The sequence below is a fragment of the Crinia signifera genome, chromosome 19, assembly GCF_055691185.1.
Source record: "Crinia signifera chromosome 19, ASM5569118v1, whole genome shotgun sequence".
NCBI classification, from domain to species: domain Eukaryota; kingdom Metazoa; phylum Chordata; class Amphibia; order Anura; family Myobatrachidae; genus Crinia; species Crinia signifera.
Genome location: NC_139226.1, coordinates 30727716 through 30841530, shown reverse-complemented (window position 1 = coordinate 30841530; position 113815 = coordinate 30727716). Strand labels below are relative to the sequence as shown.

At 49.7% G+C, this 113815-nt stretch overlaps 2 protein-coding genes across 14 annotated transcripts; one reads left to right on the top strand and one right to left on the bottom strand.

Annotated features, from left to right (window-relative positions):
* The first annotated feature begins 2490 nt into the window (after window positions 1–2490).
* On the top strand, window positions 2491–62607 carry LOC146042320 (protein kinase C and casein kinase substrate in neurons protein 1-like). Of its 8 annotated transcripts, XM_083162289.1 has the most exons (11): window positions 2491–2657; window positions 2781–2852; window positions 44727–44815; window positions 49276–49432; window positions 50678–50913; window positions 53149–53304; window positions 56327–56502; window positions 57527–57647; window positions 58258–58352; window positions 60678–60772; window positions 61941–62607. In XM_083162289.1, the coding sequence occupies exons 2-11, from the start codon at window positions 2786–2788 to the stop codon at window positions 62054–62056; spliced, it is 1308 nt and encodes a 435-aa protein (XP_083018415.1). In that variant the 5' UTR covers window positions 2491–2657; window positions 2781–2785; the 3' UTR covers window positions 62057–62607. The 8 variants fall into 8 exon arrangements, with proteins under 8 accessions (XP_083018415.1, XP_083018414.1, XP_083018416.1 ...); XM_083162288.1 differs by having other exon boundaries at window positions 2491–2852; XM_083162290.1 differs by lacking the exons at window positions 2491–2657; window positions 2781–2852 and adding an exon at window positions 9928–10078.
* A 1347-nt stretch (window positions 62608–63954) lies between these two features.
* On the bottom strand, window positions 63955–94443 carry MED25 (mediator complex subunit 25). Of its 6 annotated transcripts, none has more exons than XM_083162285.1 (20): window positions 94233–94443; window positions 89027–89173; window positions 87065–87110; window positions 86860–86984; window positions 85692–85790; window positions 84062–84182; window positions 78281–78440; window positions 76698–76831; window positions 74895–75003; window positions 73672–73880; window positions 72468–72605; window positions 72268–72353; window positions 71267–71324; window positions 69552–69659; window positions 68673–68861; window positions 67785–67892; window positions 67614–67697; window positions 66114–66293; window positions 64557–64764; window positions 63955–64417 (listed from the first exon to the last, which is right to left on the bottom strand). In XM_083162285.1, the coding sequence occupies exons 2-20, from the start codon at window positions 89149–89151 to the stop codon at window positions 64311–64313; spliced, it is 2394 nt and encodes a 797-aa protein (XP_083018411.1). In that variant the 5' UTR covers window positions 89152–89173; window positions 94233–94443; the 3' UTR covers window positions 63955–64310. The 6 variants fall into 6 exon arrangements, with proteins under 6 accessions (XP_083018411.1, XP_083018412.1, XP_083018410.1 ...); XM_083162286.1 differs by having other exon boundaries at window positions 74895–75000; XM_083162284.1 differs by having other exon boundaries at window positions 72468–72608; window positions 76698–76828.
* Between the last annotated feature and the right edge of the window lie 19372 nt (window positions 94444–113815).

Genomic DNA, 113815 nt, shown 5'->3' with positions numbered 1-113815 from the left:
ACAGGAAGAGGAGCAGCAGAACACGAGGACATGCACTGAAACTAGAGGGAGGAAGATTCAGGGGAAATGTGAGGAAGAATTTTTTCACAGAAAGAGTAGTAGATAGGTGGAATAGCCTCCCGACAGAGGTGGTAGACGCAAATACAGTAGTACAATTTAAACATGCTTGGGATAAGCATATTGATATCCTTACAAAAAAATAAGGATCAAATATGGTTTGAGGTAACATGTTTAAAAAAAAGGGCAGACTAGATGGGCCAAGTGGTTCTTATCTGCCGTCAAATTCTATGTTTCTATGTTTCTATGCTCTCCTCTGGACACACTCTGACAGCAGATAAACCCTGCATGCACCATTCATTACACACTCTGGACCAGAACGGTGGATACAACCTGCATGCACCCCTCTGGATACACACTGGACCGCGACAGCGGATACGCCCTGTATGCACTGTTCTTGCATGCCCCCCTCTGGACACTGGCACTAGACACAGCGAAAGAGAAAGCACAGAATGTCCAGTATGGTGCACCTTTGGAAGGAATGTACGATAAAATGTAACTTTTAATAAAGGATGCTTTTAAAAGATTGCGAACATAAAAACACACTAACACACAGATAAACACAAATAGTGATTTAAAAGAGGAAGAATTCCTCATGCAGTGTGCCCCGGATTTGTAATACAAATGACAAATTGGAAATTTTTATTATAGATGTCTCCTGGTGTGTATGCACCACGGAGAACCCCACTTAAAGGTTTGCTGTTAAATTCAAGAACAGTTGTACTTCATGTGTAACCCTGAAAATGAGATCTACCATGAGATCGGGTTCACATGTATCGACTTCGTGTGTGCTGAAGGAAGATTGACTACTAAGTCCTATTATTCGTGTGATGCGAAATCCCTGTCAGCGCAACCGTTGTATCAATCACTGGTATAGATCGATTGACTTGATATTTACACAGACAATAATTCGTGAATGATTGCAACCTTTTGATAACCCTTCTTAGACAATGAGATCCACTGTGGGATCGGGTTCAGGATTTTGCGCTCAAATGGTTTTACAGAGAGGCTTTGAGACTAATACTGGAAATTACTCCCGGTGCAGGGTGTGGAGAGCGTCTCCGTTACCTGCCCTGGTGGCGGTCACCGTAGCCGTGTCTCAAAGAGTCGCCTAAACTCTGTCAGTGAGGCGCATCTGAGGTATGTGCCCTTGCACGGCCTCAGAAAAATCAGAGTGCTGCTGAAGTCAGGTGACGGCCGTCACAACCTGATCAGTAAGCAGCGGGGTTCCGTCTGCGGCGGAAAACCCGTTAGGCGCAACCAAACATAATCAAAATACAATGGTAAGTGGGTAGGGGGGACACACTGCGAGCGGTCGGCGCACGCTTCGCAGAGCTTCTTCAGGACCTCCTGAAGAAGCTCTGCGAAGCGTGCGCCGACCGCTCGCAGTGTGTCCCCCCTACCCTCTCCCCACTTACCATTGTATTTTGATTATGTTTGGTTGCGCCTAACGGGTTTTCCGCCGCAGACGGAACCCCGCTGCTTACTGATCAGGTTGTGACGGCCGTCACCTGACTTCAGCAGCACTCTGATTTTTCTGAGGCCGTGCAAGGGCACATACCTCAGATGCGCCTCACTGACAGAGTTTAGGCGACTCTTTGAGACACGGCTACGGTGACCGCCACCAGGGCAGGTAACGGAGACGCTCTCCACACCCTGCACCGGGAGTAATTTCCAGTATTAGTCTCAAAGCCTCTCTGTAAAACCATTTGAGCGCAAAATCCTGAACCCGATCCCACAGTGGATCTCATTGTCTAAGAAGGGTTATCAAAAGGTTGCAATCATTCACGAATTATTGTCTGTGTAAATATCAAGTCAATCGATCTATACCAGTGATTGAGACAACGGTTGCGCTGACAGGGATTTCGCATCACACGAATAATAGGACTTAGTAGTCAATCTCCCTTCAGCACACACAAAGTCGATACATGTGAACCCGATCTCATGGTAGATCTCATTTTCAGGGTTACACATGAAGTACAACTGTTCTTGAATTTAACAGCAAACCTTTAAGTGGGGTTCTCCGTGGTGCATACACACCAGGAGACATCTATAATAAAAATTTCCAATTTGTCATTTGTATTACAAATCCGGGGCACACTGCATGAGGAATTCTTCCTCTTTTAAATCACTATTTGTGTTTATCTGTGTGTTAGTGTGTTTTTATGTTCGCAATCTTTTAAAAGCATCCTTTATTAAAAGTTACATTTTATCGTACATTCCTTTCAAAGGTGCACCATACTGGACATTCTGTGCTTTCTCTTTCTCTGTATGCTCAAAATTTATGTCCCATGGTAGCACACCCTTACAGGTTGACTCAAGTGAATCCCACACGAAATAACCTATACAAGGGTCCACCTGAATGAAAACGATACTATATTTCCCTGTGCGACTGGTACAAACCCTTGCTCTGTTTATGGCACTAGACACACTCTAGACCAGTACATCTGACACACTTTGGAGCAGTATTTTGGAGCAGATCCAACCACTAACTGTTTTCTCCACATTGATCTCATTGAGCTCTCCCAGAATTCTGTCTTCTCCTATCTTCTCTCCCGTGGTCAGTGCTATCTACAGGGTGGGTTTTTCTCAAGTCCAGGGTGAGTACAAGCCTTATCAGAATCAGAATGGAGTATTCAGCTGCTAGGATAATATAAGATTTTCCTTAAAAGGAAATGCCAAGTAACCATGCATTCACCAATTTGTTTTTTTTCCCTCATTAGTGGACATGCACCCCTCCCTGCTGATCAGAAAGCAGTGTTTCTCATTTCCGTCTGCACGCTGCAAGCTAGCACGTAAGTAAGTTGGCTTTTGTGCCCCTGACATTCTCATTACATGATCAATTCCCTGACATCACTAAAACATAGTTACAGTAGACCACTTACTGTATAGCATATAACATATACTGTAGCATACAATGTGCCTGTAAGGGAATAACACTGCAGAAGCTTGACAAGTTTTTGATATATCGCTGAATACTTCTGCGTTGATGGATTGTACCAAGGATAACAAAAGAAGGCTGGATAGAATTTTCTTCTTGGACGTACGTAAAGCTAGGAAACCTCTGGCCAACTGTGCATGGAAAGCTAGATAGGCAGGGACTGGAGTGCTAGATGTGCCTGGAGAGCTAGATGTGCAGGGAGAGCTAGATGTGCAGGGAGAGCTAGATATGCAGGGACTGGAGTGTTAGATGTGTAGGGACTGGAGAGCTAGAAGTGTAGGGACTGGAGAGCTAGAAGTGTAGGGACTGGAGAGCTAGAAGTGTAGGGACTGGAGAGCTAGAAGTGTAGGGACTGGAGAGCTAGAAGTGTAGGGACTGGAGAGCTAGAAGTGTAGGGACTGGAGAGCTAGAAGTGTACGGACTGGAGAGCTAGAAGTGTACGGACTGGAGAGCTAGAAGTGTACGGACTGGAGAGCTAGAAGTGTACAGACTGGAGAGCTAGAAGTGTAGGGACTGGAGAGCTAGATGTGTAGGGACTGGAGAGCTAGATGTGTAGGGACTGGAGAGCTAGATGTGTAGGGACTGGAGAGCTAGAAGTGTACAGACTGGAGAGCTAGAAGTGTAGGGACTGGATAGCTAGAAGTGTAGGGACTGGAGAGCTAGATGTGTAGGGACTGGAGAGCTAGATGTGTAGGGACTGGAGAGCTAGATGTGTAGGGACTGGAGAGCTAGAAGTGTACAGACTGGAGAGCTAGAAGTGTAGGGACTGGATAGCTAGATGTGTAGGGACTGGATAGCTAGATGTGTAGGGACTGGAGAGCTAGATGTGTAGGGACTGGAGAGCTAGATGTGTAGGGACTGGAGAGCTAGATGTGTAGGGACTGGAGAGCTAGATGTGTAGGGACTGGAGAGCTAGATGTGTAGGGACTGGAGAGCTAGATGTGTGGGGACTGGAGAGCTAGATGTGTGGGGAGAGCTAGATCTACGGGGCATGCTTGCTGTGCAGAGAGAGCTAGATGTGCACGGAGAGCTAGATGTGCAGGGAGTGCTATCTGTGTGGTGAGAGCTAGATATGCACTTGTGCAGGGAGAGCAAGATGTGCCAGGAGAGCAAGATGTGCCAGGAGAGCTAGATTTGCAGGGCGAGCTAGATGTGCGGTGAGAGCTAGATGTGCGGTGAGAGCTAGATGTGCGGTGAGAGCTAGATGTGCGGTGAGAGCTAGATGTGCGGTGAGAGCTAGATGTGCAGGCGTGCTTGCTGTGCAGGGAGAGCTAGATGTGCAGGGAGAGCTAGATGTGCAGGGAGAGCTATATGCAGAGAGAGCTAGATGTGCAGGGAGAGCTATATGCAGAGAGAGCTAGATGTGCAGGGAGTGCTAGCTGTGTGGTGAGAGCTAGATGTGCATTTGTGCAGGGAGAGCTAGATGTGCCGGGAGAGCTAGATGTGCCGGGAGAGCTAGATGTGCAGGGACTGGAGTGTTAGATGTGCAGGGACTGGCGATCTAGAAGTGTAGGGACTGGAGAGCTAGAAGTGTAGGGACTGGAGAGCTAGAAGTGTAGGGACTGGAGAGCTAGAAGTGTAGGGACTGGAGAGCTAGATGTGTAGGGACTGGAGAGCTAGAAGTGTAGGGACTGGTCACTGGAGAGCTAGATGTGTAGGGACTGGAGAGCTAGAAGTGTAGGGACTGGAGAGCTAGATGTGTAGGGACTGGAGAGCTAGATGTGTAGGGACTGGAGAGCTAGATGTGTAGGGACTGGAGAGCTAGATGTGTAGGGACTGGAGAGCTAGATGTGTAGGGACTGGAGAGCTAGATGTGTAGAGACTGGAGAGCTAGATGTGTGGGGAGAGCTAGATCTACGGGGCATGCTTGCTGTGCGGAGAGAGCTAGATGTGCAGGGAGAGCTATATGTGCGGAGAGAGCTAGATGTGCAGGGAGAGCTATATGTGCGGAGAGAGCTAGATGTGCAGGGAGTGCTATCTGTGTGGTGAGAGCTAGATGTGCACTTGTGCAGGGAGAGCAAGATGTGCCAGGAGAGCAAGATGTGCCAGGAGAGCAAGATGTGCCAGGAGAGCAAGATGTGCCAGGAGAGCTAGATTTGCAGGGCGAGCTAGATTTGCAGGGCGAGCTAGATTTGCAGGGCGAGCTAGATTTGCAGGGCGAGCTAGATTTGCAGGGCGAGCTAGATGTGTGGGGAGTGCTAGATGTGAGGGGAGAACTAGATGTGCAGGGAGAGCTAGATGTGCCAGGAGAGCTAGATGTGCGGTGAGAGCTAGATGTGCCGGGAGAGCTAGATGTGTGGGGAGTGCTAGATGTGAGGGGAGAACTAGATGTGCAGGGAGAGCTAGATGTGGAGGGAGAGCTAGCTGTGTGGTGTGAGCTAGATGTACTTAGAGAGGTAAATGTGCAGGGAGAGCTAGATGTGCGGTGAGAGCTAGATGTGCCGAGAGAGCTAGATGTGCCGAGAGAGCTAGATGTAGAGGGAGAGCTAGATGTACCAGGAGATATAGATGTGCAGGGACCGGAGTGTTAGATGTAACAGGAGAGCTAGATGTACAGGGCCTGGAGTATTAGATGTGCGAGGGAGAGCTAGATGTGCAGGGAGAGCTAGCTATGTGGTGTGAGCTAGATGTGCGGGGAGAGCTAGATGTGCAGAGAGAGCTAGATGTGCAGGGACCGGAGTGTTAGATGTAACAGGAGAGCTAGATGTGCAGGGAGTGCTAGCTGTGTGGTGAGAGCTAGATGTGCATTTGTGCAGGGAGAGCTAGATGTGCCGGGAGAGCTAGATGTGCCGGGAGAGCTAGATGTGTGGGGAGTGCTAGATGTGAGGGGAGAACTAGATGTGCAGGGAGAGCTAGATGTGCCAGGAGAGCTAGATGTGCGGTGAGAGCTAGATATGCGGTGAGAGCTAGATGTGTGGGGAGTGCTAGATGTGAGGGGAGAACTAGATGTGCAGGGAGAGCTAGATGTGGAGGGAGAGCTAGCTGTGTGGTGTGAGCTAGATGTACTTAGAGAGGTAAATGTGCAGGGAGAGCTAGATGTGCGGTGAGAGCTAGATGTGCGGTGAGAGCTAGATGTGCCGAGAGAGCTAGATGTGCCGAGAGAGCTAGATGTGGAGGGAGAGCTAGATGTACCAGGAGATATAGATGTGCAGGGACCGGAGTGTTAGATGTAACAGGAGAGCTAGATGTACAGGGCCTGGAGTATTAGATGTGCGAGGGAGAGCTAGATGTGCAGGGAGAGCTAGCTATGTGGTGTGAGCTAGATGTGCGGGGAGAGCTAGATGTGCAGGGAGAGCTAGATGTGCAGGGAGAGCTAGATGTGCAGGGACCGGAGTGTTAGATGTAACAGGAGAGCTAGATGTGCAGGGACCGGAGTGTTAGATGTGCAGGGACCGGAGTGTTAGATGTAATAGGAGAGCTAGATGTGCAGGGACCGGAGTGTTAGATGTGCGGGGAGAGCTAGATGTGCAGGGAGAGCTAGCTGTGCAGGGACTGGAGTGTTAGATGTGCAGGGAGAGTTAGATGTGCAGGGAGAGTTAGATATGCGGGGGAGAGCTAGATGTGCGGGGGAGAGCTAGATGTGCGGGGAGAGCTAGATGTGCGGGGAGAGCTAGTAGTAATAGTAGTAGTAGTAGTACGTTTATTTATAAGGCGCCGCAAAGCTAGATGTGCGGGGAGAGCTAGATGTAACAGGAGAGCTAGATGTGCAGGGACCGGAGTGTTAGAAGTGCAGGGAGAGCTAGATGTCCAGGCAGTGATGTGATCTAAAAGAGATAGATACAAGGCAGAAGTTTAGTATACATTTTAATAAATGCATGGGAAGACATTTTTTGTCCTGGAACAATTTTTTTTTTATACAGCATTCCCTTTAATTAATAAAATTACTTACTTTTTAAGTAATATTTTTTTTGTACTACATCTCATTATCTCCTTTTAAAAATCTCTCTGGAAGGCAGAAAATCATGGCTGCCAATCACAGCTCGCAGGTCATATGGTAAAGTATATGTGTGTTTGTCTGTTTACAGTTTATACAAAGCTTTAAGGGTGTCCGAAAGCTGAATAGTGAACAGTGTGCCGAGTGCAGCGATGCACCATGCCCGAAGATACGCTGTCTGTGACAACTTATGTCGACATAGACACGAAAAACCGTGAAAAAAACATGTCGACCTTCTGACTGTGGACCGTCCCATTGTCAACTTAATGTTTGTATTGACCTTCTGACACTGTCGACCTTAGGCCTGTCTACCTATTTCACGTGTGGACCTAAGAACCGTCAACATGTATGCTGACCTTCATACTGTTGACCCATACCCGTCTGAATAACCCCCGTAATGTTATCACATCCCAGTACGGTGTATGGTATCATACTGGTAATATGTTTAGTAAACTGGATACAATTCTCAGAAGTATTTTCACACATTTATTGGGCATATAAAAAACAAACCTTTAAAAATGTTTTATCCCACACATTTTAAACCTCTGGATATTGATTAAAGGGGTATGGGTAAAACTCAAATCCGGACAGTACACGGAACGCCGGACCGGACAGGCTCCATCCATCTCGGATGGTGTAATGCAGGCTTGTCCAACCCGCGGCCCGCGGGCCGCATGCGGCCCAGGTCGGGTAGTAATGCGGCCCAGTGCATTTTATAGAAATTCTAAATATAAATTATAGGGCAACTCCGCCCGCAGCAGCGTCTCCGTGCTGGCCGCGGCACTGTGCCCAAAGTAAAGATGGCCGCGGCTAGCATCGAGATCTCCCAAACCTTAAATGGCCGCGGGAGCGCTGGTGTGCATGCGCAGGCGCACTCAGCTGCTCCCGCGGTCCGAAGGACGTCTGTGCTGGCGCTTCCCCCACGTGATTCATCCCAGCAGCGCGCAGGGCTGGATGATGATCTGATGGGTGGCGGCGGCAGGAGCAGGCAGCCAGGGCAGCGGTGACTTCTCATACCCCCACTACCATCAGCTGTGGTGAGTAATCACTACAGGGGGCATTATGAATATAATTGGCATTACCAGGGGGCATTATATTCATAATGCCCCCTGGTAATGCCACTTATATTTATAATGCCCCCTGGTAATGCCACTTATATTCATAATGCCCCCTGGTAAGGCCACTTATATTCATCATGCCCCCTGGTAATGCCACTTATATTTATAATGCCCCCTGGTAATGCCACTTATATTCATAATGCCCCCTGGTAAGGCCACTTATATTCATAATGCCCCCTGGTAATGCCACTTATATTTATAATGCCCCCTGGTAATGCCACTTATATTCATAATGCCCCCTGGTAAGGCCACTTATATTCATAATGCCCCCTGGTAATGCCAGGGGGCATTATGAATATAAGTGGCATTACCAGGGGGCATTATGAATATAAGTGGCATTACCAGGGGGCATTATGAATATAAGTGGCATTACCAGGGGGCATTATGAATATAAGTGGCATTACCAGGGGGCATTATGAATATAAGTGTGAATATGCCCCACACACCTTGATGATTATTAATTAATGAGCATCAATGTGTGGGGCATATGTATAAAGGAGCATCATGGTGTGGCATATGTATAATGGTGCATGACAGTGTGTGTGGCATATGTATAATGGAGCTTAATGTGGGGCATATGTATAATGGAGCTTAATGTGGGGCATATGTATAGTGGGGCATGTGTGTCACCTGGCACTGTGGGGGCATGTGTGTCACCTGGCACTGTGGGGGCATGTGTGTCACCTGGCACTGTGGGGGCATATGGCACTGTGGGGGCATATGGCACTGTGGGGGCATATGTGTCATATGGCACTTTGGGGGCATATGTGTCATGTGGCACTGTGGGGGCATATGTGTCACCTGGCACTGTGGGGGCATATGTGTTATATGGCACTGTGGGGGCATATGTGTTATATGGCACTGTGGGGGCATATGTGTTATCTGGCACCCTGTGTCAGAATGTGTATTTCAGCTTATTTTTTGTGTCACAATGTGAATTTTGGCTTATTCTGTGTGTCACAATGTGAATTTTTACTCATTCCCTGTGTCACATTGTGAATTTTGGCTTATTCTCTGTGTCAGAATGTGAATTTTGGCTTATTCTCTGTGTCAGAATGTGAATTTTGGCTTATTCTCTGTGTCAGAATGTGAATTTCGGCTTATTCTCTGTGTCAGAATGTGTCAAACATCTCACTAACTTCATTTCCAATTAAGTTTAATATGTTAACTACTGTATGTTGTCTATGTTTTTTTTGGATGATCAGGTATCGTTACTGTTATTTTATTTTATGTGCGGCCCAAACCAAATTTTCATCTTCTAATGTGGCCCAGGGAAGTTGAAAGGTTGGACACCCCTGGTGTAATGGTTAGCATTACTGCCTCACAGCACTGAGGTCACGGGTTCGATTCCCACCATTGCCCTAACTGTGCGGAGTTTGTATATTCTCCCCGTGCTTGCGTGGGTTTCCTCCGGGTACTCCCGTTTCTTCCGACAATCCAAAAATATACTGATAGGTTAATTGGCTCCCAACAAAATTAACCCTAGAATGTCTGTGTGTCCATGTACATGTGGTAGGGAATATAGATTGTAAGCTCCACTGGGGCAGGAACTGATGGGAGTGTTCAACTATACTGTGTACAGCGCTGCAGAATATGTGTGCGCTATATAAGAAACTGTTAATAAATAAATAATAAATCCGTCAATTTCTGTCATTCCGGAGCTTTTAGTGTCCGGTCCGGCGTTTCGGGGTCTTGTCCGGTTTTTACTTAGTCCCTGGATAAAGCGGCTACTTACCATCTACAAAATTGAATTGTGAAACCATTATTCATAAACCATCACAATGTAAGATAACGCCTTGTTGTGCCCACTCCCCACATGCCAGGCTGCCTGGAGAATCAGGAGTGCAGGCATTACATTGCTGGCTTATACAGCAGAATTCTGTAGCTGCTTTCCCCATCTGACAGTGTCTAATGTTACCCCTCCTACTCCCACCCAAGCCTCCTCCTTTCCTGGCCATCTCCAGCCCCAGCTAGCTGGCAGTCATCATCTGCAAGGCAAGGACGGGGAGAGGGAGCAGGGCTGCTCTGGTAAGTGCTCCTTCTCCTCAATATGCCTTTCATTGTCTGCATGTGATCTGCACAGTTATAGTTTATGGTTGGATAAGGGGCATTGTGTCTGCTGCACCCAACGACCAAGTAACAGCTGCGGTTAACAGACGGGAAAACTCCAGGATGAACTGGGACAAAAGTAGATAGAAGTATAAAACTGCACTAAGTAGTAAGTACACCATTGCAAGCCAGTTGTCAACTTACTTTTCTTCCTTCGGAGCACCAGTGTCATGTCTGAAATGTTTGTGCCTCTGGGTGTTGCTCAGCTGAAACCAGAGACGGGACATTTAATGGTATGGGTGTAGCTCCGCTGGCATATTAATAATCATCATATTTGATTTCATGTTAGGAACGATCTTTCTAAACGAGTGCAATTGCAGTTTAGAACCTGGAGATATTGCTAGAATCCCATATAGCCTATAAGTGGCCAGTGACTTGGCTGAAGACCAAACGTAGTACCAGTCACTGTGTTTCAGATCAGCTGAAGTATCTTGATCCATATTTACTAAGTGCTATATCTGGTTGTCTTCCTGTGATGTGCTGTACAGGTCTTCAGTATTTTCCAGCATGTTCCTCTTGTGCTATGCAGAGCCATCTTAACAGCTGTATGGGCCCTCGGGGTAAGAAGGGCCTTACCTTCACAACCTCACCTGTCACTGATAACGTAGTTTGTGATTATGTCACACAGTCAGATCAGGGCTGCCTACCCTCTCGATTGGCTGGGAGGGTCCCGGAAATCAGTTCCTCCTCCTGGCCCCCCCAGAAAGGTGGGCAATCCCCCTGGATTCCGCCGGACCCCTGAATCTCCCCGGCCGCCTCGTTAAATTACCACAATTTGCGGCTTGTCAGGCCAAGGGGTGGGGCTAAATATGCAAATAGCGTCAGTTTAGCCCCACCCCTTCATTGAGGTCCCGCAAATTGAGGGATATGCAGTACTGGGGGTGGGGCTGGATGACATCTACATCAGGCCCCGCCCCCGACGTGCTTTTGACAGTCTCTTCTCTCTGGGCTTCTTTGAAAGAGGAGACTTTAAAGTAGGCAAGTATGCCTGACATTCAGTGCGACAACTAGAGGAGGAGGGCATCAGCCAACGCTAACGGGATTACCATAAGCAACATTTTCTATTTGCCTTGTCTTAGGCTTCTCTTGGGCCCCTAAGCTTGTGGGGCCCCTTGGAGAAGATGGCCCTTCTGGTATGACACCATGACCAGTGTCGCACACCTGTATATGTAACATTCTTGGCAGTCTTGATAATGTTACTATCGGTGCCGTAAATTGTATTGTCAATGGTGATCACATGATTGGTATGTGACATTAATGAAAGTCTTGTAGTCATGAGACTATGAAAAATTTGAAAAACGATCACAGTACTTGGACAGCTGTTTGGAGCCTTGAAAAGTAGACGGTAAAGTCCTGGGGCTGTTGGTGAATATTAAGTTGGGATTTAGTGTACAGTAGCAGTGCAGCGTGAGTTAGCATTTTATTCTATGTACGAAGAGTCTAAAGGAATGCAAGTTCTCCATCCTGTTAGATAATAAGGAGGATGTGATAAAGGAGATATACTCTATTGTTCTTTTTATCTAACCTGCCTGCAAGCAATGTGTTCTGTCAGTGCCGCCTGCGTTCCTGACATAGCTCGCAGCGAACGCTGGCCCAGGCAGCCATGTTTGACAATATTGGCCTATCATTGAGAAGCGGAATATAGGGGTGATTCTGGTTGTGTTTGCAAAAGCAAACTCCTTCTTTAATTAACAAAACCATGCTGCACTGCAGGTGGGGAAGATGTAACAGGCGCAGAGATAGTTACATTTGGGTGAGTTATTTTGTTTCTGTGCAGGGTAAATACTGACTGCTTTATTCTTACACTGCAATTTTTCACATCAGCCAAAATTCCTGGGTTGGCCCAGAGAACAACCCACAAATGGCGCTGGTGTGAAAGGTTCCCCGGACAAATTCTCGGGAAAGTTTGCCGGGATTTCAACCATGCTAGCTAGCAGGGTTTCTCCCACGACCAGCCGGGATTACTGGCTGGTGTGAAAGGAATTTACCCAGGCAGCAGGGTCCGGGCGGCAGGCGGTGATGTCCGGGCAGCAGGTGGTGGGGTCCGGGGTCCAGACTGCGGGGATCCGGGCAGCAGGGGCTGGGAGCTTGTATCGCAATTTGCCGGGCAGCGGGGCGGGAACCGCTGCTGAATTTGAAAACATATTGAAAAGACTGGCTGGATGCTCTCAGCCAATCAGCTTCCCTGATCCCCGCAGTCTGGACCCCGCTGCCCCCCTCACACCAGAAAATGCAGGGACTAGGCTGGTGTGAAAGGGGCCAGCCCGGGAATGTCCCTGCTTGAGCTCTGGACTGTATTCCCGGGTAAGTCCCTGCATTTTCTGGTGTAAAAGGGGTATTAGATATCAGTTTGCACACACCGCACCCAAATGTAACTCTCTCTGCACATGTTACATCTGCCCCAACTGCAGTGCAGCATGTTTTTGTCCATCAAAGAAGGAGGTTGCTTTTGCAAACCAACCTGAATCACCCCCTCTGGCCTGAAGTCAGTCTGACAGGGAGAACAACAGTCAGTGCATGTAACTGACTCTATGCAACACAGACGTAGGCATTCAGTCCGTCAGCCAGTCTCCCAGCTGTCCGGCCCGATGAAGAGGCCTTTGATTATATCTGAAAAGCTTTGAGGAAGTGCCACAAGAATACAGTTCCCATTGCAATAATGCACTTCTGTTTGCTTTGGAGCCAGAGAAATTATGTGATATCAGCCTGATAAATCATCCTCCTGATACATTGGAATAATTGATTTGCATTGCCTTACAGAGAATCTCTCGTATTCAGCTTTTACGGCTTATTCTGGGGGCCTCCTCCTAATATCTAAGGCGCCCTTTGACTAGACTCCTGGCTGCTAGCAGAGGAAAGTAAAAGGATTTTATTGGGAAAAGCCGCTCTGCTCACCTCACACCTCTCCAGCTGTTGGGCTTCAGTAATGTCAGGAGAATGCTGAGGGAAGCTTCTCCGCTCCATCCACCTCTCTGCCCATCGCCTCCAAGATGGTGCCCCAGAGAGAGCGGAGAGAGATACAGCCAAGGAACTGTTCTAGTCGTAAAATGTGGATTTCCAGATATTGCAGCACAGCTGTGGGAGCAGAGCGGCCCAGCCACTACCGGGATGATAGATGAGGTGATTTGGGGAGATAAGTGAGGAAACGATGTAGCTAGGCAGAGTTTATAAATAACGGAGGTCGAAAGTATTCAACGCTGTTAACAGTGAAAGGGCCAGATGCACTAAGCTTGAAAAGGGATGAAATAGAGAGTGATGAGCCACCAGCCAATCAGCTCCTAACTCAAGGTTGCCTAACTTTATAGAGATGGGTCGTTCGCGAACGAACCGGATCTTTTGAACGGATCCCATTCAAGAACGAATGAGCCGCCGATCCCAAAAAAGGGCTCCGTTTCCGTTTCCTGATCTCAGTGCTGTCACCTGTGGCAGCTGTGATGTACTACCTCTGTAGACTGAGTACAGTGCTGTGACTACATGTGATAGAAAGATTAGCTGCTGCTGCCAGGGATGGCCATCGGTGCAGACGCCATCGATGGTTGCCATCGATGGTGATTCTGCACCCAGCCATCGATCAGTGTTTTCACTCGGTCATGTATATTCCCCTTTTTTTTTTTTTTAAAGCGAGCCGAGGCACCGTCTAAAAGATACGTATCTTTTCTCTGAGCGATCCGTCGGCTCCCAGCTCAGCTTACTGATCCGTTTTGCCCATCTCTATACCTTTAGGCTGTCCTCTGCCGGAGAGGACAGCCAGCTGGAAGAAACAGGGGACGGGGTGGCGAATGTGGCATGAACAGGGCGGAGCTAAAAGTTAGCTGTGTTTGGGGGCGTGGTGATTGAGATTACATCATCATGACCAAGCCCTCCACTGTGAAATGGTGGTATTACAGGCATTTTACAGCTGGGGATAGGGTCACAATGATGCGATTTGGGTCATCCGGTCCCCGCGGACCACCCGCTGAAGGTGGATTGCGGGAGGATGTGGGGATTGCGGGGGACTTGACCACCTTCCCAGGAAGCCAGGAGGCAAGTATGTCGTAGCTATCAAAAGTTAGTGTATAAATACACAAATGAAGTGGCCCCTCCACCGGCGCACACCAAGTAGAGAAATAATACGTCCCTACTAGACAAGTGGCGTTCCTCTTCTCCGCCTCCGAGTCGGGGATAGGTTTCTCGAATTCAGCCCTTAGCTTAGGATATGGTCCTTTTTTCCCCCTGCACTGGGCTTGCTTCCTCGGTATTGCAGCCGTAGGTAGCGAGCAGGAATAGAAAGCAAAAATTCCGGAATATAGGCCCTTATTCAGATCTGATCGCAGTACAGATTTGTTCTCAAAATGGGCAAAACCATGGCCCTTATTCTGATCTCGGCGGTACGGCCCGCGTGCGGCCGTACCGCTGATGTTTTCACTCTGCACATGCGCAGAGGTCACTCTGCGCATGTGCAGGCGAAATCGCCGCACAAAAATTTTATACGCCGCAAAGGGGGCGTATAGGGGCGTGAGGGGCTTAATACCCTCATTTCCCTATGCATACGCCCCGCGTTTCATGGGCGTTCCCATGCAAACGCGGGGCGTATGCATGGTAATGAGGCTATGACGCCAGTGATGGGGGCGGAAAGCTGACATCGCCGGATGTCAGCTCTCCGCCCAAATACAAGCTTTCACACGGACGATTGTCCGTGTGGTCTAAGCTTGCGTGAGCTGGTGGAGCGTGCGGCCCTGCCTTCGATGGTCGTCGACCATCGAATGCAGGGGGCAGCTCCCACCATGGTGGAGGCGTACGCCCCACCATTTTCATGCGGATCGCCAGCCGTCCGCGTACGGACGGCCGTGGCGATCCGTCTTGTAGGCGGGGTTTGGTTTGTGCGGCCGGAGCAACGTATGCGGCTCCGGCCGCACAGATCAGAATAAGGGCCCCTGTGCACTGCAGGTGGGGCAGATGTAACATGTGCAGAGAGAGTTAAATTTGGGTGGGGTGTGTTGAAACTGAAATCTAAATTGAAGTGTACAAATAATGCAGCCAGTATTTACCCTGCACAGAAACAATATAACTCACACAAATCTAACTCTCTCTATACATGTTACATCTGCCCCACCTGCAGTGCACATGGTTTTGCCCATTTTGAGAACGAATATGTACTGAGATCAGATCTGAATAAGGGCCATAGTGTAGTATGTTTTCAATACATCCAAGCTCTATGCTGCCATGTCACAGGCTTTCTTTGAAAAATGAAAGGAAGAAGCTGATTGGTTGGTGGTTTATCACTCTCGATTTTAGCACTTTTTAACTCTTAATACATCTCACCCAAAGTATGAAGCAGAAAATCTGTAGCAGAAGGGAAAAATAAATGCATATTCCTGCTGGTCTTACCCACCTCTGGGGTGATATGTGACATCCTTGGTAGTCCTCTATAACAGCTGTAATTATGATACAGGTTTGACAGCTGCCCCTGCACCCTCCTCCTGTAGGACTGCTTAAAAAATGGCCATCAGACCAGGTACTTTAAGCAACCAGGTTGGTAGTGTAGAGGTGCTACAGTCATGTCATCTCAGGCTGGGCAACCGGGACTAAAGGCCCATACATACTAGAAGATCTGGAAATTTCTGGGAACAAATGACAATCAACCGTTCCCTCCTAAATGCTGGAAAATGGACGAGAGCAGTCATCTGCATAAATTGGTTTAACCAATTTGTCTGTAGGACCAAATTTTGCATCTAATTCTGGTTGACTCGTCCACCAGACGCTGCCCTGTGAATGCCAGGTCCCCCATCCCCCCCTCCTTCCACTTGCATGCCGTGCTCGTTCACCCGGCATGCGAATGGATGTTTGACATAAACATCTATTCGCAGGCCAGGGGGAAACTCCCACATCTTTCCATGGTCGCCGACCATGGAAAGATGTGGTGAGTGCACGCATATCTAAATTGACTGTAGGTCACTCAGATACGCGTGTACATTCGGTAGGAAGTGGGCTGACAATTGTCATCCGGTGATGTCAGCTGCCCGTTCCCGGCGCCCTCATCACCCGGTGATTACCATGGCAATGCCCAACGTTTTACATGGGAACACCTATGAAATACTGGGCGCTCCAATGGTCGCGCCTATCTGCCGCCGTCTGCTACCTTGGTGCATGAAACCGACAAAAAGTCTGTTCGACGTGGCCGCACTCCCCCGGCGTATGCACATGCTCAGAAATGCTGCTGCGTGTGCGCATATGCCCACCATCGGACCCCTTGCGAACAAAGGAGTCCGAACGAACGGACCAGAATAAGGGCCTTTGTCTGTTTTCCATGTTTAGGAGCAAATGGTCAATTTGCTCCCAAAAATTTCCAACCGGCCAGATTGGAAAGATAATCTTCTAGTGTGTAATGGCCTTAAAATGTCTCATAGATGTATTTACTAACATGTTCCATAGATATATTTACTCCACATACGCGGTAGTATACTCTTAAAGCGCGTGCACGAGGGTCCCAACGTACAGATTTTAAATGTTGGGATGTATGATAATCAAGGATACATACAACCTCTCTGGTTGGTGTTACCGTGTTTCCCCGATAATAAGACACTGTCTTATTTTTTTTTTTCGCTCAAAAAAGACCATAGGTCTTATTTTCGGGGGAGGGCTTATTTTAATAGACCTTTTGAAAAAATAGCCCCCCTGCGCCTTTAAGAAATTCCCCACTGCGCCTTTAAAACATTCAACTGCGCCTTTATGAAATGCCCCACAATTTAATGTGCCGGTATTTTACATTTTCCATGCCCCCACCTGTTTGTTTGTAGTTTAAATGGATATTCGTTGATGGCGCTGTGTGGTGAGCAGCAGCCAGCCAGTCAGCCGCGTGATGTGTGCGGCGCGATGTGCGCGGCGTGACGTCACGCCGCGCCTACCGCAATGCATCCCTGGGAACGGGAGCTGCGGTGCTGCTGGTGAGTGAGCGGAGGGCAGCGGGGGTCAGCGGGGGTCAGCGGGAGTCAGCGGGGGCCGAGCGGAGGGTACACATATGGTGTACATACAATTACATGGGAAAAATGGTAGGGCTTAATTTCAGGGGAGGGCTTATTTTGGACCAGCGTCCAAAATCTGGGGTAGGGCTTATTATCGGGGTAGGTCTAATTATCGGGGAAAGACGGTAGTTGTCCTTCCTATTGCGTCTAGGACTCCACCGTAAAACCAAAATAGGGAAAACACTCATAGTGCAGTATCTTTGAAAACAAAATTTATTTATCACATCCATAAAAATACAGTAGGTAATAGACGCCAATATAAAACGTAAAACATGCTGAGCTGCACAAAGAGTAGACAGTTCCCAACGCGTTTCGTCCCTTGTGACGTATTTAGGACTTCCTCAGGGGTATAATAGTGGGAGACCATGCACTTCCAAGCCTTAAAAAGGCTCTACTAAATCCCTAGGCGTTTTTTAGTGTGAACTGTGATGATTAGCAGCGATCTCGCGGGATTTTGATAGAATGAAAGTAATGTGTCCACAGTCATATCCTGTTCGCGCATCGTATCACCCCATGGCACATGTGCACATTCCCTGCAGGTACCAGTCTCAGAGGGAGCATGCTTGTCGATGGATAGGGGAGTCAACACTAAAAGCTTTTTTCAGATATTCTGTCGGTACTTGGCCCTGGGATAATGGTCGAAGCAGGTCCCATGGGATCCAGTCAATGGTTAGACACTGACTACATATAGACATTAAAACGACAAAGATTTCCAACTCCACCGCGCCTCTAGATCTGCTGCTCGGTTACTGTCACAGGAGCACCACTCCTCAACAACAAAATACAGGTATACAAAGGAAAGGACAGGAACCAAGCGCTGATCTTGTTCTCATTCAATGGGAGTATATTCAGGTGTAACCTCTTCTTGAACCGCCCACAGAATCTGTTTTTTCAACTGTAGCAACCTAATGGACCACACTGACCTTAGTGATAGTCCCTATGAGGAAGGACCCTGCTGTCAGAAACGCGTTGGTGTAATCAGGAGACCAGAACCAGGGAGGACCAACAGTTGTAGAGTAGACATTTCAGCCCATACTCATCCCGGGTGAGGAGAATAATAAGGCTCCAGTTCGTTTACTATTTTAATTCTGTTTGGACATCTTTTATATCTGTGAAAATAAAACTTCTGGAGAAAACTACTATCGTTACTGGTATTCTGATCCGGGGGAACCTGGGCTCTGAAAGAAACCATTACGTGAACATAGGGACCAGTACCCAGGTCAGTACACTAACCTTTGGCCTTTGGAGCGATTGATGACTGAGCAAGAGAGTAAAGAAAACACTATATGCACCTAGGGACCATCACTAAGGTCAGTGTGGTCCATTAGGTTGCTACAGTTGAAAAAACTGATTCTGTGGGCGGTTCAAGAAGAGGTTATACCTGAATATACTCCCATTGAATGAGAACAAGATCAGCGCTTGGTTCCTGTCCTTTCCTTTGTATACAGATAGACATTGTCTAGTTAGAGAGTCAATAGGTTGGGTCCTACAACGGGAATCAGTATTAAATCCCGACAAGGGGGGGACGTGGATCGCCCCCCCTTGCGGGCTCGCTGCACTCGCCATGCAGCAGGCCCGGTGCATCGCTACGCTCGGCACACTAATTTATTCTCCCTCCGAGGGTGTCGTGGACACCCACGGAGGGAGAAAGTGTCGTGATTTCGGCGGTCGGGAGTCCGGCGTCAGGATTTTGAACGCCGGGATCCTGACCGCCGGGATTTACACTGCATCCCCCTATAACGTCAACATGCAATAGCTCTACATGGTAGAAAGGTTGACAGATCATCTGTGTCTAGGGTCGACAGGTACAAAAGTGTGGTGGGACACTAATTGTAGTCACATACGCTGAAACTTATAAAAAGACGGCAATGCAGAACCTATTACATTAAGCCCTTAGTGCCAGGTAGAGTAAGCGGATAAGGTCGTTATGTTGACACTATGAAAGTTCACATGGATATGGTAGACAGGGTCCGAAGGCTGGCACAAGCATTATGCCGACAGTCAAAAAGTTGAAAAACGTTTTTCACAGTTTTTTGTGCCAACTATCCACTAGGGCAGGCTTTCCCAACCACGGTCCTCAAGGCACACCAACAGTGCAGGTTTTGTAGATATCCAGGCTTGAGCACAGGTGACTTAATTAGTATCTGAGTGATTCTGATTAAGGGATGCAGTTAAAATCCCGGCGGTCGGGATCCCGGCGTTCAGAATCCCGACGCCGGAATCCCGACCGCCGAAATGCCGACACATTCTCCCTCCTGGGGTGTCCACGACACCCCTGGAGGGAGAGTAAATTAGTGTGCCGAGCGTAGCGAGGCACCGGGCCCGCTGCGTGGCGAGCGCAGCGAGCCCGCAAGGGGGGGGCGATCCACGTCCCCCCCTTGTCGGCATTTCGGCTGTCGGGATTCCGGCATCGGGATTCTGAACGCCGGGATCCCGACCGCTGGGATTCAATACTGAATCCCTGATTAAACCATCTGTGCTGAAGCCTGGATATCAGTAACACCTGCACTGTTGGTGTGCCTTGAGGACCGTGGTTGGGAAAGCCTGTACTAGGGCATGGAGAGAGAACATAACAGTGTGCCGAGCGCAGCGAGCCATCCGAGGCGACGCTTGCACTGACACGGTGTCCATGTCGACTTACATTGAAAATCTGGACAAAATAACCGTGAAAAACTCACGACACCCTTTTGACTCTCGACCTTCCTATTGTCGACCTTCAGACCCTGTTGATCTTCCGACCATGTCGATTTATTTCCTGTGACACATACTGGGGTGAGCTTACTTCTGAGAGCTCTGTATGTGTTACAGAATCCATTGTGTGGGTCTGTCAGATATTCCCCACATTGATGCAGAGTTTCCATAGAATTGAGCCATATATGGACACGACATCTATGGTGCCGTCTCAGCCCGATACAAGATGTACTCAACATTTTAGGAAATGTGGTTCCTCCTTTGCAAGTGAATATTTTAAATGTCAGCAATCATTAATTTCCTATTGACACGATATGCGTCGATAAGAAAGTGAGGCTCAGTCGGAGTCGCACTGAAGTCTGTTCTGCGGCCAGGTCATGTGATTATTAACCCTGCTCTGCAGCTAAGTGTAAAGGTGCCCATACACTGCTGCGACATCTCGCAGCAGTGTTCGGACACCCGATACCCTGCAAGGCGCCGGGACCTTCCAAGCGGAAGGGACTCATGCGATTCGTTGTGATGGATCACACGTGACCCTGCTTCCCGCCCGCCTCGCTGTCTGGAGGGAGGTCCCAGAACGGGTGGTCGGACGGCCAGCCGGTCCGACCACCTGGTTGGGTCTGATGCACACGGGACCGTGCATCGGACCCGACTGCATGTCAGGGAGAGGCGATTTGGTCCTATTTAACGTAACGATTGGCCGAAATCGGACCAAATTGCCTCGGTGTATGGGCATCTTAAGCCTCCTTAGGTATCCAGTTGATATGTGTATGTTGGGGATCGACATGGGACAAGGTTGACAGGGCATTAGGTCGACACAAAGCATTAGGTCGACACTGTCTAGGTCGACCATCAAAAGGTCGACATGGGGTTTTTCACTATTTTTTGAGCCAACATGTGCCGACAGGCGGTATTTCATGCCCTACCATCCACTAGGGCGTGGTAGGAGAATAAAATAGTGAGGCACTGAGCCTAAAGCATGGCGAGCGAAATGAGCCATGTGAGGGGACGCAGTGCACTTTTTCCTGTGTCCATGTCGACTGTGTCGACATTTGGCTCAAAAATCAGTGGAAAAACCCCATGTCGACCTTTTGACTGTCGACCTAGCCCATGTCGACCTAATGCTTGTATTGACCTAATGACCTGTTGCCCTTGTCCCATGTCGACCTAGACCCATGTCGACCTTTCAGTGTGTCGACCTAGTGGTGTCGACCTAATGACTAGCAAATGATCCATACCCCTATTTTGGCAGTTAATAGGTAGACAACAAAAGGTTGATGTGCAAAAGAGTGACACTGAGCAAATGTCGACATGCTAAAAGTCGACATTGGCAAAAGGCTGACAAACGTTTTTCACTTTTTTTTTTCTAAATTTATTTATACTCTTTTATTACTTTTAACATCCTCATGGTCTCTAACAGGGATGCGAAATCCGCCCCATGCAAGGGTAAGTGTTACACTTATTCAGGGTCCATGTCACCTAGTGTTGACATTGACTACAGAAATGTAAAAAAAACTCATGTTGATCTTAGGCCCCTAACCCCCCTTCCCCCAGTGTGTAGTGGCCGAGTAGCCTGTGGCTTACTCCATGCTAGGAATGGCCATCGATGATCGATGATTTGAAATCATCGATGGTTTATGGCCGATGCCAAATACTTTTGCCATCGATGGGGGAGAACCGGATGGTTTTTCTCTACCCATGGCACAGCAAAACCGATGTTTTGCGATTGTTTTTCTCTTTAAAGTACGAGGACACGGAGCATTGCCCCGCCCCCAAACCCAGCGAAGCGTGCCCCTGTGTTTTGATTGTCTCACAGGCCAATCAGTCGAACAAAATGGATGACCATCGATAGGTAAAAATATTGATGGTCATCCATTGCATAGTTGCACACTATCGATGGCCAGTTGCACTCCTTACATCGATGGCAATGGCAACGATGGCCATCCCTAATCCATGGTGAAATGATCCACAGCAGATCCGGCGCTGACATCAGAGTTCCTTCCTTCCAAGGTCTGGGTACCCCTGTGCTTTCTCCTGACACTCCCAAGAAATGGCGGGGTCCCCAACGCCAGCCGCCTGTCAATCAAGGTGCGTATGGCCAGAGATGAAAAGCCATCGCTGTCTGTCATCGCAGAATGGCCTTGCACATGCGCACTGCACATGTGCGTTCGATTATCGGCATGGCTGCAAATTTGCAGCCCTGAGAACTGGCCTGAATTAGGCCCTTAGTTCCGTGCACGCAATGCCGTACCTGCACCTCTGTACCCACCACATAAGACTTTGGGACGTAATGTCATTTCGCCAGCAGCTGCTGTACAGACACCTGAGAAGGACGAGCCGCTCGGTATTGGAAACAACTGAGCTCTGACTGACAGATCCGCTCCTGTAGCAGCACTTGTTCTGCAGTGATGGATTCTTCTGTCCAGTCTCCGTAAGAGTCATAGTAAAGTATTTATATAAATGACTGATGTGCTGCGGATTGTACACTTACGCTGAGCGCATACCAGGGCGTGCCCAGCCTTATCCTGTCCTCATGTGCAGCCGGCTATACATAGCACGCTCCTGTGCGCTCTCACCTTCCACTGCTGCCATGAATAGGGGGTGAGAGAGAGGCTCCGAGGCCTACGTCTGGCTTCAGATCATTGTACAGTTTGGCCTTTTGTAGTATAATAATAATGTAAAAATAAATAAATGTTGGATTGACGTCTCTGGGGCAGAATTTGCCTACTGAGGGCACTGATACTGGAGAGGCACTGTATGGTAGAATGGGGGTCATTCTGGTTTGCTCGGTAAGCTGCGAGGATGGCAGCTTTCCAAATACCAGAGACACCGCAAGTCCGAGCGCCGCCCGTCTGCCGCTGCCGATTCCGCTCTTTAACATGCGAGGTGATGTGTACCGGTCAAAAACACATCAAACCCCCCCCCCCCCCCCCCACCCCCGCTGTTCATCGAATGATTTCTCCTGCTTCCGCAAATAAAGGTCAGTGGAAACTGATTCCTCGTCCCCGCCACCGTCCCGATGTTTGCGAAGGGCTCTGGGACTATGCAAGTCGCGGAAGCTATTCATAAAGGGGAACTGCACATGTGCGTAATAGACCTTGCTCAGGTGCAGTCCCACTCGCAGGAGTGCGTGTCAATCAGAATGACCGCCAATGTGCCTACTGGGGTACTTGTTTCTTCGCTACATGTAACAAGATGGAATTAAATTGCAAAAAAACATAAGTGCATCTGGTTTTTATACATTGCATTGTATTATTGGCTTCTCCGTGTTTCTTAGCAAAGTCTGTATCTCACTCGGATAAAGCTGGATATTCTGGATATTGTATTCAGTGCTGTAAAATGAAAAGAGGTAAAGTATTAGCCAGTCAGCTCCTAACTGTCATGCTACAAGGCGATGGTTGCAAAATTACAGCTATGAGCTGATTGCCTGGTACTTTATAACTCGTATTTTATCATTTTTTGAAGCTTAATACATCTGGCCCTCAGGGTGTTAGTACTTCAGTGGCGGTGACAGTGCCAGTGACTGGCCTTTAAACAAGACGTTTCCTCTGCAGGTCCCACCCCATTAGAATGTGTGCTCACACAGTCCCTGCCTCTGCTCGCACAGTCCCTGCCTCTGCTCGCACAGTCCCTGCCTCTGCTCTGCTTATACAGTCCCTGACTCGCCTCTACTCTGCTCACACAGGGCCTTATTCTAGTTCACTCTTTCTGACAAAATCCTTCTTAGATGGACAAAACCATGTGCGCTGCAGGGGGGCAGATGTAACATGTGCAGAGAGAATTAGATTTGGGTGAGTTATTTTGTTTCTGTGCAGGGTAAATACTGGCTGCTTCATTTTTACACTGCAATATAGATCTCACTTTGAAGTAAAACCCCACCCAAATCTTGCTCTCTCTGCACAAGTAACATCTGCCCCACCTGCAGTGCACATGGTTTTGTCCATCTAAGAAGGATTTTGTCAGAAAGAGTGAACTAGAATAAGGCCCACATTCTCTGCTCTGCTCGCACAGTCCCTGCCTCTGCTCTGCTCACTCAGGGGTGAATTTATGAAGCTTGGAGAAGTGTTATCTATCCCCATAAAGAACGTTATGAGCAAGGTGATAATGGTTCAGCCAATCAGCTCTTACCTGTCAATTTACATATTGTAGCTGATTGGCTGAACCATTATCACCTTGCTCATAACGTTCTTTATGGGGATAGATAACACTTCTCCAAGCTTCATAAATTCACCCCACAGTCCCTTCTTCTCTGCTCGCACAGTCCCTGCCTCTGCTCTGCTCACACAGGGGTAGATTTATTATAGCGGCGCCTATCGCGCCGCTATAACAGTTCCTGCTTCGCCTCATTAGCGAGGCGAAGCAGGAGGGGACACCGACAAGATCTACTAAGATCTTGCCGCCGGAGTGGGGGAGCGCTAACTCCCCCCTCCGGCGATGTCCCCTCGAAGCTGACAGCACGTCAGTTAACACTGACGCGCTGTCTGCTTCTCCCCGGCCGGCTGGACTGCGCATGCGCGGGATCTCGCTACTCACGCGAGATCCCAGCGCAGCTCAGAGCCAGCAGCAGGGACAGCGCTGTCCCTGCTGTAGACATAGGGCATCGCCGCCTGCAGCTGTCGAAGTCGATAGCTGCAGGCGGCGGAACGGTCAGCGATGCTGACCGTTCATAAATTAGATATGCAGTATGCGCCCTGTACTAAAACTAGTACATGCGCTATGACGCCGTCCCCCCACCGCCGCCGTTACTGCACCGTGTGATAGATCAGGGGAAGCACTATCCCCTGCCATAAGGCACGGGGATAGCGCATATACCCCTGATCGTCAGATCATAAATCTACCCCACAGTCCCTTCTTCTCTGCTCGCACAGTCCCTCCTTCGTGTTCAATAGTCAATATTTTGACTGTAAGGAGCCCAGCTGGTAACAGGTGGAAGACCAGGTATTGGGGTATTTATACCTAATTCCTGATCGTATCTCTTTCCTCTTGGATGCTTGTCTGTGGTTCCTGACGTGGGCAGATAGAATATGAATGTCCTCTGTAACAGAACGGTGGAAGATTGAGTTAGTATTTGGCCACTTTCCACAGTTACTAAATCTCCCACCCAGGGGATCTCACGCAAACTGGAAAAGTGTCAGAGACGGAATTAATCTCCAGCAGAACAGTTAAAACCACTTCTATCTATACTTTTCTGAACTTTCCGTGATAGTCTGCCAGCGTGCCTGCTGCCTTTCATTTTCCCTATTCCCCCTTCATCACACTATAATATCAGTATGGTTGTTATATTTATATAAGAAACAATGGTGCAAGTAATGGAACAGGCAAAAACTTGCCGCAGTTCCTGCAATAAATTATAATTATGTAGCGTTGGAGCTCTAGCTAGCTTCAAAGTGTGATATCATTTTCAGAACATACTTATATCTATGATGTCTATGTACTTTCATGTAGGAAAACTCCTGCCCAGAAGGAAACACAGACATAGACAGAAATGTTGTGGACCCCATAGCAACATTATGAAGTTAGCCCCTGTCCAATGCTTCTAGAGAAGGCCTGGCCAACCTAGCAATGGCCATCGACCTTCGATGATTCAAAATCTATGGTTTATGGCAGATGTCGAGTACTTTTTCCACCAATGGGGGAACCTCTGGGCCCCATAGGAACTGCACCCCCTGCACCTATGGTAGCTACTCCCTGGGTTTAATACATGTAACTGTGACAGTGAAGGTGGCCCCTCTCAGCTCTGGGTCCCATAGCAGCTGCACCCCCTGCACCTATGGTAGTTACACCCCTGTATATAACACATGTAACTGTGACAGGGAAGGTGGCCCCTCTCAGCTCTGGGTCCCATAGCAGCTGCACCCCCTGCACCTATGGTAGCTACACCCCTGTATATAACACATGTATCTGTGACAGGGAAGGTGGCCCCTCTAAGCTCTGGATCCCCCATAGCAGCTGCACTCCCTGCACCTATGGTAGCTACACCCTGTGTATAATACATGTAACTGTGACAGGGAAGGTGGCCCCTATCAGCTCTGGGCCCTATAGCAGCTGCACTCCCTGCACCTATGGTAGCTACATCCCTGTATATAACACATTTAACCGTGACAGGAAAGGTAAGCCCCTCTCAGCTCTGGGCCCCATAGCAGCAGCACTCCCTGCACCTATGGTAGCAACACCCCTGTATATAACACATGTAACTGTGACAGGGAAGGTGGCCCCTCTCAGCTCTGGGCCCCATAGCAGCTGCACCCCCTGCACCTATGGTAGCTACATCCCTGTATATAACACATTTAACCGTGACAGGAAAGGTGAGCCCCTCTCAGCTCTGGGCCCCATAGCAGCAGCACTCCCTGCACCTATGGTAGCAACACCCCTGTATATAACACATGTAACTGTGACAGGGAAGGTGGCCCCTCTCAGCTCTGGGCCCCATAGCAGACGCACCCCTGCACCTATGGGAGCTACACCCCTGTATATAACACATGTAACTGTGACAGGAAAGGTGGCCCCTCACAGTTCTGGTCCCCATAGCAACTGCACTCCCTGCACCTACGGTAGTTACACCCCTGTATATAACACATGTAACTGTGACAGGGAAGGTGGCCCCTCTCAGCTCTGGGCCCCATAGCAACAGCACTCCCTGCACCTATGGTAGCTACATCCCTGTATATAACACATGTAACTGTGACAGGGAAGGTGGCCCCTCTCAGCTCTAAAAGTAGGCAACCCTGCACTAGCCAGCTGCCTAAAGGTAGAGACGGCCCTGCATTGACTTCAGTCATAATATTCATAGGCAAACAAAGGGGGTTCCGGTTGCCCAGAAACCCCCTTTTCTTGTCAAGTGTCTCAAATTATAACAATAGTAATGGTATAGAATATAATTACTAGAGCTGCCACCACATCATGCTGTGTAAGGACCAGAGAGTAGCTACCAGGAAGAAGAGACAGGAGCCTTACCATGAGGTGGGAGAATATGTGCTTAGAAAGTGCAGTACTGGTTTTATTATGTTTGTGTATTTATTATGTTTAACCTATTCCATCCTGACCACCTGACCACATCTCTTATATATTTAGCCAGATCTGTCGATCAACCCCTGTGTATAACGTTCCTGTGTAGAACAGTTTCATGTGTATAACGTTCCACCCCCTTGACATCACCTCCCCCCGCCCAGCCAGGGCTACAGTACACGCCCAACATCCACCATTACTCCACAGCCACCATCCACCATTACTCCTGCACATCCCTACCCTCTGCCAGGACCCCCGTGACCCCCCTCCCGTGAATCGCGGGACCCCCGCGACCCTCCCGCGAATCGCGGGACCCCAGCGACCCCCCTCCCGCGATTCGTGGGACCCCGCGCCCCCCCCCCCGCGATTCGTGGGACCCCCGCTTTCCCCCCTCCCGCGAATCGCGGGACCCTCGCGACCCCCCCTCCCGCGATTCGCGGGAACCCCGCGACCCTCCCGCGAATCGCGGGACCCCAGCGACCCCTCCCTCCCGCGAGCCCCCTCCCGCGATTCGCGGGACCCCTGCATCCTCCCCTCCCGCGATTCGCAGGACCCCCGCGACCCCCCCTCCCGGCATTAAAAGGGCCCCCCGCGACCCCCCCTCCCGCGATTCACGGCACCCCCCAACTGCGATTTGCGACCCCCCCTCCCGCAATTCGCGCCGCCCTCTCCCGCGATTCACGGAACCCCCCCGTAGCGCCCCCCTCCCGCGATTTGCAGGCCCCCTCGGCACCTCTCGCGATTTGCGACCGCCCCGTAATTCACACATTCGGGGACCCCCCCTCCCGCGATTCATGCCCCCCTCACGCAATTAACGGCACCCCCCACACCCCCCTTCCTGCGATTCGCAGCCCCCCCACGACCCCCCCTCCCGCGATTCATGCCCCCTCCCGCGATTCACGGACCCCCGCACCACCCCCCTGCGCCCCCCCTCCCTTGATTCACGCCCCCCTAATGCAATTCACGGCAACCCCCCCCCCCCCAGCCTCCTGCTCTCATGCACCCTAACTCCCACCCAGTAGGAGGAGACACTGACTCAGGGCCACCGTCCGGTACTCCGGTGCTGCCACGCTGGACCCTCACCCACTGCCAGAAGCTGCAATACAGGGCATCTTTCATACAATTCTAACCATATTTCTCACAATACAAATGATCACAAATTAAGGGGCGTAGCCCCTTACGCCGGTGTGAAGAGCGCCCGTAGGGCGTGATGAATCACCTAGTCAGGGCCGGTGCTAGGGGGTTCGGCGCCCTCCTGCAAACTATAAATTTGCACCCACCCAAACTTTACAAAGGGAGGGGTGTGGCCACACAATAATGCTCCCACTCCAAATTACACTACACAGTAGCACAATCTTATTCAGGTGCCGTAACTAGCCATTTTGGTGGCATGTGTGAAAAAACAGGCACAGTGCGCGCTGAAGGCGCGTGCAAAATTGTAGAAGCGTGGCTTCATGGGGAATTGGCGTGGTCACATAAAAGTACCAATAACACCATAATCCCCATAACACATTATGCTTCACACCTCAAAGCCCATAACACATTATAGAAACCACACACAGTAATGCACATTATTCGTAATGCCACACATCATGATGCCCCTTGCACAGTATGCAGAACACCATAATGCCCATTACACATTATGCCACACACTGTAATTCCCCTTACATAATAGAATGCAAAAACAATATGTAAACGGGCTGACCACAGCGCAGGGATAATATATTCAAAAAATCTGTAGGATTTGTAGGGAAACAATTTCTCCAAAATGAAGCCACGTGATTTCCGTTATCTTTAAAAATTTAGTCACTTTATTTTAAAAAAAATGGATCAAACCATCAGACCAATCCAATAAAAATATATAAAAAATCCACAAAACATCAAACACATGAAAAAAACATCGAAAAAAATTCTTTGTAAGGAGAAAATTTTACAGCTCACCGGACCTCTTGGGGGATGTGATTTTTCACCTTTTAAATCCACTGATCTTAAGCAGGATTTTCACACACTGGTACTCTTCCCTTAGGCGCCACACTGCCACTGTGGTTAGCCTTTGGGTTTTCCCTGTGCTAATTTGGTTTTCTTGGTGGTAAGGGAAAACAGAAGAGACCCTGGAGCTAGGTGCACGGATCGCTGATAACAGGTGTGCTCCCTCCTGTCAGAATCTGCCTGCGCTCGCAGTCTGGCAGGGTCGTGGCAAAGATGTTTATATGTCACGATGCTCCACTGTTGGTATGTGGTCTCTCCCCAGCTAATGATTTTACTAAGCCGCCCGAGGTTGCAAACGTCTCCCTCGGCACTCCTCCCCTGTGTCTGGTGGCTGTCTCCTCTCAGAACTCCGGTCTCCAGCTGCTCACCAACGCGTTTCTACCGTAATCGGTCTTTCTCAAACATTGAGAAAGACCGATTACGGTAGAAACGCGTTGGTGAGCAGCTGGAGACCGGAGTTCTGAGAGGAGACAGCCACCAGACACAGGGGAGGAGTGCCGAGGGAGACGTTTGCAACCTCGGGCGGCTTAGCAAAATCATTAGCCGGGGAGAGACCACATACCAACAGTGGAGCATCGTGACATACAAAACATCTTTGCCACGATCCTGCCAGACTGCGAGCGCAGGCAGATTCTGACAGGAGGGAGCACACCTGTTATCAGCGATCCGTGCACCTAGCTCCAGGGTCTCTTCTGTTTTCCCTTACCACCAGGAAAACCAAATTAGCACAGGGAAAACCCAAAGGCTAACCACAGTGGCAGTGTGGCGCCTAAGGGAAGAGTACCAGTGTGGGAAAATCCTGCTTAAGATCAGTGGATTTAAAAGGTGAAAAATCACATCCCCCAAGAGGTCCGGTGAGCTGTAAAATTTTCTCCTTACAAAGAATTTTTTTCGATGTTTTTTTCATGTGTTTGATGTTTTGTGGATTTTTTATATATTTTTATTGGATTGGTCTGATGGTTTGATCCATTTTTTTTAAAATAAAGTGACTAAATTTTTAAAGATAACGGAAATCACGTGGCTTCATTTTGGAGAAATTGTTTCCCTACAAATCCTACAGATTTTTTGAATATATTATCCCTGCGCTGTGGTCAGCCCGTTTACATATTGTTTTTGCATTCTATTTTAAAGGGGATTGGGATTGAGCCTTTCCAATTTGGGTTAAACAGCAGCAAGGAGGGAAGCGCTTGAGACTGTTTGGATTACCCTTTCCCCTTACATAATATGCCATGCACTATAATGCCCATATGACATTGACACACATTATGCTACACATAATGCCCCGAGTACTCCTGCATATGCCCACATTTGTAGCGTTGCTTATTCATAACACCCACACCAGTTGCGAAAAGTAGTTGCTCTGCTTACAAGTAGTGCCCACATCAGTTGCCGACAGTAGTAGCGCTGCGTAACCATATACCCACTCCAGATGCTGACAGTAGTACCTCTGCTTATACATAACGCCCACACCAGTTGCCAAAAGTAGTTGCTCTGCTTATACACATGCCCACGCCAGTTGCCTGAAAGTAGTACCTCTGCTTATACGTAGTGCCCACACCAGTTGCCGACAGTAGTAGCACTGTGTAACCATATGCCCACACCAGTTGCCGACATTAGTAGCGCTGCCTGTACACATGCCTACACCAGTTGCCGACATTAGTACCGCTGCCTCTACACGTGCCCACACCAGTTTCCGACATTAGTAGTGCTGCCTCTACACATGCCCACACCAGTTGCCGACATTAGTAGTGCTGCCTCTACACGTGCCCACACCAGTTGCCGACAGTAGTACCGATGCCTAGACACATGCCCACACCAGTTGCCGACATTAGTAGCGCTGCATATAGACGTGCCCACACCAGTTGCTGACATTAGCAGCGCTGCCTATACACGTGCCCACACCAGTTGCCGACATTAGTAGTGCTGCCTATACACGTGCCCACACTAGTTGCCGATGTTAGTAACGCTGCCTATACACATGCCCACATCAGCTGCCGACATTAGCAGCGTTGCCTATATGCATGCCCACACCAGTTGCCGACATTAGCAGCGCTGCCTATATACGTGCCCACACCAGTCGCCGACATTAGTAGCGCTGCCTACACATGTGCCCACACCAGTTGCCGACATTAGTAGTGCTGCCTACAAACGTGCCCACACCAGTTGCTGAAATTAGTAGTGCTGCATACACATGTGCCCACACCAGTTGCCGACATTAGCAGAGCTACCTATATACGTGTCCACACCAGTTGCCGACATTAGTAGCGCTGCCTACACATGTGCCCACACCAGTTGCCGACATTAGTAGTGCTGCCTACACATGTGCCCACACCAGTTGCTGACATTCGTAGTGCTGCCTACACACGTGCCCACACCAGTTACCGACATTAGTACACTCACACTTTACAATGGTGGCACTGGCAGCTCATCCTCTCCTGTTTCCTGGTGTCTTCAGTCAGCCTTGCTCCCTTGTAGCTCCGCCCCTTCTGCCCCGTGTAGCCACGCCCCCTCCGCCAGTGTAGCTCCGCTCCCTTTCGGACCCTGCCGATGACCAGCTGATAATGAGCAAGGAGGGATCTCTGTGCCTCCGGCGCTGCTGCCTGTGATGAAGTGTGACAGGCGCAGCAGCAGCCGGCAGGCACGGAGGACAGCAGAGGATGTACAGCAGGGACAGCGCCTCTCCTGCACGGCGCCTACCTGCTTTGCATCCTCTGCTGAGTGGGTAGCGCCGGCCCTGCACCTAGTATTATATAAATGTGTGATACAGCCGATACTATAGACATCTATAGTGCTAGATATTAATACCAGAGTTCAGTGTATAAAAGCATACCTCCCAACTGTCACGATTTTGGAGGGACAGTCCCGATTTTCGGGTCCTGTCCCGCTGTCCCACCCGCGGCAGGCATTGTCCCAGATGCAGTTTACCCAGATGCACTTTTCCTTCCACAAACAAAATCAGAAACAGAACTTCAGCACCTTGCACCCATTGCTGCTAATTCAGGGATAAGATCTAGCGGGAGAATCATAGAACAGTTATATATTCTGAGTCTAGGGGGCCTACACATGAGAGATGTCGCTGAGCATATATATATATATATATATATATATATATATATATATATATATATATATATATATATATATATATATATATATATATATATAGGAATACAATGTCCCTGTTGGTGTAATGGTCGGAGTCCTAATACTGTTACCATATAGTGTACCTTCACACAGAAATAGTTGCTTATAAACCAGGCTAGAATGGTCTTCCAGTGGTGCGGAAGTTTCGGCCCTATGTGACTTCCTGGAACCTCTTGCCTTTATGCCAGAAATAATATCTAACAGCAGGGCCAGATTTAGGGGTCAGGCCGCCCCTAGGCACCACATTCTTGCCCCTCCCCCCATGACCTGAGATGCCTGTCCTGGACACGCGTTCAGTCCCGCTGCCCGGCTCAGTGCCACCACTGGTGGTTCAGCCTCTCCATCTGCTCCCTCAGCCACCAGTTCTCACATTGCAGGCCAGACGGTGACAGAGCGTGAGAGCAGCCCCGCCAGCCTGAACACATCTTCAAGCGGCCTCTCCATGCGGAGTCTGAACTCCTCCATCTCCGCCTGCAGCCCCTGCACCATTCCCCTGTCATCCTCTTGCCGGAGGCCACTACAGCTGGCTGCTGGCCACACCGACACCTCCGCACCGGGGTCCATGGCACATGGCGTACCCCCATTCGCAAGGCTGGATCTGGTTCACTCACAAGGATGCGAATTTGCATCCCAGCGAATGAACAAGAATAATCCCCACTGTTAGTTCTAATGGGCAAATGAAATGTAAATAGCGCTGCCTTAAAACCGCTCTATCTTCAATGATACTGTAGCTGCAACCTGTAAATAACATACCCAACAAGATTATTATTCAAAAAGTTCCAGACTTGTCCTGTGTGACAAGGACGAGTGGAGACACGGGACTAACAGGGAGCAACACCCTCATCAGCACACATATGAACGCATTATAATCAGCATACACCAAGGGCTTGAAGTTTTGCCACAACCATTTTCTCCTTTATGTGGGCTCAACTTCAAAGCTGGAGAGATTTGTTTTCTAAAAAGTTTAACAACTCTTTTTTTCCCTGTTTGATTATGTGTACTCTGTAACTGGGCGCTGCGGAACCCTTGTGGCGCCATATAAATAAAGGATAATAATAATAAAACAATAATAATAAAACAAAAGCAGAAACAGTAGTGTCACTGACTAAATTGTAGCAAGAGACAGCGGATCAGATTTCTGACATCACAACAGTAACACTCTCATGACAGCGAGACACAGCCTTATCATATACTATATTGGTAACTTTATATGCATCGAAGTTTAGCACTTGATACAGCTGTAGGGGACTCATCTGACAATGGCGGTTTATAGGTGCTCCAGAACACGTATCACACATCTGACAGCGGATCACATATCCGACATCACAACAGTAACGCTCTCATGACAGCAAGACACAGCCTTATCATATACTATATTGGTAACTTTATATGCATCGAAGTTTAGCACTTGATACAGCTGTAGGGGACTCATCTGACAATGTTGTTTTAAATTGCTCCCAAACATGTTTCTGAGCCACCACCTCATTGGCTCATTTCATTCCTGCCGAACCCGGCCACATTCCAACAGATGTAATCCCCACTTCTGGCCACATGGCTACTGGCCAATAAATAACAATGACCGAAGGCGTATGTGCAGACGTATGTAACACACAGGAGGCCGGATGTACCTAGCTTGAAAAGTGATTTAATGGAGAGTGATAAACAGCCAGCCAATCAGCACCTACCTGCCATGTCACAGACTGTGTTTGAAAAATAACAGGTAGGAGCTGATTGGTTGAAGGTTTTTCACTCTCCACTTTATCACTTTTCAAGGCTTAGTACATCTCACCCAGGGAGTCCAACTAAGCATATGAGCCAGGGTTATGTTAGGTCAAGCGTGTGTGTGTGTGTACATATGTTACAGGACAGCTCAGGGAAAGCGTAGACCAGGGCTGGGCAATTGCGGCCCTCCAGATGTTGATGAACTACACATCCCAGGATGCTTTGCATTAGTTTTGCTATGTGGCCGTGCTGAAACTGATGCAAGGCATGCTGGGATGTGTAGATCAACATCTGGAGGGCCGCAATTGCCCAGCCCTGGTGTAGACAATGGTAATAGTAGTAATACAGCTCAAGTTCTAATACTGTAATGAAGTCTCATACAAGATTATAGCGTTGACTGTTCTAATAAATGTGAATGATGCATCTACCATATGATATATAGACAAACCCAAATTAAACTTGAGTTCAATTTTATATACACACAAATGTTGTTTTCCCACTAAAAATGAAATAGCCGCCTTCTTTCTTACAACAGTCCAAATAGAAGTATCAAGCGAGCAATGCAAATTCATGTAACCTAAATGCCACACTAAGGGCCTCATTCAGGATGGCTCAGTAAGCTGCAAACATCTGGCATACTGAGTACCTGAGACGCTGCCCGTCCACCCCGCCTACCAGATTCCCTCGGAAAAATGCGAGGAGATGTGTAACGAGAGGAGATGTGTAACGAGAATACACCCCCTCGCATATATCAAATGTGAGAAGTAATTTGATAGTTGCCGACCATCGAATGATTTCTCCTGCCTTCGCAAATAGAAGTCAGTAAAAACTGATGAAGACGGATCGGGGCAACTGACATCCTGTGACATCAGCCGGTCGTCCGCGTACCCAAGACATCCATGGACCAAAGCAATCACCTCCTCTGGCCCTCCCTCACCGCAGTGAACGGGCCAGTGGGGTCTGCACATTTGCATCAGCGCCCTGATAACAATCAGCAGCCCATTATTTGCATATTCCTTCTAGGCCACAGTGCAGCTGATGCTGCCGATGAGAATAGGAGGCTGTGCACCTTGGGAAGCCGCACTCCTGAATTCCGAAGCTGGGAGAGGATCCAAAGCAAGTGTCAGATTCCTGGAAGCGAAGGTCTCCTGGCTGGATGCAGCATTTCCAGCTCAGCATCCCCAATTCCCAATGCATCACATCCAACCATGTCGCTTTAGCAATTTGTTTTACATTGGCAGGAGGTAGAACTGGCGGCTGCCCTATTTTCCATGCATAATATAAAGATCATAAAATAAGGGGACAGCAGCAAATTGCTTTGGCAGATGTTTTACCTCTGACTGGATTCCACTGACTGAGAGCTGCACTTGCTCCAGAGTCCACTATAATGACACTGAAGCCTGTTACCACATTACATTACATTAACTAAATAGGTTTCATAGGAGTAAAATGACAGACCTTGTTTTCTACTGCGGTGGTTCCCAACCCTGGTCCTCAAGTACCCCCAACAGTGCACGTTTTCCAGGTCACCCGGCAGGTGCACTCATTATTCAGGCACATTTTAAAAGATCCTCAGGTGGAGCTAATTATATCACTTGTGATTCTGTGTGGAGACCTGCAAAACATGCACTGTTGGGGGTACTTGAGGACCAGGGTTGGGAACCACTGTTCTAGGATATGGGGTCGACCCTATTTAGGTTGAACACTGACGGTCCACAGGGCTTAGGTGGACACAATCCACTCACTTATATTTGTGAAGGCAGGAGAAATCATTCGATGGTCGGCAAGCTGAGGCCGGGACTCGGTAATCTGCGTCTCAGCTTACAGAGTCAACCAGACCATTGTGTCTCTTCTGTAGTGGGTCATGTTGGGCGGTCTGCCACCATGGATGTGTTAATGCAACTTTTTGGGAATTTAGACTCATGCACAACTGCAAAAATGTCAATGTGTGAACACATACTGCATCCAACTCTGTGAGCCCCCCTCTGCCCGTCAGTACCATGGCTCAGTCCCAGCAAGGTTACTGTTGCACATTTCCGAGATATTGTGATATCCCGATCCACATGTCCAGTTGTTACCGTAAAAAACTACAATGGTTACAGAAAGTTCCTGTACAGATGACCAATAAATGTGTTCTTTTGGCCATACAACTCAGCTGCCAGATGTTTAACCATAGGTGTCATTACGAATTGCTGCGCCCATTCATTTTGTAGCATGCCAAATGACCTCCTCTAGCTCTCTGCCTACCACCCGGTTCCGGCAAAATGGCACACATCTCCTGTGTTTCATCACACATCCTTGGGCACACAGCCACTCCCGACCCATCAGTGCTCTGGGGAAAGCAGGGTCTGTCTCATTGTGTCTCAGCTAGGAATGGACATCGGAATACAATGATTTACAAACATCAATGTTTTTTATTTGATGTCATTGGCAGCGTTCCAATGTTTGCCACCATCGAACGGTAAACATAAAATGGTGTTCCGTTGATTAGACTGGTTTCCCGCCACCGTTCCTATCCGCAGTGGACCTGCGCGTGCGCAAACTGTTTTTTTTACACATATGCAAATCAAATGAATATTTTTTCTATCACTTTGTTTAATGCGATGGTTAGTTACCATAGCAACAAAAAATTGAGATGGCAAAAGCCCAGCCATCATTTGATGGTGGGCTTCCGATGTCCTCCTCCTCCTTATTCGTCTAACACACCACACCATTTTGAGGGCGGAGAATGATGACATCAACACTGTTGCACCTCCTGGCCTGACCATTGGGAGACTCTAATTCAGGGAGTCTCCCAATTCCAGGGTTATGAGGAAAACGATGCCTTTCACAGAAACCGCTTTGATGATGACTCTGCTTGAGTTCTGAGACTTACTTTCCTTGATAAATGACACAAGGGAACTTAAATCCACTCTGCAGCTGTGGCTAAATTAGGCATCACATATGTGTTCCAAACAGATGTGTGCTTTAGCCTCTAATCTACATATCTAGTCTGTCTATTATATATAAATACATATATATCTGGCTTGATCATACAGTAAGGAAATTGGAAGCAGCCTTCGGGTTGTGACGAGGATCATGCGCTAGACAAGTAGTAAGACTAGAACGTATCTAACAATCTCCTGTCTGTTTTAGCATCTTTCATGCTGAGCAGTCATCTGCGCCTGGACTGAAATAAGGACAAGGGGTCACTAGTCTACCCAATATTTACACCCACCCTTTCATGGCTGCTCAATTTTTGTAATGTGTTATATTTTCCAGTGGGACTTCCTGGTGCATTCACCATTGTAACGGTATAGCAGAAAGCAGCATGTTCATTGGATGAGGAAAGTAAGGGGAGATTTTATTATCTATAGATTGTAAGGTTGCGAGCAGGGCCCTCCTACCTCTATGTTGGCTTGTTTCTACGCAGTTTGTTTTATCACTATTGTTTCCAGTTGTAATGTGCAACGGAATATGCTGCGCTATATAAGGAACTGTGAATAAATAAATATATTAGCATCTTTGTTTCGTTAGGACATCTTGCGCAACTATAATATTATTACCCACACTGAGCCTGATTCAGGTTTGAATGGTGTGATGATGGTAACAGTATGGGTCTTGCATTCTGTCACACAGTGAAGCATTTCAGGCGATTGACAGTGTCAGGGGTTAAAATGAGAGGGAACGGGGCAGAACTGGGTTCTAGCACCTGTAATGGTAGCTGGGACTAGTTCCCCATAGCTCTGCACAGTAATATAGGAATAAGGGGCACTACTGAGTGACACATTGTGAATAAGGGGCACTACTATGTGTCATGACATGAATGAGGGCACTAATATTTGGTGTAATGTGAATAAGGTGCACTACATTCGTTGTAATGTAAATAAGATTTTGTTACTGTGGCGTCATTTTAATTGCGGGCACTATTGTCTGACCATGCCCCCTTGTTTTAAGGCCACTGTCCCTTTATATAGTATGGAGGGTAGGACACAAATTTATAGTTTGCAGGGGAGGGACAAAAACTCTGTCACTGGCCCTAGGTCCCCCTAATGGAGGGAGGAGGTAGGTGGCAGGGGGAAATTAGTTCCACCACCTCTTCAGGACTACTTAAAGCCCTCGGGGGAAGAGGGTCCGGCTGGCCATGGTAACAGTGAGGCTGTAGAAGTCGGGTGATTGATAGTGTGCAAACATATAGGCTCAGCATCAAAAACGAATGTGTGTCACCTCCATTTTGAGGTAGTGGCTTACCATGGAGATGGTCTCCGCCTTCTGATTTCCTGATTTCCTCTTCTCAGCGATGGAGCTGGGTCTCACACAAATGTCCGCAATGATCAGAGTTTTGCGATTACTCTGATTTATTTGCCAATGATTGACAGGAAGCTGCCATTTTGTGGCGGGTAGAGGAGAATGATGGCAAAGACGTAGGGAGTGTATCAGCCGCCGACTGTGATCTTGTATGCAAGACTGTGTAAATAATAGACTTACTTGGAGATACAAAGGGGTTTATTTACTAAGATGGGAGTTCTATTGAAGATGGCATGTTGCTATGGGCAACCAATCAGTTTCTATTATCTTCTAGAAGGTGCTTAATAAATAAGTAGAAGTAGATTCTGATTGGTTGCTATGGGCAACATCCCATCTTCAATAGAACCCCCATTTAAGTAAATAAACCCCAATGTTTCTCGGATCTGCGTTGAAGCCGCAATTTTACACATGGTTATTGGCATCTGTAATACAAATCCTGGTAACTGGTATCTTCCCATATTTCTGCACATCCCCGGAGTTAGAAATCTGCGTCGACATTAGCAGCTGTACATTGCTTTCATTGTACTCAGATGGGTTTGCCTGTGTGTATGAGGTATGTCCATATCTAATAGCGTTGTTGTATCTAATAGCAGTGGGTTAATGTGTTGACCGATAGATGGCGTGATGGTTTTCCCAGTTGCGCATGCGTAGCGAAGGCTTCGGCTCAGTTTCTTCAAAGTTGTTTTGCGCAGTCGAATGGATGATGTATACCTGGATTCTATAGAGTGTGCATCCAACTTGGTGGTTAGTCTACAGAGTGTGCATCCATCTTGGTGGTTAGTCTATAGAGTGTGCATCCATCTTGGTGGTTTGTCTACAGAGTGTGCATCCAACTTGGTGGTTAGTCTATAGAGTGTGCATCCATCTTGGTGGTTCATCTACAGAGTGTGCATCCAACTTGGTGGTTCATCTACAGAGTGTGCATCCAACCTAGTGGTTAGTCTATAGAGTGTGCATCCAACTTGGTGGTTAGTCTATAGCTTAGGTAGCCAACCCTAGTCCTCGAGAGCTACCAACAGTGCATGTTTTTCAGGTCTCCTCACAGAATCACAAGTGAGCTAATTAGCCCCATCTGTGTATCTTTTAAAATGTGTCAGTGATTAATGAGTGCAGCTGTGCAGCAGCTAGGTTGTCTGGAAAATGTGAACTGTTGGTAGCTCTCGAGGGCTAGGGTTGGCTACCACTGGTTTATAGAGTGTGCATCCAACCTGGTGGTTCGTCTACAGAGTGTGCATCCAACTTGGTGGTTAGTCTATAGAGTGTGCATCCAACTTGGTGGTTGTCTATAAAGTGTGCATCCAACTTGTTGTTTAGTCTACAGAGTGTGCATCCAACTTGGTGGTTGGTCTATAAAGTGTGCATCCAACTTGGTGGTTAGTCTACAGAGTGTGCATCCAACTTGGTGGTTAGTCTACAGTGTGTGCATCCAACTTGGTGGTTAGTCTATAGAGTGTGCATCCAACTTGGTGGTTGGTCTATAAAGTGTGCATCCAACTTGGTGGTTAGTCTACAAAGTGTGCATCCAACTTGGTGGTTAGTCTACAGAGTGTGCATCCAACTTGGTGGTTAGTCTACAGTGTGTGCATCCAACTTGGTGGTTAGTCTATAGAGTGTGCATCCAACTTGGTGGTTGGTCTATAAAGTGTGCATCCAACTTGGTGGTTAGTCTACAAAGTGTGCATCCAACTTGGTGATTAGTCTACAGAGTGTGCATCCAACTTGGTGGTTGGTCTATAAAGTGTGCATCCAACTTGGTGGTTAGTCTACAGAATGTGCATCCAACTTGGTTCGTCTACAGAGTGTGCATCCAACTTAGTGGTTGGTCTACAGAGTGTGCATCCAACTTGCTGGTTGTCTATAAAGGGTGCATCCAACTTGGTGGTTAGTCTACAGAGTGTGCATCCAACTTGGTGGTTGGTCTATAAAGTGTGCATCCAACTTGGTGGTTAGTCTACAGAGTGTGCATCCAACTTGGTGGTTAGTCTACAGTGTGTGCATCCAACTTGGTGGTTAGTCTATAGAGTGTGCATCCAACTTGGTGGTTAGTCTATAGAGTGTGCATCCAACTTGGTGGTTAGTCTATAGAGTGTGCATCCAATTTGGTGGTTCATCTACAGAGTGTGCATCCAACTTGGTGGTTGGTCTATAAAGTGTGCATCCAACTTGGTGGTTAGTCTACAGAGTGTGCATCCAACTTGGTGATTAGTCTACAGAGTGTGCATTCAACTTGGTGGTTAGTCTACAATGTGTGCATCCAACTTGGTGTTTAGTCTACAGAGTGTGCATCCAACTTGGTGGTTAGCCTACAGAGTGTGCATCAAACTTGGTGGTTAGTCTATAGAGCAGGCTTTTCCAACCACCGTCCTCAAGGCACACCAACAGTGCAGGTTTTAGTGATATCCAGGCTTGAGCACAGGTGACTTAATTAGTACCTGAGTGATTCTGATTAAACCATCTGTGCTGAAGCCTGGATATCTCTAAAACCTGTACTGTAGGTGTGCCTTGAGGACCGTGGTTGGGAAAGCCTGCTATAGAGTGTGCATCCAACTTGGTGGTTAGTCTACAGAGTGTGCATCCAACTTGGTGGTTAGTCTACAGAGTGTGCATCCAACTTGGTGGTTGGTCTATAAAGTGTGCATCCAACTTGGTGGTTAGTCTACAGAGTGTGCATCCAACTTGGTGGTTGGTCTATAAAGTGTGCATCCAACTTGGTGGTTAGTCTTTAGAGTGTGCATCCAACTTGGTGGTTAGTGTACAGTGTGTGCATCCAACTTGGTGGTTAGTCTATAGAGTGTGCATCCAACTTGGTGGTTAGTCTATAGAGTGTGCATCCAACTTGGTGGTTAGTCTACAGAGTGTGCATCCAAATTGGTGGTTCATCTACAGAGTGTGCATCCAACTTGGTGGTTGGTCTAAAAAGTGTGCATCCAACTTGGTGGTTAGTCTACAGAGTGTGCATCCAACTTGGTGATTAGTTTACAGAGTGTGCATCCAACTTGGTGGTTAGTCTACAATGTGTGCATCCAACTTGGTGTTTAGTCTACAGAGTGTGCATCCAACTTGGTGGTTAGCCTACAGAGTGTGCATCAAACTTGGTGGTTAGTCTATAGAGCAGGCTTTCCCAACCACGGTCCTCAAGGCACACCAACAGTGCAGGTTTTAGTGATATCCAGGCTTGAGCACAGGTGACTTAATTAGTACCTGAGTGATTCTGATTAAACCATCTGTGCTGAGGCCTGGATATCACTAAAACCTGTACTGTCGGTGTGCCTTGAGGACCGTGGTTGGGAAAGCCTGCTAAAGAGTGTGCATCCAACTTGGTGGTTAGTCTACAGAGTGTGCATCCAACTTGGTGGTTAGTCTACAGAGTGTGCATCCAACTTGGTGGTTGGTCTATAAAGTGTGCATCCAACTTGGTGGTTGGTCTACAGAGTGTGCATGCAACTTGGTGATTAGTCTACAGAGTGTGCATCCAACTTGTTGGTTAGTCTACAGAGTGTGCATCCAACTTGGTGGTTGGTCTACAAAGTGTGCATCCAACTTGGTGGTTGGTCTATAAAGTGTGCATACAACTTGGTGGTTAGTCTACAGAGTGTGCATCCAACTTGGTGATTAGTCTACAGAGTGTGCATCCAACTTGGTGGTTGGTCTATAAAGTGTGCATCCAACTTGGTGGTTAGTCTATAGAGTGTGCATCCAACTTGGTGGTTAGTCTATAGAGTGTGCATCCAATCTTAGGACTATTATATACAGTGTGCATCCAATCTTAGGACTAGTATATAAAGTTGAGCATCCAATCTTAGGACTATTATATAGAGTGTGCATCCAATCTTAGGACTAGTATATAGAGTATGCATCCAACTTGATGGTTGGCATATAGAGTGTGCATCCAACTTGGTGGTTAGTATATAGAGTGTGCATCTAATCTTAGGACTAGTATATACTGTAGAGTGTGCATCCAACTTGGTGGTTAGTATATAAAGTGTGCATCCAACTTGGTGGTTAGTATATAAAGTGTGCATCCAACTTGGTGTGCATCCAATCTGGTGGCTAGTATACAGAGTGTGCATCCAATCAGGTGGCTAGTATACAGAGTGTGCATCCAATCAGGTGGCTAGTATACAGAGTGTGCATCCAATCAGGTGGCTAGTATACAGAGTGTGCATCCAATCAGGTGGCTAGTATACAGAGTGTGCATCCAATCAGCTGGCTAGTATACAGAGTGTGCATCCAATCAGGTGGCTAGTATACCGTATCCAATATTGGGCTAATATAGTGTTAGGGCTAGTACAGTATATAATGTGACTATTATAGAGCACACCCTGAGTGATTACTATGAGCGCAGTAAATAACTGCGTGCAGACAGGGCAATGTATCTGGTGCACAGTAACGGGAATGTACAGTATGTGAAGTTCTGGGCATCAGAAGCTTACAATCTAATCGTACAGTTATATAACTGATAAAATATTATTTCTGTCATGGACGAGATTCTCGCAAGCTCCATTCATCGTATTCTCCTCCGGGGGAGTAAATGTTTCACTACAGACAGGAACAAAGAATATCTGTAATATTATAGTGACCAGACAAAGTGCAGATTGTGTGAGGAGGAGAGTGAGCGTCTTCAAAGGACAAAACTCAGACTTCTATCCAGGGAAATACAGAAATTATTATTGTGTACCCTCTGGCCTTTCACTCATGACTACGAGGTTACGCAGGGACCAGGGCTGCCATCAGAAATGACGGGCCCGGGACTGAGAAAATAGGCAGGGCCCCCAATACAGAGACTAGGGGGTCCCCTTCCCCCCTTTCCTGGACATGTCCCTCCCACAGGTGGCAGTATGGGGGAGCTGGAGATCACCGCTGCTCTGCAAGCACACATAATCTCTTCAGTGCTAGGGGAGCCATGGGAACGCCCCCAAAAATGACTAATACGGGGTAGAGACGCTAGAACACACCCCTATATAGCCGAAATCCGGATTTGTGTCACGTGGCGCAATGCAGTAACTTGGCAACGCCCGTCCCTGTGTCTCTGCAGCAGCCTGGGTCCCACCTAGGGGTTTATTTACTAAGAGTTCTATTGAAGATGGGATGTTACTATCGGCAACCAATCAGATTATATTTATTAACTTTTACAATTTGCTAAATAAATAAGTACTTTCTGATTGGTTGCTATGGGCAACATCCCATCTTCACTAGAACTCCCATCTTAGTAAACAGTAAGTAAATAAACCAGGGTTGCCTACCCTCCCGGAAGGGCCAGGGACAGTCCAGGAAATTGGGTCCCCCTCTCGGCCCCCCGGAAAGGTAGGCAAGCCTCCAGGAATGTAGCCCTTCCCCCCTGCTGTACAATGATTGAAATACCAGCATTGCACAGCGGTGGCATGGCCACAAGGACGCAATCATGCTGGCCACGCACCCATACATGATGATACGCAGGCCGCCCTGCCCCGCCCCATCAGCAGCCCCGCCCCCTGCCTCTCTGAACTGGCTGCCCTCTCCCAAAAGTAGGCAACTATGAAATAAACCCCTTATACCGCTTTCACATGACAACGTCCGGCGCTTTCACAATAAGCCCGGGCCATTATACATAGCGCGACCCAGGTTTAACCTTCTTATAACCAGCGTCAAATGACCGAGTTGGTCGACCTGGGTTATAAGCTTCAGTGCTTTCACAGCACAGCTGAATTTGGGTTGACGCATCACCAACCCGACAATTACCTGGGTCGGATGTGCTGTGTGAAAGGGGTATTAGTATCTCTACAGTCTGTGTTCTAAGGTGCATAGTCCAAAAGGCAAACTGGACCCACAATTCTAAGGAGCATGGATATCAATTATTTTGTTACTTCATCTTCATCTACTACCAAATACAAGGTCAGCATTATACAGCTGAATCTTTTTTTTTTTTTTTTAATAAACTTTATTTATATAGTATAGTCAATACCATTAGGGGGGCCTCCTATCAGGAGCAGTGCTCCTGATAGTGGGCCAGATGCACCAAGCTTCAAAAGTGATCAAATGAAGCGTGATAAACAGCCAGCCAATCAGCTCCTGCCGGATATTTTTCAAACACAGTCTGTGACATGGCAGGTAGGAGCTGATTGGCTGGTGGTTTATCGCTCTCCATTTTATCACTTTTGAAGCTTAGTGCATCTGGCCCAGTATCTGAGCAGACACATGTGGCCATTACACGGGTTATGTGCAGGGTAAATCCATCAACGTCCTTTTCTTCCCATGCTGGGTTTTATCACTTTCTGTGTGACGGATTTCTGGATCAGAGATCACAAACATGTATTTCTTTATTTCAAGGATTCAAGTATAATAAATATTCAATTATGCACAAGTGATGTTCCCCTTTGTATAAAGGATGGGTGATGACATCATTATTTGAGATCAGAGCATTCTGATGTCACCAGTTCATCATTTATTAGGAACATCTGTGTTTTATAAGTCATTGGTCTTTACTATTAATGAAAACGGTTATTTAGTAATCACATATTACATGGTGATAGAACGGTAGCAGCCATTAACTGTGTATTAAAACTGGGACAATGGATAGAAATGAGGATCTCCTACTGGTCTTTCCTTAACGACAGTCCGATGTGCTGGGTTGTTCTTCAAGGTTGTAAATCACAATGTAATACTGTATTTTGCTGGTCCTGTATAGATTATAAATGTCCATAATAGTGAGTTCTGAGCTATAGTAACTGTTTGCTTCTTGTATAACATAGGTCTGTGCAGAAGAGAGGAGACCAGCGTCATGTCTCTGATATACAGCGAAGTTGCAGTAGATGAAGCCACCAGCGATAGCTTCTGGATGGTAAGTGTGTGGCTTTCACCTACGTGAGCTGATATATCAGCATTCGCCTGTCCATTGTGGCCGTTTCCGACAGCATTGAAGCCTGAAAAATTCAACTTTTTTATACATCGAAACTGGATTGTCGAAAACGGACGCTGGATTGTAAAATCAGCAACCATTGTTTACAATCCGCGGCTGTCTTCAACAATGTTTGGGAGCGGAATCCAGATTGAATAGTGCCTAATACTGCCAGTTGTGGATTATCTCCAGCCACTTTCCCCAGCATCATCCACACTCCATTCTTTGTCCATCCCTAGATCCCTTCTGGGCAAAGTGTCTCTCCAGCTGCAGTGTGTCTCTCCAGTCCCCACAGGGTCTCTCCAGTCCCCACAGTGTCTCTCCAGTCCCCACAGTGTCTCTCCAGCTGCAGTGTGTCTCTTCAGTCCCCACAGTGTCTCCCCAGTCCCCACAGTGTCTCTCCAGTCCCCACAGTGTCTCTCCAGTCCCCACAGTGTCTCTCCAGCTGCAGTGTGTCTCTTCAGTCCCCACAGTGTCTCTCCAGTCCCCACAGTGTCTCTCCAGTCCCCACAGTGTCTCTCCAGTCCCCACAGTGTCTCTCCAGCTGCAGTGTGTCTCTTCAGTCCCCACAGTGTCTCTCCAGTCCCCACAGTGTCTCTCCAGTCCCCACAGTGTCTCTCCAGTCCCCACAGTGTCTCTCCAGGTGCAGTGTGTCTCTCCAGTCCCCACAGTGTCTCTCCAGTCCCCACAGTGTCTCTTCAGTCCCCACAGTGTCTCTTTAGTCCCCACAGTGTCTCCCCAGTCCCCACAGTGTCTCTCCAGTCCCCACAGTGTCTCTCCAGTCCCCACAGTGTCTCTCCAGCTGCAGTGTGTCTCTTCAGTCCCCACAGTGTCTCTCCAGTCCCCACAGTGTCTCTCCAGTCCCCACAGTGTCTCTCCAGTCCCTACAGTGTCTCCCCAGTCCCCACAGTATCTCTCCAGTCCTGACAGTGTCACTCCATCTCCAGTCCCCATAATGTCTCTCCATACCCCACAGCATGAGATATCATTCAGAGCCATGAAACAGAAGGAAACGCCTGCTAATTTCCAGCCAACATAAATGCATTTGAAGACACTCAGAACCTATTTGTAAAATGTCTGGCATGCGACGGTCTGCACAGCGAGAATTTCCATGATCACACACAGTAAGAACGGTATCGCTGACAGGAATGAGTCAGGGGCTCATTGCTGCATATAACTCTGTTCTCCAAGCATCAGCCAGACTATCCCAGCTCTGACCTAGGGGAAATCCCCGCACAGGTAATCTCCTGGCATAACTACACCCGCCGAAATCCCCGCACAGGTAATCTCCTGGTATAACTACACCCGCCGATATCCCCGCACAGGTAATATCCTGGCATAACTACACCCGCCGATATCCCCGCACAGGTAATCTCCTGGCATAACTACACCCGCCGGAATCCCCGCACAGGTAATCTCCTGGCATAACTACACCCGCCGATATCCCCGCACAGGTAATCTCCTGGCATAACTACACCCGCCGGAATCCCCGCACAGGTAATCTCCTGGCATAACTACACCCGCCAAAATCCCCGCACAGGTAATCTCCTGGCATAACTACACCCGCCAATATCCCCGCACAGGTAATCTCCTGGCATAACTACACCCGCCGGAATCCCCGCACAGGTAATCTCCTGGCATAACTACACCCGCCGATATCCCCGCACAGGTAATCTCCTGGCATAACTACACCCGCCGGAATCCCCGCACAGGTAATCTCCTGGCATAACTACACCCGCCGGAATCCCCGCACAGATAATCTCCTGCCATAACTACGCTCGCCGGAATCCCCGCACAGGTAATCTCCTGGCATAACTACACCCGCCGGAATCCCCGCACAGGTAATCTCCTGGCATAACTACACCCGCCGATATCCCCGCACAGGTAATCTCCTGGCATAACTACGCCCGCCGGAATCCCCGCACAGGTAATCTCCTGGCATAACTACAGCCGCCGATATCCCCGCACAGGTAATCTCCTGCCATAACTACGCCCGCCGGAATCCCCGCACAGGTAATCTCCTGCCATAACTACGCTCGCCGGAATCCCCACACAGGTAATCTCCTGCCATAACTACGCTCGCCGGAATCCCCGCACAGGTAATCTCCTGGCATAACTACACCCGCCGAAATCCCCGCACAGGTAATCTCCTGGCATAACTACACCCGCCGGAATCCCCGCACAGGTAATCTCCTGGCATAACTACACCTGCCGAAATCCCTGCACAGATAATCTCCTGGCATAACTACACCCGCCGGAATCCCCGCACAGGTAATCTCCTGGCATAACTACACCCGCCGATATCCCCGCACAGGTAATCTCCTGGCATAACTACACCCGCCGGAATCCCCGCACAGGTAATCTCCTGGCATAACTATACCCGCCGGAATCCCCGCACAGGTAATCTCCTGGCATAACTACAGCCGCCGATATCCCCGCACAGGTAATCTCCTGCCATAACTACGCCCGCCGGAATCCCCGCACAGGTAATCTCCTGCCATAACTACGCTCGCCGGAATCCCCGCACAGGTAATCTCCTGCCATAACTACGCTGGCCGGAATCCCCGCACAGGTAATCTCCTGGCATAACTACACCCGCCGAAATCCCCGCACAGGTAATCTCCTGGCATAACTACACCCGCCGGAATCCCCGCACAGGTAATCTCCTGGCATAACTACACCTGCCGAAATCCCTGCACAGATAATCTCCTGGCATAACTACACCCGCCGGAATCCCCGCACAGGTAATCTCCTGGCATAACTACACCCGCCCAAATCTCCGCAAGGTAATCTCCTGGCATAACTACACCTGCTGAAATCCCCGCACAGATAATCCCCTGGCATAACTACGCCAGCCGGAATCCCCACACATGTAATCTCCTGGCATAACTACACTCGCCCAAATCCCCGCACAGGTAATCTCCTGGCATAACTACACCCGCCCAAATCTCCGCAAGGTAATCTCCTGGCATAACTACACTCGCCCAAATCCCCGCACAGGTAATCTCCTGGCATAACTACGCTCAACGGAATCCCCGCACAGGTAATCTCCTGGCATAACTACGCTCAACGGAATCCCCGCACAGGTAATCTCCTGGCATATCTACACCCGCCAAAATCCCCCACAGGTAATCTCCTAAAGAGGGGCGGGGATATATGGGTCACCCCAAGGGTCAATCGCTGGAAAGTGTCTAAATCTATTACTTTTGTCTGGATACCGGGCATTTATTTCTGAGGTTACAATGTAAACAATATATATCCAATATAAACCATCCAGTGTAACCATAAAGGAATGTGATGTGATATCATTGCTATGCCTGTGGCAGGGAGAGCGGGTAAATCACTCCCGACAAGCCCTGTACATAGACATTGTTGCTGCATTACATTAGGAAACACTGCCGTTGACTGTGACCCGCTCCCTGACACATCAGGGTCAATTTACTAAGATGAGAGTTCTATTGAAGATGGGATGTTTCTAATAGCAACCAATCCGATTCGAATTATTTATTTAGCACCTTCTAGAACAGGGATGGGGAAACTTCGGCCCTCCAGCTGTGGTTGAACTACACAGTTGTAGCATGGCCATATAGTAAAACTCTAACAAAGCATGCTGGGATGTGTAGTTCCATAACAACTGGAGGGCCAAAAGTTCCCCACCCCTGTCCTAGAAGATAATAGAAAGAATCAAAAAAACGCCCATCTTAGTAAATGTACCCCTAGGAGAGCCAGGAACCTCCCACACCCAGCCCTACTTCCCTAGTGCAGGGTTGCCAACTTTGAGAGGAGAGGAGACTTTCAGCAGCAGTTCTGGGGGTGGGGCTTGACCATGGTGCCATTAAGCCCCGCCCCCATGATGCAAAATAGCCAAAATCACAGATCTTTCTGGAGGGGGCGGGGCTAAACGACGCGATTGTGACATTTAAGCTCCGCCCCCTCCTTTGAGACCCGCGGACGTCGGGGGAAGACGGCCGCGATCGGGGGGCGCAGTGGGGGTCCCCCTGAATCCAGAAGGGTTGCCCACCTTTCCGGGGGGGGGGGGGGGGGGGGATGGAGGAGGAAGATGCGATTTTCGGGAGATTCCCGGCCATTCCGGGAGGGTAGGCAACCATGCCCTAGTGAAATTTGTAGGGCTTGATGACACGGTTCCCTGCAAATTGCATCATGATTGCGGCAAGACGATGATAATTATCCTGCGGGGGGGCGGGTCCAGAATCTTGTCTCCACCCCCTTTAACGCATCACTGACATCGGAGCAATTAAATTGCGCAGCTGCAAAATTCTATATATATTTTTTGTTTTAATTGATTTTATTTGAACCTATTGTCCTTGTCCTTAACTGAGTTGTTAATAATAATGAGTCACAATTTATATCCTACAAATTTATATCACTTTCCCATATTTCAGCCAAACAACTACAGCAGCACGGTAAAGCGGACGGAAGATGGCCACAGGCTGTGTGACGATATTGTCACTTGTCTCCAAGACAGAGCCAAGATAGAGAAGCAGTACGCCCTGCAGATGGACGAGTGGACCCGCAAGTGGAAACCGCTTGTAGACAGCAGTGAGTAGATTATGGTAACTGTCATTTAGGGCAAGGGTTCCGCTCAGTACATGACAGAAGGATATTTCCTTTACGTTCAAAAACTTTCAATTCTTTTTTTTTTTTAAACCAGTAATTTGTTGGTTGCATGTGTCACTGTTGCTATTGCTATTTACAGACGGCAAATTAAAAAGCACCATAGAAAATAAAACCGCAATAAGAATTGCAGGCTTGTACAGAACTTGCTGATGCGCAGATGTATTACAAGTGGAATATGCGCTTTCATGCAAAACTTGATTTCCTTAAATAATTGGTGAGAGTGGTGGAAATGGTCAGAAATATATCAATTTATATTTGGTGCATGGGGTAAATTTATTAAGAGGGGAGTTTTATTGAAGAATCTGATTTTGCCCATAGCAACCGATTTTACTTACTGTTTATTTTGCACTTTCTAGAAGTTAATAGATAGCAGCTGATTGGTTGCATACCATCTTTACTTAAACTCCCATCTTAGTAAATTTACCCCTAAGACCATCTTGTCAACATTGCATTCATGGTAAATTCATTACAAAAAAATCATACCTTACCCCTCTTGCAGTCCTGTGCTGTCTCTCTACATGCTTCTATACAGTAAATGGCTATCAGCACTCTGATTGGTTTATAGCATCAGCCATCCACCAATCAGCATGCTAACAGCTGCATGCTGGAAGGCAGGAAGAGAATACTGCACTCTGATTAGTGGATAGCTCCAGCCAACCACCAATCAGCATGATGACAGTCATTCGCTGTCTGGCTGCACGTTGGGAGGCAGGTGGAGAATACTGCACTCTGATTGGTGAATAGCACCAGCCAACCACCAATCAGCATGATGATAGCCATGCACTGTCTGGCTGCATATTGGGAGGCAGGAAGAGAATACTGCACTCTGATTGGTGAATAGCACCAGCCATCCACCAATCAGCATGCTGAACGCCATTCACTGTCTGTCTGGCTGCAGGCAGGTATAGAATGCTGCTTGAACACTTTCATTGTGTGTAATCGCAATATGAGTGGCTGGGCAGCATTCTCTACCAAGAAGCTGTAGGGGTACCAGCCCAGACAGTAGATGCCTGTGCCCAGCCCACCCTTGCTCAAAATCCCCTAGAGCTATCCATTTGCTCAGATGGCCCTGTTAACATTGTTTGATTTTTGTATGCAATTGCCACTTAACCTTTGGGAACTTTATGATTTAACAAGGTGCCCTGTACCATTTCTATATAATGCCAGGTCCCATGTACGGCTCACTCCTCCGGGCCTGGCAGTCATTCATGACAGCCACCGAGCGGCTCAGTGAATTGCATGTGCAGATCCAGAAGACCCTGGTGACAGATGACACGGACAAAATCCGCAACTGGCAGAAGGAGACTTATCACCGCAAGATCTTCGGTGGCTTTAAGGAGTCCTGTGAGCTGGAGAATGGGTTCTACAAGGCGCAGAAACCATGGGCTAAGAAACTAAAGAAGGTAAATGTCCAGTTGTTCTTGTAGTGCTCATAATGAAAACTTACTATGTGTCCTCTTCCAAAAGGTTCTGGCCAGTACTGACTCTTTCCCTGTTTAACAGATTTTAGCTTTTGTTATTCCCCACATTTCTCAATTTAAGTTTATTCTAACTTACATTGTATCCCACCGGGGCTGCCGTCAGGGGGTACAGCTGCTACTAACGTACTGCAGCAGAATGCCTCCTATGCAGGAGCAAATAGCTCTATGTGCAAGGTGTCTGACTGCAGTGCAAGAGGTGCTGTGTTTAAGTCTCTTAAAATAATGGATAAGGATGTAACTGAATGACAAATTGCTCTCGTCTTAAGTATGTGAATTTGACATTATATGATTGGTATCCAAATTCCTTTTCTTGGAGTATTCTTGGTACTTGTTTCCTAGCACGGCCACAACGATCATGATCGCGGTCATCGGGTGTAAAATCGGGGGCATCGCGGGCATTGCATGCACTAAAAAATCGGGTGCGATGGGCCAGACGCGATGCCTGCGATTTCCCCATAGAGAACAATGTTAAATGCCTCAATTTACCCGCGATGACCCCGATTTTCCATAGGAAACAATGTAAAATGGCTCAATTTACCCAAATTATCATAGGGAACAATGGTAAATGGGCCAAAAACACCCCTGAACATTGAAATGTCCCCCCAAAAGTAGTATACGCCACTCCGCGATCAACGTGAACCCGAAGCGTGGCGAGCGCAGCGAGCCCGCGAGGGGCGTCGGTACGCGTCCTCTGACCTTTTCATACCCCTACTATCCACGTCGGCGTGGAGTTGAGAATAGAATAGTGTGGCGAGCGCAGCGAGCCACCGAGCCCGAAGCGTGGCGAGCGCAGCGAGCCCCGCGAGGGGACGCGGATACCTGTGAAGCCCGCGAAGGGACGCGTTTACCTGTGAAGGTATCCGCGTGCGCTCGCCACGCTTCGGGCTCGGTGGCTCGCTGCGCTCACCACACTATTCTATTCTCAACTCCACGCCGACGTGGATAGTGGGGGTATGAAAAGGTCGGAGGACGCGTACCGCCGCCCCTCGCGGGCTCGCTGCGCTCGCCACACTTCGGGTTCACGTTGATCGCGGGGTGGCGTAAACTACATTTGGGGGGACATTTCACTGGTCAGGGGCGTTTTTTGGGGTTTCTGGCCCATTTACCATTGTTCTCTATGATGATTTGGGTAAATTGACCCATTTAACATTGTTTCCTATGGGAAATCGCGGTCATCGCGGGTAAAGTTACCCATTTAACATTGTTCCCTATGGGGAAATCGCGGCCATCGCGTGTGGACCATTTAAGCATTTTTAGCAGCACACGACGCGACCGACGCGATTTTCACTGTTTTCAATGCATTTCAATGGCAAAATCAGGGGCATCGCGTCGGTCGCGTCGCAGGCCACTAAAAATTACACCCGATGGCCGCGATTGTGGCCGTGCTAGGAAACAAGTACCGTATTCTTAAAGTCAGTGTATGTTATTTGGGAAGGAGCATCATAGTATGTGCCTGCTCTGGGCACCAAGACTCCTCGCTCTATGAACTTTTGTGTCTGTGGAAGGATAAAAGGGTGTCCTCCTTGTTAATCTGCTAGGGTCAAGAGTTCAGTTAACCAATACCCCATCTGTGTGGAGTTTACATGTCCTCCATGAGTTGAGTTTGTCTGGTAATCTTCCAAAATCCAAATCCATATATTGTAGTTTCATTGGCTGCTGACTGTATCGGAGCCCAGTGTGTGCAGTAAGTCATGTAGGAGCAGAGGAACACTGTATCAAACCTTTTAAGGGGTACAAGTGGAGAAATTGCCCAAAGCAACCAATCAGATTGTAAAATTTATCAAAACTATTCTAAAAAATGATTGGTAGAAGCTGATTGGTTGCTGATGACATCTGTCCCCTTTAGAGCTTTGTTACATCTCCGCTGTATGACTGTAAGCTCCAATAAGTCAGGGGCATGATATGGTGGCGCTATATAAACATCATTAACAAACAATCACCCAGACAGTTAGGGGCAAATTTACGAAAGCTTCTAAAAATTAAAACAGGTGATGTTGTCTCCCATAGCAACCAATTAGATCATGCCTATCATTTCTCAATGGCATCCTGGAAGATGAGAGACAATCGTTTTTAGAAGCTTCAGTAAATGTCCCCCTTATTATCTGGCAGACACCATGAGTTTGTCAGCTCATTGTCACTGTTCTGGAATTTCTCCAGCTTGAAAAGGCAAAGTTGGCCTATCACAAGGCCTGTAAGAAGGAACACTTCGCTAGTATCCGGGAGAACAACGGGAAGGTCAATCCAGAATTGTCTCTAGAAAAACAGAAGAAGCTCACAGAGGAGAATGAAAAGTGCAAGCAGGACAAGGAGAAGGTGAGCTGCAGCCAGGCCACAGAGGCTACAGATAATGTGACGGTCATACTGTATATGTGGTGTATAGTACAGGGATTGGTTCCGCTACATCAGGAGAAGACAACATGTGATACTCCAGCAGCTGTGGGACTACAAATCCCAGCATGCTGAGCACAGTGTTACTGATAGGGCCTGCTGGGATGTAAATGTGATTTGTTGAAAGCTTTCTATTATCCTTACTGCTCCAGGCTGTGAGGCAGGGAGATCCAGATATGCTGGCCTGTCTCCTTTGCACTGCACCATATAGTGAACACCACTGCATCCATACTTACTGCTCCAGGCTGCGAGACAGGGAGATCCAGATATGCTGGCCTGTCTCCTTTACACTACACCATTCAGTGCACACCCCTGCATCCATACTTACTGCTCCAGGCAGTGAGACAGGGAGATCCAGATATGCTGGCCTGTCTCCTTTGCACTGCACCATATAGTACACACCCCTGCATCCATACTTACTGCTCCAGGCTGCGAGTCCGGGAGATTCAGATATGCTGGCCTGTTTCCTTTCCACTGCACACCACTGCATCCATACTTACTGCTCCAGGCTGCGAGGCAGGGAGATCCAGATATGCTGGCCTGTCTCCTTTGCACTGCACCATATAGTGCACACCACTGCATCTATACTTACTGCTCCAGGCTGCGAGGCAGGGAGATCCAGATATGCTGGCCTGTCTCCTTTACACTACACCATTCAGTGCACACCACTGTATCCATACTTACTGCTCCAGGCTGTGAGACAGGGAGATCCAGATATGCTGGCCTGTCTCCTTTGCACTGCACCATATAGTGAACACCACTGCACCCATACTTACTGCTCCAGGCTGCGAGGCAGGGAGATCCAGATATGCTGGCCTGTCTCCTTTGCACTGCACCATATAGTGCACACCACTGCATCTATACTTACTGCTCCAGGCTGCGGGGAAGGGAGATCCAGATATGCTGGCCTGTCTCCTTTGCACTGCACCATAAAGTGCACACCACTGCATCTATACTTACTGCTCCAGGCTGTGAGGTAGGGAGATCCAGATAAAGTTTTGGGACCGCTGTTCTAGACTACGTATAACAGGCATGTCCAAACTGTGGCCCTCCAGCTGTTGTGAGACTACACATCCCAGCATGCCTTGCCATAGTTTTAGCATTTCCTAATAGAAAAACTGTGGCAAGGCATGATGGGACTTGTAGTTTGACAACAGCTGGAGGGCCATAGTTTGGACATGCCTGACGTAGAACAATACTGTTGTCATGTAATTAGACTTGGATTATTGCACTGAAGCCTGCGCTGAGATATAACTAGCGGGTCCTCATCTATAGACCAGGGGATAAGAATGCACTTACCACATTTCCTTTGTATAAAGTAAACCTGCAGAGACCTCCTTACCAGGACTGGCACCCGCTGTTTCTGTGTCAGGACCAGCCTTGCGCCCCCTGCACAATGTGAGGGTGACGGGTCTGCTGTGCACATGCTGTAACTGGGGAAAATCTTATAACATCGTCCAACACCAGGGGATATAGAACTCTGCTGCGGAGCTCTGGGACTTTCCAGCTAAGGAATGTGCTTCAGTGGTCAGTGTGCTCAATGATGCAGCTGTTCTACTAATCCCAGTGTATCCAGCGATGTTATAATAATTATGCAGCCGTTATAGACACAGAAACACGAAAAAAGCTACAGATAAAAATCACACATAGCCGACTTGTCCGCCGACGGAGTGGCCAATTGTGTCAGCATGCATACTTAGGGGCCTACACACAGGGCGATTTTTACATAATCGCTCAGAAAGCGGCTGACTATGGCCGTATGTGACCCACACAGCGGCAGGGATGTGCAGCCTGGAGGAGCGCGATGCAGAACAGCCCTGCTCGTTATTGTCGCTCAGAAGGCCCACACATTTCTGGGTGTGTGGTGGCCTTCAGCAGTCGGCCACGAAGCTGTGATGTCAGTGCCTGCAGCCAGTGTACGGGAGGTCAGTGGGTCGTCTGTACACAGCGCCAATATATCCAATATATCTGCATCGGCTGTGCTGCAGGGCAAACACCATGTGACTGGGAATGACATCGTTCACAGACATATCGGTGGTACAGATATAGGGGGTTATTCCGGTTCATTCTCAAGGTTTCTAAGTCACAGCCTTGCGAGTCCACCAAACCTCACCATGCGAACGGTGGCCTGGCCACCACCCATTCGCAAGGGTCATTCCCTCGCAGGGCCTGCGAATGCCCACCATTGTACGCAGCCTAGTGGGATCCACTCACATCATTCAATGGTCGCGACCATCGAATGATGGCGGAGGTGCACGCATATAAAAGTGACTCTGAAGTCACTTACATATGGGTGGGGTTTTACTGCAAACTGAGATCTATATTGCAGTGTAGAAATAAAGCAGCCAGTATTTACCCTGCACAGAAACAAAATAACTCACCAAATCTAATTCTATCTGCACATGTTACATCTGCCCCCCCCCCCTTGCAGTGCACATGGTTTTGTCCATTTGAGAAGGAATTTGCCTTTGTGAGTGAACCAGAATTAGGGCCATGGTACACGTCCTATTCCTAGTGGTTCTCTAACCACCAGCATTTATAGCGACCTTACCATCTTTTCTGCACATCTATGAGGAAATAAGGGGATATCGAGATAGGTGCAAAGCAGATAATTGTTCCCAGATCCTGGCAAAAGAACAGTTGTATGTGTTGGGGAGATACTGTGTGATTAGCCCAGTCAGTAATGGCTGTGCAATCATGGGGCCTTTGATATGTGGGTATAAGGGGACTACTTGATTGGATTGTCCTGGAATTGGGTAACAGTTGCTATGGAGACAGGCTATGAGCGTGGTCTGGTATGTATACCTGAAGCTTGTGGCACACAGTAAGTTATGCCCTGGCTGGTGTTAGGCTAGATAAGATGGCTATATCATGCCTGCAGGATTACCAGGACAGGCCAGCAGAGAAGAGGTTTTAATGAGACTTTCCTCTCTCACGCCACCTGCAGGTGAAGCAGAGGTATGACAAAGCATTACAGGAAATGAACAAATATAATCCCAAATACATGGAGGAGATGGAGACCGTGTTCGACCAAAGCCAGCAACTAGAGCAGAAGAAAATCCTCTTCCTCAAACAGACCCTACACTCTATACACAAGCACCTCGATGTGACTAATAACGAGAGGTAAGTGGCCAGTGAGCGCCTCCTAGAAGGTAGGTGAGTGTCCCAGTCTATGTCATATTAGTAGCTGCTGGGCGGGAGCAGAGGGGTGTGTGGCAGCCCCTGGTACTGCAGCCTGGCAGCTGGCACTGTGGTGCAGCTACTGGTGGTGCAGCCTACGTAGGGGAGGGGTTTTACAAAGTGGAGGGTCTGTAGCACAGTTCAAATAGGGAAGCCACACCCACTGCCAGTGAGTCAGCTTGGAATGGCAGTTGTTGGCAGGGAGTGTGGCTCCCCTATTTGAATTTTGAACTGTGCTGCACCCCCAACTGGACCCTTAAACATTCAGCAGATTCAGCTACAGATATAGATTCTCCTCCCTTCCACATTACACTAATACCCCCCCCACCACATATCTGATCTGCAGAGCTGCATTGCTTTGTGTGACAAACTCTATCTGCCTCTAGGGTGGAGTGGAATGGGACGGGCATGATCCATGAAAAGGGGAGGGAATAGGTGAAGTGACCCTAATAGTGAGGTCAGTGTGAGGAGGCTGCAGTGCAGTCATTGAGATGTGCTTGGCAGCAGTGGCGGATCCAGGGTAGGGTAGGGTAGGGTGGGGGATTCCCTTAACCCTTGGCAATGATCACCAACCCCATCTTTTTCTATTCCCTGTATGGCAGCTTTGGCAGGTTAAACGATCTTACATTGATTGTGGTCTGCTATAGCCTAGATTTATTGAGTGCGGAACTGCTGATGAACCTGGGTGCCCTGAGATCCCCAGGCAGTGGCTACTGTGCTGTGGGTCAGGGAAAATTGTTAACGGCCTCACCTAAAAGAAAAGTCTAGATGTGCCCCTGGTTGGCAATGAGGCTAGTTATACGTGGTGGAAGTGAGATGTGGCTGGCAGTCAGGTCAGGGAAATGTGGTTGGATTATGTGGCAGATCGGGTATATGGAAGGTGGTATATCTGGTTATTTAACATCTTGAAGCAGATCATTTTGACAGCAGCTACATGCGAAATGATCCCACTGTCCTGTATTCACAGTATAATGATGGTATATGGCGATTTGAACCAGGCAATTCTGGATGTAAACAACGTGGACGATTTGAAGTGGTGGCGGAACAAACATGGCCCTGGAATGTTAATGAACTGGCCTCAGCTGGAGGTACGGTGACATATGTGCAAAGAGGAACATATTAAACATGTACATGGTAAGAGGGTAGAAATACTCTCCGATGATATAGTATATGAACCCTAGCAGATAATAGTCATTGTCCAAACATAATGCAATAGAACAATGAGAAGAGACAGTGAACATCTTCAGGTGGCAGCTCCTGGATTGTGCTGTGGAGTTCCACTGTGTGGCTTCTTACCTTTCTGCTATGGTGGAGAAATGCGAAAAGTCTAAGACGTATGGCTGTTCGCAAAAGTAGTACAGGACCATCTTTGGAATTGACGTATGCAGCACACGCCCTTCAGACCCTCAATAGTCACAGTGCAGGTAGGCAGACATCTCTGTTAAGCCCATAGATGGCCTACAGTATTTCCATTTTCCAAGAGACACAGACAGTTCCGGATTTCTTGTGTCATTATGCACTATGGCATTGCTAAATATACAGCCCTTAACATTGTGTGATACCCTCATCTGATCCAGTTTAGGAAGTAGAATGTATCTGGACAGTCTAAGCTCTTCTACGCAGGGCCTTTTCCAGGATTATCATGTATACCCAATATCTAACTCTCCATACTGAGTTTCTGTTCGTATTTCCTTGCAGGAGTGGAACCCGCACTTTGAGCAACAGATCGTAAAAAAGAAAAAAGTAAAAGAGGAGAAGGTGAAGTTATACAGTGTGACCCCCACTGAGAGCAGGTGAGGAACCTATTATACAACATGACCCCCACTGAAAGCAGGGGAGGAGCTTGTTATACAATGTGACCCCCACAGAGAGCAGGTGAGGAACCTATTATACAACATGACCCCCACTGAAAGTAGGGGAGGAGCTTGTTATACAATGTGACCCCCACAGAGAGCAGGTGAGGAACCTATTATACAACATGACCCCCACTGAAAGCAGGGGAGGAGCTTGTTATACAATGTGACCCCCACAGCGAGCAGGTGAGGAGCCTCTTATAGTGTGACCCTCATTGAGAGCAGGTGAGGAACCTATTATACAACATGACCCCCACTGAGAGCAGGGGAAGAACCTATTATACAACATGACCCCCACTGAGAGCAGGGGAGGAGCCTATTATACAGTGTGACCCACAGAGAGAAGGTGAGAAGCCTGTTCGATAACATGACCCCCACAGAGAGCAGGGGAGGAGCCTCTTATAGTGTGACCCTCATTGAGAGCAGGTGAGGAACCTATTATACAACATGACCCCCACTGAGAGCAGGGGAAGAACCTATTATACAACATGACCCCCACTGAGAGCAGGGGAGGAGCCTATTATACAGTGTGACCCACAGAGAGAAGGTGAGAAGCCTGTTCGATAACATGGCCCCCACAGAGAGCAGGGGAGGAGCCTATTATACAGTGCGACTCCCACTGAAAGTAGGGGTGGAGCCTATTAGTGTGACCCCCACTGAGAGATGAGGAGACTATTATACAGTGTGACCCTCACTGAGAGCAGGGGAGGAGCCTATAATACAGTGTGACCCCCCCACTGAGGGCAGGTGAGGAACCTATTATACAACATGACCCCCACTGAAAGCAGGGGAGGAGCTTGTTATACAATGTGACCCCCACAGAGAGCAGGTGAGGAACCTATTATACAACATGACCCCCACTGAAAGTAGGGGAGGAGCTTGTTATACAATGTGACCCCCACAGAGAGCAGGTGAGGAACCTATTATACAACATGACCCCCACTGAAAGCAGGGGAGGAGCTTGTTATACAATGTGACCCCCACAGCGAGCAGGTGAGGAGCCTCTTATAGTGTGACCCTCATTGAGAGCAGGTGAGGAACCTATTATACAACATGACCCCCACTGAGAGCAGGGGAAGAACCTATTATACAACATGACCCCCACTGAGAGCAGGGGAGGAGCCTATTATACAGTGTGACCCACAGAGAGAAGGTGAGAAGCCTGTTCGATAACATGACCCCCACAGAGAGCAGGTGAGGAGCCTCTTATAGTGTGACCCTCATTGAGAGCAGGTGAGGAACCTATTATACAACATGACCCCCACTGAGAGCAGGGGAAGAACCTATTATACAACATGACCCCCACTGAGAGCAGGGGAGGAGCCTATTATACAGTGTGACCCACAGAGAGAAGGTGAGAAGCCTGTTCGATAACATGACCCCCACAGAGAGCAGGGGAGGAGCCTATTATACAGTGCGACTCCCACTGAAAGTAGGGGTGGAGCCTATTAGTGTGACCCCCACTGAGAGATGAGGAGACTATTATACAGTGTGACCCTCACTGAGAGCAGGGGAGGAGCCTATAATACAGTGTGACCCCCCCACTGAGGGCAGGTGAGTAGCCTGTTATACAGTGTGACCCCCACTGAGAGCAGGGGAGGAGCCTGTTATACAATGTGACCCCCACAGAGAGCAGGTGAGGAGCCTATTATACAACATAACCCCCTACAGAGAGCAGGGGAGGATCCTATTATACAGTGCCACTCCCACTGAAAGCAGGGGAGGAGCCTATTATACAGTGCGACTGCCACTGAAAGCAGGGGAGGAGCCTATTATAGTGTGACCCCCACTGAGAGCAGGGGAGGAACCTATTATACAGCTTGACCTCTACTGAAAGCAGGCGAAGAGCCTATTATACAGTGTGACCCCCCCCCCCCCAAGAGCAGGCGAGGAACTTTCTCTTTGTGATATCAAGACAGAACTAAAAAAATATATATATACATTATTACATCTATCAGTCATATTTATCTCATCTCACTTGGACTATGCCAATGGTTCCCCAGGCACCCCACAGTCCAGGTGTTAGGGATAGCCCTACTTGTGCAAAGTTAGTATATTCAAACTGATTAAGGTACTAATTAAGTTAGCCGTGCCTAAGCATGACATCCTTAATAGCTGGACTGTTGGGCTGCCTTGAAACCTTTTATAAAACACTGGCCATCATATATGGGGTATGCCGTTACCCTTAGGCATACCAAGTAGGGCTGTTGCTGGAAGAGCCATGTTTGACACACCTGTAATAACAGTCATCTGATTGGTCCACAGCATGAACAAAGCCCCAGTAAATGTTCCGGGCGTCCGTGTACGAGCTGTGTATGATTATTCTGGGCAGGAGTCTGATGAACTCAGCTTTAAAGCAGGTGAGCAGCCACCCAACCTGTGCCATACATACAACACTGAGAAAGTCCATCCTTAGAATACGTATAGGGCCTGTTTGAAATGTTTGCTGCCCGACTCAGCACCCATCAGCAGTATTCAAATGTTTCTGCCAAGGGGCATACAATCATCAGTGCAGCAAGCTACCTACACCCCCCCCCCCCCCCCCCCCCCCGTTTGGACGGGATTTTCGCTTCACAGCCATTCGTTTGGTTGGGTTTAGCCGCTTGCGCACCTAAACCCGACCTTAATGTGCGGGATCTGGGATGATAAAATAAATTGCAATATCGCCCTGCGATCTCTCATTACTTTAGACGGGAGATCTGGCGCGATAAAACATTTGAATCCAGCCCAGTGTCCGCCCATGCCCCTATGGCTGTGCTTATGGTCTCAGAATTACTATCCTTGTTCCAGAACTACAAAAGTGTTACAGGACAACTAGTAAATGTGGTGCTCAAGAAATGAAAAGCGTAATAAAGAAAACGCTACAGTACATGCCAAAAGAATGTCAGCAAATTGCAGGCAACAGCAACGCACGCTGGCGCTGTAGTCACTAGATTTAACTATTTCAGGTGCCGACCTTCAGTGGTCAATCACCCATACCCTTTTTTAACAGCAATAGGTTGATGGGAATAAACAACCTGTTTTTTTGCATAATAACTTATTGGCCCGCTAAATCTAGCAGCTACTGTAAATTGCCGACATTACGTTGGTACCTGGCTATTACAGATGCGCCTGGAACTCCACAGTGCGGTAGGACATCTGCTGAAGATATCACCGACACCATATTGCAGTAATTCTGTGCGGGGGAAGGGTGGCGAGATGCCTCCTCCCTCTCGGAGCAGGAAGTGCAGGGGAGCAGCAGGTGGCTGGGCCAATGAGATGAGGGCAGGGACCAGCTTCATATAAATCAGAGAATGGCAGTTTCATTTATTCAGCCTCTAAACAATGACAATTTGAGGTCCTGATATTAATGGTGGGAAAAGCAGCAACTTCTATATTATATGAAGACATAAATGATTTAGTTTATAGTAACGATACACCGGTCCCTCCTCCGGACCGGACCCTTCTCTATAGTAACCTCCCATCTGCCCTGTTCCGCTTCCCATTGACAAAGACTTGTACTATGTCTAACTGTGGTCTTGTATGCAGGCGATGAGCTGACAAAGATAGAAGAGGAGGACGACCAGGGCTGGTGTAAAGGGGTGACAGATCGCGGACAAGTGGGCCTTTACCCAGCTAACTACGTTGAAGTTATTTCTGGATAGAGAACGGTTCCTGGAAACCAGTATGTGACAATCAGCCCTACAGGGACAGCATAAATCAGACAATCCCATCATCCACACAGCCTCCCTGTCCCCCACGCCTGTCTGCCTGCTGGCCTTAGAAGCATACAGGGACAGAAGACAAGCTGGGGCCCACAACATTCATCTGGATGAAGTAACAGAGAACATTAAACCCTGACATTGATCAGCAGCGCTCTGTATATTGCCAATTGAAGTTAGAACAGTATGGACCTTTTACAGGAATTTTGTCAACTCCTAAATCTTGGGGGCAAATGTCCTTTTACCCCGAAAATATTGGTGATGACCGTCACAAATAGGGAAGACCACTGCCTGTTGGGATATTTATTACCGCCATGTCACCGTACTATCAGTTTGATGTCCATGAAGTCATCTATACTTTGTCCTCTGATATTCGCTAAGCAATGCAGACAGATCTCAGGTGCCGTCTCCTGCCTGGCTTGGACTATGCAGTGTAGCCGTGTGTGTGTGCGCAGGTCTTGTGTAATAAATCATACCCAATGCCTTAAGAGAAACCAGGAAGGAATGGAATGTGTTTTATTCTCTATTGGATAGGAATCGCAATGGACTACACATTAAACCACATCTATCCACACAATCTGGCGGGGTGTTTCTAAAGCGTGAACACATTACCAGTGCCTTACCTAATTCCTATATACAAAAAGTAGGGATGCTATCAATCTTTAAGTGGGGGCGGGAAGGGGCAGCCTGCAAAGGGGGAGCGGGAAGGGGCGGCCTGCAAAGGGGTGCGGGAAGGGGCAGCCTGCAAACGGGGCGCGGGAAGGGGCAGCCTGCAAAGGGGGCGCGGGAAGGGGCAGCCTGCAAAGGGGGCGCGGGAAGGGGCAGCCTGCAAAGGGGGCGCGGGAAGGGGCAGCCTGCAAAGGGGGTGCGGGAAGGGGCAGCCTGCAAACGGGGCGCAGGAAGGGGCAGCTTGCAAACGGGGCGCAGGAAGGGGCAGCCTGAAAACGGGGCACGGGAAGGGTTAACCCTTTTGAGTACCAACGTTGCTGTGAGAGATGTGTAAAATACTAAAAATACCAGTTCCACTCACAGCGACTGTTATTTTTTGGGCGCAATGTTTAACAAAACTTAAATAAATTGACTTCAGATAATTTGCTGGAAATAACCAGTGATTCATAGTCCTCGACTTCGACCCTGCCATTTTCAGTGGATATTTTGAACATCTCTCAGCAATGGCACTCACAGGATTAAGAATAGACTGGAAGAAAATTAAATGTATGGACGAAGGAGATAGGACCAATTTTGATAAAGGGTAGAGAGGACCCTGCTCTTGTGAGAGATTACAATTTAATACATAAAGGGCAGAGCTAACATTAGAGGGGCGAGTGTGGCGTGGGGGTACAGTTTGGGACAAAAAGCAATGATGTACCAGTGCAGGAAGTATAGGAGACACAATGGCTGACGCTTCAGGGAAGCAGTTATCACGAAGGCCAAACGCGCACAGAGTATGTATTCGGAGATGAGGTTTGATATATGTAGGGATGTTCTTGTTGAGGCATTGCGGTGGATGGAAAGTAAATTGAATTGGATTCCTGAGGGCATGCAGCGGTAACTAGGGATTGGTGGAGCGGCGCAGCCAATGCGGAGCAGTCAGACAGGAAGTCGAGTTTCTTCAGTAGGTGTCATTATAGACAGTGCCACGCCTATTTTTTGCGGTAGCAGAAGTCCTGGTTATAGATTTCCCCTGCTAAGCACAGAGCATAAAGAGTGTTACACGGAGGGATACCTATGTACTATTGGTAGTAACTTAGGTTCTTTAATAAAATAGATGGAAGAAGCCTTCCAGTTCTCAGTTATATTATTTAACAGAAATGTAACAGGAGAAAAACAAAACACAAAAGTATATTCTAAAATATTTATTTGCTATATAACACATTGTGTGCTTAGTGTCGGAGATAAACAAAGATGCTACTTTCTTCTAAAGACCTTTTTTTAATTCATATTATAAAAACCAGCCAGAAAAATTGATTGGACGCCATTGTGTCATGGTTAACAGAAAATAACCGGCCTGAGGGCTCCACCTGGTGGAAGGTGAAGGAAGTGCACAGAATCTTGTCAGCGAGTTGATTTCTAGGCACTAAAGAGCATAACGATGATTATAGAGAGGAAAATATGAACCCGAAAATGGAGTGAAGGGGTCTGGTAGATACCAATGTGTCTCTGATAGGAGAGGATTACAAGGGACAGCGCCCTATGTTCAGATGAGGTCCATTAAGATATCATCTTCCATGACACTTTGGACCTGGCCTTGCTGAAGTCCTGACTGGGGTACAGGACCACGGGGCCCAGCGTTCATCATCACTCCTGAGATAGGGAAAGAAATAACAGTTCACACACAGAACTGTACAGTACCAGCACAACCTACGGCAGTCAGCCCACTGACTAGAACAATGTAAGTGACACCCCCAGACAGAAGCGCCAGTAAAACTTGTCTCTAGCTTACCTGGCATAGGTGCCCGCTGGGCCATTTGATTGCCCCACTGTTGGGCTGGGGCCTGGTGCATAAGGGACTGCCCTGGAATCTGCAGCTGAGGCTGGCCGGGGGCCTGGTGCTGCATCTGTTGTCCGAGTGCCTGGTGTGGCAACATCCCCTGTGCGGCCTGCTGCAGGTGGTGCAAGGGCTGCTGGGACTGGGGAACGTTGGCCTGCGGCTGGAGAAACACAACACGTTACTAATTGGAAAACGATTTACACTGAGGTCACAATGCAAGAAAAAGCCAAACATCCGAAATAAAATGCAGCTTTGAGAGTCATAAACCAGTGCTACCCAGAATAGCTGCTCATGCTTACTTCGCTCAGTCCAAGCTGCTCTCTGACCTTGACGGAAGGGTCATCAATTGATCCTTATATCAAAACCGAGACATCATTCAGGAGGTTATGGGAGTGGAATATACTGGATACTTGTGGGCCGATTCAGACCAGCTCGGTGAGCAGCGAATTCGGCATGTGCACCCCCCGCCAGGGTGCTTGCTAGATGATGGACAGGCAGAGGGCGGTCCCAGTGGCGTAACTATAAATTTTGCCCCACCCCGGCTCCTCTCCAGCGTCACATACATAACGGAGAAGCTGAAGCAGGAGAGAGGCAGAGAGACCAGCAGACACTTCTGCTTCCCCTGGCTCAGATGCGTCCCAGGTCGCCCTAGTACGCCCATCCTGTACACAGTAGCCAATAGCCGTCTCTGTGTACAGTCAATTGAGTCAGTGGGGGGGATTTGTCTTCACTGTCATGGCTGACTCGCCTCCGGTGCTCAGTCAGTGGGCAGCGGCAGGCAGCAGCATGTCAGTGCGTCAAGTGGGTGCTGTCGCCCACACAGACCCCGCTCCCGCTTGCTCCCCCAAGCAGCTGCTGGGGCTGCCTTACAGTAGTTATGCCACTGGGCGGTCCCCATGGAAACGCTGAGCGGACATCTGCGAATGCAAGCGTGGCCCTGCCTGTTTGGGGCGGGCTGATGGCATCACATGACATCAGTGCCTGGCCCCATTTCAGCCATCACTGTGCAGGATAAAAGTAAGTTCAGGCTTACTCTGTGAAGAGAGGAAAAAAATCGTTCGATGGTGAGCGACCATCGAATGATTTTTCCTCTGTGCGTCCACGTGCGAGCGGGTGTGTAAGTGTACACATCCGTGCGTTCAGCGGGGCGGCGTTTAAATGCTCGCTAGGCAACAAATATATGCAGCCTAGTGAGCAGGTCTGCATAACCCCCTCTGTCCCGATTATCCATGTAAGAGTATGGATCCAGCCGGGTATGATCAGACCTACGTAGTCCTGGATGGCCATGATGGGCGCAGACGCCGAGGACAGCAACACGTAGCCGCAGACCGGCAAACCCATCCTTCTATTGCTGCTGTAATATACCAGATGTCAATGGAGTCTGCCACTAGATGGTGCTGTGTACTGGGTTACAGTGTATGAGGGTGGAAGGACAGCTGCATGGAAGCCAAGGTCTGCAGATCCAGGCTGGGGGAATAGGGCGCTGAGCAGTGGGGCGCCGATACTCACCGGCTGCTGACTGAGCAGAAGGTTTCGGAGTTGGGGGTTGGCGCCTGGATTCTGAGGCCGTAACATGGCTCCTGCCTGTGGATTCTGTGGCTGTCCCGGTGCTTGGACGGCAGCCTGTGCGGCCTGCTGCGACGGCTGGGTGTTGGCCTGAGGTGGCTGTTTTTGCACCCTGATATGTAACTGGAAGGAGGCAGCAAAATATTACGGTCAGCGGAGAGATCGTCGCTCATACACGTCTGCTCCTCTTACTGGCACATAAGGCGATACACTAAGCCATGATTCTACCGTCAGAGATACCACCCGGAGCATAGTCGGGCAGCTCTTGATCCCTGGTCTGTTTGGCGGGCACATATTTGGATTTTTGACACAGTGACTCACATGCGCATCTATGGGTGATACAGTGTTGTATGCATTTCAGTTGTATCTGGTCTGAATGGGCGGAACTGGTGACCGTACTCAAGAGATTGGTTGGATTTAATGCTGATCTCCTGCACCAGGAGTTCAAATGCCTAGTGATAGGGATGGCGGCTGCTCCTGTGGACAGATAGGATGGGGGCGGAGCAGCTGCAAGGGTGCAGACAACTCTGTATGTTGTGGTCTGCAGACATTTCCCAGCAGGCAATGTGGCTGACCTGTGTGCAAATCTGTATGAAGCCCAATGTAATAAGTGATGTTTAAGGGGGGGGATACAATTGGTCCTGTTTTTTTGGCTAGCTGAAAAATGGGACAATTACGGCCATTTTCAACAGGTTTTTAATAATTTTTTCGAAAAATAACTAAATATCAGGTGACTACACCCACGATTTTGCTTTTTATTTGGACTGTGCTGAAACACAGCTAAAAAAAAAAAAAAGTTGAAAGGTGTGCCGATTTTTCACCTAGGCTTAAAAAAATAAAAAATCAGTACCAATTGAATACCCCTGAGTCATGTGCTCAGGATTTCTAAATGGTTATTTTAGATTTAAAAAAAAGCCAGGACCCATAGTAAGCCATAGCTGTCAGCAAAGAGTTGCTGCAGCAGTTATACCTAACCCCTAGAGCAGGGCTGGGCAACACCGGCCCTCCGGATGTTAATGAACTACACATCCCAGGATGCTTTGCATTAGTTTTGCTATGTGGCCATGCTGAAACTGATGCATGGCATGCTGGGATGTGTAGTTCATCAACATCTGGAGGGCCGGTGTTGCCCAGCCCTGCCCTGCCCTAGAGGGAGCCGGATAGGGACAACAAGTAATGCACACTGTCTGGTGACAGTGACACCTACAGGTGTGGTCAGGTATGGCAGGTGATGGACAGTACAACGGAACACCCACACAAGACCGATACCCTACTGGGAGGAAAGTACGGGTGCAGGAGAAGTCCATCTTGCCACATATACAGGATGTCAGGCAATCGCCGTCTCCTCCACTCACACAGCAGCAGCCAGGCCGAGATGTTTTACCCAAGAACATGATGCTGCATGTAAAACATAAGGACATGACCATCAACAAAGGAGCTCACCAAGTTCTGTGTCCTCTGCTGCTCATCCATCATAGCCACCTGGTTCACAGATGGCATGCCTTGGGCTACCTGCTGTCCTGCCATCTGGAGGAAGGTAAAATAAAAACGTAAGGTTCTGGTTGCAAGAATTTATTCCGCATAGACAAACAGCTGGCTATCTGGGATGCCTACCTGCTGCGGCACGCTCTGCGTCACAGGCAGAGCACCAGGCTGCTTGGATAAGAAGCCCTGAGGGTTGGCCTGTACAGATCCCGCAGCCATAGACTGAGCTGCCCCCATCTATAAGGACAAGACACAATGGCCGATATAGGTCAACATCTAAGGTGATGTTGCCCAGAACAACTTATCCCATTCTCTATTGCAAGCATGGCCAAACTATGGCCCCTCCAGCTGTTGTGAAACTACAAGTCCCATCATGCCTCGCCACAGATTTGCTATTTGGGAATGCCAAAACTATGGCAAGGCATGCAGGGATGCGTAGTTTCACAACAGCTGGAGGGCCGCAGTTTGGCCATGCCTGCTCTATGCATCCCAGAAAATGATATAGAATGCGATTGGTTGCTACGGGCATTTTTAGAAGCTGTAGTAAGTGAGTGAGGTTCTAATGGCTCTATCCAAGTTCTGAGGGTCATTGGGAGTGGACTAGGCCTGTGATCACACATAAGAATAGATGCGGCTCTGGGTAAGAGGCTGGACATATTGGTTGGCACAGAATATTACACCACCCCCTGCTGCACCTCCTCAACAGCGATCAGTAGGCTAAAACAAGTAACTGAATCTAAAATGAATAATTATCCCGATTGGATCTATAGGGGGCCCCAATAGCTATTCGGCCCTGTAATACACTAACCTCACCACTAGGAGGCTTCCATGCCTAACATGCAGTCGCTGACGATACTGTCAGATTGGAAGGCATGTTCAGATGACGGGGGTACACACTATGCATGGCTATTGTACATATTGTTTGCCTTTATCGCACAGTGAGTTCCCAGCTCTAGAAAGGCCACGTGCAGCATCATATACGGAAATACAAATGGATTCGGCTGTGCTCCTTCTTACATTCCGGTGCTGGTCGATCTTCTGCATCTGCACTTGCTTGTGATTGGTTATCACTTGTCGGATCCCATTGACGAAGCCACTTTGATCATAGGGGATCAAACCCATGAAGATTTTCTTTTTGGAGGAGTAGAGCAGCATGAGGACCCTGACCTCACACGGGGTAGTGTGAGGGAAGTGTACGCAGCCCGCCTAGAACACAAGGAAACATTTACAATGCTGTGATATACAGCAACCACTAATCTTTTATATATAACGGGCTTTGTCTGCCCAGCGGGTACAGCTGTCCTGGGCCGGGCAGCTCATTCTGTCCACTGCAAAGCCCCCCCCCCCCCCTTCTGCCTCTGCTGTGCTCCTGCGCCTCGCTCAGTGCCACAGCACACGCTTCTTCAATTCAGGATGCCGGCGGCCAATTAAAAAACGCAACCGTTAGCCAATCAGAGCGGCTGACGGTACACAAGCTCTGATTGGCTCACCATCCGATGCTGCATTTTAATTGGCCGCGGGTGAGCTGCATTGAAGAAGCCTGTGCTCCGGGACCTGCCTGCTGGGGATGAGGGACTCAGGGCAGGAGTCGGATGGTTAGTGAAGGGAGGGGAGATAAGGGTGGGGTGGGGAGAGAGAGAGAACTGGAAATCAGTCCCAGGCCCCAAAATTCCTAGTGGCAGCCCTGGGTGGCGCAGTTGAGCTGAACATCACACAGCTCCCTTCACCCGAGGAAGACCCACAATCCTGTTACACGAGGTCCCGAACTGGGGAAGAAGAAATAAGAACGTGGCAAAACCAGGCCCAATAACAAAACACCCCCGTGACTTCAGGGCCCAAACTACCTTCAGCCCATGGGGGCCCAAGGCACGGGTTTCTCTTTTATTGTACACTTACAAAGCCGCTGCCCATAATGCGGTAGAGACCTTTCAGAGACTCCAGATCGTTGTTGGTGAAGTGGAATTGCACCATGCGTGAGTTCCTGAACAAGGGTCCCAAGGTGGTCTGCGGGACAAAGATTAGCACATACATCAGCTAACACTGTGGGGTCTATGTATCATTCCCTATGGCAGACCAAGCATCAGATTCATTCCTTATAAAGGTAACACGGGATATACATTAGCGTGGAGGACTTACCTTGGAGGGCTGATGTGGCCCCCAGCTTTCCCATAGAGGGACCAAGGATAGCGGAACAGATTGTGGTTTTATTTTCAGATAAGAATATAGATTTAAATCTTATTCGAAGCCCTGTTCTGTAAATAGCACTTTTTGAAACAACAAACCATTGCTATCACAGCTCCTCTGTGGGGACACTCAGGGAGAGTGCAGGGATGCAGAAAGACTGGGAGGTCTCTCATTGACTGGTGGCTGCTAGACATTGGGGGTTATTCTAATTCACTCGCAAAGGCACAATCACTCTCTAATGGACAAAACCTGCGGGTGGGGCTGATGTAACATGTGCAGAGAGAGTCAGATTTTGGTGGGGGGGGGGGATGTACTACAAACTGATATCTATACTGCAGTGTAAAAATAAAGCAGTCAGTATTTACCCTGCACAAAAACAATAAAACACCCAAATGTAAGTCTCTCTGCACACGTTACATCAGCCCCACCTGCAGTGCATATGGATTTGTCCATTAGTGAGTTATTGTTATTGTGCCTTTCCGAGTGAACCAGAATAACCCCCATTATCTTCAGGCAGCCAGCCACTCTATCTGGTCGCACTGTTTGCGACCAGGTCGGATAGCGTACAGCCTGATGTGGTCACAGGTGATGCAACCATGCAGGCCAATGGTTATCCCAATAAATATGCAATCTGGTCCAACGGTTAAGAAGGATGAATGCAAGATTGCAAGAGAACAACAATTGACAAATGGGAGGGAGAGAGAGCGGAGGAGAGTTGGTGTCTGTGTTCTATTAATCAGGAATGCCCCATACACATCTTCAATGTAAATCACAACAGAATACGCTGCGCTATATAAGAAACCGTCAATACTAAATAAACAAATAACGATTTCCTTTGAACTCGAGCGATACGGCGCATTCACCAGGAATGTTATCTTTAACTGCAATTGTTCAGAGACGTCATCCTGACAATATAGTCAAAATTTAACTGCAATTGTACAGACGACTGAGGATACCGGTAATGGCCCGCGGGATTGTGTACAGGTAACGATATTGAGCATACAGATGGAGCGCCTCTTTTCTTTGGCCGGGGATCGCCAGCATGTCTCCGCTGGCGATCGCTGGCACAGAGGTGCTCCATCTGAGTGGGACGCACGCGCGTCCCAGTTTCAGGACGACGCCGCTGTGGGTCCCTGCCCCTCTCCACTGCAGGGAGATGGGCAGGGATAAAGGGGATGGTGGGGCGGTGAGGGGCACCAGGTGAGGCGGCGGAGCTAGCTCTGCAGCCACGGGGCGCGCGCGAGCGTCTCGTGTGCCCCTGGCAAGAGCCGGCCGCTGGCGGGCAAGGAAGATTCCGGCTTCATCTGTACACACTGGGCGATATTGCAAACAATATCCCTGAGAAGGGCCAAAATGAGTGATTCTGTGTATGGGGCTTAACAGTGGCTGAATGCACCCCCCACAATTCCCCTCGTCGGGTTACCTACCAACAACTGCTGCGGGATCAGCTGCATTATCAGCTTCTGTGGCCACTGATCAGTCTTCCTGCAAGACAACACATTACATAATGACAGGACGTGGCTGGAAAGAAAAGCTTAAAAAGGGAAACATTCATTTGATATCAACTAGAGCCCCAAAAGGCCGCCGTCTATAAACCATTAGTTTAGAACTGTGAACAAATCCAATAAAATTTAAAACATAGGGAGGTATGGAGACATATACAATAGTAGATTGTGCAATGTGGTAGTAACAAGTATCATGGCCCAAATGTAACCACAGACAAAGAGAACGAAGCGAAGAACGTCTAAAACGTTTTATTCTTTTAATAGTAAGGTTCTTGCATGTAAAATCGGCTTCTCTGAGGCCATGGGGGACACTGAAGCTAGTCCTGGGGCATTATAATGCTGGAGGGGGCTAGGCACTAAGATTTAAAAAAAATTCAGAGCTGCCCAGGTCCCTCCTCCCCTATACCCCACCCCCAAGTTCAGGCTAGGCAGTTTCCAGATATATAAGATATCCTGGCGGTCAGAATGTCGGAGGACATCCAGCATCCCGATAAGGAGAATGACCGGACTCTGCGACAGCTCTGCCATCTGCTCCGCAAAAAACAAATCATGCCCAGCTTACAGGGCACTGGAAACAAAAACTTCCTATCCTGCACAAATGAAAGGGTGCAAGTGAGTAACCTCTTGGTGTCCTGTCTCCTTGAGGACTACTATGTTCCAGTGTCCCTCATGGCTGAAGGAGAAATTAATATGGTCCGTTGCAATTTTACACGACTATATTTGCACAGGAAGAACAATTTCTTAGTATTTATTAACACCAATAGCCTGCAATCTGTGGGCACCTGTACAAACTGAAATTTTCAAGACCGATTTAAATCTGGCGACTAGGTCATAAAAACATCGCTGGTTCCCACAAATTGCAGCCCCTTACATTTGGCCTATATCTGATTTTTGAATAGTTAAATAGATTATTTGGCACTTACAGATTTTCTCCGGGGTTGACGTAAACTTGACATGGGAGGGAGCGGGTAAGCTTGGCATTAGTGTCAACAGATGCCGGCTTAGGTTTCTAAAATGGTAAAAACAGAAAAAGACCAATGAACGCACTTCAGAAGAACTGATGAAGTACTGCCCCCCCCCCCCCCCAATACCCATTCTTCTGATAGTTCCACATAGTTCTTACCTCCTGCCACTCCAGCACCCCACTCCATGCCAGCATCTTATTGGCCACGGACTGCTGTGTAGTGGGCAGCTGCAGGTTCCCAAGCTGCGGTGCAGAAGACTGCTGGGGTGGTACAACGCCGGGTGCCCCCGTGCCAGGCTGCTACAAGTAAACACAGGTCATCCGGGAAGGAAATGTAATGATTTAATCCACACAGATACATTTATATAACGGACCGCTCAATTCATCCAGGTAACTATTGCGTGCTTAGATCAGTAACGTTTTCATATTGTATGCTAGGACTACAGGTATGGATTAGGGATGGCCATCGGTGCAGTCACCCCCAATAGCAATTCTGCAACCAGCCATCGATAGAAACAAACTATGTGATGATCGATCGTTTTAGCTATTGATGGACATCCATTCTCTTTGACTGTATGGCCCATAGGCCAATCAGAACTTGGGGGCGGGGCTACACTACGTGTCCCAGCACCTTGGGAAAAAAAACCATCGGTCATAAACCATCAATGATTTCAAATCATCGATGGTCGATGGCCATCCCTAGTATGGATGACTGCTTACTTCTGATCAAATGCCTGCTTTAAGCCATCTATAAATAATATCTCTGTACAGTATAAAATGTATTTCCCGTTCCCATGTAGAAATTCTCTTTAACATTTCTATATTAACTACTATGGGGGTCATTCAAACCTTGCCGATATTTCCAATAGTCAGAAAGATCGTCAGTTTCCTCCTAGAATAGATCTAATTAACATTCAACCTATTAAATGGGTTTCCAACTTTCCGAAACAATCCGAAAGTCGGAAAAGAAGTGGATCGGCGAATCCTCTTCTTTTTAGTCGGAAAAAGCCACTAATTTAGCGTCCGCTTCAGACAATTGCAGATTCAGCTTTTAAAATACTTAAGAATCTGCAGCGGCAAGTCAGGTTCTGGCCGATAATTCTGACTATCGGAAAAATCGTCCAAGATTGAATAACCCCTATGATGTGCTTTGCAATTTCAGCTTTTTGTCTCAGTGTCTCTGGCACAGTCAGCGTCACTGGCTAATAAAGCTGCAATAAGAAGCTTAGAATATACACAAGAAGCTGTTTTGCAGTCAAGAGAACAAATCATTTTTAAGGCCTGACAATCCTTTAAGTTATAGTTAGGCAAGACATAGCTACAGACAATAGGTGGTTGGATGACAGCAAGAGAGGGACAATACCATTGGCTGTGGAACGGGCTGTTGCGGCAACAACCCTTGTGTAGGCCCAGGACCAGTGGTAACCGTGGAGACCAGGCTCGGCTGAGAAGATGGTGTTATTAAGGATGCAGGAGACGGTACCATTTTGGATGCTTGGGGCATTGTGGGAGGAGGCTGGTTGAATGGTGGACCAACAGCCTGAGTGGGCTGCATGGCTGCCAGGCCAGGAACTAAAACAGAACATACAATAAGCAAGCACCGAAGATAACCAACTCAATCTGCAAAGTAGAAGGGACAGAGAAAGCTGGATCGCATAACCATCTGATCTGGTCTTTTTAGATTATTAAATATGTTTTGATTTATCTCTCTCTTCAGCCACATGCAGTTCTATACTGCATACAGGAGCAGATGGACTAAGCCCTGGAGAGTTGTAAAGTGGAAGAGATAAAGTACTAACCATTCTGTCATTTTTTAAACACGGACTGTAACATGGCAGTTGGGAGCTGATTGGTTCTTAGTTTCTCTCTCTTCGAGACTTAGTACATCTCCTACTGTGATTCTAACTGCCGTTCGGGTGATGTTGTAGGAGACGCTGCTGCGTGTGAGCGTACACATGATTTCCATTGTACTACTATATCATTCTCAGTGCCGCATGTATACGACTGATATACGGGTGCTCTAAGCTAGAAATGGACACAGAATAGGAGGCATGCCACTTCAACATGGAGGAGTGGAGTAGTATACAGTCCCCAAATGTAAAACATAGGGGACACTAAAAACCACAAGAAATGTAGGCAGGTGAAGGCAGAGATAGAGGCAGGCAGAGAAGGAGGACAGACAGATGTACAGATGTAATAGTGGAGCCATGAGCGGACCAGTGAGTGGATGATCAGTTTAGTCTGACTCTGGGAGAGGAACGGCCTCATGTGAGTGTAGTGGAGTAGCCGGAACCAACAGGACTGAGCCAGAGATTGGATGATGGGTTGGTAGTCAAGATTGACCCCCAAGTAGAAGGGTTGAGGAATAGGAGAGATTATTGTCATCAATAGGGATAGAATTTGACCCAAAGAGTGAAGAAGGTGGCAGAAGGTGAGAGTGAGAGGCAGAGAGTGGGAGGCAGAAGGTGAGAGTGAGAGGCAGAGGGTATTATAGGTCACGCCATCGTACATGCCTAAACACAAACCGGAGTCAATAAAACCCCAGCCCCATGCTGTAATGGGCCAGGAGCAATGACAGATACGTACACCGGTTCTGGATATTGTTGTTCTTCTGTTGTTGGATCTTGGCGGCTTCCACTGCGGACTGAGCAGCGATCTGTGCCGGCGTCAGGGCGTTTGGCTGAGGGGCGTGCTGCTGAGCAAACAGAGCGGTTACAGGTCAGCATAAGCCAAATAGTGCAATCATCTGCGTTCTCTCTTACCACAGAGCAGCGAATGTCTATCAATTCACCAGTGACATTACACAGGGCACCACAGGCTACAGGCAAACACCTACATTACTGTATATTATCCAACACTCAGCAAATACAGGCGTGCTGCCTGTGCACCGCGCCACCAACATTGTACAACTACACAATGGCCCTTATTCAGATCTGATCGCAGTACAACTTTGTTCTCAAAATGGGCAAAACCATGTGCACTGCAGGTGGGGCAGATGTAACATGTGCAGAGAGAGCTTAATTTGGGTGGGGTGTGTTACTTGAAACTGAAATCTAAATTGCGGTGTAAAAATAAAGCAGCCAGTATTTACCCTGCACAGAAACAAAATAACTCACACAAATGTAACTCTCTCTAAACATGTTACATCTGCCCCACCTGCAGTGCACATGGTTTTGCCCATTCTGAGAACAAATTTGTACTGCGTATCTGAATAAGGACCAATGCAGTCTAAACATATTGTTGAGTTTGAGTTGTCCAAGCCCGAATGATGATCTAGGGCCTTATTCGCTCGAACGTTAATTTCGCAGTGACCAATGTTTTGCGTATGCGCAGCAGCATTTCTGCGCATGTGTATACGGTGGGTGCGGGTGAACTCGGCAAGAAGTCTGGTCGCCGAATGAAAGGTCTCAGCCTTGCGAGGGGTGGGTGGAGAGGGGCGTGGGGTGCCGGGCTGGAGCATTAGCATATGTGTACGCCCTGCGTTCCTATTAAAGTGCTGGGTGTACATATGGTAATGCTGCCGTGACGCACGTACGGGGGCGGACAGCTGACATAACCGGATATCAGCTGCCCACCTAATTCCCTGCAATTCTACATGCATATGTAAGGGTGGTCTTGGCCATCACCAGGGTGGTCTTCGTCATCATTCGATGGTCGCCGACCGTCGAAAGATGGGGGAGGTTCCCACTGGCATACCGTTCGCTAGCCCTTGCGAATGAATTTGGCGTGCGAATGGGTGGTGCGGGCTCACCATTCGCAAGGCGGAGTATGGGTCATTCACCAGGGTGCGTGCACGTGTCCGAGCGAATGAACCAGAATAAGGGCCATAGAGCTCTCTTATAGGTCAGATATTTGCGTGTTCCGTGACGAAGACAGGGCGCCAGCCGACGTCATATGAAGTCAGCTGGCACACCTTGCCCTGCCCGCATTCCCATCAGAACGCCCAGCGATTTCATGCGGATGCCCATGGGGAAAGCAGCCTTACATCCTATCCGCAACAAACATATCTGACTGCTGACGCACAGACATGGCTGGAAATAGAACGACTTCAGCTGGATAAATCTACTGTGCAGCGTTTAGAGACGGGTATGTACAAGTCCATGACATAGTCTGAAGCTGGAAATGCCACTTTAAATGAAGAAAGGACCCGCTATCCTCTAGGACAGGCATGTCCAAACTGCGGCCCTCCAGCTGTTGTGAAACTACACGTCCCAGCATGCCTTGCTATAGCTATAGTTTTAGCATTCCTTAATAGCAAAACTGTGGCAATGCATGATGGGACTTGTAGTTTCACAACAGCTGGAGGGCCATCGTTTGGACATGCCTGCTCTAGGAGCAACACTAAGCTTTAAGAAGCCGCACCAACAGCTACATGAACTCATTCCTTACCATGTACGGGGCCTGGACCTGAGGCAGCTGATGAGGGGGGGCACTTGGAAGTTGCGGCTGTACGACCGGCAGCTGCGGCTGGGGAATGATTTGCTTGGCAGGAACAACCCCAGGGGCGGAGGCCGCTCCTCCTGCTGTGCGGGACACACAGGCGATGGGGACAATTAATACATCAACATTCAAAAATCAATTACAAAGGACTACTGGGAAAAAAGGCCCTGATTCTGTTAGATGGCAGTCACCCCTTTACAGCATGCACGTTACACTATGAGGTCATACACAGCCAGATAAATCTAAGAGCCTGACTGCTTGGATTATTGGGGTTTCTTCTGCATAATACGGAAACGACGCATAAGATACACTAGAACACATTGGAAATGATGGACAAGCTCCGGTCTGGGTAAATGGTAAGGAGAACACCGGGCAGGAGAGAAGGAGGAAGAGATAATAGGACGGCCGGTTACTGAGGCAGAGTTTGTAATGCAGGACTCAAGATGGATCTTAGGCCCTTATTCTGGTTCACTCGCAAAGGCAAATCCCTTCTCAAACGGACAAAACCATGCGCACTGCAGGTGGGGCAGATGTAACAGGTGCAGAGAGTGTTCGATTTGGGTGAGTTATTTTTTTTCTGTGCAGGAAAATACTGACTGCTTTATAATTACACTGCAATATAGATCTCACTTTGATTTAAAACCCCACCCAAATCTAATTCTCTCTGCACATCTTACATCTGCCCCACCTGCAGTGCACATGGTTTTGTCCATTTGAGAAGGAATTTGCCTTTGCGAGTGAACCAGAATAAGGACCTTAATGACAGTGACTGATGCAGAGTATGAGGATGGCTTGGATATGATAGTTATGACGATAGGGACAAGATGGAAACATTGATGAAGGGGATACGTTAATAGGGGGATTAATGGGGAACAGTTCTAAAAGCTTGGCAGGCATATGACCCTAAACTCTACTAGAATTACAATTGCATCCAATAGATAATAAAAATAACTTCACAAAACAATATAAATACACAAAGGGAAGCAATGCACGGAGGGGTGATTCAGACCGGCTTGTATTCGCTCCCCTGGCCGTTGGTGCAGGTTTGCACAAGAGTAAAATATGCGCGCATGCAAACTCCTGGAGTGAATGCCTGCGGTGAGTCTCACGCACTTGCTTGGGGCAGGCGGCCGACGTCACATGACGCCAGGGCCCGCCCCGAATTCCGAGGACCGCGTTAGAATGAGAAGTTCTGGCTGACTTTTCATTACAAACATAGGAAATATCAATTGATGGTGAGCGACCATCGAATAATTTTTTCTTTGTGCGGCTGAATGCCAGGGGGTGTGTAAGCGTACACAACTGCCCGCATGCTAATAGGGAGTTTTGCACAGAGGGGGGGGGGGGCTGCATTTACCTGCTCGCATGCATGTTATTATTTAGGCAATGTTATCGGACAGATTCCCCAACTGACCATCGGTCATCCGGCTGCCTTCAACCAGCCAAGTAGCAGTGTTTTTTATGTTTACTGGATTTAAAAAAAAAAAATTGTGAAATTGCACCAGAAAGAAAAACAGAAAGATTTAACGAACCTGGAAGGACTATTCCACGGATTAGTATCATATGCCGAGGGTCCTGGTTGTAGTCCTTAGGCTGTGGCTCCATCATGCCACCTACTGGCATGGCTTTCTCGAAAAGTGTCCGCAAGGCCGGCAGCTTGCGAGGGGAAATGATAGAGAAATGGATTCCTCTCTGCAAAAACAATCAAACAAATGAAATTGTAATAATAAATAAATAAATAAATAAAAACTCCCATAAACCTAGCATCAAGTATTCACGCGTGTCTCACAAATCTTCTGCGGCTGAAGTGCTAAATCTAGGCAGATACCTATATGCGATGCCAGCAACTCTGAATGAGGCAGATGCCAGAGAAATGGGTCACTACAACTCTGAAACATCAAGTGTGTACTATACAACATCAGGGAAGATGTCCAGTATCTAAAGCCGCTGTGGCTGATGACTAAACTCTATACGATCGTGAATGGAGCCGTCGGCTACGTATTGTAACATCCGAGCAGTGTGCAGCCCTGCCATAGGGCTCTGCACTGGGCGGCACGGACGGTGTAATGGTTAGCATTACTGCCTCACGGCGCTGAGGTTGTGGGTTCAATTCGTACTTTGGCCTTAACTGCGTGAGAGTTGTATTATTCTCCCTGTACTTGGGTGGGTTTCCTTTGGGTACTCTGGTATCCTTTCACAATCCAAAAATATACTGGTAGATTAATTGATTCCCAACATGACTCAGTTAACGCCTAATTGTTTGTGTGTACCTGGGAAGACTAGATGGGCCCAGTGGTTCCATTAAATTCTATGTATCTATTGTAATACTAGGTGATTCATCGCGCCCTATGGGCGCTCTTCACACCGGCGTTAGGGGCTACGCCCCTTAATTTGTGAACATTTGTATTGTGAGAAATATGGTTAGAATTGTATGAAATATGCCCTGTATTGCAGCTTCTGGCAGTGGGTGAGGGTCCAGCGTGGCAGCACAGGAGTACCAGACGGTGGCCCTGAGTCAGTGTCTCCTCCTACTGGGTGGGAGTTAGGGTGCATGAGAGCAGGAGGCTGGGATATGAGGCATAATAGGGGTATGTGGGCAACACAGCGTCAGCGATTACCCAGTGGTGGAAGTTACGGTTCAGGAGAGCAGGAAGCTGGGTAGTGATAGGGGTGTGTGGGCATACGGGGGACTAAAGAGGGTGGTGGACACTGTGCAGCTTCTGCCAGTGGGTGAGGGTCCAGCGTGGCAGCACAGAAATACAGTGTCTCCTCCGACTGGGTGGGAGTTAGGGTGCATGAGAGCAGGAGGCTGGGCAGTAAAGCATGATAGGGGAATGTGGGCAACACAGGGTGAGCGGGTCTCCACTGGCGGAAGTTACGGGGCAGGAGAACAGGAGGCAGGGCAGTGTCCTCCCACATTGATGGCAAAAGTATTCAACATCGGCCATAAACCATCGATTATTTGAAAATCATTGATGGTCGATGGGCATCCCTAGAACTGGAGGTGGGTGGGGGACAGTATGCAGCTCCCGGCAGTGGGTGAGCGTCTCCTCCCACTGGGAGGGAGTGAGCGTGCATGAGAGCAGGAGGCTGTATAATAGTGGTATGTGGGCAAGACATTGATAAAAGTTGTGGCGCTGGTGCAGAGGGAAGTGGGGAAACCTGCAGTGCGGCAGCCAGGGCCGGATTTCCCACCTAGGGGCGGTACCTGCTTGTGGTGGTACAGGGGGAGGGGGCGGGGGTCCGCAAATCGTGGGCGGGGGCGCGGGGGGGCTTGAATCGTGGGAAGGGGGGTCCGCAAATTGCGGGAGAGGGGTTGTCGGGGTTAGTGAATTGCGGGAGGGGGGGTTGCGGAGGTCCGTGAATTGCGGGAGGGGCGCGTGGAGTGCCGTGAGTCAAGGGGGGGTGGTGCGGGGGTCCGTGAATCACGGGAGGGGTCATGAATCGCAGGAGGGGGGGTCGTGGGGGGGCTGCGAATCGCAGGAGGGGGGGTGTGGGGGGTTGCCGTGAATTGCATGAGGGGGGTGTGAATCAAGGGAGGGTGGGCGCAGGGGGGTGGTGCGGGGGTCTGTGAATCGCGGGAGGGGGCATGAATCGCGGGAGGGGGGGTCATGGGGGGTTGCGAATCGCAGGAAGGGGGGTGTGGGGGGTGCCATGAATTGCGTGAGGGGGGCATGAATCGCGGGAGGGGGGGTCCCCGAATGTGTGAATTACGGGGCGGTCGCAAATCGCGAGAGGTGCTGAGGGGGCCCGCAAATCGCGGGAGGGGGGCGCTACGGGGGGTTCCGTGAATCGCGGGAGGGGGGGTCGTGGGGGGTTGCGAATCGCAGGAAGGGGGGTGTGGGGGGTGCCGTGAATTGCGTGAGGGGGACATGAATCGCGGGAGGTGGGGTCCCCGAATGTGTGAATTACGGGGCGGTCGCAAATCGCGAGAGGTGCCCCGCAAATCGCGGGAGGGGGGCGCTACGGGGGGTTCCGTGAATCGCGGGAGGGGGGGTCGTGGGGGGTTGCGAATCGCAGGAAGGGGGGTGTGGGGGGTGCCGTGAATTGCGTGAGGGGGACATGAATCGCGGGAGGTGGGGTCCCCGAATGTGTGAATTAGGGGGCGGTCGCAAATCGCGAGAGGTGCCGAGAGGCCCGCAAATCGCGGGAGGGGGGCGCTACGGGGGGTTCCGTGAATCGCGGGAGGGGGCGGCGCGAATTGCGGGAGGGGGGGGGGTCGCAAATCGCAGTAGGGGGGGGGTGCCGTGAATCGCGGGAGGGGGGTCGCGGGGTGCCCTTTTAATGCCGGGAGGGGGGTCGCAGGGGTCCCGCGAATCGCGGGAGGGGAGGATGCAGGGGTCCTGCGAATCGCGGGAGGGGTCGCTGGGGTCCCGCGATTCGCGGGAGGGTCGCTGGGGTCCCGCGATTCGCGCGGAGGGGTGGGTCGCGGGGGTCCAGCGAATCGCAGGAGGGGGTGGTCGCGGGGGTCCCGCAAATTGCGGGAGGGGGGTTGTCGGGGTTAGTGAATTGCGGGAGGGAGGGTTGCGGAGGTCCGCGAATTGCGGGAGGGGCGCGTGGGGTGCCGTGAGTCAAGGGGGGGTGGTGCGGGGGTCCGTGAATCACGGGAGGGGTCATGAATCGCAGGAGGGGGGGGTCGTGGGGGGGCTCCAAATCGCAGGAGGGGGGGTGTGGGGGGTTGCCGTGAAATGCATGAGGGGGGTGTGAATCAAGGGAGGGTGGGCACAGGGGGGTGGTGCGGGGGTCCGTGAATCGCGGGAGGGGGCATGAATCGCGGGAGGGGGGGGTCGTGGGGGGTTGCGAATCGCAGGAAGGGGGGTGTGGGGGGTGCCATGAATTGCGTGAGGGGGGCATGAATCGCGGGAGGGGGGGTCCCCGAATGTGTGAATTACGGGGCGGTCGCAAATCGCGAGAGGTGCCGAGGGGCCCGCAAATCGCGGGAGGGGGGCGCTACAGGGGGTTCCGTGAATCGTGGGAGGGGGGGGTCGTGGGGAGTTGTGAATCGCAGGAAGGGGGGTGTGGGGGGGTGCCGTGAATTGCGTGAGGGGGACATGAATCGCGGGAGGTGGGGTCCCCGAATGTGTGAATTAGGGGGCGGTCGCAAATCGCGAGAGGTGCCGAGGGGGCCCGCAAATCGCGGGAGGGGGGCGCTACGGGGGGGTTCCGTGAATCGCGGGAGGGGGGGGTGCCGTGAATCGCGGGAGGGGGGTCGCGGGGGGCTCTTTTAATGCCGGGAGGGGGGTCGCAGGGGTCCCGCGAATCGCGGGAGGGGAGGATGCAGGGGTCCTGCGAATCGCGGGAGGGGAGGATGCAGGAGGGGTCGCTGGGGTCCCGCGATGCGCGGAGGGGTTGGTCGCGGGGGTCCCGCGATGCGCGGAGGGGTTGGTCGCGGGGGTCCCGCGTTTCGCGCGGAGGGGTTGGTAGCGGGGGTCCCGCGTTTCGTGCGGAGGGGTTGGTCGCGGGGGTCCAGCGAATCGCGGGAGGGGGTGGTCGCGGGGGTCCCGCGAATCGCGGGAGGGGGTGGTCGCGGGGGTCCCGCGAATCGCGGGAGGGGGTGGTCGCGGGGGTCCCGCGAATCGCGGGAGTCGCGGGGGTCCCGCGAATCACGGGAGGGGGGTCGCGGGGGTCCCGCGACTCGCGGGAGGGGGGAAAGCGTTGGTCCCGCTAATCGCGGGAGGGGGGGTGCGGGGTCCCGCGAATCACGGGAGGGGGGGTCACGGGGGTTCCGCGAATCGCGGGAGGGGGGGGGGGGGTCGCGGGGGTCCTGCGAATCGCGGGGGTCGCTGGGGTCCCGCTATTCGCGGGAGGGTTGCGGGGGTCCCGCGTTTCGCGGGAGGGGGTGGTCGCGGGGGTCCAGCGAATCACGGGAGGGGGTGGTCGCGCGAATCGCGGGAGGGGTCGCGGAGGTCCCGCGAATCGCGGGGAGGGGTCGCGGAGGTCCCGCGAATCGCGGGAGGGGGGTCGCGGGGGTCCCGCGAATCACGGGAGGGGGGGTCGCGGGGGTCCCGCGACTCGCGGGAGGGGGGAAAGCGTTGGTCCCGCTAATCGCGGGAGGGGGGGTGCGGGGTCCCGCGAATCGCGGGAGGGGGGGGGTCACGGGGGTTCCGCGAATCGCGGGAGGGGGGGGGTCGCGGGGGTCCTGCGAATCGCGGGGGTCGCGGGAGGTAGGGGTCGCTGGGGTCCCGCTATTCGCGGGAGGGTTGCGGGGGTCCCGCGTTTCGCGGGTGGTCGCGGGGGTCCTGCGAATCACGGGAGGGGGTGGTCGCGGGGGTCCCGCGAATCGCGGGAGGGGGTGGTCGCGGGGGTCCCGCGAATCGCGGGAGGGGGGTCGCGGAGGTCCCGCGAATCACGGGAGGGGGGGTCGCGGCGGTCCCGCAAATCACGGGAGGGGGGGTCGCGGCGGTCCCGCAAATCACGGGAGGGGGGGTCGCGGCGGTCCCGCGAATCGCGGGAGGGGGGGTCGCGGGGGTTCCGCGAATCGCGGGAGGGGGGGTCGCGGGGGTCCCACAAATCGCGGGAGGGGGTCGCGGGGGTCCCGCGAATCGCGGGAGGGGGTCGCGGGGGTCCCGCGAATCGCGGGAGGGGGTCGCGGGGGTCCCGTGAATCGCGGGAGGGGGTCGCGGGGGTCCCGTGAATCGCGGGAGGGGGGTCGCGTGAATCACGGGAGGGGGGTCGCGGCGGTCCCGCGACTCGCGGGAGGGGGAAAGCGGGGTCCCGCTAATCGCGGGAGGGGGGGTGCGGGGTCCCGCGAATCGCGGGAGGGGGGGTCACGGGGGTTCCGCGAATCGCGGGAGGGGGGGGGTGCGGGGGTCCCGCGAATCGCGGGAGGGGTCGCGGGGGTCCCGCGAATCGCGGGAGGGGGGTCGTGGGGGTCCCGCGAATCGCGGGAGGGGGGGGGTCGCGGGGGTCCCGCGAATCGCGGGAGGGGGTCGCGGGGGGGGCGCCCCGTAAATCGCGGGAGGGGGGGTCGCGGGGGGGCCCGCGAATCGCGGGAGGGGGGTCCCGGGGGTCCTGGCAGAGGGTAGGGATGTGCAGGAGTAATGGTGGATGGTGGCTGTGGAGTAATGGTGGATGGTGGGCGTGTACTGTAGCCCTGGCTGGGCGGGGGGAGGTGATGTCAAGGGGGTGGAACGTCATACACATGAAACTGTTCTACACAGGAACGTTCTCCACAGGGGTTGAGTGACAGATCTGGCTAAAAATATAAGAGATTGGTTTCTAGGTCCCCTTCTCACCCTCATTTTTGGTCTTTCTAGAACCGGGCTTTATGAGTGCGAGAGTGGTGGCCATAGATTACATCGGATGATATTTACCTCGCCGATCTTTTGGACCAGGTTTTCCGTTGTGTATCCAGAGTAGGTTGTGCTCTCTACAGCTGGAAGCAGGTACGGCGGGGAGTTGCAGATTAGGATACAGACCTTGTGAGTCTGCCCGCTAGAAGATACAAGATAACAATATTAAATCACCTGGACCTCAAACAAGGATCAGCACTGGGATATTTATTTGCTAATCTAGGCTATGGAATTTTGGATGCATTGAACAAAGGGGGCGATCCTGTTTCAATCTCGACGAAGTCGTCTTACACTTACCTAACGCTACCCAACGAGCAAACGAACGCTCGCCCCAGGCCGCTGAGCAAATATACGCTCCGCCATGGCCAAATAATCTTTTTAATGTGAATAAAAGTTTTCGTAGACTGTCTTTTATTTGCTTCATAAATGGCCAAGAACTGGGCGGGCACTGATGGCATGTAATGTCAGGTTCCCCTGTCGGGCAGGCTTCGACCCCCCCTATTCTAGCACCCTGCTCCTTGTAAAATCCTTGTAGTTCCTCCTTCCTGCCTGGGGTGTCGCTGTCTGCTGTGGTACTTCAAGAACAGCCTGGCTTGTATCTCAATGTTCATATACAAACCAGACTGTTGTAGAAACACCACAGCAAACAGCGACCCCCCAGGCAGAAGGAGGAACTGCAAGGATTTACAAGGAGCAGGGATCTAGAAGGAAGACTACGTTGTCCAGGTCACCGATTAATTTTTAATATGATACGTAGTGCACCTGCCGGGTGACCCGGAAACCGCGATCAATGGGGTCCAGACCACCGAGTTTGGGAACCACTGACATTCAGGGATAAGCTGTCATTGGTGAAATGATGTTTACATATAATGACAAAATGTAGAATGAGGGTGTCACAGAGGCCCCTATCATCCAGGAACGGCTGTGTAACCTACATCAAAGGGATGGCAGTTTAATACCAAAATAAAAAAAATTATTATATTGCACCTTATTAAACCTTCTCCACTTGCTTTAGGGAAATGTTTTCCATAGACTTATTGAAAAGCTGCGTCAACGCTGGGCCCTAAAGAGGCAGTGATTTATTTTTATTCATGAGCAGAGGTCGGACAAATGAGCACGTCCCTAACAGCGTGCATGACGTCACACGCAGCTTAGAGACAGAGAAGTTTCCCTGAAGCTTACGCAGCTCACTCACTGGATTTGCTTTAGCATAAAATGAATAGGCAATGGTATGGGTGTGTCCCAGTGTACAGACCTATTACATGTACATCTTCCGGCATCCATTCTGAAGGAGTGGAGCTGTAGAGCAGCGTTTCGCAACTCTTTGGGATCAGACACTGCATGTTTTCTAGATCCACGGTGGGCGGTAAGGATTTAATTTGTGATACTGAAAAGATCTGAAGTCCTCAGAGATACCTATCCCTGAGCTCACATAGCCCCTGACCAGATATATATGCAAATGATACTTTCTATGTCCACAAAGTCATTATCAGGCATCCTTCTGATGAGATTCTACCTACAGTAGCCTCTGACCATTCCCATACATATAACACAGCGGAAAGTCGGACGCTCAGCTCAGTGTCCGAGCCCAGTTATAGGTCGTGTACAAAAATAAAGCAGTAAGTTGGGCTGACACATGGAATTCACTTACATCTGTTCCCGCATCTTCTTGAAATCATCAAAGAGCTGCAGGGCCGTGCTGAGTCCCTCGGCGATGAGGCTGCAGCTCTCACCTCCACCTCCCATAAACCTGGTGAGAAAGCCGGAGTGACACTCAGATGCTGACACAGCAGTAACCACAGCTCACATGCTCACACCAGCCAGTGATGCTGTATCATGAGCTTTATATGGCCACACACTCAATTGTCGCTGCATGTCTACCTTGCCAGCACACAGCACACAGTGAGCAGGGAGACTGATCTGATCAGATATCATTACATTTTTTGCTAAAGCCCTGATCACAGCGTAAAACCTACAAGCTGAAGTCATTGTCCGTAGTCAGCAGATTCCTCATGGAGATGAATGGTCCATGTCAGTGGTCAAGGAACAGGGGTAAATTATCCCAAATGGGGTAGAAATGAAATTCCCGGGGGTAATGGATGGTCGCACTGCCGAGACACAGCCAGGCATGCATATGAATCACTGTGTGATGCCCCGGGCCCCGCCTCCTAGTCCGCCCGCTTCTTCAGTAGAATCGACTAGTTGCTGCGCCATCTCGGCAGTGCGCAGTCTGTACTGCCACTGTGGTGCTGAGTATCTTTGCCTGGTTATAGGCTCCTGTCAGGGTATACCCATCTCTAGTGTAGAGGAAACATTGCACTGACTGTCACTATATCATCTTGTAATACTGACGCTAATAATTACCTGGACATCACATTATCAATGACTACACCACACACAGCCTGGCAGCCTTTGGTGATGACGATTACCAAATTTTGTACCACACAGCCATACATGGTAATCGTCATCATCAATTGCTGCCAGCCTGTGTACCGTACTAGCAGGATATATCATTAGTTTTTGTGGGTACAGTGTGTATTACAATTATATGATTTCCTTCTTTTCAAAATCAAGGGGTAACGTCGGCGTATCTAAATATATTTTGGGGTAAAGGTTCAAAAGTTTCCTGACCCCTGGGCTATATAATGCCACCAGGTAAGCGTTACTCGGCGGGCTGTCCCTAATGCACGTTATGTGCACTGTTCATACATTTAAAAAAATGTAATCCCCCCTCCAGTTAACCAGCGTTAAGTACAGAAATGCGCTTAACGCTGTATAATACATCTGCCCCAATTATACATAAATGAATAGAGACTTACATGATGCTGTCCAGCCACTGAACAAACTCATATGCGCTGCTGGTGGGGGCGTGGCACTGGACGTACGATTCTGGGGCGCAGTCCACAGTATTGAAAACCACAAGGCTGTACTGGGTGCCTCCATACTGAGACACAAGACATTACAGTGAGCATAGTTAAGATAAAACACACGTCTCAGCCATTTGCATCACCATGAGTAACTCACATCTCCACCAAAGTCTGTTTCTGCCGGAGGGCCGCCGTTAAAGTATCTAAACGGGAAAAAAAAAAGAAACGAAGAGGCTTAAATGTACAAGTAATATTTCAGCATAAATAGTTAATGAACTGATGATTGAGACATAACCAGGGACGGATCTGATGACAAAGCACAAATTCATTCTGATGAAGTGAGGGGTGATCACAGCGAAACGCGTCTTAATATGACTGTGGCAGTGACAAATTCATTATGATTAGCGACAGGTAACCTTTAATCAACAATCCGTTTTTATATGTATTTTGCACAAATGACAATGTTTGAAACTACCAAATGCTTGGCTACCTTCTTACTTACATAATCCACACCAGAGTTACATCCTGCCATGTGCAAGGCTGCTAAAGGCTTGCAAAAATCACGCGATCTGTGAACAGCTGCAAAAACATTTGCAACTGTGCAAAAACATTTGCAACTGTGCAGTCTGTGCGTAACCCAGGACCTGCTCGTCCAATGCGATATAAACAGGCAGATCGGGCCAGAACAGACATCGCAAGCCTTCCCTGAAGACGCCTGTGTTTTCTACTGGCAATTCCAGGAAATGCCCAGTTACCACCCACAAACGTCCACTTCATGTCAATCAACTTGCGAAGGGCTTGAGGGAAAAAAATATTCTGGATTTTATCGCTGAGCGGTCTTGTGCATGCACACTATGATCTTTTTGCTTTTGAAGTCATTTGATAATCTTTCATCAGGGCTGCGACCAGGTCTGAGCAACCCCCAAACATGGACTGATTTTCAGTCGTACGAATCTCTAAACACAACAGGCATGTCCAAACTTCCAGCTGTTGTAAAACTACAAGTCCCATCATGCCTTGCCACAGATTTGCTATTGGGGAATGCTAAAACAATTGCAAGGCATGCTGGGATGTGTAGTTTCACAACAGCTGGAGGGCCACAGTTTGGACATGCCTGATTTAGACAAATTTTCAATTTCCGCTTGCAGGTGCACAAACCCCGAATAAGTCGTAGGGCTTTTCACATTAGCATAAGGTAGTAAATGAGACTGAGCAAGGGAACGCAGATGGGACAATTCCTGCTCGGGCAGACGGCTGCACTTGCCCCCTGTTCGGCCATCTACGGCCCAGATAAAAGTCAGATCAGACTGACTTATTTGCGAGCGGGCAAAAAATACTTCGGTGGTCAGCAGCCATAGAAAGCCTTTTCACCCGTACGGCCGCATCCGAATGTATGCGTCAGCGAACATATCCATTTGCATGCAGATGCAGCCATATGCACGGCGTGCGGCGTTTAACTGCTCGGTAAGCAGCGAATTTCTCAAAATGACCGTCACCGTCTCACCTGTACGTGACAGTACTAGATTGTAAGCTCCTTCCTACTAGATTGTAAGCTCCTCCAAACAGGGCCCTCTTCCCTCCTGTTGTCAAAGCCCACTTCTCTTCACATGTCACTCACAGCTCTCCTTTACTCCAACACTCAGTGACCATCTTCGTCTGCATACTCATCTCCATCATTGGCATCAAGCCTCTAGTTGTATGTTGATTGAGTCCTCACTACTTATATCCAAGCTGTAATGTGTATTGAACTGTGGCGCTCTTTATTTGTACTGTATTCTTGTTATTTATTCAATGTTATGCCAAGCTTTGTCTCCCTGTATTGTTCCTTTGTACGGCGCTGCGAAACACTTGTGGCGCCTTATAAATAAAATTATAATAATAATAATAATAATAACAGTACACAGGTGAGAAAACTAAACCTTACATCGTTCTGCTGTACAGAATGGGCCAGAACCTTTATGTCAGGCAAAACTAAAAAATATTCTGCATGAACAAAGCCTGGCCCCAGACACATCTACATACACAGAGTGGGCCGGCCCTGTGGTAGTCACAGGCTGCCCAGATCTGCTGCAATATTAATTGTATCCATCACACTGTTACCATTGGAAACATAACTTACTCTATTGCAGGCAGCAGGTAGTGCTTCCGTAGGGACTCAAAGTACGGTCCTAAATTTGCTGTCCCTTCTATTACAAAGACGACATCGGCCACTATGCCGCCATTTCCCTGCGACGCTGCGTCCATAGCGGTATTGTTCCGATACAATCTGCGGGAGAGAAACTGCGGGCTTTAGACAAGCGAAGCCACAGAAAGATACTGCGGGGTCTCCTGACCGAAACACTATAGTGTGATATATTATCCCTGGTGACTGTACATGGTGCATTATCCCTGGTGATGGGGGCAGCAGGGGATGTACATGGTGCATTATCCCTGGTGATGGGGGCAGCAGGGGATGTACTATGGTGCAGGGGATGTACATGGTGCATTATCCCTGGTGCAGGAGGCAGCAGGGGATGTATATGGTGCATTATCCCTGGTGATGGGGGCAGCAGGGTATGTACATGGTGCATTATCCCTGGTGATGGGGGCAGCAGGGGATGTATATGGTGCATTATCCCTGGTGATAGGGGCAGCAGGGGATGTATATGGTGCATTATCCCTGGTGATGGGGGCAGCAGGGGATGTATATGGTGCATTATCCCTGGTGATGGGGGCAGCAGGGGATGTATATGGTGCATTATCCCTGGTGATGGGGGCAGCAGGGGATGTATATGGTGCATTATCCCTGGTGATGGGGGCAGCAGGGGATGTATATGGTGCATTATCCCTGGTGATGGGGGCAGCACGGGATGTACATGGTGCATTATACCTGGTGATGGGGGCAGCAGGGGATGTATATGGTGCATTATCCCTGGTGATGGGGGCAGCAGGGGATGTACCTGGTGCATTATCCCTAGTGATGGGGCATTAGGGACTGTACATGGGGCATTATCCCTGGTGATGGGGCATAAGGGACTGTACATGGTGCATTATCCCTGGTGATGGGGGCAGCAGGGGATGTATATGGTGCATTATCCCTGGTGATGGGGCAGCGGGGGATGTATATGGTGCATTATCCCTGGTGATGGGGGCAGCAGGGTATGTACATGGTGCATTATCCCTGGTGATGGGGGCAGCAGGGGATGTACATGGTGCATTATCCCTGGTGATGGGGGCAGCAGGGTATGTACATGGTGCATTATCCCGGGTGATGGGGGCAGCAGGGGATGTACATGGTGCATTATCCCTGGTGATGGGGGCAGCAGGGGATGTATATGGTGCATTATCCCTGGTGATGGGGGCAGCAGGGGATGTACCTGGTGCATTATCCCTAGTGATGGGGCATTAGGGACTGTACATGGGGCATTATCCCTGGTGATGGGGCATAAGGGACTGTACATGGTGCATTATCCCTGGTGATGGGGGCAGCAGGGGATGTATATGGTGCATTATCCCTGGTGATGGGGCAGCGGGGGATGTATATGGTGCATTATCCCTGGTGATGGGGGCAGCAGGGAATGTATATGGTGCATTATCCCTGGTGATGGGGGCAGCAGGGTATGTACATGGTGCATTATCCCTGGTGATGGGGGCAGCAGGGTATGTACATGGTGCATTATCCCTGGTGATGGGGGCAGCAGGGGATGTACATGGTGCATTATCCCTGGTGATGGGGGCAGCAGGGTATGTACATGGTGCATTATCCCGGGTGATGGGGGCAGCAGGGGATGTACATGGTGCATTATCCCTGGTGATGGGGGCAGCAGGGGATGTATATGGTGCATTATCCCTGGCGATGGGGGCAGCCGGGGATGTACCTGGTGCATTATCCCTGGTGATGGGGGCAGCAGGGGATGTACCTGGTGCATTATCCCTGGCAATGGAGGCAGCAGGGGATGTATATGGTGCATTATCCCTGGTGCAGGAGGCAGCAGGGGATGTATATGGTGCATTATCCCTGGTGCAGGAGGCAGCAGGGGATGTATATGGTGCATTATCCCTGGTGATGGGGGCAGCAGGGGATGTACATGGTGCATTATCCCTGGTGCAGGAGGCAGCAGGGGATGTATATGGTGCATTATCCCTGGTGCAGGAGATGTATATGGTGCATTATCCCTGGTGATGGGGGCAGCAGGGGATGTACATGGTGCATTATCCCTGGTGATGGGGGCAGCTGAGGATGTATATGGTGCATTATCCCTGGTGATGGGGGCAGTGGGGGATATGGTGATGGGGTCAGCAGGGGATGTACATGGTGCATTATCCCTGGTGATGGGGGCAGCAGGGGATGTACATGGTGCATTATCCCTGGCAATAGGGGCAGCAGGGGATGTACCTGGTGCATTATCCCTGGTGATGGGGCATTAGGGACTGTACATGGGGCATTATCCCTGGTGATGGGGGCAGCTGGGGGTGTACATGGTGCATTATCCCTGCTGATGGGGGCCGCAGGGGATGTACATGGTGCATTATACCTGGTGATGGGGGCAGCAGGGGATGTACATGGTGCATTATCCCTGGTGATGGGGGCAGCTGGGGGTGTACATGGTGCATTATCCCTGCTGATGGGGGCCGCCGGGGATGTACCTGGTGCATTATCCCTGGTGATGGGGGCAGCAGGGGATGTACCTGGTGCATTATCCCTGGTGATGGGGTCAGCAGGGGATGTACCTGGTGCATTATCCCTGGCGATGGGGGCAGCAGGGGATGTACATGGTGCATTATCCCTGGCGATGGGGGCAGCAGGGGATGTACCTGGTGCATTATCCCTGCTGATGGGGGCCGCAGGGAATGTATATGGTGCATTATCCCTGGTGATGGAGGCAGCAGGGGATGTACATGGTGCATTATCCCTGGTGATGGGGCAGCAGGGGATGTACATGGTGCATTATCCCTGGTGCAGGAGGCAGCAGGGGATGTACATGGTGCATTATCCCTGGTGCAGGAGGTAGCAGGGGATGTACATGGTGCATTATCCCTGGTGATGGGGGCAGCAGGGGATGTATATGGTGCATTATCCCTGGTGCAGGAGGCAGCTGGGGGTGTACATGGTGCATTATCCCTGCTGATGGGGGCCGCAGGGGATGTACCTGGTGCATTATCCCTGGTGATGGGGGCAGCAGGGGATGTATATGGTGCATTATCCCTGGTGCAGGAGGCAGCAGGGGATGTACATGGTACATTATCCCTGGTGCAGGAGGCAGCTGGGGGTGTACATGGTGCATTATCCCTGCTGATGGGGGCCGCAGGGGATGTACATGGTGCATTATCCCTGGTGATGGGGGCAGCAGGGGATGTACCTGGTGCATTATCCCTGGCGATGGGGGCAGCAGGGGATGTACCTGGTGCATTATCCCTGGCGATAGGGGCAGCAGGGAATGTATATGGTGCATTATCCCTGGCGATGGGGGCAGCAGGGGATGTACATGGTGCATTATCCCTGGTGATGGGGGCAGCAGGGGATGTACCTGGTGCATTATCCCTGGCGATGGGGGCAGCAGGGGATGTACCTGGTGCATTATTCCTGGTGATGGAGGCAGCAGGGGATGTACATGGTGCATTATCCCTGGTGATGGGGCAGCAGGGGATGTACATGGTGCATTATCCCTGGTGCAGGAGGCAGCAGGGGATGTATATGGTGCATTATCCCTGGTGCAGGAGGTAGCAGGGGATGTACATGGTGCATTATCCCTGGTGATGGGGGCAGCAGGGGATGTATATGGTGCATTATCCCTGGTGCAGGAGGCAGCAGGGGATGTATATGGTGCATTATCCCTGGTGATGGGGCATTAGGGACTGTACATGGGGCATTATCCCTGTTGAATGTATATGGTACATTATCCCTGGTGCAGGAGGCAGCTGGGGGTGTACATGGTGCATTATCCCTGCTGATGGGGGGCCGCAGGGGATGTACCTGGTGCATTATCCCTGGTGATGGGGGCAGCAGGGGATGTACATGGTACATTATCCCTGGTGCAGGAGGCAGCAGGGGATGTATATGGTGCATAATCCCTGGTGATGGGGGCAGCAGGGGATGTATATGGTGCATTATCCCTGGTGATGGGGGCAGCAGGGGATGTATATGGTGCATTATCCCTGGTGCAGGAGGCAGCAGGGGATGTACCTGGTGCATTATCCCTGGTGATGGGGGTAGCACGGGATGTATATGGTGCATTATCCCTGGTGATGGGGCATTAGGGACTGTACATGGGGCATTATCGCTGTTGAATGTATATGGTACATTATCCCTGGTGATGGGGGCAGCAGGGGATGTATATGGTGCATTATCCCTGGTGATGGGGGCAGCAGGTGATGTACCTGGTGCATTATCCCTGGTGATGGGGGTAGCACGGGATGTATATGGTGCATTATCCCTGGTGATGGGGCATTAGGGACTGTACATGGGGCATTATCCCTGTTGAATGTATATGGTACATTATCCCTGGTGATGGGGGCAGCAGGGATGTATATGGTGCATTATCCCTGGTGCAGGAGGCAGCAGGGGATGTACATGGTGCATTATCCCTGGTGATGGGGGCAGCAGGGGATGTATATGGTGCATTATCCCTGGTGATGGGGGCAGCAGGGGATGTATATGGTGCATTATCCCTGGTGATGGGGGCAGCAGGGGATGTATATGGTGCATTATCCCTGGTGATGGGGGCAGCAGGGGATGTATATGGTGCATTATCCCTGGTGCAGGAGGCAGCAGGGGATGTATATGGTGCATTATCCCTGGTGCAGGAGGCAGCAGGGGATGTATATGGTGCATTATCCCTGGTGATGGGGGCAGCAGGGGATGTATATGGTGCATTATCCCTGGTGCAGGAGGCAGCAGGGGATGTATATGGTGCATTATCCCTGGTGCAGGAGGCAGCAGGGGATGTATATGGTGCATTATCCCTGGTGATGGGGGCAGCAGGGGATGTATATGGTGCATTATCCCTGGTGCAGGAGGCAGCAGGGGATGTATATGGTGCATTATCCCTGGTGCAGGAGGCAGCAGGGGATGTACCTGGTGCATTATCCCTGGTGATGGGGCATTAGGGACTGTACATGGGGCATTAACCCTGTTGAATGTATATGGTACATTATCCCTGGTGATGGGGGCAGCAGGGGATGTATATTGTGTATACTGTATTGTGGACACGAAACCCACAACTCTGCCGCTGCCAAGACCCAGCATTCCCTGCCTGACTGGTAGAGCATGCTGGGACTTGTAGTTTTGACCAAACCAATTAAGGACAATTCTGTAAGGCAGCCCCCTCTCAAACTCCCTGGGATACCTGTCCGCTGCTGGTGGTCGTCTCCCTGGGAGGAGGGGGGTGGGGCGCCCCCCTTCCCGAGCGCCGAGTTCGGGGGATGCGGCTCTCCGGTCTCCTCTCCTCTTCCTCACGAGCGGCGGCGCAGGGCGGCTAGCAGAGCACCGCCTTGTATTCAGCTCCGAGATTGATTCCTGCTGTCTGAGTGTGCTGCTGCTCAGCCCATGCTGTGTGCTACTGTTTCAGCTGCGTGCTCAGTCATACACTACTACAATATGGCAGCGTGCAGTGAATGGGAGGATGAGGGTGTGTGCCAGAGGTCTTCTCCTCCTCATTGTCTCCCCATTATGTAGCAACAATGTCACTTTTCACTAAAGTGGACCTCCCTCACAATAATAATAATAATAATAACAACAACATACCCAGCGCTTTTTTAGACTTAAAATATCAAGGACTAAGCTGACCTCTTCCCACCCTCCAGCATAAAACCTGACCATCTCTCATCCTAACCCAGTGGTTCCCAACCCTGGTCCTCAAGTACCCCCAACAGTGCACGTTTTCCAGGTCTCCACACAGAATCACAAGTGCTATAATTAGCTCCACCTGTGGATCTTTTCAAATGTGCCTGAATAATGAGTGCACCTGCTGGATGACCTGGAAAACGTGCACTGTTGGGGGTACTTGAGGACCAGGGTTGGGAACCACTGTCCTAACCTACTGTTTATGCTCACTGCTACCCCTTCTGTGTCACCCCTGTCTGTCTAACCCTCCCCTTTTAGAATGTAAGCTCTCACGAGCAGGGCCCTCTCTCCTCATGTGCCTTTCTTAGAATATATAAACCACTGCCACCCTGATGATTGCTGCAGTGTCCTGTCCCCTGATGCAACTATCCGTATTAACCATGTACTTGTCCTAAACTATCTTGTGCTGTAATTCGTTATGTGTTTTTGCTAATAACTATGCTCTGTAAAGCGCTGCGGAATCTTTGTGCGCTATATAAGAAGCTGTTAATAAATACTAATAAATAAATAAATAAATAACATACATGTACCAACTGTCCTGCCATCCCACCTGGGGGCCACAGTATTCTGTGGGGGAAGGTTTGCATGGTACTAAGGGCCTAATTCAAACCTTTATGCAGATCTGAGAAAAGCGTGAATGGGCGATGTTCACAGATTTGCAGATGCGCCAGCTCCAAAATTGCAATCACAAGAGATCGCAGTTTCAGTGTTGGCCAGGTGAGGTTAGATGTTAAGAGGTAAAGAATCAAAGCGCTGGGGAGAGGGAGTAGGATAGATTGAAAGAGTTAGTAAGAAAAACAAATATGCAATACCAAGTAAAAAAATAAAAACTGCTTCAATTTTTAAGCTCTTTTTTGACCTTTTGGCAAAGTCTTTTAGCAAGTGTTGGAGACCAAAAAGGTGTCAGATGAGTGCTAACTAGCCGTTACTAGAGTACCGTGTCAGGATGCGGCGTCTTCTCCACGCCGGGGATCCCATGCGGCTACTTCCGGTTTCGGCACTCGTTCAGGTTTCCCATGGACACAGACAAGGCCAGAAACACTTGGAAATAGAGAAAACAAATGTGAAACAAGTCAAAGGGTGAAGAACCAGCGCAGGTATCCATGATTAAGTGCTTCAAGCACGAAACGCGTTGGGGCAAGACCCGCAGCAAAGCCACAAGCCGCAAGCCAGACCAAGTGTAGGACCGTCACCAGAAGTACGAGTGCCGAAACCGGAAGTAGCCGCATGGGATCCCCGGCGTGGAGAAGACGCCGCATCCTGACACGGTACTCTAGTAACGGCTAGTTAGCACTCATCTGACACCTTTTTGGTCTCCAACACTTGCTAAAAGACTTTGCCAAAAGGTCAAAAAAGAGCTTAAAAATTGAAGCCGTTTTTATTTTTTTACTTGGTATTGCAAATTTGTTTTTCTTACTTACTGTTTCAATCTATCCTACTCCCTCTCCCCAGCGCTTTGATTCTTTACCTCTTAACATGCCATTTACCCTACCCCTTCTAAAATAATTTTTGGCGCAAAAATCAGCAATTCTCTGTTAAACCCTAAGGTGAGGTTACATAGGACCTTATTTTGGTTCATTCTTTCTGACAAAATCCTTCTTAGATGGACAAAACCATGTGCACTGCAGGGGGGGCAGATGTAACATGCGCAGAGAGAATTAGATTTGGGTGAGTAATTTTGTTTCTGTGCAGGGAAAATACTGACTGCTTTATTTTTACACTACAATATAGATCTCACTTTGAAGTAAAACCCCACCCAAATCTAATTCTCTCTGCACAAGTAACACCTGCCCCACCTGCAGTGCACATGGTTTTGCCCATCTAAGAAGGATTTTGTCAGAAAGAATGAACCAAAATAAGGCCCATAGTTACATAGTAGATAAGGCTGAATAAAGACTTGCGTCCATCGAGTTCAACCTACGTTTTAATAGCTTATCCCTTGTAAAAGACAGAATATGATTCTTATTGGTACCCTTGGATGTTTTTATCTAATAAATGTTTGTCCAACCTTATTTTGAATGTATTTATTGTGTCTGCCGACACCACTTCCCCAGGAAGAGAGTTCCACAGTTTGACTGCTCTGACCGTAAAGAATTTTTTTCTTTTGAGGGAACGAAATCTTCTTTCTTCTAATCTAAACTCGTGCACTCGTGTCCTAGATTCCTTTCTTGAAGCAAAAAGGGTGCTTTACATTTCCTTATATTGGCCCCTGATATATGTGTACATAATGAGCATGTCCCCCCTTAATCGTCTCTTCTCTCGTGTAAATAGTCCCAAAGTGCTCAATCTCTCCACGTAGTTTAAATTCTCCATTCCCCTAATAAGCTTTGTTGCTCTTCTTTGGATTATTTCTAATTCTATGATGTCCTTTTTATAGTGTGGGGCCCAGAACTGTACCCCATATTCAAGGTGAGGTCTAACCAATGCCTTGTACAGTGGCATAATTACTTTTGAGTCCCTAGTTTCCATGCCCCTTTTAATACATGCTAGAATTCTGTTGGCCTTTTTTGTTGCTATGTGACATTGGACACTACACCCCAGTTTGTTCTCTATTTGGACTCCTAGATCCTTCTCAAGTACTGAAATACCCAATGCCTCCCCGCTTAGGATGTAACTTGCACACTGGTTATGCCTCCCGAGGTGCATAACCTTGCATTTATCCACATTAAACCTCATCTTCCACTTTTTAGCCCACTCATCTAGCTTGTTAAGATCATTTTGAAGTGCAGTTACATCCTCTGTTGATTTAATAACTCTACTCAATTTTGTGTCATCAGCAAAGATGGATACATTGCTGAGTATCCCCATGCTGAGGTGACACAGCGTTGTGTGGGCGGGACGCAGTGTTTAGTGGGAGTGGTCTATACAATGCAGGCAGAGGCGTAACTAGAACTTTGTGGGCCCCATAGCAGAATTTATAATGGGCCCCCCCCCCTTCCCACATTATGCGACCCACCTCAGTGCCTGCCATTACACAACACAACGCAATGCCCATTACGCAACACAACGCAGTGGCCATTACACATTATGCAACCAACTTCAGTGCCCACCATTACACATTATGCGACCCACATATGCAGAAAAATACAGTAATAAAATATATTGCCTAGTTCACCAGATATATTAGATGATGTTTTTTCAGGGGTCCTCACTCCGGATGATGGATCTAGACTCCAGATCCCTTTTGCACGTGCGTCCACAGGTCCACTCCAGGCAGCAGGCAAAGGCAGTGTCCCTGACTCCCCCCTCCTGAGTCTCTCCCTAGCGCAGCCAGTGGTGTAGCTAAGTGCCACGGCACCCTTAGCAAGGGCATGTTTCGCGCCCCCCCCCCAATTTGTAGTAGGTGAGGCTCCTGCTCCGTGAAAAGTGGGCATGGCCCAACATTATACCACACACCGTAATGCCCATTGCACATTTTAGCAAACTTTGTAATACCCATTACACATAAAGCCACAGCCATAACGCCAATTACACATAAGGCCACACATGATGCCAATTGCATACTATAGAACACACCATAATGCCCGTCGCATACTAACACACCGTAATGCCCATCACATACTAACACACCGCAATGCCCATTACATACTATAAAACACACCGCAATGCCCATTGCACACCATTTAACAAACCATAATGCCCATTACACATTTAACACATAAGTGCCACTTACCTACATGCTTGATGCCAGGGGCTTCATGCTCGATGCCAGGGGCTTCATGCTTAATGCCAAGAGGGACTGAAATTGATCGTTGCCAAGGGGGACTGAAATGTGCTTGCAGGGAGGGAAGGTGTGAGTAAATGATAGTGCAGAGCAGGGAGGGTGGGAGTAATAGTGCAGAACAGGGTGAGTGAGATAGTGCACAGCAGGGTGGCTGGGTGGGACACACCAGTGCACACGCAGGGTGGCAGTGGCAAACGCAGGATTTTCAGAAGGGGGTTTCCAGAGGGGCGTAGCAAATCATGGAGATGGACACTTAGGTGACCCAGTATATGCCGGGTCAGTTAAAATAGTATTATAGATAGACCAAATGTATATTATTAATAATAATAATAATAATAATAATAAAATATATATACACACACACACACACATATATATATATATATATATATATATATATATATACATACATACATATATATACATAGAGGGGCATCAACAGCAGTGTAGACCCCTGGGCATAGCAATGTATTGGGGCACCTACCGATCCTCCAGCGGTAGGGGTGGGGGAAGCTTTGATGTCCCGCAGGTGGTAGGGGGTATTATATCAACCGCTCAGCATGCAGGGTCTGGATCAGTAATTTCCACTAATTACCCCTTTATTGCACATATGGTGGGAGATGGGGTGGGAGAAGGGGGCATCGGGCTGAATAAAGGGGCCCTGATACATAACTTCCAGGGTGGTAGAGGATGTTTAATATGCAGAGGAGGGGTGTATAGTGGAGTAGGCTTATTATTCATAATTTTCTGGTGGGAGGACAGCTTGCTTGACTGCAGCTATCTCCAGTTCCCAGAAATAGATTTCTTAGATTTTAATGGAATTAAACACTAGAGGATTCCACCTACCAAATGGTACTGGGGACTAGGAGATCAGAGTTCAGGAGGCAGAGCAATCCGCCAACGAGTATATAAAACTACATACCACATGTGTGGAGCTGGAGCAGTAACCAGTTGCTGGAAGGCTGATATCTCTGGTTCTGGGAACAGTAGAGACAAGCTGCTAGTGTCCATGAAAGGGGGAGAGTCCCAGCTTTTGGAATATACCCTCAGGAAAACTCTAAGTCACACAGAACCTGAAATATCTGACTGGGAATAGCAATTAACAGGCTTGGATGGGGACCACTGCTTTGAAGTCAGATATTTCCGGTTTCCAAGTGCCGATTTTAAAAATTCTTGTACCCATGGAAAGAGGGGACCCTCAGCTTTCAGCCTAGGACCCTTAGACTCCTGGGGGGGTTTCTGGGTACTCAGAAACCCCCCCTGCGTGCGCTACTGGGTGGCTGGGTGGGACACACCAGTGCACACGCAGGGTGGCTGGGTGGGACACACCAGTGCACACGCAGGGTGGCTGGGTGGGACACACCAGTGCACACGCAGGGTGGCTGGGTGGTGTGCACTGGTGTGTGGGACACACCAGTGCACACGCAGGGTGGGTGGGACGGACACACCAGTGCACACGCAGGGTGGGTGGGTGGGACACACCAGTGCACACACAGGGTGGGTGGGACACACCAGTGCACACGCAGGGTGGGTGGGACACACCAGTGCACACGCAGGGTGGGTGGGTGGGTGGGTGGGACACACTAGTGCACACGCATACACACTAGTGCACACGCAGGGTGGGTGGGACACACTAGTGCACACGCAGGGTGGGTGGGTGGGACACACTAGTGCACACGCAGGGTGGGTGGGTGGGACACACTAGTGCACACGCAGGGTGGGTGGGTGGGACACACTAGTGCACACGCAGGGTGGGTGGGACACACTAGTGCACATGCAGGGTGGCTGGGTGGGACACACCAGTGCACACGCAGGGTGGGTGGGACACACTAGTGCAGAGATTAGCAGCAGCAGCGGTGCATTCCGCGAACCCCCTCCCCCCTGTCGCCGGGCCTGCCCGCTCCCCGCTGTGCACGGTGCTGCTATTTAAGTCACATCTCCCCCTGGACCGCGCTAGCCAATAGGCGCTCGCGGTCCAGCAGCCAATCAACTGGTGGCTGCTGGACCGCGAGTGTCTATTGGCTAGCGCGGTCCAGCGGCAGATGTAACTTTTAAATATACCACGTCTCCTGGACGCCAGCAGCAGCCGCTGCTGCAGACCCGCGGGATGATGACGCTACATCTCGCGGGTCAAAGTGCACGGCGTCGTCGTCGTCCTCCTCCTCCTCTCCCCCCCTGCCTGGCTTCTCAAGTTCTCCCCCGGCCAGCCCAGCATAGAGCACACTGCACAGGCAAGCCCAGGGGGCCTGCTTAATGGCGGAAGCGCCGGCTCTGTATATTGGCGGTCACGGTGTGCAGGGGAGTGCTTGCTTGCTGTCCATGGGGCCCGGGCCCCCCCACCCAGCCGGGCCCCATAGCAGCTAAACCCCCTGCACCCACGGTAGTTCCGCCACTGAATGCAGGTGTGCCCATATCACTTTGAGGGGAAGCCTGGCGACTGCGTGACGTCACGTGCAGCTGCTGCCACCTGGAACATGGCCGGTCCACTCCTAGCTTCGCAGCTAGGAGGCAGCTGGTGATGGGTGTGGTATAGGGGTCCGACAGTCGGGATCCCGACAGTCATCAGCCCGACGTCGGGATCCCAACTGGCCGGACTCAGACAGCATGGCCGGCGCAACAAAGCCCCTCGTGGGGCCCCCACGAGGGAAAATAGCAGGTGGCCGTCGGGAACCCGGTTGCCGGTGTTTTGACAGTCGGGATCCCGACGTCGGGTAAATGCCTGGGTAAATGTCGGGTAAATGTCTGGCACCCGCTGGTGATGTGTAAACCACAAATGTTTGCGGGCACATTGTGGGGGGACCTGGCATGCGGAGCAGCCTTGCTTGTGTTGGGAGCCTCCGTTCAGAAGGGCCCTTCTTTTTAAAACACGTGTAGTTTGTACACTTATATCGGTAACGCTGTGCGCTCCTGATCGTAGCCAACGTTCAGTGGGTCCCGGTGACGTCACTGATAGATATCGTTCAGTGTATACACTCAATATTTTTTGGGCGGAGTTCAGAGGGAAACACAAGGGGGTAAATGAACTAACATGGGAGCTCTATTGAAGATGGGATGTAAATATAATGTATAAAAATATAGGGGTTATTCTAGTTTAATTGCCCCCCCCCCCGTGTCTTGGAACGGGGGAGCGATATTTTGCGTCTACGCATGCTCATTTATGTGCACGTGCAGATGCTTGGTGTGAGCGGGTGTGGAAAACTACTAGTTTGGCGTCCCGGGGGGCCTGGGGCGGCGAGGGGTAACGTTCATTGGAATGCTCAGTGTTTCATAGGTGTTCCCATGTAAATGCGCCCGTGATGCAGGGAGCGGGCAGCTGACGTGACGACGCCGGTGGATGTCAGCTGCCCACCCGTTTACTGCACAGGGCGCTCGTAGATGTGAGACACCAGAGCTGCGAAATTCACACCTTTGCGAGTCAACCAGAATAAGGTCCTTAGTCCTTAATTCAGACCTGATCGCGCAGCTGTGAATCCGCATGCACATGGACAGCGCTGTACCTGCTGAGTTACATCTCTGTGTCATTACACCGCACACTCCCAGGGTCACACAGACATGTGTACAGCGCTGTACATGCTGCGTTACATCCCTGCGTCATTACACCGCACACTCCCAGGGTCACACAGACATGTATACAGCACTGTACCTGCTGCATTACATCCCTGCGTCATTACACCGCACACTCCCAGGGTCACACAGACATGTATACAGCACTGTACCTGCTGCATTACATCCCTGCGTCATTACACCGCACACTCCCAGTGTCACACAGACATGTATACAGTGCTGTACCTGCTGCATTACATCCATGCATCTTTACACCGCACACTCTCAGGGTCACACAGACATGTATACGGTGCTGTACCTGCTGCGTTACATCCCTGCGTTCTTACACCGCACACTCCCGGAGTCACACAGACATGTATACAGTGCTGTACCTGCTGCGTTACATCCCTGCGTCATTACACCGCACACTCCCAGGGTCACACAGACAGGTATACAGTGCTGTACCTGCTGCGTTACATCCCTGCGTCATTACACCGCACACTCCCAGGGTCACACAGACATGTATACAGTGCTGTACTTGCTGAGTTAAATCCCTGCGTCATTACACCGCACACTCTCAGGGTCACACAGACATGTATACAGTGCTGTACCTGCTGCATTACATCCCTGCGTCATTACACCGCACACTCCCAGGGTCACACAGACATGTATACAGTGCTGTACTTGCTGCGTTACATCCCTGCATCATTACACCGCACACTCCCAGGGTCACACAGACATGTATACAGTGCTGTACCTGCTGTGTTACATCACTGCGTCATTACACTGCACACTCCCAGGGTCACACAGACATGTATACAGTGCTGTACCTGCTGTGTTACATCACTGCATCATTACACCGCACACTCTCAGGGTCACACAGACATGTATACAGTGCTGTACCTGCTGCGTTACATCCCTGCATCATTACACCGCACACTCCCAGGGTCACACAGACATGTATACAGTGCTGTACCTGCTGCGTTACATCCCTGCGTCATTACACCGCGCACTCCCAGTGTCACACAGACATGTATACAGTGCTGTACCTGCTGCGTTACATCACTGCATCATTACACCGCACACTCTCAGGGTCACACAGACATGTATACAGTGCTGTACCTGCTGCGTTACATCCCTGCGTCATTACACCGCACACTCCCAGTGTCACACAGACAGGTATACAGTGCTGTACCTGCTGCGTTACATCCCTGCGTCATTACACCGCACACTCCCAGTGTCACACAGACAGGTATACAGTGCTGTACCTGCTGCATTACATCCATGCATCTTTACACCGCACACTCTCAGGGTCACACAGACATGTATACGGTGCTGTACCTGCTGCGTTACATCCTTGCGTTCTTACACCGCACACTCCCGGAGTCACACAGACATGTATACAGTGCTGTACCTGCTGCGTTACATCCCTGCGTCATTACACTGCACACTCCCAGGGTCACACAGACAGGTATACAGTGCTGTACCTGCTGCGTTACATCCCTGCGTCATTACACCGCACACTCCCAGGGTCACACAGACATGTATACAGTGCTGTACTTGCTGAGTTAAATCCCTGCGTCATTACACCGCACACTCTCAGGGTCACACAGACATGTATACAGTGCTGTACCTGCTGCATTACATCCCTGCGTCATTACACCGCACACTCCCAGGGTCACACAGACATGTATACAGTGCTGTACTTGCTGCGTTACATCCCTGCATCATTACACCGCACACTCCCAGGGTCACACAGACATGTATACAGTGCTGTACCTGCTGTGTTACATCACTGCGTCATTACACTGCACACTCCCAGGGTCACACAGACATGTATACAGTGCTGTACCTGCTGTGTTACATCACTGCATCATTACACCGCACACTCTCAGGGTCACACAGACATGTATACAGTGCTGTACCTGCTGCGTTACATCCCTGCATCATTACACCGCACACTCCCAGGGTCACACAGACATGTATACAGTGCTGTACCTGCTGCGTTACATCCCTGCGTCATTACACCGCGCACTCCCAGTGTCACACAGACATGTATACAGTGCTGTACCTGCTGCGTTACATCACTGCATCATTACACCGCACACTCTCAGGGTCACACAGACATGTATACAGTGCTGTACCTGCTGCGTTACATCCCTGCGTCATTACACCGCACACTCCCAGTGTCACACAGACAGGTATACAGTGCTGTACCTGCTGCGTTACATCCCTGCGTCATTACACCGCACACTCCCAGGGTCACACATACATGTATACAGTGCTGTACCTGCTGCGTTACATCCCTGCGTCATTACACCACACACTCCCAGGGTCACACAGACATGTATACAGTGCTGTACCTGCTGCGTTACATCCCTGCGTCATTACACCGCACACTCCCAGGGTCACACAGACATGTATACAGCACTGTACCTGCTGCGTTACATCCCTGCGTCATTACACCGCACACTCCCAGGGTCACACAGACATGTATACAGTGCTGTACCTGCTGCGTTACATCCCTGCGTCATCACACCACACACTCCCAGGGTCACACAGACATGTATACAGTGCTGTACCTGCTGCGTTACATCCCTGTGTCATTACACCGCACACTCCCAGGGTCACACAGACATGTATACAGTGCTGTACCTGCTGCGTTACATCCCTGCGTCATCACACCACACACTCCCAGGGTCACACAGACATTTATACAGAGCTGTACCTGCTGCGTTACATCCCTGCGTCATCACACCGCACACACCCAGGGTCACACAGACATGTATACGGTGCTGTACCTGCTGCGTTACATCTCTGCGTCATCACACCACACACACCCAGGGTCACACAGACATGTATACAGCGCTGTACCTGCTGTGTTACAGCCCTGCATCATTACACCGCACACTCCCAGTGTCACACAGACATGTATACAGCGCTGTACCTGCTGCGTTGCATCCCTGTGTCAGTAGTATGATAGTGTCCAGTGTCTGTGAGCTGGGGCTAAGAGGACATCTGTGGGAAATGACGGCAGCGCTTTCATCCTCTTTCTATTTTTCTTTTTCAGTGCCCAAATTCCTGAGGCCGCCACTAATACATACAGGCACCGGCATTACAGGACACAGAGCACCTGCCCTAGTGCCGCTCAGAAGGAGGAGAGTGTGGTGGGGGTAGAGAGAGAACCTTCTCCTCTTTGCACCAAGGATGGTAAGTGACAAAGCTTCGCCATCGCTATAGGGTGTACACAAGGGCGTAACTACCATAGGTGCAAGGGGTGCAGCTGCTATGGGGCCCAGAGCTGAAGGGGGCCCACCTTTGCTGTCTAAGTATTTTTTTTACATACATTTATCACCATCAGTTGCTAAATAGGGGGCCCTTACAAACTTTTGCTATGGGGCCCACGATTATCTAGTTACGCCTCTGGGTGTACACATGGAGGGATCTGTGCTTCATTTCTAAGTGATCTAGTCAGATTGTTTAGAAATAGGGCTTATATCGCCCCGTGTGTATGCCGAATTACTGTCATATTTCACACTTAGCTGTTCTTTACAAGTAGTTATCACTAATTCCTACTAATTTCTGTGTAATTACAGCTGGGACAGACCCCTGTAGGAGCAGCCATCCTTTTACCAGTGCAGTAATGCGGATTCTGCAGATCAAAGAATCCACAAAGGTCAGCCCGGAACCCAAACCCCAGGGTACCTTACTTCGGTTCCCTCTCAGAAAGGGCCTGGACAGCTAGGGGGCACCTAATCCCGACAGCCCCATCCACTCCTGCCGGTGCCGCTGAGATCTTACATCCCGTGCAGTGCTCCTGTCAACCAGTAGAAGTAGAGATGTGCTATCAAAAACATGTGACAGCCGATAGCCAATAAGAACCTGGGTAAAACCGAACCCACAAACCTCTACTTACTAATAAATAACTATTACTGAGTAATATCTCTTACATATTTGTCGTCTGTCATTTGTTTGTATCTTTGTCCGTTATGCATCGTTTGTCCGGTATGTATTCAGACACTGTGAAACCAATGCGAGGTGGCTTGACTGGGTCCAGATCAGGTTTACGGTAAATAAAACTCTCAATCCCAACCTTGTGAGGGTCCAGGGGGCCCAAATTGGTGTCCGGTCACTACACAAAGTGGGTCAGGGAAGTTAGATGTGGCAAAGCTGCATTACATAGAGGGGGTAGAGGACATGGGGTTTAAGAAAACAAAAGTTCCCAGATCCAGGAGCCGACCACAGAGAGGTGTATGCCAGTCACGGCATGGGGAGCATGTTCAGGGCCACTCCAACCCCACAACTAGAACATTCCTAATTGGGATCAATGCAGGCCTAACTTCCCCGGTCTCACAGGTTCAGGACCCCCTCACCCCCCTCACCCCCCCATATCATCACCCCCCCCCCAATCAAGTGAGCGACCGGGTGGGATCCATCCAGTGTCAAACCGGGGTCGCCCCAGAGACACTCACGACCAGGACTACCCCACCCCCACCCTTGCTGTAACCCCTTCACCACCACCCTATTTAACTGTGTACTAGTCTTTTCATCTTTCTTTACTTACACCATTTGCATCTACCAATTTATCCCCCTCTGCACACCACAACAGATAGCCACACAGGCGCATCCAGGCCACCCCCGATTCCCAGGAGAGTGCGCGGTCCACCCCCTCCCAGACCTTTTGACTGTAGACCTGGCCACTGTAGATCTAATACACCACATACTTGCCTACTTTAGATTTCACCTCTCCGGGGGAAGCCCGGAGAGGCAACAGGTCAGGGGGGCGGGGGCAAGGCTGACATAACTTGGCCCCGCCCCCCATGCCAGAAAATGATGTGAGTCGCTGGCCATGGAGAGGGGGCGGGGCTTACATGCCACGAAATGCTGCGATCACATCATTTAAGCTCTGCCCCCTCACTGCAGACCCGCGGGCAAGGGGGGAGTGGGGGCTATCACCAGAAAGCGGGAGACTTGCCCACCTTCCCGGGAGACCGGGAGAAGGACACAATTTTTGCCCTTAGCAATGGCCGCACATTCCCAGAATGGCCCTGGCTTCTGACACAGATGGATAACGATGAGCCCGATTTGGATCCTATGTCCCTCTCCGGTCCTCTGTCCATGCTAGTGAAGCTAAGTACATTTGGGGCATGGGAACCTTATTATTGCATCAAATAGCGGCGATAAGGAATTCTAATTATCGGGTCTATTGTACTTGATGCTTTTGGCCAGGAGTGGGCAATAAGCGGCCCTCCAGCTGTTGATGAACTACACATCCCAGCATGCCTTGCATTAGTTTCAGGATAGCCAAACAGCAAAACAAAGGCAAAGCATGCTGGGATGTGTAGTTCATCCCAGGCAGGCTGGGATGTGTAGGCTGTGTTTAGCCAGTGTGGTAATGTTATATAGTGACTGCACATTTCACCTAGAACACACCCTTAGGGCCTAATTCAGGTTGGCTTACCGAGTGCCAAAACGGTGCCCACCTCCCAGCAGAACCCCTGAAAGCGGTATGGGTCAATAGGTCGACTCTAATAAGGTCAAAAGTCAATACCATGTCGACCTTTTTCATGTTTCGACCTATGACCTGCCGAGCGCAACCCTTGTGAAAGTATTGAAGCAGCAGTGATTGTTTGAAAGCGATTAACACATGACAACCACTAGATGGCGCAAATGGCCAACAATATGAATATAGGTGCAGATGTACTTCACAGAATATGCCTTGGAGAGTGTTAAAGTTGAAGAAGGTAAAATACCAGTCAGCTCCTATGTAAGAATATCCATATGACTATCCCAAGCATGTTTCAATTGCTCTATTGTCTTAGCCACTGCCACCTCTGATGGGAGGCTATTTCACTTGTCCACTACCCTACACAAATAGGAATTGACAGCAGATAGGAACCACTTCAACTGTCATGTTCCAAACCCAGCCTGTAACATGGCAGCTCAGAGCAGAATGGCCGGTACTTTATCTCCGACCACTTTATCTCTCCAAGGGCAGGATGTACCAACCATGCACGGTGCATATCTCCGATAGTAAACCCATATGTACTAACATATGCGATGAGTATCACAAAAGGCAGCTATTCCGATAAGCGCTTCACTTTACGATGGCCCAAGTTTATGACCCGGGAGTCGATCTGCGTATGCACAGACCGGCGTGGAAGTCGCTTGGATAAATCATATGCAGAAAGAAGCCCATAATCTTCTGGCGTTACCCCTATACATCGGAAGCATTACATACAGCAGGCATATCCAAAACATGGCCTTCCAGCTGTTGTGAAACTACAAGTCCCATCATGCCTTGCCACAGTTTTGCTATTAGAGAATGCTAAAACGATGGCAAGGCATGCTGGGATGTGTAGTTTCACAACAGCTGGAGGGCCGCAGTTTGGACATACAGGAATATTATCTAACAACTCCATGCCACTGCTTCATATTGCCTGCTGCTGATACGGATGAGAATATGGGGGACATTTACTAAAATGGGAGATCTTTCACATGGGATGTTGCTATGGGCAATGAATGTACTTCGTATTTATTTAGCACCTTCTAGAAGATAATACAGGGTTGCCGACTTTGTTATTCTCCTCTCCAGGAGAAGTCCGGAGAGGAGAGTTTCAGCAGCCGCTCAGGGGGCGGGGCTTAAGCATGACATCACTAAGCCCCGCCCCATGATGCTAAACCAGTAAATTTACGGATCTCCGTGGGGGGGCTAAAATGACGCGATTGTGTCATTTTAGCTCCGCCCCCTCCTCTAAGACCCGAGGATTGCGGCATTTTAATGCCGCGATCCGGGGGACAGCGGGGGTGCCCCCTGAATCCGGGAGGGTTGCCCACCCTTCCGGGGGCCGGGAGGGGGGACCCGATTTTCGGGAGACTCCCGGAAATTCCGGGAGGGTCGGCAACCCTGAGATAATAGATAGTGGTGGAGATTTACTAAGATGTGTATTCTACTTCACATGTGATGTTGTTATGGACAACCAATCAGAATCTACTTCTTATTTATTTAGCACCCTCTAGAAGACAGTAGACAGGATGTGATTGGTTGCCCATAGCAACATCCCATGTGGAATACAACTCCCATCTTAGAAAACCCCCCCTCGTGAGCTCCAGAAACAGACTTGCTATGAATATCTCAATAGCGTTATTGGACTTTGTTTGGAGCAGGGCCTTTTCTTTGTTTTGTCTATTCTTTCCCAGGGAAGCCCGGAGAGGAGACTCTCAGCATTTCTAGGGGTTGGTCATCAAGTCCAGCCCCCATTACAGTAAATGGTGCAATTTGCGGCTCTTCGGGGAGGGGCTAAAATGATGTAATTTCAGGGAGGGGCTAACATGATGCAATTTGCACCATGTTAACCCCTCCCAGAAGACCCACTAATGCCGGTATTTGATCAGCCAAGGAAGGGGCTGCGAGGGGTGGTTTCCAGGTAAATGCGGGAGATTTCCCAACCATTTCAGGGGACCAGGAGGGGGGCCCAATTTTCGGGAGTCTCCCGGCCATTCTGGGAGGTTAAGCAAGTATTGTACAGTATATGGTACATGCGAATCCCAATGTTTGCTTGAATTCTCTGTTGAAATGATACAGATGGAGCGCCTTTCATACATCCCCAGCCCTCACCAGATCCCCTCCGCTGGCAAGAGCTGAAGAGGTGCTCCATCTCGCACGCAGGCGTATGCCCATCGCTCGGCAGTGGGCGGAGGAATCCTTGCCCGTCTCCGCTTAAAGGAGATGGGCAGGGTTAGGGGGGGAGGGGTTGTGGGGACCGTCAAGGAGATGGCGGAGTGCTCCATCAGAACGAGGCGCGCGAAAGTCTTGTGCGCACACGCGCCCCCTTAAAGGAGAAGGAAGGGGACAGGCCTGGGAATTACCAGTCCTCTGGACTCCGGACTGTCCAGAGGAACCTCTAACGGGTACCAACCTGCAGCAGATACTGTGGGCCTACTTCATAGTTACCTCCCCTCCTGCATTCTGCAGGAGACTCCCTGAAATAACAGCAATCTCCCTCATTAGTCTAGCAATCTCCCTCATGTCACCTAGCCCACATTACACTTACATTTTTTTGGGAAAAAAGGAATGAGCGATAGATATATTTACAGTGAATCATCAGCACCATTTCCCAGCACTTTACCAAGTATAGTAGCTCTTACTAACTGCTTTGGGGCTCATCTACATTTGGATAGAAGTCATTTTAAAAGATTCCTCTCAGATGTAGCAGTACACACCCACGCTTCTAGGTGCCACGTTCACAATCTATTTTCACAATCTCTCCATATATGGAACTAGACACACCCTGTGGGTGGAGCATGACATGCCCCCTCAATGGGGCACTTTGCAAAATTGTATTACCAACTATAATCTCCCTCAAACTAGTTTTCAAAAGTAGGCAAGTAGGGCCTACTTCCATGGTGGGACAGGAGTTGCTGCTCCACCGACCCCATTGTTAATCCAGCCCTGAATACTGCCTGCTGTACGTTCAGCTACACCAGTGGTTTATCTTGCAGGAATATTATTGGGCATTCCGAGTTACCCCACTATAAGAATCACTATCACTATCCACGTTCCGCAGTAAGGTTATCCAGATTGTCTTCTAGGCACACAGTCAAAGATCTGCAGCTTATATAACTCTGGCAGTGCCGAAACATTATGCAACACTACAAATGTAATGTCACGTGTCTGCCAGTCTGGCCGTCTGGTACCTTGGGCACATCCGAGGGGCCTGGGATGAAGAACAAGCTGGAATTGTAATGTTCCATTTCCGGCCATGGCTGGCTGAGGACATATACGCTCAGTCTGAACTGCTTCCAGTTACTATGCCTGCTGACCGAGAAGCAGGATCCATGTACATAAAAGGAAGCAAGTGAGATTTCCTAAGCTGTAAGAGGGGTATACTTTTCTCACAACACAAACATTAGGCCGACATTGGGATTGTCGACAGTCAAAAGGTCGACAGGTGTTTTTTTTTGTCACAGTTGTCGACACAGTCCACATTTGCCATGCTTCGGGCACGGTGCCTTGCTATGCTTGGCACACAGCCCTAGTGCCTTGATGGCTAACCTTGACACTCCATCTGTTGTTGAACTACACATCCCAACATGCCCTGCATCAGTTTTAGCATGGCCAAATAGCAAAACTGTATCAGAGCATGCTGGGATGTGTAGTTCAATAACATCTGGAGTGTCAAGGTTAGCCATCAAGGTGCTAGTGGATGGTAGGACATGACATATCGCCTCTCGGCGTAAAAATGTCAACCTAATGCATGTGTCAATCTTATGACCCTGTCGACCTTAGGCATGTCAACCTCTAGTCTGTCTCCACCTAAGGCCCATTCACCTTCAATGGTTGACCCAATGTATGTCGACCTTCATGGTTATGGGGTTATTCAGACCTGATTGCTGGGCTGTAATTTGCAGAGCCCTGTCATCAGGCAAATGTTTAATAATCCCCTGAGTGCGGCGCTGCGGTCCGAACTGGCCGTAGCTGGACTTTTATTCAACAAAATGCTGCTTATCCGGACACCTGCACTGTGTCACCGCACTATTGCTTTCACTTTCTAGCACAAATGTAGCTGCAGCTGTATATAAGACAATACACAGCGAGGCTGTCCCTGTGCTTGGCAGCGTGTGTCTGCCCCACACAATCAGAACACTGTGCTCCACATGGGACATGACGCAAATATGCAGCTGGGCCAGTAGGTTCTGGCTCATGTATAGGAGAACATGACGTTGGTGGGGAGAATATACATGGTATGGTATAGCATAGAGATCAGGGAGGGTACTGATACCTCTCCGCCCTAGTGCATTACTGGGAGGTACGGTACTGATCCGTCTCCGCCCTAGTGCATTACTGGGAGGTACGGTACTGAAACCTCTCTGCCCTAGTGCATTACTGGGAGGCACGGTACCTCTCTACCCTAGTGCATTACTGGGAGGCAAGGTACTGATCCGTCTCTGCCCTAGTGCATTACTGGGAGGCACGGTACCTCTCCGTCCTAGTGCGCTACTGGGAGGCACGGTTCCTCTCCGCCCTAGTGCATTACTGGGAGGTACGGTTCCTCTCTGCCCTAGTGCATTACCGGGAGGCATGGTACTGATCCGTCTCTGCCCTACTGCATTACTGGGAGGCACGGTACTGATCCGTCTCTGCCCTAGTGCATTACTGGGAGGTACGGTACTGATCCGTCTCTGCCCTAGTGCATTACTGGGAGGTACGGCACTGTTCTGTCTCTGCCCTAGTGCATTACTGGGAGGCACGGTACTGATACCTCTCTGCCCTAGTGCATTACTGGGAGGCACGGTACTGATACCTCTCTGCCCTAGTGCATTACTGGGAGGCACGGTACTGATCAGTCTTTGCCCTAGTGCATTACTGGGAGGCACGGTTCCTCTCTGCCCTAGGGCATTACTGGGAGGCACGGTATTGATCCGTCTCTGCCCTAGTGCATTACTGGGAGGCACGGTACTGATCCGTCTCTGCCCTAGTGCATTACTGGGAGGCACGGTACTGATCCGTCTCTGCCCTAGTGCATTACTGGGATGCACGGTACTGATCCGTCTCTGCCCTAGTGCATTACTGGGAGGCACGGTACTGATCCGTCTCTGCCCTAGTGCATTACTGGGAGGCACGGTACTGATCCGTCTCTGCTCTAGTGCATTACTGGGAGGCACGGTTCCTCTCCGCCCTAGTGCATTACTGGGAGGTACGGTACTGATCGTCTCCGCCCTAGTGCATTACTGGGAGGCACGGTTCCTCTCCGCCCTAGTGCATTACTGGGAGGCACGGTGCCTCTCCGCCCTAGTGCATTACTGGGAGGCACGGTGCCTCTCCGCCCTAGTGCATTACTGGGAGGCACGGTGCCTCTCCGCCCTAGTGCATTACTGGGAGGCACGGTGCCTCTCCGCCTTAGTGCATTACTGGGAGGCACGGTGCCTCTCCGCCCTAGTGCATTACTGGGAGGCACGGCCGATACCTCTCTGCAGGGGCACTTACATTAGTAAACGGAGGGAACACCAGCTTTATTACGAAGGGGGCCCAGCTTTTATAACTGAAGGACAACTGTAGTACACACTTATGGCACATCCATGTGCATGCTGGTGCTTGTAGTTCACCTCGAGTCTCTATATGGTGGACATAAATACACACGATTGTGATGTTTGTATGTAACTCTCACCCCCGGCACCTAGAGCGGTCACAGCCAGCATAGTGCCACCGCTGATGGTTATGGGCACTGATCATTTCTGTATACACCACACAATAGAACACACTTGTGCAGCGTACACCGGATGACTTCCGTCTGCATGCTCCTAGTGGTCACATTGTGCTTGCAGTATATAATTACTGGATCTAAAATTAGTTAAAGGATCTCTTACTACAGCAGAAAAATCATCATCATCTTGTAGGTCAGCCCCACTCAGACCAAGTGACCGGCTGCTGGATTCTGGTGTTTGCTGCGCTCCGGCCTCTTGATCTCTGCATATTAGTCTTGGGTTGTTGTATAAGGCCTGGAATCTGCAATCCTTGGGTGTGGATCATTAGGTTGATTGCTATTGGTGGTCAGGCAAAAGATCAACATTGCAAAAAGGTCACCATGCATTTTGTCTACATGGTCAAAATGTCGACACAAGCAAAATGTCAACAGGAAAAAGGCCAACATGATTTTTCATGGTGGTTTTTTTGTGCCTATGTCAGCAGATGTCGACATGGACACCGCATGAGTGTACCACGTGCTCTCACCATGCTTCGGGCTCTTTAATTTGCTCCGTCTATGCCAGGGGTGGCCGGACTTTTGTAACCCAGGATCTACTACACTAACGTTCCGGCG

Excerpts from the sequence above, each read along its gene's own strand:
- LOC146042320 (XM_083162289.1), top strand. The coding sequence starts at position 2,786 with ATGCACCCCTCCCTGCTGATCAGAAAGCAGTGTTTCTCATTTCCGTCT. Across the intron at positions 2,853-44,726 it reads TGCACGCTGCAAGCTAGCAC|GTCTGTGCAGAAGAGAGGAG; the intron begins GTAAGTAAGTTG and ends TGTATAACATAG. Across the intron at positions 57,648-58,257 it reads TGAACTGGCCTCAGCTGGAG|GAGTGGAACCCGCACTTTGA; the intron begins GTACGGTGACAT and ends ATTTCCTTGCAG.
- MED25 (XM_083162282.1), bottom strand. The coding sequence starts at position 89,151 with ATGGACGCAGCGTCGCAGGGAAATGGCGGCATAGTGGCCGATGTCGTC. Across the intron at positions 78,441-84,061 it reads TGGTCCAAAAGATCGGCGAG|AGAGGAATCCATTTCTCTAT; the intron begins GTAAATATCATC and ends TTGTTTTTGCAG. Across the intron at positions 64,418-64,556 it reads CCAGCGGGCACCTATGCCAG|GAGTGATGATGAACGCTGGG; the intron begins GTAAGCTAGAGA and ends TCCCTATCTCAG.